The following is a 133,597-nucleotide window of genomic DNA, read 5'->3' as shown; positions in this document are numbered from 1 at the left end:
AGCATTCACGACAATGAATGTCATAGCGAATGAATGCCATTGAAAGCGGCTTCTGAGGTACCTGCTGATGGCAGTTAGCGAAAGTAAAGATATTTTCTAGAGAAAGACCCGACCTAATGGAGTGTTTAGGCTGATGCGGCTGGAAGTTGAAGAATATCAAATTTCATCGTAGATTCGCGCTCGTTATGTTTGGAGGTGCGCAACACTGTGTCTAAAAAGTATTACACAATTTCAGCAACGCCCTTTATATGCCCGTTTTCATGACTGCGAATATTTTAAGTGGAAAAGCGGCAACTAAGCTACTTTACTGGGCACCGAGCAAATTTTTAAAAGCTATTTAAAGGTTCTTCATTTTTAAAATAGATTAACTTAACACAATAAACATTTCTTATGTCACTAACTTACTTAAAAAATGCATTGAATAGGAAACAGTAGTAATAAAATTTGTTCGCAAAAGTGTACTGAAGCTAATGGAACCGTAAGCAAAAGTGAAGCAAACAAATATTTCTATTAAGTGACAGTCAATAAGGCAGATAACTTTAATTACTATGTTGTTTTCAATTCAAATCTGTGCATTAATAGTTGCAGTAAATTACAGAATATCTTTTTGAACTAGTTTTTACGGAAAATAGAACACTCAACATATACGAGGTGTGGCTATTCGGTAACTATACCGCCGCTGTGCGGCATTTTATTTCAATTTCATGCATTTTTCTTTTTGCTTATTCCTTAATCACTCCACTTGGGCGTATACAGCCTCGGCAAGGCTTCTCCAGCTGATACGATTTGTTGCTGTTGGTTTTGCGCTATCAAGCGAGAAGTTGACTGCGGTATGCGCACGCAAGTCCGATCTTCGCCAGCTGGTTTTGTGTCGACCTCACGTTCTACTTCTATGGGGGTTCGAATTAAGTGGTCTGGTCTGAGGGTTTTTTTCATGGGCGTTGTGGTAGCGCGCTACCCTCAAGTGGCCCTTTGAAACCAGGACAAGCTTATTGTTTCGTCGAAACTCCGCACTCCACGGGACAACCGCCAAGTATTACATCGTGGGGAGGGGGGATGGGCGAATTAGTCGCCGTCCATAGTTTTTTCATAGTTTCTGCTATAACATCGCATGCTGCCGTCCATTTTTCCCTGCTTTGCAGCGTGAATTGCACGAATGTATCTGGGTCGTAGTTTCGTCCAAATATGCGCCGAAGCTTTGATCTAGAACCATAAAAACGCTTATATTCGAAGAATACGTGGTGAACATCTTCTATCGCATTTACCCCACAGTATTCGCAAGTGGGATGCGATTCATGTTTGAACCGATGGACATATGCTTTGAAGCATCCATGCCCGGTTAAAAATTGCGTCAGATAAAAATCAACTTCTTCGTGTTTTCTTTCAATCCAGCTTCGCAAGTCTAGAATGCAGCGATGTGTCCAGCGGCCCTTCGTGGTATTATTCCATTTTTGCTGCCAAGTTTACTAGTTTCCCGTGCTACGATGCGTTGTGTTTCACTGTCAGCCAATACTGCAGCTTCGTTTGCCAATAGCTCTATTGGATACATTCCAGCGATAACCAGCGCTGCTTCTTCTGAAACCGTTTTAAAGGCGGAACAGACTCGAAGCGCACATAAACGATAGGCTGCCTTTATACCGCAGTAGCGTAGCCATGTGCCAAACAGGAGCCCCATAAATTATTTGGTTCTTCACCACGCCTGCTAGAAGTTGCCGTCGCCGTTGTTTTGGCCCATGCGCGTTTAGCATTATTCGCGATGAGGCTGCTACAGTTACTTATGCTTTTTTGGTCTCATACTCCAGGAAAGTTTAAAAAGATAACCTCCTGTCTATCATTATTCCCAGATATTTAACTTCTGGTACTGTCGTGATGCTGTGATTGCCAACTTGTATAGTTGTCACATCTACTTTTTTCCGCCTCGATATGAGCCTAAGGGTGCAGCCTATCCATAGTCATTTTCTGCATTTTATCTGACACGGAATTGGCTCTCCATTAGTAAGGTTTCACAGCGCGACATTACTAATTGCTTTTAGCCAGAATATTCTGTAAATGATGCGTAAGCATTGGTTTATAAGGGTCTAGAGCCTCTGTGTGACGTTGTTTAAAACCAGAAAAGAATATTCGCAGCTTCGTTCGCCTGCCGATGTGCGAGCTCGTCCAAGTTAAGTAAGGGCACCGAACACCGTCCTTGCTTTACTCAGTCTGCAGTTGACGTCTTCGTCGGCATTATCGCCTGTTGTTATTGTACAGCTTAGGTAACAGAAACTACAGAACCTATGGACAACTTCTATCGCGCAATGGCCAACCAGGAAGTCATGTATAGACCAATTAGGTGTTATCCGAATCGAGTAAATGAATTGCAGGAACCCCTTCACGTAGTCTTTGTGAACTTTGAGAAGGCTTTCGATAGACTGCGACACCAAAGTATCTGGGACGCCTTTAAGCGACGTGGAGTTCCAGCTAAAACACTAGTTTTATTAAAGCCCAATATATATATATATATATATAATTGGCGCTTACACCCGTTTTGGATGTTTGGCCAAGCTCCTCCTCGTATTTGTGGTGTGCGTTTTAATGTTGGTCCCGAAATGGAGGGACCTACAGTTTCAAGCCGACTCAGAACGGCAGATATTTTTATGAGGATCTTTTTCATGGCAGAAATACACTCGGAGGTTTGCCATTGCCTGCCGAGGGGCGACCGCTATTAGAAAACTGTTTTTCTTAATTTTGGTGTTTCACCGAGATTCTAACCTACGTTCTCTCTGTGAATTCCGAATAGCCCAATACTTGAGATTAAAATGCCGAGTGCTACACAATGGTACCCGCTCCGAGCCCATTGAACCTGTGGCTGGTGTCAAACAAGGGTGTATATTATCTCCTTTTCTATTTTTAATAGTCATTGACAACGTTCTAAAGAGCGCTCTCGATACCAGCTCAGGCAGGGAATTCTCTGGAATCCTATCAGTATGGAGCATTTAGACGACCTTGACGACGACGATAACATCGCACACTTATCACGGGATTGTAGGCGCATGCAGAGCAAACTTATTGATCTAAACTCTCAAGCCGAAAACGTTGGACTGCGAATCAATGTCGGGAAAACTAAGTTCATGGTAATCAAAACCTTGTTTCAAAACAAGTTCACAGGTCTAAGGGGAACTCATTGATAACGTAAACATCTTCCCCTATCTAGGAAAGCAAATTACCCTGGACGGTGGAGCAGGCGACGATATCGATGCTAGAACCAAAAAAGCCAAAGCAACTTTTGCAAGCCTCAAAAAGATCTGGCTTTCCTAACAGCTGACAATGCGTACCAAACTCCAAATAGCCGCCCTACTATATGGCTGTGGCGCGTGGTTGGTGCCTGTATCTGAAGTAACAGAAGAACAGTTGAATTTCAAATGAGCAACTCCTCAATCGAAGCAGACAAAACCAAAGGTCATTGAAACACGAGAGCGCAAATGGAATTGGATTGGACGTAGCCTTAATGAAGAATTATTAGAAATTAAGACAAAAGCGAGAAGTAGAAAAAATTGGAAAACATTTGTTTCGGCACTATCCGCCCAAAAACGGCGCGAGAGCAACTAATTATCATAATAATGGCCAACCATTATATGGCGTGAGCTAGTTTGGTTGACTCTCATGGACTTGGTGTTGACAATGTTGATCTCCCGATCAATATTGCGTGCATATTTCCAAATTTTGTTGTTATTATCATCTTCACTACGCTGCTGGTAAATCTTTTATTGCTCGAAATCATATCTTTCTTCTGTCAGCTACTTCGACATGCGTGTCGCTTTTTCTCTCATAGTTTCAATCGGCTCAAATATTATTTCTTTCAAGAGAGATTTAAACTTAATCCAATGTAAGAGAGATTTAAACTTATAAAATATATATAAATCGGTCAAGATCCTGTGAATAGGGTGGATAATCTAGCATTGGCATGCAATTCAGCATGAACCGGCGCATTGCCTTTGTGGAGAAAACATGACTTTCTCTTCCAAAATTGCGATTGTTATGAGTGAGTTTTGCCATATTTCTTCTAAGCAAGATAAGAAGAATATAATGTAATCCAATAGTTTGATCCACGGGAGCCCTATTCAGGTTTATAATTCCATGAAAAATAGTTACCAATGCTTTAAATTTCGATTTGCTTATTCGAGGTTTTTTCTCTCTGATTGAAGTTGGGCACTAACTGTGCACAGATAAGAGCATCAGTTTACGGTCTTAAGTAGGCTCCGCTTGCTAGGCCATACATATTGTACAAATGGATGCAAACGCACCGGCTCTCAAAATATTCGGTACGATACCTTCATAAGGACCTCCACTATGTTGGAAGGACCAAGTGGACAACGATTCGGCTTCACGTGGCATTTCCAATTGGCATCGATTAGATTAGATTAGATTAGATTAGATTAGATTAGATTAGATTAGATTAGATTAGATTAGATTAGATTAGATTAGATTAGATTAGATTAGATTAGATTAGATTAGATTAGATTAGATTAGATTAGATTAGTTTAGATTAGATTAGATTGGATTGGATTAGATTAGATTAGATTAGATTAGATTAGATTAGATTAGATTAGATTAGATTAGATTAGATTAGATTAGATTAGATTAGATTAGATTAGATTAGATTAGATTAGATTAGATTAGATTAGATTAGATGAGATTGGATTAGATTAGATTAGATTAGATTAGATTAGATTAGATTAAATTAGATTAGATTAGATTAGATTAGACTAGATTAGATTAGATTAGATTAGATTAGATTAGATTAGATTAGATTAGATTAGACTAGATTAGATTAGATTTGTGAGGGGTTGGACAAGTCCAAGCACTCAGTCAGGAGACCATTGTACTACACCCGGATAAATTTCAGTAGAACGAAGATAGAGATAGGAAAGATAAAAAGTGGGTGGTAAGACGGATAAATTAGTTTGAGGTTACTGTTCCACAAATCTCTTGGACTCATGGATGAATCTTAAGAGATTCGGAAGAGGGAGAGTATGAACTTTATCCATACTCAGTATATCGCAACACAATATCCTAAGTCTGATTCTGGAAAACGCCGGACAGCTACAGCGAAAATGCTCTGCAGTGTCGTCATTCTCAAGACAGGAGGGCTGTCTACGACCCCCATGGCAGCTGAGTTTTAGGAGAAAGGTCGTTATTTTCCTGTTTGGTTCTTTGACAAAGCACTTGGCTACTCTGCACGAGTTCAATCCAGACAAACGTCCTCTATGGGTAAACCTCATGAAGTCGTCAATCCATAGTTGAATCGATGCAGAATTGACACCTAGAAAGGCCCAGTGGAATACTTGCAGAGCCTTCATTTGCCAATTTATCAGCTAACTCGTTCCCTGTAATACCACAATGTCCAGGCATCCAAATAAGACTAACTTTGTTGTGTTTGGCAACACTGTTCAGTTTTGTCTTACATTCACCAAGTTAGAAAGGGTTTTCAGTGCAGTGCAGGGCTTAGCAGGTTAGCAAGGGCTTTCAGTGTAGCTTGACTGTCACTACAAATTCCAATGCTACTACCGCGCCACTCTTTCTCAATTAGCTAGTACACCACACTCAAGATGGCATATATGATACTTTCGTAAAGCCATCTGTCCTGTGGCATTGGTTAGCTCGTAAAAATCAAGTGGTGCGCTTTGCAGTAGGCGGTCCAAATCGCTTGATGACATTCAAGGCGTTGATACAAACATTTTACAGTTTATTTAAAAACGATGAATTCATGTATCAAATATTCGAAAATAACTCAATTCAGAAAAAAGGTTGTTTCTATACTGACCTCTTTAGAGAAGCGAGAAGCTCTGCCATCGAAAGAGAAGACTACTCACTAAAAGACTGCAGTTGCTGACGTTTGACACATTCGTAATTCTGTTACAGTAGTGTGAGCTTCTTTATTTATTTATAATACAGTTATGTAAGCATGTACACTTATTAATAGAAAGTTCTTGGATTCAGGTTCTTAGTGGAGCTTGGTCTACTAGTCATACTTACTTAGCCTTACCCACAAATCTATTCTTAACTAAATGAGTGGAAACAAAATTAAAAGAACTTTGCTTAACCACAAAAATATACAAATTAATTGAACAAAGTTGTAAGACTGGACGAGACAAGAACTTAATAGCAAAGCGGTAAGTGAAAACTTTTACTTCCATTGTGGTAAAAATGTTACACTTATTGCCCTATAGCAAACCTAAAGCAGAGTAATACTAAGGCGGACTCACCCATCTTGGAGTAGTACTAGCCCGAGCTTAGTAACAAAGTAAATGCTATCAAATGCGAATATTCCATCAAACAGTTTTGATGGAAGTGCAGTGTACTCTCTCTTAAACGGACACCTAAGGGACCGAAAAATTTGTTGGCTTATGGATGGGTGTCAGCTTATGAGAAAAGTGTAAAAAAGTTGATAATATATTATGGGAGCGTTTCCCGCTCTAGAGAAAAAAAAATTTAAAAAAATTCTTAAGGATTTGTGATATGTACTGAAAAAAGTGTATGCCTATCGGAGGTGTCCGCTTAAGAGAGATGTCCGTTAGGAGAGTGTAGACTGTATTTGGCCGTGAAATATTGGATATACAAAAGAGGTGTCGCTGCTGAAACAATTTTTGTGTTCTCTCTAGTAATATACTGGTGTTTTGAAGCTCTATATGTGAGGTCTGGATCGCAGTAGTTGACATTCGTTTGAAGCGTAAAGATTCTTTTTTATCTGACACCAAGAATGTCTAACTTCGTCCCGAAAAAACAGCATTTGCGGGCAGTCATGCTTCATTATTACTTTTATGGAAAAGTGCAGCTGAAACGTGTCATCTTATCAATATTTACGGTAATCACTCTTCATCAAATACAACTTGTGTAGAGTGGTTTCGACGCTTCCAAAGTGGCAATTTTGCCGTGAGTGATAAAGACCGTGAAGGGCCACCGAAAAAATTCGAAGATACTCAACTATAAAAACAACAATTATTGGATGAAGACGCATGTCGACATGTCGAACCCTTGATGATTTGTCTTAAGATGTATCTTGGATGTTGACAGATCAACCGTCGATAAACGTTTTCTCGCGATGGGAATGCTCCAGAAAGGAGGTAGTTGGGTGCCACATCAATTAAAGGAGAGGGAGCGGGGATATCGAGAGGCGCTTGGTAACGTGTGAGGTACTGCTTGAACGGCAGAAAAGAAAAGGTTTTTCGCATCGCAACGTCAACGGCGATGAAAAATAGATCTGTTATGATAACACTAAGCGTCGAAAATGTTGGAGCCTGCCAGGTGAACCAGGTCCAACGACAGCGAAAAAAATGTTCATGCTTCAAAGGTTATGTTGTGCATCTGGTGGGATCAGAAGGGTGTCATCTATTATGAACTCGATAAACCATCTGAAACTATCACTGGCGATTATTACCGACTGCAGCTAATGCTTTTGAATCAAGCTCTCAAAGAAAGGGACGGAACGGAACGGCGCACCTGACAAACTGATTTTTCTGCATGGCAACGCCAGGCCATACGTTGTTAAATAGGTGCAGTAATATTTAGAGGGACTGAATAGGGAAATCTTGCCCCACCCGCCATATTCCCCAGACGTTGCACCTTCGGATTACCGTCTGTTCCAATCAATACGATTGTGATAATACAAAAGGGTGTGTATATCGCGGTACCAGTGCGTGACTCTCAGCGGATTTGTCATAATCAGCTGCCAACTTGACGTATTTGAAACGTGCTTTTTGAAATGTAGTTTTGTTTTGTTTTGTTTTTTTGTCTACTTAAATCAACTAAGACTAAGTTGTCAGTTAGTTTTTATTGGGTCATGCACCCAAACACAGCAGTGCACTGCGAACTTTGATGTTGTCTAGTTTGCTTGTTCGTGTATGTGTAATTGGTTGCATCGAAAGAATTTGAGTTCTTTTATGTTAGGTTGAGTTAAGTGGCTGTCATCCGATATACTTAGGCTTGAATAGTCCCATTGGGATACCACTGGAGTTCATTCTTTTCACTACCGAGTCTTCCCTGAACCAACCTTGGGATTTAAAGAATTTTTGTTAATTTCGGCAACTCTATTTGAGAGACCTCTTCAATGCTGTCGAGCAAGGCGAGTCCGTGCGTGGAAGCCCTTTTTCTGCAAAAAGCGTTTGATCTTCTTCAATACCTTCAAAGCGTCGTCAAAAGTGAGTATGTCTATTTTCATGCCTTCCAATTCATGTAAACAAAAAAACGTGAAGTGTTTGACTTAAAAAAAAAAATAAGCTTTATTATCTCATTGGTCAGCACCCCAGCTTATCACTCCGCAACAAAGTACTTATTTACAAGCAAACACCACGAAACACCAGAACCCATATTTGCATCCTTATCATAACTTGATTCAGCTTCCTCTTAGCGTCCTCAGTGTGCCGGGCTGGTATGACCGCCGCTATATCGTCCGCGTATGCCACTAGATATGTATCTTCTGACATTTCTATGCTCAATATTTTGTCCTAGCTCAGATTCCAGAGATTGGGCCCGAGAATAGATCGTTGAGCTGCGCCAGACCTTACCGCTTATGTTTTATGGCCTTCTGTTGTGTCGTAGAGCACTTCATGCTCACTCAGGTTGCTTTGGAGAATATTTAGCACGTATGTAGATATTCGAAACCTTTCTCGTAGTGCCTTTATAATGTCTATCCATCGGTAGCTTTTCAAGACGTTTCGTAAGCCAGGAATGACTCTATAATACCCAGTGAGAGTTCGTAAGTCTACCCACATTTAAATGTCTACTTGACACTCCTCTGGAGGAAAGTATAAATTCTTTTTCTGGCTAGGTCTTTCTGCATAATTCTTCGGGTTCTATATTCTGCAAGTCGTTGATAATCCCTTTATATGGTAGGAAGCATTCTGGTCCTTGAAATTTTGCTGTAGCTCTAAATTTACCTAGGCAGTATATCGGTTTATTGCCGCCATGACTTTTATAGCATATTTGTGATAGGCACTAGTACGGTTTTCGGTGAATCCTACAAAAAGTATATTAGTGTTTTTCACTACGAACCGGCAACATAGAAGGCCTGTTACTACCCACATTGAAAGGGGTAACACTGCAACTGTCTTCTGAGGTTAAATATTTAGGAGCAATCCTAGATAGTAAAATTACCTGGAAGAAGCATGTCGAGCAGAAGGTCTTTCGAACACTAAAAGTCGTCTGGCAGTATAAGAGAACCTTTGGCAAGACATGGGGTCTAAGACCGGCGATAGTACACTGGCTGTAAATCACCCTGATTGACCCATTATTACATACGCCTCTGGAGTATAGACACCCACAATGGTTAATTCCAGAGTAAAACCCCTAAACAGGCTACAGAGAAGTGTTTGCTTCGGTATCACATGTACCATGAGTTGATGCCCTTAATGCCATTCTGAACTGGCAACCTCTAGATCTTCAAATTCGAAAGGAAGCAATGTACAGCGATGTACAGGCTCAAGTTAAACGGAGTCTGGGGAAATGAAATAAGCACTGGCCACTGTCAGATATACCACCATTTATCGGAGCGGTGCACACTGTTCTCGATACCAGTGGACAATCGGGTGCCTGTCGTTAGCTTCGGTAGGAAGTATGACCTTTTGATCCCAGATAGAGATCAATGGTTAAGTCCAAAGAACCTATTAATGGGATATAAGCACACTTTCTACACCGACGGATCCAAAACCAGTGATGGAAGCTGATTTGGATGGTACTTAGACGAAGACAGTAAGTACTCCTATGCCACAGGACAGATGGCCACGGTATTTGTTACGGAAGTCTATGCCATCTTGAATGTGGCGTACTGGCTAATTGAGAAAAAGTGGCAGGGCAATAGTATTGGAATTTGTAGTGACAGTTAAGCTGCACTGAAAGACCTTGCTAACCCACGCTGCTCTTCGAAGTTAGTCGGTGAATGTAAAACAAAACTGAACAGTGTTGCAAAACACAACAAAATTAGTCTTATTTGGGTGCCTGTACATTGTGGTATTACAGGGAACGAGTTGGCTGATAAATTGGCTAATGAAGGCTCTACTAGTATGCCACTAAGCCCTGAACCCTTTCTAGGTGTCAATTCTGCATCGATTCAACCATGGATTGACGACTTCATGATGTGTATCCATAGAGGACGTTGGTCTGGGTTGAACTCGTGCAGAGTAGCCAAGTGCTTTGTGAAAGAACCAAACAGGAAAATAGTGACCTTTCTCCTAAAACTCAGCTGCCATGGGGGTCGTAGACAGCCCTCCTGTCTTGAGAATGACGACACTGCAGAGCATTTTCGCTGTAGCTGTCCGGCGTTTTCCAGAATCAGACTTAGGATATTGGGTTGCGATATACTGAGTATGGACAAAGTTCACACTCTTCCTCTTCCGGATCTCTTAAAATTCATCAATGAATCCAAGAGATTTGTGGAAGAGAGACCTCAAACTAATTTATCCGTCTTACCATCCACTTTTTATCTCTCCTATCTCTATTCTTTCTACTGATATCTATCCGGGTGTAGTACAATGGTCCACTGACTGAGCGCTTGGACTTGTCCAGCCCCCCAAAAATCTAATCTAATCTAATCTAAACGGTTTTCTTTTCACAAGGAGTGCCCAAAAGGTTGCCTAGCAGTTTGATAAAATACAAAGGCGCTTCGAAGACCTTTTCTGTTACAGACTTCTATGACACGAATTTTCGTTTGAAAGGCTGTAGAATAACTGTGCATTGGTATCGATATTTTAAAGTTCGGCTCAATGATGCCTGCACCAGTTATATTTTCCTCGAGCTTCGACACATTTGTGTACCGAATTTCCAAGCCACATTGAATAATTTAGACATTCAGTCCCAGTATCCATAGCTGACTTCCAGAGCGGCGGATCTAAAATAAATATCTTGAATTTTCTAGCGGCTTTTAGACCAGGGGTTATTGCATCACACAAGTACACTACAGAATTGTTCAAGATTTCTATTGCAATTTCCATATGCCAGATTTCGTATCCTTCAGTTGGAAATATTGTTAAAGAACCTAATTCAGCGTTTTTAATTTTCGATACGCACTCCTTTGAGTGCTATCACAAACCTCATCTACAATTACGTCACGGAAAACTTAAGCATATTTTTCTCTTTCGCTCGCAAAACCAAGCACCAACTGCTTCACTTGGAATGGATACTGCACCAGTTTGTAATTAGTCAGCTAATGTTACCCAGCAAAAGCACCAGTTCTGTTTTTTTACTGTTTTACTCACTTTTATTACCGCTGGGTTTCTGTTCACTGCTTGTTACTGTAACTCATTGGAGCAAAAAAAGAACAAAAACTAAAGCAGACGAGAAGCAACAATGTTGACATAAATCAGTTAACTATATATATTATAAATAAAAAGATAAGACTGAAAAAGCTTTTGTACAAAAGATGTAAAAATCTGGAGCAAAGTATGAGTTTTTTTTTGTTTTTGCTTAAGTTTCGCTGCTAGAGCGACAATAGCGACAACAAAAGCAATACCAGTTGCTTTAACTTGTCAACTCTGTGAGCAGCTGAGGGCAGCGACACATTTTCTCAAAGAATAACAACAAAGCTATAAATAAGTGTGTGCATGAGAATGTGTGCATGCATGCGTGTTTGTGTTTATACAAAGCAAGCGAGGCTTTACGCGGCAGAAACAGCAACAATAACTAAATTAATAGTTGTATGTTGGTGACAGGTGAATGCGGCGGCAAAATTTTGTCATGCTTTCATTGTCGCAAGCAATGTGCGAAACTTTGATGAATAGAGTGAGACATAGTGCGAATTCTCTTTTTGCTTTTTTTGGTTTTTTTGTGTGTATTTGTGCACATAACGCTGATTTATTGCAAGGGCGTCATAATCCAAAAAACCAAAATTTGGAGAAAAATGGATTACAAGTTTTCAATTTGTAAGTAAAAATAACTAAAACCTGCATCTAATGAAAAGATATGAACATCAATTTTTTGCACAATGCAAAAGAAAAACTTTTGGTAATTTCTGCACACTAATCTAAATTTTTTTATTTTTTAATTGTTATTTTGGGTTACGACACTCTTACTGTAAATGAGCGAAATGGAGTGATTCAAGTATTTTGGGCGTTGTTGTCAAAAAGAAGTGATCTGAAATAATTTAAAAACAAAATGTAATAATTCTGAAAAAAAAATTTATAATTTTCATATTAACTTAATAATTTTAAAGTAAAATATCTTTGGTTCCTGTTCAAATGCTTGTAATTGTTTTTTTTTAATATTTTATGATAAAATATGTTCGTAAACGAAAAACAAAAGCAATTTACATTTAAATTAATTTTTGGAAAAAATTTTTTTTTTTTTTTTTTAAATTTTTTTTTAATTTTTTTTTTAATATTTTTTTAAATAATTTTTTTAGTTAACATTTTCTTTTAACTTAAAAAAAAACATTGTATGATAGAATATGTATAAGCATATGCATTCAAAAAACTTGTTTTCAAAAAAATGTTATATTTTTGTTAAACATTTCTTGAAAAATTTGAGATTTGTTTCTTAATTTAAAAAATGTATTATTATTTTTTTAATTCTAATATTCGAAAACAATTTTTATCTTTTTTTTGTTAATAATTAAAAAAAAAAATTCTGTTTTGTTTCTTAACTTTTTTAAATTTAAATTTTGGAAAAAAATATATTTTTTTGTGACAAATTTTTTGAAAAAATTTAAGATTTGGTTTTTTTTTCATTAATACCCGATTCTTTATTTTTTATTTTTTTCATTAATATTGTTGAATTAAAAAAAATGTATTATATTTATTAAAAAAAATGTATCTATTTATATATTTTTTTTAATTACATTTGGCAAAATTTTTTTATATTTTTTGTTAATCATTTTTTAAAAACCGAAAATTCATATTTATTACTTATGTTTGTCATTAATAGCTGAGGCTATGCTCAATTCAGTTTTATTTCTTTTTTTATTTTAATTTCAGAACTTATTTTATTCTTAAAATTTTTTTGAATTTTAAGGATATACTAAATTTAAAAAAACAATATTTATTTTTATTTAATATTATTTATAATTTATGTAAATAATTTTTTTTAATTTTAATATTGAGAAAACAAATTTGAATGTTCTTTTTTGGCTATCATTTTTTGAAAATATTGCAGATTTGTTTCTTATTGTTTCTTGGTTTTCATTAATAGCTGATGCTCAAATTCAAAGAAAAAAAAAGAAAAAAATTATTTATTGTTTTTTATTTTAATATTGTAAAAAAATTTATTATTTGTAAATAATTTTTTTGGAAAGAATTCAAATCTGTTTCTTAATTTTTTTACTTTCAATTTTGGAAAAAACAAATTCTTCTTTTTTGAAAATTTCAGTTTTGTTAATTTTTTTGTTTTTTCAAGAATTGCTCAGTTATAAAAAAGATATTTATTGAAAAAATTATGCATTTATTTTTTTAATTTTAATTTGGGAAAATATTTTTTTTCTATTGTAATTTTTTTGAAAAAATTTCAAATTTGTTTCTTCTTTTTTTAATTAATCGCTCAGGCTATGCTCAAATTCAGCTTTGTTACTCATTATTTTTATTTTATTTTAATTTGTGAAAAAATATATATTTTTTTGCTCAAAATTTCAAAAAAAAAATTTCAGATTTGTTTTCTCATTAGTAGCTGAGGGTATGCTAAAATTAAAAAAACAATATTAATTATTAATTAAATTATCAGTTAGTAATTAAAATAAAAAGTATTAATTATTAATTATTTTTTTTTTTTTAACCTTGATTTGGGAAACCATTTTTTTTATTTGTTTCGTCAACGCCTTTTTTTTAATTTCTAATTTGTTTTTTTTTTCATTAATAGCTAAGTCTATGATCAATTTCAAAGAAAAACTTTTATTAGTTTTTAATTTTTATTTATTATTAAATTTTAATATGTATTGGAAAATTTTTTTTTTTTGTTAAAAATCTCATATTTGCTTATTTGTTTTTTTTTCATTAATAACCGAGGCTTTGCTCAGTTAAAAAAAATATGTTTATTTAAAAAAAATAATGTATTAATTTTTTTTCAATTTTAATTTTGGAAAATATTTTTTATATTATTTGTTATTCATTCTTTTTTTTGGAAAAATTTCAGATTTATTTCTTTTTTTTCATTATTAGCTATCAATTTCAGTTTCTTTCTTATTATTTTTCTTAAATTTAATTTTGGCAAAACAATTTATTTTTTTGCTCAAATTTTTTTCGTTTTTTCATTAATAGGGTATGCTAAATTAAAAAACGATGTATTTATTTGTTTTTTTTTTCAATTTTAATTTGGGAAAATATTTTTTATTTTTTTTAGTAATCATTTTTTTCAGATTCGTGTCTTATTTTTTGTCATTAAGTGCTGAGGCAATGCTCAATTTGAATTTTGTTTCTCATTAATATTTTTTATTTTAATTTTAGGAAAGAAATTTATTTTATTGTTGAAAAGTTTTTGAAGAAATTTCAGTTTTTTTCTTTTTTTTGCATTAAAAAAAATGTTTGGGAACATATTTCTTATTTATTTACAAAACTCATATATTTAAAAAAATTCATATCTGTTTTTTCCAATAATAGCTGAGAGTATGCTAAATTTAAAGAAATGTATTTTTTTCATATTAATTTGGGAAAATATTTATTAGTATTATTTTTTTTTTATTAATTTTTTTTTTTAATTTCATATTTGTTTTTAAATTTTTATCATTAATAGCTTTGGCTATGCTCAGTAATTCCTGAAAGTTTCATAGTAAAATTCCCTTAATTTTACAGTGAAAGCTTTTTGCTCTCACTACTTCTTTGGGTTTAATACTCTTTATAACATACCTAAGCCCCTCTCTTTAACTTTCTTTTCTCTCCTTTCTATACATCCCTCATTATTTACTTTGCTGCCTTGTCAAACGCTCCAGCCTATTCATGTTTGTTTAATATTAATTATGTTTTTGTTCTTGTGGTTGTTGTTTTGTTTTGGTTTTGCAGATCATTCTTGTAATTGCTTTTGCTGGCGCCATCAATCTGCCCGAACATGTCTTAGACTATTAATCCAAAGTATTTATGTATGCACGTTGCGTATGTTAATGTGTTTATAACGCATACACACGCACACACACACGCTTAAATGCGCACACATGCGAGCGCAATCGCCAACACGCCATGCACCTATGGAATTTATGGTGGCTGCTCATCATCGGCCACTGCTGGAATCTCTTCAAAATAGCTGTTTTAGTTGATGCGAGTAAGTGAGTTGATTGTACAATAAGTTTAATGATTGTGCCGAAAAGGGGAAAAAATGAAAAATTGTAGGCCTCTTTTAATTCAAAAATAGTCGTAACTTCTAAATATTTCTTTTAATTTTTTTTATTCTCTAAACATCATAAAAGTTTAGGAAATACTACGATAGAGAATAGTTGAGTCTTCGTATTCATTTGTGCTTTCGTATGCAGGGAGCTCTATTTTATTAGCCAAGTGCATTCCAGAACACAACTCATCAACTTTTTTTCCTCTTCCATTAAAATCTAAATGAACCTTTAAATAGCAGGTTCGCATGTTTTGCACCGGCTTGCTAAAATTGCCGTAGAGTATCGAACTTCAGAGGTTAGTTACTGTAACCGCTATGTAACAGATTTTTGTTCGTTTTTGAGCTAAAAATTTCATCCTTCAAATTCAATCACTTTCAATTCTGAATTTGAGCTGGACCAATCTTCCGGCAGTCACAGCACTGTGGAACGAATTATTCCGCGGAAGGAATCAAACAAGTCTTCCTCATTTCGATAGCGTATACCTCAACATTTTGAATCATAATAAATTGCATAACTATCACTTGTGAAATGTGAAAATAAAGCAAAAAAAACTTATATTAAACATAAAAAAAGGTGATTCTTGCAGAGCCATGCTCTTCTTTTAGAAAATATACAATAAGAATTCGTGCTAATTCCTAATTCGAGCGGAATATTTAAAGACAATTTTGTGAACACTTTTTCCGTGTCATTTTAGCTGCTTTTATTATAAGATCACACCCATCTCTGCTCCCTCAAATCACTCTTTCCTAGCTGCTAAACACTCAACTGACCTTCCCCATTTTCCAGGCATACTAAACACCATATTGGGCGTACCCAGTGAGTGCATGCACCAGAGCAGCGTGTGGCCGTGCAAATTGTCGTTTTCCTGTTGGCTGCAAGGCGGCCGTCATGCCAAGGGTTGTGGCAGCAACAAGTGGCTATTTTCATGCTGCATCGGTGGCACTGGCAGTGGCAACTTCAATGCCAACATTGCCGCATCCAACATTGCTGCCGGCCCAGCAGCTATGCCATATGGAGCCTTATATGGGGACGTGAATCCAGCGCCAATGGCAAATTTAGTTGGCAACGCAATCAACGAATATAAGCGACTGACAGCCAGTGGTTTTGGTGGCGGCGGCGTCAGTGGCGGTGGTGGTGGAGTGCTGCCCAAACGCGTAATGCTGAAGCGACGCAACGAGAATGACGTTTTCGCAAAGGTTGGTAAAGAAGCGCCAAAACGTTGATATAAAAAAACTTATTTTAATTTTTCTTTGTTAATTTTTTCATTATCTTTTCTGCGCCCCTTCCTCTCTTGCTTTCAGCCTGAGTGCGGTTTGCCGCGCGCCACACAACGCACGCTCCAAAAGCGCATCATTGGCGGCCGAACAGCAAATTTCGCGGAATATCCTTGGCAGGCGCATATACGCATAGCGGAATTCCAGTGTGGCGGTGTGTTGGTGTCGCAGAATATTGTCGCTACAGCGGCGCATTGCATACAACAGGCGCGCCTGCAGGATATATCCGTCTACTTGGGCGAATTGGATACACAGAACTTGGGGCATATACACGAACCGCTGCCGGTCGAAAAGCACAATGTCATACAGAAGATTGTGCATCCGCGTTTTCAGTTACGCATGACACAGCCGGATCGTTTCGATGTGGCGCTACTCAAGCTAGCCAAGCCGACGGGGTTTAGGTAGGAAAAATATGTAAATTTAAAAATAAAAGGGTTTGTTTCACGCCAAAGGTAAGCAGATAAGCATAAGAAGATATCATACGATGCGCCTGCAGAGAACTCTAAGGCCTAAAAAATGATTAAATATTAATTTAATTCGATATAAAATCATATTTTCACATTTAGTCCGGTCAAATATTCATTTTTTATAGATATTTTTTAGGATTTTTTTTAAGATAATGAAATGCGATCGTTTTGATTTTATAGTATGTTATTATTGACATCAAATAGTATACAAAAACAATTTTTTTTTTGTTTGACATATTTTTTTGTAGTAGTGTGGCACCAAAGTAAGCGTCTTAAAAAAAGATAGGTGGCTTGTCAACAGGACTTTGGCTCTTCAGGACATCTGAAACGAAAAAGTTAATCAACTTGGCAATGAATTTAAGACTTCTTATATTTTTATTTTATTTATTTTTTTAATTTATATTTTTTTTTATATTTATTTCAAGAAGTCAAGCAAATATAATCTCAGAGCTACTAACACTGAATTGTAAAAATATATACATAATTCAATTACAATTTTGCGCTGATATATTAAATTTGTTTCTCTCTACACACACTGCGTTAAATAAGTATAGCACTAAGACTTATTGCAAAGTTTTGAAAATTTAGTTGGTTGTGCCACAAAACCCATATGAATCCATACTTTCAAACTTCCTATAACTCAAAAAAAATATCAACAAATTTTCATAAAAATAATCGAAGTTCCTAAAAAAATCCAGCTATGCAGTTTTATAGTCCATTTTGGAAGTGACTCGCATTTGATTTTTGTTTTCTTTTATATAAGAGAATTTTGATAAAAATAATCAGAAAATAATAGAAATATCTAGAAAAAATTTTCAAGTCCATTGAATTTAGGTAAAAGCGCAAATTTGAAGTGAATCAAAAATTGCATTGAGTTTTGATAATTTTTTTCACTGGCGGTATTGAGCTTTTTCTTCCATATAAAAAAATTTCATAAAAATAAACAAAAAATAATCGAAATTTCTATAAAAATTCCAGCTATGCACTTTTATAATCCATTGAATTTTGATCAAAGTGCAAATTTGAGTTGGCTCAAAAATCGCATTGATTTTTGATAATTTTTTTCACTGGCGGTATTGAGCTTTTTCTTCCATATAACAAAATTTTATAAAAATAAACAAAAAATAATCGAAATTTCTAGAAAAATTCCAGCTAGGCAGTTTTATATTCCATTGAATTTTGATTAAAGTGCAAATTTGAGTTGGCTCAAAAATCGCATTGATTTGGATAATTTCTTTCGCTGACGATGTTGAAAGTTTTTTTCATATAAAAAATTTTCATAAAAATTTCAAAAAAATAATCGAAATTCCTAGAAAAATTCCAGCTATCCAGTTTTATAGTCCATTGAGTTGCAAATTTGAAGTGACTCAAAAATCGCTGTAATTTTTGTCAATTTTTTCGCTGACGATGTTGAATGTTTTTTCATATAAACAAATTTTCATAAAAATTTCATAAAAATAATCGAAATTCCTGGAAAAATTCCAGCTTGTGCAGTTTTATAGTCCATTTTTGAAGTGACTAAAAAATCGTATTGATTTTTGACAATTTTTTTTTCGCTGACGATGTTGAATGTTCTTTTCATATTAAACAAATTTTCATAAAAATTTCATAAAAATAATCGAAATTCCTGGAAAAATTCCAGCTGTGCAGTTTTATAGTCCATTGAATTTTCGTAAAAATGCAAATTTGAAGTGACTCAAAAATCGCATTGATTTTGTCAATTTCTCTTTTGCTTCCATATAAAAAAATGTCGTGTATATGAAAAAAAGGCACAAGACCAAAAGCCGATAGCAAAAAAAAAACGAAAAAATAACAATTCCCAAAAATTATCACGATTTGGCAGTCACTCGAAACTTGCACTTTATTTTCACTTTTGGTATAAATTCAATGGGCTACAAAACTACACACCCGAAATTTTTCCAAAAGTTCTGACTAAAAGCGTGAAGTTTAGGAGCAAATCTGTTGATTTTACTTTCAATTTGCACAAATTCGCAAACTTCGGTTGACATGGTTTTTATGAGGGAATGCACCATGTTTTAATACAAATTTATCAAAATAAAAAAAAATATATCAAAATATAAAAAAATTGTAAAATTAGATACGAAACAAACAAAAAAGAGTCAAAACTTGCGAATAAGTCTTATGAGTACTATACTTATTTAACACAGTGTCATTGCAATGATTTTATTCATTCCAGTGAACACATTTTGCCCATTTGCTTGCCACTATTTCCCATCACATTGATTGGTCGCAAGGGTCTGATCGCTGGTTGGGGCAAGACGGAGGCGAGCATGGGCCATGCGGGCACCAATATGTTGCAAGTGGCCACAGTACCAATCATAAGTATGCTACCTTCAACGGCAAACGACCGAAACGTATATTTTTCTTCATTTTCAGCTTCCTTCGACTGCGTACGCTGGCACGAAAGCAAACGCATCAATGTGGAGCTCTATGGGGAAATGTTTTGTGCGGGACACTCAGATGGGCATCAGGATGCATGTTTGGGTAAGGAGTTGTTCTAATATGCACATATATTTGTGAGAAATTTCCGTTGGCTGAAGGCGATCGATGTGTAGCTTAATGGGCAAAAAGAAATTCAATATTTTTTCGGTAGATGGCTGTAGTGATCGATATCTCGTAAAGTATCGATATAAAAATTCCAAGTTTATGCTCGTTGTCAAGGTGAAATTTAAGTGTAGTGATTGGCATGCATCCACCATAAAGTGCAAACCTGGCACAAAGCGATTACCATTTTTTCTCTGCACAACTTCTCTTGAAAAACTTTCCGAGTGATAAAAATTTGAAACCAAGAGCTGAATATCGATCACTACAGCTTTTCGCCAATAAGGACCAAGACTTCTATGAGAGAGGCATTATGAAGCTACCCTTAAAATGGCAACAAATCATACCAGAAAACTGTGCATGACTTGCCCCGAATGGGACAACCCTAAATACCCTCACAAATAAAAGTTATAAATTTAACGGGAAAAACAAAGGATTTCTTGTTCTTCAAATAATATTTTCAAAATAAAGGGTGATAAATGTAGAGGTACCGGATTTTAAATTGAAAATAAAACATGGAATAATCAAATTGATTGGGAAATCTTTACTATTTTTGTGTACAACAATTCATGACATTTATTTTTTATAGGTAATCCCTTTCAAATGTTGACCTCAATTTCGGCGTAATTCGTCCATCCGTAAATACCAATTTTGAATGGCTCGCTGGAGGACTTTAGTCGGTATCTCGTAAAGTAGTGTTGGCCTCCAGTTCCTCGATAGAAGCTGGTTTATCCCCGCACAAACAAAAGTCCAAAGATGTGATATCACACGATCTTGGTGCACTGGTCCACGCCGAGAGATAAGTTGCTCACCAAAACGACGACGCTGTAAACCCATTGTTTCAGAGGCTGTATGGAAAGTAGCGCCGTCCGCCGTCTTGTTGAAACCAAATGTTGTAGAGATCACGGGAACCAATTTTCGGCATCAAAAAGTCGTTTGTCATGGCGAGAGAGCGTTCGCCATTCACTGTTACATTGGCACAGTCTTGTCTTTGAACAAATATGAGCCGATGATTTCTCCAGCCCATAGGCCGCAACAAATAGTTTTTGTCAATGGATGTAATGGCTATTTTGGAATAGCTTCGGGTTGCTCTTCAACACTCTTGTGCTTATTGATGTAGCCATTAAGTGGTTATATACAGTTAGAAGACCGAAAAAAGCGAATTTTCCAGAATTTTGCTACGACAACTTTTAAATTTATTCTAAATCCTTAAATCTAAAAACTTGTACACATACTATGTTATCTTTTAACTGTAGTTTAAGACATAGTATTAGTAAAAATATTTATTTGGAAAGGAGCTACAGTTGATCTCCGGGAGCTCCTCTCAAAAAAAACGTTTCGCGGTGACGACTATATCTCTGAACTGGATCCTCTGAAATTAAAAACCAAATCTTCTTCTTCTTAATTGGCGCGATAACCGCTTACGCGATTTTGGCCGAGATTAACAAAGCGCGCCAGTCGTTTCTTTCTCGTGCTAACCGGCGCCAATTGGACACACCAAGTGAAGCCAAGTCCTTCTCCACCTGATCTTTCCAACGCAGAGGAGGCCTTCCTCTTCCTCTGCTACCACCAGCTGGTACCGCATCGAATACTTTCAAAGCCGGAGCGTTTGTATCCATTCGGACGACATGACCCAGCCAACGAAGCCGCTGGATCTTTATTCGCTGCGCTATGTCTATGTCGTCGTAAAGCTCATACAGCTCATCGTTCCATCGTCTGCGATATTCGCCGTTGCCAACGTGCAAAGGTCCAAAAATCTTACGCAGAATCTTTCTCTCGAACACTCCAAGCGTCGCTTCATCGGATGTTGTCATCGTCCAAGCTTCTGCGCCATACGTTAGGACGGGCATGATGAGAGTCTTGTAGAGTGTTAGTTTTGTTCGTCGAGAGAGGACTTTACTGCTCAATTGCCTACTTAGTCCAAAGTAGCACTTGTTGGCAAGAGAGATTCTACGTTGGATTTCAAGGCTGACATAATTATCGGTGTTAATGCTGGTTCCTAAATACACGAAGTCTTTTACAACCTCAAAATTATAACTGTCTACAGTGACGTGGGTGCCGATACGCGAGTGCGCCGACTGTTTGTTTGAAGACAGGAGGTACTTCGTTTTGTCCTCGTTCACCACCAAACCCATTCGCTTTGCCTCTTTATCCAGTTTGGAGAAGGCAGAACTAACAGCGCGGTTGTTAAGGCCGATGATGTCAATATCCTCGGCATACGCCAGCAATTGTACGCTCTTATAAAAAATTGTGCCTGAGCGATTAAGTTCTGCGGCTCGTACGATGCTCTCCAACATCAGGTTAAAGAAGTCACACGACAGCGAGTCACCCTGTCTGAAACCTCGTTTGGTATCAAACGGCTCGGAGAGGTCCTTCCCAATTCTGACGGCGCTGCTGGTGTTGAGCAACGTCATCTTACATAGCCGTATTAGTTTTGTGGGGATACCAAATTCAGACATGGCGGCATACAGGTAACTCCTTTCCGTACTGTCGAATGCAGCTTTGAAGTCGACGAAAAGATGGTGTGTGTCGATTCTTCTTTCATGGGTCTTTTCCAAGATTTGGCGTATTGTGAATATTTGGTCGATGGTAGACTTTCCAGGTCTGAAGCCACACTGATGAGGTCCAATCAGTTGGTTGACGGTGGGCTTCAGCCTTTCACACAATACGCTCGCTAGAACCTTATAGGCGATGTTTAGAAGACTAATCCCGCGGTAATTGGCACAAATTGCAGGATCGCCCTTCTTATGGATTGGGCAGAGCACACTTAAATTCCAATCGGCAGGCATGCTTTCATCCGACCATATTCTGCATAGGAGCTGATGCATGCACCTTACCAGCTCCTCGCCGCCATGTTTGAATAGCTCAGCCGGCAGTCCGTCGGCACCCGCGGCTTTGTTGTTCTTTAGCCGTGATATTGCTATTCTCACCTCGTCATGGTCGGGTAACGGAACGACAATTCCGTCGTCAACGATTGGGGTATCGGGATTTTCACATTCTCTATGACATGCGCAGCTGTCACCGTTCAACAGGTTCGAGAAGTGTTCCCTCCATAATTTAAGATTGCTCTGTACGTCAGTCACCAGATCGCCGTCTTTGTTCTTACAGGACAACGCCCCGGTCTTAAAACCTTCTGTAAGCCGCCGAACTTTCTGGTAAAATTTTCGGGCGTTGTTCCTATTGGCCAGCATCTCAAGCTCCTCGCACTCACGTATTTCGGCCTCTCGTTTCTTCTGTCGGATAATACGTCTCTCTTCCTTTTTCAGCTCTCTGTAGCGATCCCACATGGCTCGCGTTGCGCCCGATCGCAGCGTGGCTCTATAGGCGGCATCTTTTCTTTCGGCGGCAGCATGACATTCCTCGTCGTACCAATTGTTTTTTCGGGCTCGCCGGAATCCGATTTCTTCTTCGGCGGCGGTACGTAGGGAACGAGAAATGTTGCTCCATTGCTCGCGCATGCCGGTGTGTTGGGCAGTGCTCTCCGAGAGCAGGAGTGAGAGTCGAGTGGCGAATCTTCTGGCTGTCTGTTGTGATTGCAGCTTTTCGATGTCGAACATTCTTTGCGTAGGTAGATGTACGTTTTTTGCTGCACAGAGGCGTGTGCGCAGTTTGGCTGCAACAAGGTAATGATCCGAGTCGATGTTGGGTCCTCGGATCGTACGTACATCTAATACACTAGAAGCGTGTCTTCCATCTATCACAACATGATCGATCTGGTTTCGCGTTTTTCGATCAGGAGACAGCCAGGTAGCTTGGTGTATCTTTTTATGCTGGAATCTGGTGCTGCAGACTACCATGTTTCGGGCCCCGGCGAAGTCGATCAGCCTCTGTCCGTTACAGGATGTTTCGTTGTGTAGGCTGAATTTTCCGACTGTGGGACCAAAAATTCCCTCCTTGCCCACCCTGGCGTTGAAGTCGCCAAGCACGATTTTTATGTCGTGGCGGGGGCAGCGCTCATAGGAACGTTCCAAGCGCTCATAGAAAGAATCCTTGGTCGCATCGTCCTTCTCTTCCGTCGGGGCGTGGGCGCAAATTAGCGAGATGTTAAAAAATCGCGCTTTGATGCGGATTGTTGCGAGACGCTCGTCCACCGGAGTGAACGACAGTACTTGGCTACGAAGTCTCTCTCCCACAACAAATCCGACACCGAATTTGCGCTCCTTTACATGGCAGCTGTAGTAGACGTCGCAAGGTCCTATGGTTTTCTTTCCTTGCCCCGTCCATCGCATCTCTTGGATGGCAGTGATGTCAGCCTTTACTCTCACGAGGACATCAACCAGCCGGGCAGAGGCACCTTCCCCATTAAGGGACCGGACATTCCAGGTGCATGCCCTCAAATCATAGTCCTTAGTTCGTTTGCAGGGGTCGTCATCATTGTTGGAAGTTCTCATCCGAGGCTTTGTTGCTGTTTTCATTGGGGGGGGGCTTTTTAAGTGGCGGGTCCCAAACCCAACGCACAACCAGCTATGCTGGGATGTTTCGCCTTCTCACTTTAGCTCACTCCCGAACGGGTGTTCGGAAGCTAACCAGAGGATACGTGGGCTAATCCCGGACGTTGTGAGCTGCTTGAACCATATGTAGAAGAATCGTCCTGGCCACTCCCAAGTGAATGGCGATCAGTAACTTTCCCCACTTGCGTGGACTTCTACACATGGAACCATCCTCCATTAAAAACCAAATAGATTTCGTTAAATTAATGTTCAAGAATGCGTCTAGTAATTAATCGAAGGAATAAGCAAACTAAATTCTGTTGACAAAATGGCGGGTTTCCAAAAAAAAATCGATTTTTGACCAAAATTTCGGGCTCAAATTGTTTCTAAGAAAAGAAAAATTTTATCAGTGAGAAAAAATCCTGGATTAGTTACTAAAAAATATATTTATTGTAAGAAGCTCGTGTTAAAATTTGAGACTAATCGGTTTAGCCGTTTTTGAGTAATGTTGAAAAAACGCGCAGCCGCTCCGGTCTTATAAAGGGTGGTTAAGTTTCAAGGGCCGGTGTTGATTTTCAATAACACACAATTTTTTAAGAAATTATTGTCATTTCTCTTTATTATGATAATATTGGTATGGCTCAATTACATGTGGAATAAAATATTGACCAAATGGTCGCCGCGGACTCGGCGGCACACCTCCATCCGATGATCCAGATTTTCGATGTCGCTGAGGCATAATTGAGGTTCTATGCCGTTAATGTGCCGAATTATCTCATCCTTTAGCTCTTGAATTGTTGCTGGCTTATCGACGTACACCTTTTCTTTCAAATAGCTCCAAAGCAAGAAGTCCAACGGTGTCAAATCACATGATCTTGGCGGCCAATTGACATCGTCGCGACGTGAGATTATTCGACCATCAATTTTTTCGCTAAAAAAAGCCATTGTTTCGTTAGCTGTGTGACAAGTGGCACCGTCCTGTTGAAACCACATATCGTCCACATCCATATATTCCAATTCGGGCCATAAAAAGTTCCCTACCACCTCACGATAGCGAACACTATTCACAGTAACTGCCTGACCGGCTTCATTTTGGAAAAAATACGGCCCAATGATGGCGCCGGCCCATAAACCGCACCAAACAGTCACTCTTTGTGGGTGCATTGGTTTTTCGGCCATTACTTTTGACGAATCCACTGAGGTGAAAATGTGCCTCATCACTGAAGATGATTTTCTTCGATACGCATTTTGATTTGAACGCCCGTTTTCATAATTAATAAACCTGAATAACTTGAACGCGTTGCTCGATTATGTATCTTTCCATGTTTCAAATTGAGTTAGTCTGAAATTGAAAAATGTCAAATGAAATGTAGAAGAAAACTTGATGTTTAGGTGTGGTTCACATTCAACATCGGCCCTTGAAATTTAACCATTCCATTTACTTTGAAGCACTCTGAAACGCCTTTCCAAATTTGCGAGTAACTTCTATAATATTCACCGGAACAACATTAAATTTTCTGTGTGTATTCTTAAACATATAATATGTACTTAAAAAAGAATTAAAAAAAGTGTTTTTTTGAAAATTATAAATGCATATAACCTTAAGCCAAAAATGGGTCTCATCGCTAACCACCATAAGTTGGCCCGATGAAGGCTTTTCACAGAGCGTTGATTTTCGTAATACAATTTTACGTGTAAGTTTTTCCATAATAAAATGGAATTTTTTTTGTTAAACATTTTCAAGGAAAAAAATATTTTTTCTCCAATAATTTTTTACAGAGCATATTTTTTCGATGAAACAAAAAATTAAACAAAAAAATGTAAAAATGTTAAAAAAAATCGAAGAAATTTCGTTTACAAAAACTCTATGTCATCATTGTCAACATTGAAAAAATCTCAAAATTAATTTTTTCCTAATTTTGTTTTCATTTCATGGTTACCTTTTTATGCTCCAGCCTGCATATTAACCAAATTTTATAAAAATTAACGCGAATATCCAAAATACTTAGAGTACTTGACATGAAATCGCGCTACTGCTTTACCTGTTCCCCATATGCCTTACTTATACCCTAGAATGCTAATGGCATTCTCTGCTTATACCCTAAAAAAATATATTTTGCTTAATTCACCAGCAACCCAACAACACTCTGTTGCCATCAATCGCATTCAACATTCAGCATTCCGTGCATTGCCTACTTCTAGGCACTTCCACTAACTTGCGTTAACCAACTTTATGCGACTATTTTATGTGCGCGCTCGTTTTGCTCTTTCTCTTTGCAGGCGATTCTGGTGGGCCGTTGATTGTAAAGGAGCGCGGCCACTTCATTTTGGTTGGCATCACCAGCGCCGGCTTTGGTTGTGGCGTCGATCATCAGCCGGGCATCTATCACAACATACAAACGACTGCCAAATGGATACAGGAGATGATTGTGCGGCATGCACCGACAAATGCTTTCCAATAATTTAGTTCGCTTTTGCTATTTTACAAGTGCAGTCCACTTTAAGGAAATAATTGCAAAAGCAAAATGTATTAGTAGAAAAATTATTATTATATAAAACTAATATTACTGTATTTTTTTTTTCAAAATTTTAGTCAACACTTAGCTTAGATTATAAAATATTGTTAGCTATATTTTAATTAGATATTAAATCACGTTTCAAACCTTCATCACATAAAGTAACTATTTTCATAATTAATTGTTTGCTTAAACAATATTTAAAAAAAATATTTTATAGCTGAGATTTTAAATATAACTTTTTTAACATTAACTTTTGCATTTAATACATTTTCGAGTCGCTTGAGCTGCATGGCAATTAAATATAACAGCAAAACTTAAACCTGCGCTCTTTTACAGACCTCATTTGAGTCATCGGTCAGACCAGAAGAAACAGTGAGAGTGTCAAAAATAGACGAACGCAAGAAGATATCGTCAGATAATTTGAAAGCGCGATGCGCTAAATATTCTAAGACCGATATGAATATTTTTCATTAGCGTAATCCAGAGCATATCTAAATTTCGGAGAGTAATTTCTTGAATTTTTTAAATATTGAAACAAGCGAAATCTACAAAGCAAATGAAAACCTCAAGCCATCAACTGGACTAAAGTAAATATTCCATCACCGCACTATTGCCTCCGCATTGCTTCGAGGTAGAGGGCCAAGACGGCCCTCAGAAGGACACTTACGTACTCACCCTGCGTCCAGGGTTGCCTGTTTTGAGAAACCTATGCTCAATGCTCTGCAGCATAACTTTCCATTTCACGCTTCTTTTGTCGAATAACATCCTTCAAGAAATTTACGGCGGCATTCCATTTTTCTTCGTCTATCACCATTTTCTCGATTATTTCGTCAGGTGAAAATACACCAATAGCTCGTTGCAGATCTGTTCTCTCTATGTTCCACCTCTCGAATTTAAAGAAGGTGTGCTTCGCATCATCATACTCAATATCTCCATATATGCAGTTTGGTAGGCTCACTTTTCCCATTCGCCACAAATACTTGCGAAAGGACCCATGTCCGGACAAAAACTGTGTGAGGTGATCGTTAACCTCACCGTGCTTTCTTTCTACCCACTTTTTTACATCGGATAGTAGTCTCGCTGTCCATCTACCGTACCGTTCAGAGTTCCATCTTGCCTGACAAAGTGTGAGCTTTGAATTCTAATATCGGAGAAGCGTAGTACTGGGATTCCTGTGATTTTCGCCGCCCATCTCCGTTTGCGCTCTTGTGCTAGAATATCTATAGGGATGGTTCCGCTGATAATTAAAACCGCTGCTTCAGATACGAGTGCTGTTGTGTATGAAGAAGCCACTCTGAGAGCGCAGATGGGTTGCACAGATTGCAGAGTTTTCCGCCGGCATGGCACCCATAGCGAATCTGCCCATATTTCGCATCCGTATAGAAGCATCGAGTTCGTCGTGTCCATTAAAAGATTTCGCTTGTTCTGCTTGGACCTCCAAGGTTTGCAGGTTTGCCATGAGCTTACTTAACATGCCGCTTACTTTGGCAGCTCTTGTGGCAGCATGATTTATGTGCGCCCAGTAAGTTAGCCTTGTCTCTAATTGCACTCCTAGGTATTTGACCACTCTTTTTGTCTATAAAGTGGCATAGAGTACTTCTATATCTACTTCTAATGGGATGCATCTGTTGGTTTGAAGGATTAGCTCTGTTTTCTATGTGGCCAGCTTTAATCAATGGTCCTCTAGCCATGTCTGAACTCGGATCATCACCTAATTTAACTTCCTTTTGGCTTCGTCAGTGTTTCGGGCGATTATTACAACTGCAATGTTATCTGCGTATCCCACTAAATTCACATCCTCAGGCATCTCTATTTGAAGGATTTCATCGTAGCTTATATTCCAAAGTTCAGGTCCGAGTATTGATCCTTGGGCCGCTCCTGCTGTTATTTGTTTAGTCTTGTATCCTTCTCGTGTTTCGTATAAGAGCACGCGATTGCTTAGATAGCTACGAATAAACTTCAATACGAATGATCTTCAATAGATTATTCGGGATCTTGAATTTTACCTTTAAGGCTTCAATTACGTGGTACCAACTTAAACTGTTGAAAGCATTTCTAATATCCAGTGTGACTAGTAATAGTAAACGTTTGTAGTATCGATTACCTGCCTGAGCATGTCCTACGCTAATTTTTACATCTTTTTCAACACAGGATAAAGGACACTGAGATTCCATTCATCGGGTATGCTTTTTCATAGCCATATTTTACTCATAAGCTGATGCATGCGCCCAATCAGCCCATTGGATGATTAGTTTAGGATTAGTTTAAACTTAAATGAAATATTTTTAGATTCACTGCAATTCATAAATCTGCATAATGTAAAAAAGAATTGTTTTATTTAATTTTCTGGCAAAACTGAATCTGAATATAAAGAATTATTTTTTCAACTTAAAAACTTAGTTCCAGCAGCTGAATGGCAACAAGGCATAATAGTAAGCAATTTGGCTTTACAAAATAATTAAAATACATTTTATATCTACCCAGACGCATTAAAGTTTATGTACTCGTGTCTGTATGCCCCTTTCGATGCGGTCAATTTTGAAAAAGCAGCATTTCGAAGCTGTAACAACTGTTCCACTTTTATGTTAAAGAAGCATGGCAGAACAAAATGTACATGAACAAGAAAATATGCGTTAAAAGTTGACCAATAAAAGTTTTTAAGAGTAATTAAACCAAGAGGAAAACTGTTTGTAGACTGCATATGTTTTGTGCTAAAAAAGTACCGAGAATTGGACAACAAAATTCAAAATATTAAGTGAACTAAAAAGCTCTGACGTTTTACGCTGGATGGCTTTAGTGAGCCATATCTCACGGCACACGGCATATCCAACGCTTCGGTCATACTTTATAGTTTATAGTTTTTTGTCGGGACAGACTAGCAACGACTACAGCACTCACACAATTAAGTCTATTGTAGTGCACTCGGGTGCCCTTTTTAATTTTCTTTAAATCTACTTGACCTCCGAAGAAATCTGAGTAGCTGAGTAGATCTTGTGGTGCCAAGGAGCCGAGGTGGTCGCTTCTTACAACATCAGTGCCAAATACTTCAAGCCTGTTTCGAGCGAATGCCGCAAAGAAAGTGGTCCGCCGTCTCATTCTCCTCTTCACATGCATTGTCTGAGACGCTTACTTTTTCAATGTGTTTCGTCAATAGAAATTGGCCCGTCATCAGTCCAACCAGCTGCCCACAATCCCTTCTGCTTAATGACAGGAGGAACTGCGACAGTCGGTCGGTCATGACAGGTCCCATCAGTTTTGTCATCTATAGCCTCTCTCGGCCTGCCAGGCTCGCTTGTGGGTTAGAGCAACCCGTTTGCTAACCGTGGCTTTAATGGCTGCAGAAGGGAGGGACAGAACGGGCTCCGGACCAAGGAAGTTGGCCTAAAGAATCAGAGATCTTATTACCCGCGGTACCCACGTGTCCCGGGTAGGATTTACAGTAATCAACTAAGCTTGAAGTGGTTGAAGGGCTGTCTGAGGTCATGAGGGCAGCTTTGTTGTCGCTGCAGACACATAGAGACTTGCCTCTCGATCTGATTTCTACAACAAAGCTCATGCTGCTCAAGAAGCATACACTTCAGCTTGTATTTCAAGAGCAAAGAGTAGTTTTGTCCCGCCGGATTTCACGTAGAACCAGACCCAGAACCGTGCTCGGTCCTGGAGTCATTCGTGAAAATGTGAAAACGGTGTTTGTCCGGCTCATTTTCAGAATTTGACCACATTTGAACCTTTGGCAGCACCACACTGTATCTCTTGTCACGTACGACTCTGGATGGCATGAAGTCATGGGGCATGCCAACGATCATTGGATCGAAGTCCATGCTTACTCTGATGTCCAATGCCGGACAGGGGCCGTATCAAGGTATCGTTATTTCCAGCGAAAGTTTCAACAAACGAAATTATATTTTTGGTATACCATAGTTTGTAGAATAAAAGTATTCGATGCAGTACCAGCTGGTGGTAGGAGAGGAAGGTCTCATCTGCGTTGATGGAAAAGGGATTGGTTTCACTTGGTGTGTCTACTTGGCGGCGGTTAGTACGAGAAAGAAGCAATTGGCGTGTTTTTTTTAAATCGACCAAAATTGCCTAAGCAGTTAACGAGCCAATCAAAAAGAAGAGGCCAAAATTGAACTTAGAGACACCGAAAAGAACACCGAAATGTTTCACTTCATAAAGCGAATCTTACCGAGTCTGATTGAAATGGCTCCTAGTTTGGAGAATATTGGATTGAATGATACTTTTGGATACTACGAAAAAGCCTTCTTCATAAAAACCATAAATAAAACACGCCCGTAGCACTCTGAAGAACGAGCGAGTTATTCATCTCTTTGAGCTCACAGTAAATCTTTGAATCGTCAGTATAAAGCAGATAATTAACAGTTGAAGATAGCGATCCTATATAATTTAAAAATAAAATGAAAAGTAATGGACTTAGTGTGCAAGCTTAGGATACGCCAGATGTGCAAATTGTAGGCTCACTATAAATTCCATCCAGTGATTGATTAGCGACGCAAATTTTATGAGGCTTTTCCCAAAATCTGCACTTTTTCAAAACTTTTGCCAAGGTTGATAGATTACCAGGTTTAGCCATTCGCTATACTGTAAATCTGAAGCCGAGAGTAATTTCGGCTACCACGTCATCAGATACTCGGCAATAGAACTCTGCTCCTCTCATTTCACAGTGCCCAATCATACACTCGTCCAGTCAACCGTTGCTCAGATGGCCGTACCTAATGGGCTAATAGCCGCGGTTAATGTTGGTCACGCCTCTGAAATCACCATAACGTTTACTTCCTCAAACGCCTCATAACGCCCAGGTGAAATTATTCACTAACCATCTGAGTATTTTCATTTTTTTTTGTTTATTTTGCACTCCATTTAAACGGAATTTTTCAACTTTTAACTCCCGGTACTTTTTTGACAGAATATATTTTAAGCACTCACCGATAAAATGCAAAGAGAAAAGTTGTTTGAAGTACAGATAAGTATGCGGGTACGCGTAGCACATGAAAGTAGGAATACACGAACATATTTACGAAAGCAGCATCAGCCCATGTAATTCACCGTTGTAAACTAAAAATGTTATCATAATGAAAACTGCTGTAACAAGGAAAGCTATTAAGCCCTTTGACTTCTTGCTCTAATTTTTGTTTTATTTTTGCTTACTGCAAGTTTCTAGGTCTACTGCTAGCAAATATTAAAAAGTATTTTAGTTTGAACACAAAAATAAACAATTCACGACCTCCATTTAGTTTACAGTTAAGTATCGAAAATATTACCTCGGCACTGGGTAGTTAAATAATTAAGAAATTTACAAAAATGTTAGACTTAAGCTCACTCAATTTACGTACCAACTTACTTATATGGCTTGATCAAGGCTCATAACCCGTTACCGGATTAAGGTCGACTGTAACAAGTCTCGCCAGGCGTCTTAGCTTTGCGCTCGCCTCCTCCTATTTGTTAAGGCAAGCGATGATAGGGTTCCTTAGAATTGGTCCTTCCATCGCAGGCATGGTCTCCCCTTTCAACGTCGTTGTCCTCTAACTTGCCATCTGAACACCTTCTTTGCTGGAGCTTCCATACAAACGACGTGGCTCCGTGAATATTGATGCGCTTCGCTATGTCCACCTCCTCGTAGAGCTCATACAGCTCGTGATTAATTCGAAGGTAGTAGTTATTGCCAACACGAAGAGACCTTAAGATTTTCTGAAGCATCTGTTTCTCGAATACCTCAAGAGCGGCTGCATCAGTCTGCGACTCAACCCATTCGCTGGCGCCATAGAGTAGTGCGGCTAAGAAGGGCGTCTTGTAAAGTGTTAGTTTTGTCGGACGAGAGAGGTCTCTGCTACGCATTTGCTTACTGAAACCAAAATAACACCTATTAGCAAGCGTGGTTCGTCGGTTTATCTCCAGGCTGACATCGTTTGTTGTTGTGACGACGATGCCAAGATATATGAGTTTCTTGGCAATACCGAAAGTATAGTTGCCCGCTCAAATGCTGCATCCAAAGCGCCGTGTATCTTTTCTAGTGGACAGCTTCTACTTTGTCTTGTTCTCGTTAACCGCCACTCTAGTTGACTCGCGAATAATTCTGCGGTAACATCTCGCTTGCAGTGCCCTATGGTGTCAATGTCATTTGTAAGGAGCTGGACACTTTTGGTGAAAATAGTGTCACTTCGATGAACACCAGTTTTCCGCAGTATCCCTTCCATGAGGATGTTGAAGAGGTCGCACGATATTGGATCTCCCTGCCTGAAATCTCGCTCGGTATTGAAAGGTTCGGAGAGTATTTTCCTACCTTGACAGAGCTGAACGTATTAGGTTAGGTTAGGTTATGGTGGAAGTCGGTCTGCACGACCTTACAGTTCCGCTGTGATACCACTGTGCTGCACGGGAACCCCATTTACCTTCCTTGCTGGACGTGTTGCTCAATCCCATTTTGCATTGCCGAATCAGTTTTGCGTGAATACGGAACTCAGACAATGTTGGGTATAGACGATCTCTTATCGGTTTACCAAAAACAGTCTCGTGTATTGAGTAGCCCCTGTTGCATAGTGTAATTAAAGCTTCTTTGAAAAAAAAACTGACTTCAAACGATATTCACAGACATTTTTTACCCACATTCATAAACTTTCGCCCACTAAACGCCGCTATTGGAGTCCAATCACCACCTATGTATAGCCGACATACTTAAAATATATCAAGCAGTTGACGATGCCACGAGTAGCATAATCACCTTTTCACATGCCTACTTAAACCTACGGCAGGCTGCGGCAGGCTAATCACCTACCCTATCAGAAATCAATACAGATTAACGACACCAACGCAAGACTGAGTCTTGTCGAGGCCCTGTAGGAAGCCCCGAGAGGAGTGAACAAGGTAAAAACAAACTTAAATCGACTCAGTTAACACTTCTCCTCCTTTAGTTCCATCCTGTCGAAGCAGCCCATTTCCTGGATCATCTGACTGACGATGATGGCTGGAGATTGTACTGTATACTTAATTCTATGACTCTGTGAAAAGTTCGCACTTCTCTCGCCTATGACCACTTATCATCTCTTCTACTTCTTCTTCTTGAATGGTACGATAACCGGCTAAATGATTTTGGTCGAGTTTAACAAATCGCGCCAGTCGTTTCTTTCTCGTGCTAACCGGCGCCAGTTGGACACAGCAAGTGAAGCCAAGTCCTTCTCCACCTGATCTATACAACGCCATGCTCTTTCTCTGCTACTATCAGCTGGTACCGCATCAAATATGATACTTTTAGAGCCGGAGGGTTTGTATGAATTCGGACGACGAAGCCGCTGGATCTTCATTTGCTGCGGTGTGTATATGTGGTCGTAAAGCTCATACATCTCACTGTGGCATCGCCTTTCTCTCAAACACTCCAAGCGACGACTTATCGGACATCCCACGACAGTCGGTTCTACGTAACCGGAATGACCCGCATTTATATCCGGCCAAGGACTGTCACTTCAGCAGCATCCCTTGTATATGCACGGGGAAGGTTTATGCTGCTACAACAATAACAACAACAACTCATCGGATGTTGTCATCATCCACGCTTCTGCACTATACGTTAGGACGGTCATGATGAGACTGAGAGGCCTTTTAGAGTGTCTGTTTTGTTCGTCGAGAGAGGACTTTACTCCTCAGTTGCCTACTTAGTCCAAAGTACAATAACATTTGTTGGAGATTCACCGTTGGATTTCAACGCTAACATTGTAATCGGTGTTAGTGCTGGTTCATACATAAATTAAGTCTATTACAACCTCGAAATCATAACTGTCAACAGTGAAGTGAGTGCCCATAGGCGAGTGCGCTGACTATTTGCTTGACAACAGGAGGTACTTCGTGTTTTCCTCGTTCACCACCAGACATTTCTCCATTTTGGGAGAGGCAGAACTAATAGCGCATCTCACAAAATGTTAAACATCTCACCATGAATGCATTCAGTTACTACTTGACGTGGATTTCTAGCTATTAGGGGCACCGGGAAGTACAGACTTTTTAAGTGGTAATCGAAAACAATGAAGAGTAACAGTTGAAGGGCTCTAACGGCGCGATTTTCAACAAGATGACTGAAAGTTTTACTGTCAAAAATGAACCTCGTTTTGCTCAACCAAAAAAAAATCTGTGAAATCGTACAAAAAAATGATGAATGTCAAGATGCAAGGAATCATTGCAATGCTGAGAAGCTTTACAAAAATTTTTCAAAAACCATTTTAAAAATGCCGGATGCAATGAGGAACTCGATGTGAGGAGGCAACGTGAATTATTATTGAAATACTTAGTACTGGGTTGCCCATATTCGACGGCCCCATGTGTTTATTTTTAAATCGAAAAAAAAACACTCAATTTTTTTGATGATCATTTTACTCCGCCTTGAGCCTGTACGGCGTATTGTGCCCGTTTTGCAGCATTTTCCATAGTTTTAGCTAATATTTCGGCTGGAATAGCGGCTATTTCCTCACGGATGTTGTTCTTGAGCTCTTTCATGGTCTTTGGCTTATTAATATAAACCTTTGATTTTAAATATCCCCACAAGAAGAAGTCAGGTGGCGTTAAATCGGGCGAACGCGGTGGCCAGTCAAAATCGCCATTTTCCCACATCAAACGACGAGGAAACAATTGCTTCAAAAAATCGATTGTGGTGGAGCGCCGTCTTGTTGAAACCAGAACTGCCTCATACGCTTTCGTCGAATAATTGGCATCACTTAAGTGGTTATCATATACGATAACGCTCCTGATTGACGGTAACAGCTTGACCATCTTCATTTTCGAAGAAAAACGGCCAAATAATCGTTTTCGCACTAACGCCGCACCAAACAGTGACTTTTTCTCGTCGTAAAGAGGTACCTCTTGAATTTTGTGAATATTTTCAGTGGCGTAAATAAGGCAATTTTGCTTGTTTACCGTCCCATTCAATAAGAAATGAGCCTCATGGGACATGATGATTTTGTTCCAAAATTGCTCGTCATCTTCAGCCATTTCGATGACTCTTTGGGCCCGCCCATTCCAATCGACGAGGCTTGTCCGTAGGCAACAATCTTTGCGTCAATTGAATCTTATACGGGAATAAATGCAAATCAATGGGGAGAATTCGTTGTAAAGTGGCCCGAGCAATGCCCAACTGCTGAAAACGGTGATTTTGGGATGTCCTTGGCGACGCCTTGGTCGGTTTTGATTTGGCCTCTTTGGATTAGAAAGAGCATCAACAGCCGAAAACCTTTCGTACAAATATTTGATGGTGTTCTAAGAAGGCGCACTTTTCACATTATTTAACGCACTTTGAGTTTTCCCAATTGACTTCTTTTGTTGAATGTAAATTTCAACAATTTGGGAGCGCTCACGCGGCGTGTACTGTTCCAAGGTAAAAACCTGCTTGGACTGATGCTTCCAACGCGGTATGTCATTAAGCGATCGGACGTCTCTGTCAAAAGATACAGGGTTGCCAGATGGGTCCGTCGAACATGGGCAACCCTGTAGATCGGATACCCATCTAAGAAAGGCGAATTTTGTCTTCATCATTTAATAATTTTAAGGTCTCCTTACAGTGCTTGAATATGGAGTACGAAGTCAATGATGATTTTAGAGGTAAATAGTCTTTAACATAAAATTGCTCTCGCATTGCCACTAGAAGCGTTGCGGGAATCTTAGAAAAATTTAAGCGACGAACTGATTTTTTGTTTTTTTTTTTTTTGTTTTGTTAATTTTCATTTTTCAAAACGGTTCAAAGTAAAAATTTGCGAACAATTTATCTGACTACAGCGTTCAACTCTGTTTAAATTTTTTTTTTGTCAACACAATTCCAATTTTCTCCTGAGCAAAAAATCACATAAAATACCTGACTAACCTAATTTCGCAATATTTCACGCAGCACGAAAAGGCAAGCCTAAGAAGAAACAGGCAAGTAAATTTAAGTATTTCGTTTTGATTATTCAATTATGCACTTATCCTAAACGGCAATGTGATACATACTTACGTTTCTGTATTTCTGGTTGTGATTTTTGGCGCATTGCCGTGAACTAAAAAAAAGACACTGGCGGTAAAGAGCGCAATCTCGCACTGACACAGAAATTGCAAAAATAAGTAAACAAAAAACTACGTACACTCATGTGAACGCAGCAGCGACGAACGAATGTATTTAACTAAAACAAGTACAAGGTACAGATGTACGAGTATATACAATACAAAAACAATAACAAGGGCAAAATATTTAAACAACAAAGAAAAGTGCACTGCATAACAAATCAGTTGCATAATTTAGTGAGTGCGTGTAAGTTTACTTGTCATTCAGCATGGAAGAGAGAGTAAATATGAGTACACGAGCAATGCGAGTGAATGTGTGAGTGGGTGTGTTTGTGAGTCGCAAACGTCCGCTATCGCCAACAACTGCACTTAGCTTGGGTTAATGTGGTAATTTATGGCGCTCATTTAATTTTGAGACAGCGTGGCCTGAAAGGCCTACAAACAAACACACTAATAAGTATACCGTAGAAATACGCACCAACAAATTGTATGTATATTTTCACAAATACTTGTACTCATATTTGCTGCCTGAAACAATTGTGCCGCTGTGCTACCCTAATTCGAATAGGAAAAGTGTGGCGATTTCGACATTTGTCTATTTTTCTCTAAATTCACAGCAGCAATAATGTGAACTTTACTTTGGTTTATTATTTATTTTATTTTTTCCAATTTGCTTGCGGCACCACTTCACGTGTGCCATTAAAAGTGGCGCTATGACATAACATTTAGACAAATTATGGCAGTCTTTGTAAATAGCCAAAGTGCTAAATGCTTTGAAACGTTTATGGGCAACAATAAAGCGTGCAGCGCCCATCTCTGGCGTTACTTGCATTTATTTTTCGTGTGACCGTGGTAGTCTGTTAAATCATAGCACTAAAGCAATGGTAAGGTATTAACACTGGAATACAACAACAAGTTTCTTGAGCGACCTTCAAATGTTCAACTTTGTGTGATTTGTTGACACTTTTGTGCGCCTTTAAGTTGTTTTTTTTTTTTGGTATTTTGGTTTTTCGGAAACCCTATCGACTGATCGGACGGTTGGATGCGATGATTAATGTTTGATTGCGGTAAAGTGCGTAACTTGGCTAATCAAATTGCGGTTCGCGGTTCTACTACAGTTATTGCAACAGAAGTTAAAAATTATTTAACCAATGTCATTCGCAATCGCATGGGCAGCAAGTAGTGAGGGAGTGAAGGCTTTTTTGTGAAGCTAATGATAAAAATGAAATTTTTGTTAGTTTTAGGTGCGGCTGTTATGAAAAAAAATGGTTTTTATTGGAAATATAATTGCTGAAGTTTTCACAAGACCCTTTTTATGCTATGAAAAAAACCTATGGTGATTTAAATTAACAACTTTTACTCCTCCCTTTACTGTACGCATTAATAAAGCTTTAAAAAAAGATTGTTTCACTGTGAAAATAGTATTATTTAATTAATAAAAAGACACATTTAAAGAAAAATTATGAACAAAGTTTATAATTAGGTTTTTTTAAGAAAGCATATATAAAAAGACTTTGTAAATAAGTTCGAAGCATGCTTTCTGAAAATATCATATAAGAGTTCGATGGGGCAGCAATGGAACGAAACTAAGAAAGTTTTTAATGGAGCAAGTAGCAAAATCCTCGGGAAAATCCAAAGGCAAAAGAAAAGATTTGATATCAAAACATACATGGATGTTAATTGAAAAAACATAGATAAGCTAAAGATAAGACAGAAAAGGCAAAAACGAGGGGTGCGAAATACCGAGCCCACCTGGTATACTCCAACTTGATAAAAAAGCATGCAGATGTGACAAGAGAGCTTGAGCTTGCTAGTGAAGGAGAGAGTCAACACTGTTAGTACAGATGCCATCCATCGGGCGTTGATAGACCTAGAGGTGGCCAGTGCATTAGCAACTGGGTCATCTCCATGCTAGAAACCAGGATCATCAAAGCTGATAAGTGTAATATCAACATAACCAAGAAGATCCACAGGGGCACTCCACAGAGGCGAGTATTATCTCCACTTCTTTGGCTATGTGTGATCAGCAAAATCTTGATAAAACTTAATAGAGGTGGGGTAAAAGTGGTAGCGTACGCTGATGATGTGGTGCTAATGGTATCAGGACTGTGTCCCAAAGCCAGCTGGAAATTAAATATCGAAGAACGGGTAAGGAAAGCAGAAATTGCTGTATATGACTGTAAACGTATGCTTGGAAGAAGATGGGGTCTTCAACCTAAGCATACATTATGGCTGTATAAGGCGGTTATACTACCCATTTTAACGTATGGTTCGGTAGTTTGGTGGAAAGCTCTAGGGAGAGAGTACAATACCAAATTTCCCGGCAGAATACAAAGATCAGCCTGTGCAATAACGGTCGGTGCAATAAGATCTTGTCCTAGAGAGGCTCTCAATGCACTGACACACGTTATTCCAATAGACCTACATATAAAGAAGACGGTAACAATGAGTGCATTTAGGTTAAATGAAGCGGGTCGCTGGAGAGAAAAAACTTATGGTCACGCTAGTCTATTATTGCGACAAGCTCAGTTAATCTCCGTGAAGACTGACTACATCGTCCCGGTGGTAACTTTCAATAGGAATTTTGCTACTATCTTTCCATCTAAGGAAGAATGGAATAGAGGATTCTCTCTAAACAACTTCGACACTACAGTCTACACGGATGGCAGTAAAATGGATTGTGGTGTTGGAGCTGGTACATATTCTCACATACTTGGAATTGAAAAATCTGTGCGTTTCCCTAATACCAGCAGTGTCTTTCGGGCGGAAATACTGGCAATTGGGGAAGCTTGTAGGCTACTAAACACGGAGGCTACTGTAGACTAACGGCAGTCATAACTGGTTTCCGGTCTATCGGAGAACAAGCCGCCAAAATGGGCGTCCCTCACAACACATACTATCACAGTTGTAAACAAACGGAGAAAAAGGAAACAATCTTCCATTTCCTCTGCGAATGCCCTGCCCTATGGAAGGACAGAATGTTAACCCTGGGCAAACCGCTGTTCGAGAGTCTCGATCAACTGTCTGGCATAGACGTCAACAGCCTAATAAGGTTCCTAAACCGCACAGATTGGATATAGTATTGCTGTAAATAACTGTTAAACAAATTGATAACGAGGATGTGGCAGAGCGAGAGCTGCTGCATCCGGGACATGCGAACATTGTATAATGTCTCGCGTTGGTTATGCGGCAAAGGCCCACAGTCAAAGCTGTCTGCTAAAATAAATACTGGACAGATGTTAACAAACAGACAAGACCAACTCCCGCGATGGGCTAAACGCTATGAACAACTCCTAAAATCTTCTCCTTCTCCCAACCTAAGCCCTACACCCGTTCAAAAACCTAAGGTTCGACGTATATTACGCGTTAACGCAGAAGCACTAACCCATCGGGAAATCCAAGCAGCAATTATAGCAATGAAACCTAACAAGGCTGCCGGGATAGACCATATTACATCAGAAATGCTTAAAGCAAACCCGGAACTTTCAGCTTTAGTGCTACGTAATTTGTTCGGGAAAATCTGGAATACCGCATCATTCCCAAAAGATTAGTTGCAAGGTATCATAGTTAAAGTTCCAAGGAAAGAAGATTTGACTCTGTGTCATAATTGGAGAGGTAAAATGCTTCTATGCGTTACGCTTAAAGGGCTGTGTAAAGTCATCTTAGGCAGAATTAAATATAAAATCCAAGCTACTTTAGGACGCCAGCAAGCAGGCTTTCGCAGTCAAAAATCATGCACCGATCATATATGTAGCTACTCTGCGCATCATCATCGAGCAAATAAACGGGATGCAAGAACGATGTTGATTATGAAAAAGCGTTTGAAAAGGAGTTCCTGACAATATTGTCGCCTTAATCAAGGCGCTATACGAAGCCTTCGAGTGTCGAATCTCTCATAATGGAATCTTATCGGATGCCATCCAAACCGACGCTGGCGTCAGACTGGGCTGCATTCTGTTGTCGCTTCTTTTCATTGTTGTCATCGATGAGATACTAACTACATACATCAATCAACAATGCAGGAAAAAGAGGAATGCTACGGCAAACGATTTCAATGGAACATCTCATAGACCTAGATATTGCTAATGGCATTGTTCTATTCTCTCAACGCAAATCGGATATGCAAAGCAAGTTGAATGATCTCGTAAAACACTCGACGATGTCGGAACAAACGGCTTTTTCAATAGATGTAATAGCTATTCTTGAATAGCTTCTGGTAGCTCTTCAGCTAAAATACGGCAATTTTGCTTATTGATGTAGCCATTAGCCAAAAATGGGCCTAATCGCTGAACACCATAAGTTGGCCTGAGCATGGGATGAACACTCTTCACCGAGCCTCGATTTTTGTAATAGAATTGTACGTTTACAATTCGTTTCCAAATCATCCGTTACGTTGAGGCTAAAGCCTTTCTATGATGAAATGTCAATGAATACTGAAAAAAATTATATACATATTTAATTTCACAGTAGTCACGCGTCATCTGTTAAAAAAAACCCCTATTGAGAAAAATACCTCCATTCTGGGCATCCCTTAATACTAAATATTAAAGCTCCACCTAAAATAAAATAAAAAATAAAACGTGCACCAACTGAATTCTCATTTAGTGCAAACCGCATACTAACCAGTGCCAATATATACGAGCATGATGCCGTCTCTTTCATATAACAGTGCACTCTCCTTACAAGTGCACTCTCCCTCCACATATGTAAGTTGTTGTTGGCAAAAACGACTTGTATTTCAAAAACAAAGGTTACTCAAAAATTCTACTGAGAAGACCCAAAGTAGAGTGTGATGCGCGTAATAAGCATAAAAACATAAAACATACATAAAAATCAACAATTAATGATTTGGCTAAAGGTAATCTGGTATTTGCTTGAAAAATGTGAAACTAACTCGATAGGCGCCACTTTCCCAGCATGGCTCAAATTTAGTGTACGAAATTTAATGGAATTTACTTTGCATGAAAGTAAGGTAGTCATAAAGTGAAAAGTAATACGGATATACGCTTGAGCAAACGCAATAATTACATGATATTAATGAGAAAAGAAAAAGAAAAATGGAAGGGAAAAATTAATTTATGAAAGGCAAAGGTAGCTTAGCTCAGGAGGACTGAGGTCTGCTGGAAAGAGAAGTAAGGAGAAAATACGAATGGGTTATGTGAAGTGAATTATTACTTTCCTGCTATTCATCGCATATCGCATAGATTACTAGCCTCACATGATTTCAAGAATTATAAGACATACCTAAAAAATGGGCTGAAATGGTATTGTAAGTGTTCCGGTGGGGCAAAATTAATTGGAAGATGTTATAATATAATATTTGCAAACGGCGTCATAGACCAATCATATTTGACATTTGTGAAATAGACAGCGTGCAACAGACAAGTAGTGGAGCCCGTAAAAGTAAAAAAAGAAAGATTTTCATTATATAAAGTATTTTTTATTCATTAAAAAAAGTTATTTAAAAACGCCACCTTGGATTGAAACATGTCAACTTATTGGACTAAAGCCTCCACTATCGTGAAGTTGAATTGGTATGAAATTGGCTTGAGAGCAAAGATTTAAGTGGTACGTGGGGTTAATCACAAGACAGGCCGGTGTTCATTAAAAATATTATCTATAATATTGAACTACTTATGATAAAAAAAAAAAATTAAAATAAAATTGAGTCCAATTATAACATAATATAACATAACTTAACATAACATAACTTAACTTAAAGGTATAATATATAACTCAAAGGTATATAATAAAACTGAATAAAATTGTAACATAACGTTACATAACATTACATAACATAGCATAATTAATATAACATAACTAACGTAACATAATATTCACAACAGAATACGACACAGCACATCATAATATAAATAACTTCTTATAACATAAAATAACATAACATAACACAGCCTAATATAGCATATCATAATATAAAATAACATGTCATAACATAATTTATTTATTTATTTTATTTATAAAGGTTTACATAACAATAAAATTATTATACAAACTGAAAGTAGTGCAGCGCTAGCATCGGAGGCTTTCGGCTGGGTTATAACATAACATAACCTAACTTAACTCAAAAATATTATATATAAAATTAAACTTACCAACGTAGAGTACAGGGTAAGGAAAGCGAATATAGCACTTTACACGTATAAGAAATGTTGGGTAAAAAATTGGGTATCCAACCCAAAACTATCCAATTGGCCCCACACAGCCATTGTAAGGCCAATACTAACATATGCGGCACTAGTCTGGTGGCCCGCAACAGAAAAAAATACAACCAAACCAAGCTGAACAAGATACAAAGAACAGCGTGTATCCTAACTATAGGAACGCTTAGCACCAGTCCTACTGAAGCGCTCAATGTACTAACTCATCTATTACCATTATATTTACACATTAAAACAATCGCTACTTGCAGCGCAGTGAGACTCAGAGACATAGGAAGCTGGACAACAAGGTCGTACGGTCACAGTAAGATCCTCCTACAGGGACCCTCGCTGCCCAAAAACAGATCAGACTACACAGTCTCCAACCTTAACTTCAAGAAAGACTTTACGGTACGTTTTCCACCGCGAGCCGGATGGAACAAAGGGAAAGTGATTGGAAGATACGACGGTTCTACACTGACGGTTCTAAGATGAACTGTGGTATGGTAGCTGACTTCCATTCGGAGCCACTCAACCTATCTCAGTCAATTCGTCTTCCTGACTATGCCAGCGTGTTCCAGGCAGAACTGTAAGCTATCAGAGTAGCATCACTAAAACTCTACAAGAAAGTTGGTGCAAGGGTTGCTATCTTCTCAGACATTCAAGCAGCTATAAAGGTCTTAGACTCCAACTCCATTTCATCCAAACTAGTCTTACAGTGTAGAGAGGAGCTGGAATCGCTTAGTCATTGGCTTGAAATCTGAATAATGAGATAGCGCATGAGCTAGCAAGAAAATTTTCGACACTAGAAATAGCAGAGGCAGTGGCAGTCTCCACCCTACTCAATACATTAAAAGCATCCATTGCTTCACACTATCATCCTTTAGCCGAAAGACGATAGAAGCAACTAACTGCATGCATTACAACAAAAACACATGGTCGTCATACAAAATCCAAAGCACGAATAATCTGTTAGGATGGTCTCGGCCAAACATTTCACGCATCACTGCAACCCTTACAGGTCATTCGAAAGTAGGGAAGCATGCAGCTAGACTCAACGTCCCCTTCAATCCTATCTGCAGAAGCTGTCAAGCGGAAGGGGCGAAGGAAAGTCTTTTCCACTACTTATGTGAATGTGCAGGGCTACCTACGGCACGACTCCGCTCCTTTTGTAAGCCTTTCTTGCAGCAAATTAATGAGATCTCAGACATCGAGAAAAAGAATTTGCTGCTATATTTGTACCGCACTAAATGGATCTAACTTAGAACAAAAAACAAAACAAAAAAAACAAACATCATCATACGAGGGCGGTGGTAGTAAAACAGCGCTGGTCACTAATTAGGATTATTTCAGTGGAAATACTCCACCACTTCAACAACAACAACAACAAACTACTTACCATGAAAATTAAAATAAAACTGAATAACATTGTAACATAACATAACATAACATAACACAACCTAACATAACATAACATAACTTAAAAATACAATATATAAAATTAAGCAACTTAAAAGAACAAAGGCAGCGGTCTGATGACTGACATCCAAAGTATGCTTAAATTATGGAGGGAACACTTCTGGAATCTGTTCAATAGTGATAGCTGCGCATACCACAGAGAATTTGAAGATCCCGAGACCGCAAATAGTTGACGACAGAACTGTTCTTCCGCTACCCGACCATGACAAGGTGAGAATAGCGATAACCCGGCTAAAGAACAACAAAGCCGCGGGCCCCGACGGACTGCCGGCTGAGCTATTCAAACATGGCGGCGAAGAGCTGGTAAGGCGCAAGCATCAACTTCTATGCAAAATATGATGGGATGAAAGCATGCCTGCCGAACGGACAAGTATGCTCTACCCAATCCACAAGAAAGGCGATCCTGCAATCTGTGCCAATTACCGCGGAGTTAGTCTTCTAAATATCGCCTATAAGGTTCTAGCGAGCGTATTGTGTGAAAGGCTGAAGCCCACCGTCAACCAACTGATTGGACTTTATCAGTTTAGACCTGGAAAGTCTACCATCGTCCAAATATTCACAATACGCCAAGTCTTGGAAAATCGACACACACACAATTTTTGTCGATTTCAAAGCTGCATTCGACAGCACGAAAAGGAGTTGCCTATATGCCGCGATGTCTGAGTTTGATATACTCGCGAAACTAATACGGCTATGCAAGATGACGCTGCTCAATAACAGCAGCGCCGTCAGAATTGGGAAGGACCGCTCCGAGCAGGCGTTTCATATACCAAACGAGGTTTCAGACAGGGTGACTCACTGTCGTAAGACTTCTTTAACCTGATGCTGGAAAAGAACGTGCGAGCCGCAGAACTTAATCGCTCAAGCACAATTTTCTACAAGAGCGTAAAATTGTTGGCGTATGCCGATATATGTATTAACCACTTTGAACTGAGTAGGCAATAGGCAGATATTTAATAAATAATAAAAACAATAACGCACCTAAGACGCTCGCTTTGGTCTTAGAACGAAAACTTTAAACAATTTTTTTTTTGTTGTTATATTTTTCGAATGCAAAATTTTGTGTAAACGTCTAATGTCTTTTAAGATATCTCCCTTTTTCTTCTGATTGCTATTTTACCTTGACTAGATTAAGTCACGTTTAAGCATTAAATCACCTTCCACGATCGTCAACCTACCATCTGACATATTCATATACCATATAGGTCGTTTTTTATCGGCATAGGAAAAAAAATTGCACACGCCTGTGATTGACATGGCTTTGCTCCAAATTTCATTGGTAATGTGCAAGAATTATCTCTGCAAATTCAGGTATTGCAAACAGCAGACACTCATTAAATTTTACTTGTATTAGTGAGGCAAATTGGCGCTCGCCAGAGAAATGCTAGTACAAGCAGGTGATTTGCTTTTTGTTTTATATGTAGAAAAACAAATATTTGAATGTTATTTCAAACTCTGAAGCTCAGCTTAAATGGCTCAACTCTCCATGACAGAGTCCGCCTGCCAAACTCTCAACACGCACCGTTCAAATAATTATTTCTCTGCGCACATACACTAATTTCTCTATACATTCGCATTTCTTTACTGATTTACAACACTTCCTCCCATCAAATTTACACTTTTATGGTTTCTCAGTTGACGAAATCGGCACACTCTGGGTCGCTAATAAGAGATTCACGACACATACACACACACACTCATACTTGCACTTATTAAGTGAAAAATCGAAGCATTGCGGTCTCGGGCACTCAGTTTATGACACTCGTAAAATAATAACAACAAAATAGTTAGGCGCATATGTGTGCGTATGTTTGCGTATTTCAGGCAAAGCGGTATCGCAATCACAAAGTTTACGTTTCACTTTCGATTTCGTTGGCTATTGCGTGACTGTAACTGTGCCCGATGACTGCGGCTGTGTGAACGATGCGGAGGCGAGCAGTCAAGCGCGAATGAGACGTACCGCGCAGTGGTGATGGTTAAAAGCAATAACTAAATTTCGATGTGTGTGTGTGGGTGTGTGTGCATGGGATAGAGATATTAAATACAATTTTTACACATTTTTTTGTTTTTGTTTTTGTAAGAGATAGTTAGTAGCTCAATAACTCAATTTCTCGTTTAAAACTTAATATTTTATTTTGAAAACTACTTCTTTGAGTTTTGGTTTTATGCCATTTTTTTACTTTATTTGCCTGTGCCTGAGTAATCGATTCGTTGCATAGCTCAGCGCCAACTACCTGTAGCTCCGCACATGCATATGCAGCATACATTTGTGCGCATGTGTGCGTGTGTGTACGACTCACAAGTGATTTTATGTGGTATTTCGATTTTGAAACTTTGCGCGACATTGTTATTAACCGTTTCGACTTTGACGCGCGTGGCTCGTCAATTTTGGCTGGGATCAATTTTCGCGCGGTGTAGAAATAAAACGAAATTAAAATTTAAAATCGACTGTAGAGCGCATGCGCAAATGGGGTTGGTGAGCGGACAGTAAGAAAATTTTAAAATAAATGGCATAAAAAATAAATAATAAATAAATAAATAAAATTTTAAATGACAAATAGCAAATTGCAATAAAACTGAAGAAGTATTGTGGTTTAAAAAGTGCGTTTGTCATTGTGTTTTGAGAAAAAAATATAGATTTTTTTTTTTCAACAAATGTATACAAACTTTGTAATTGGCGCAAAATGAGTCAGCTGAAAACAAGCGTCCAACCGAAATATGCAGAAGCGAATATAAATTAGCCACGCTGTAGAGCAGCGCAGATTTGTGAATTACTAAAAGTTGATGTTGGAAATTTGTGCTTACTTATACACACACACACACATATATATGTATGCATACATTTTTTTAACGCCACTTCGTGCGCTCATTTCCGCTTCACTCCGGAATAATTTTAAATGAAATTGCATTACTTATGCAAGGGGCGCAACCAAATTAGGCAACACCCACACAAATAAGAGTCTTTTAAAACATCACAGAAAAAAGAAAAAAAGAAGCAAAAAACAGAAATAGCAGCAGACAAAAACTCAACCAAAAGGAAATACCGAAATAAAGAAGCAATTGGCAAAATATTTTGAAGTGAATTTAAGTGAACATTAAATCACACGCATTTCCACTCAAATCCACCTGCCTTTACTTATTCGCATGGGAAATAAAAATGTAAAATTTAAACTTTTTTAAAACTAAAAAGTAGTAATTTTTCACGTTCAGTTCAAAACAAAAAATTCGAAACCTCAAATCATAAAAAAGCAGTTTACAATTCATAATAAAAAAAAATAATAAAAAAGTGTTGTTGGCACCCACATTATGTTGCGCGTATCTATCGGTGGCACTGCCGCTACGAAGCTTATGAAAGTGCTACTGAATATCTTTGCCTTCCTGCTGCTCGTGGACACATTCGTTTGTGTTTGTTGTGCGGAGAAAAATTACAACAGTGTCTACAATGAAGTTGTGACGGCGGATCTAAAAAACGCGATTAAAAAGGAGCAGCCGAAAGAGGCGAAATTCTTTGACGAACTGGATTGTAAGTTAACGCAAATGAAATAAGTAAAATTTGTATTTATTTACTAGCTGCACCCGGCGCGCGTTGCTATGCCAACAACTAAAATAAATTTAAGAAAAATAACTTTAAAGAACAATCGGTACACAAATATTCATTTAATTTTAAACCATTTTATTGATTTTGTTTATTTCGAAAAAATCGGTTGAACGGGGGGGCAGAAGTTTCTACTCTGCAGCGCCACCTGGTGGAGAGTGGCCGCAATGAGCATAGTCTACAAACCTTCACCGTAGAAAAATGCATATATATACCGATTTTTATAATAATCGGTTCAGTAGTTTTTGAGTTAATCGATGGCATACAGACAAACATTCATTTTTATATAAAAGGTGGTTACATTTCAAGGGCCGATGTTGAAGGTGAACTACACCTAAATGTCAACGGCACCGTTGGACTTCTTCCTTTGGGGTTATTTGTAAGAAAAGGTGTACGTCGATAAGCCAGCAACAATTCAAGAGCTAAAGGATGAGATTATTCGGCATATTAACGGCATAGAACCTCAATTATGCCTCAGCGTCATCGAAAATTTGGACCATCGGATGAAGGTGTGCCGCCGAGGCCGCGGCGACTATTTGGCCGATATTTTATTTTATGCGTAATTGAGCTATACCAGTATTATCATAATAAAGAAAAAGGATAACAATTTCCTAAAAACGTTGTATTTTATTCAAAATCAACACCGGCCCTTAAAACTTAACCACGCTTTATAAAGAAGAAGAAGATAAAAAAATTAGCTCACAATATAAATCTTATAAGCTATTTGTGTTAAAATTTTCGTTTTCGAAAGGACAAGGAGGGGCGGGGGGTTTGTGCATCGATTTATCACTATGTAAGAGACAAGGGTCTGTTACCATTATTCTAAATAAAAGCAAGAGGCTAAAGAGTGGTGTAAAATTGGTTATTCGGCTCCGCAACGAGTTCGTGTCCAGAAATCGGTCAAGAAAATGTTATTATCAATTTTTTTGGTATCCGAAAGGACTTTTGTCTGTGGATTACTTGCAACTTGGTAAACAATAAATTCTGAATATTATTGTAATCTTTTGGACGAGGTGAAGGAAAAAAATTCGTGAAAAAAGACCCAGTTTGCAAAAGAAAATAATTATGTTTCATCAGGACAATGCACAGTCTCACAAGAGAATTTTATTAATGGCCATGAATTTATGTTCGTATTGTTGGAGTATCCAACAGATTTCAGTACTCACCAGATTTGGGCCTAGCGATTCTATCCGTTTCCAGCCCTAAAAAAGTTCAAGCATGGAAGGCTTTTTTCATCAAATGATGCGGTCATAACAGCTGTGGAAGCTTATTTTGCAGCCCTTCCACATTCTCACTTCAGGAATGAAATTCATAAATTGGAATCTTGTAGAAACAAGTGTGCTGATGTTCAGGGAAACTTTACTAATTAATAAAGTGCATTTCAAACCATAAAATTGTGTTTTTCGTATCGAACCGCAAAACTTATTGAACAACCTAGTGTATCCAAAAGGTATGGATCACATAGTTTCCTGCGCCGATTTATTTATGTTTTTTATTTAGTCTAAGATTTTCCATAGCAATGTGAAAAAAAGGTGTGAAAGGATGATTTTTTCTAAAAAAATGTAAACGTAAACCTTCAAGGCGTCGCCGCACGTATACTTTTTTGTCATGGCCGGAGGCTTGTTATCTTGATCATTTTGGTCTATTTGACAGTGTAATTTGAATGCTTGGTAACTATTTTACGTACTCAAGGTCAATTTTCTTTGTGTTTTTTTGCAAATTCGCAATTAGAGAATAGTAGAAAGAGATAATGGTGCTAGCGGCGATGGATTACTTTTTCAGGAACTTTCCAGTTAACTTTTTTTGTACAAAAAAAAAAAAAACAAAAAATATTAACAAATGCATTGAATGGCATAATTCGATTATACTGACAAATCTCCAATGAGTCAACTTATTTTTTGCAAAACTTCAACAAGTAAAATTTATGACAAATCACAGAGATAAAATATTACAAAATACACAGCAGTCGATACAAGCAACGACATATATAAATATGTATGCATGCGTGTCATCAATTACAAACATATTTGTGTGTCAGCTTAAGCTAAAGGTTAACGACAACTTTTTCAACGCAAATCTTGAAGTGATTTTATTGATATTTCAATAATGAGGCAATCGCGCGATATTCAAACAGAAAGAAATATGCAAAGCCTTGGCTCATTTAACCTTGATCTTCAATCAGAAATTCATAATTACCTAAGCTGCTGTGGCTTTTTCGATTTTTTTATATTTTTGCTTTTATGCTTGTACGTACATACACACACACGCGCACACATATGATTGCATATCAATTGTCCGTGTAATTATTTATTAAGGTAGACACACATATGACTATTTGTTACGGAAGTAAGCACATGCAAATATTACCCGGAGTAATGATTAGTGCGGAGTAGGTCCTACGGCGTTTGCCACTCTTGGGCACTACCACGCATTTGAAATTGTTATTCTCATTCAAGGCCATTGATTTTGTTACTGATTTGGCATTGATACAGTATTTCGAAAATAAACTCAAAAAAATATCAGAAAATGGTATTTCTTTTATTAACTAGGTTGTTCAATAAGTTTTGCGGATCGATAAGAAAAACACAATTTTATGGTTTGAAATGCAATTTATTAATTAGTAAAGTCTCCCTTAACATTAACACACTTGTTTCTAAAAGATTCCAATTTATGAATTCCATCCCTGAAGCGAAAATTTGGAAGAAGAGCAAAATATGCTTATACAGCTGTTATGACCGCATTATTTGATAAAAAATGCTTTCAACGCATGTATTTTTTCTCGATCTGGAAGCAGATGGAAGTAGTTAGGGAACAAATCTGGTGAATACGGAAATCTGGTGGATACTCCAATAATACGAACATTCATGGACTTAAGCCATTGACAAAATTCTGCCCTTCTGCAAACTGCGCCTGTTTTCACAAATTTTTTCCTTCGGCTGCTCTAAAAGGTTACAATAATATTCAGAATTTATTATCTTACCAGTTTGCAAGTAATCCACAAACAAAATTCCTTCCGGATACCAAAACACTAATGCTAACACCTTCTTGACCGATTTCTGAACACGAACTCGTTTCGGGGCCGAAAAACCAGGTTCACACTACTCTTTAACCTTTTATTTTCATTTCACAGTTTTATGAAACTCAATACTTCAGTCAAAATTATTGTTTACACTGCCCAATGAGGTGCCTGGGGCTTCTATTAAATCTCTGTCAGTCACTTGACGATTTTCCAATGCGATATTCTGTATTTTTTTACGTTTTCTGGTGGTGTTGCTGATGCTATTTTTAGACATCCTTGCAGTGGATCGCCTTCACGGCTTGTACGACCACATTTAAATTCAGCAACCCATCTTTCTACTGTACTAATTCATGGCGAAAAGTCCTTATACACTTTCAACATGCGTTCTTAAATTTCCTGTGCTTTTAAACTTTCAAAACATTAAAATTCAGTCACTGCGCGATACTTCATTATTTTCCATTGTGACACATCGATACTAAATAGCTTGTAAACAAGGAGTGAATTTTCAGATTGACATGCGTTGAAGAGTGCACCAATATTACAACAAAAAAAAGCATTGGCTAGTATCAACGCGCTCCCTTATCGAACCGCAAAACTTATTGAAGAACCTAGTATAATGGGATCGATATCTTAACCTGATATGCAACATTAGACATACTTGTAAAAAAGATTTGCAGGTAAACAGATTTTTTATTAAAAAAAATGTATTAATTATTATAATAGTTAAAAATTTATTAATAGTTTTTTTTTAAATTTTAGTAATTAAATATTTATTAATAGTTTTTTTAAGAATTAATTTTAGTAATTAAAAATTTATTAATATTTTTTTTACCCATTCTAAGGTGAATATTTTCATTACCCCTGTTTCCAACCAAGAAACACAAGAAAAAAACCATCCAATTCCTGTGTAAGATCGGTCGTTTACTCCAAAAATTTAGATTTACAAAGTTAACAATTTGGTACAGAAGCTTTTATAATCAACCTTTCTCCATTAATCTCAAACAGTTATAGTCCGATATCTCGAAAGCTACACAACATAAATGAAGCTTGCGTAAGTACTCACGCTCAGCGCACGACTTTATAGGGGAATTGAGTAGTCTGTTTCTTGGGTATTTTTGTTCGTAAACAGGGGTAATAAAAATATTCCTCTTTAGCTTCGATTACACAATTTTACATGGGCTTGAATCTCATCATGCTTTATATTTATTCATCGAATGTAGCTTCGGATATGAATAATGGCTTCAGAGTGAAAATCAGGAGAGAAATTCACCCATAACTCTGCATCGGAAGATATCGATTTCTTGGTCGTCAGTTCCCTTATGAGGCACACGTCGCGAAAGAAGCCCATGAATACCAAAATAACCAAATGTGATAAGCAGTTGTCTGGGGGGCGAAATTCCATTTTACAGATATTTACAGAGATTTGTTATTATATTTAATAAAATCACGCAAAGCATGCTAACAGAAAAGCAGTTTGTTAATCAACTACAGTTGAAAAAACAACACTGGCTAGTCTGAATGAAGAAAAATTCTAAGAACTTAAGAGTCAGCGGGCTGAACGGTGTAATGGTAGCTCAATCACATTTTTGCTTGTTTTATTATTATTCTTTTTTTTGTACTCCTAATATGCACCACCTAATATACTATACATACAGCTGCCGCCGTAGCCCCTGGGGTTGGTGCGTGATTACCATTCGGAATTCACAGAGAGAACGTTGGTTCGAACCTCGGTGAAACACCAAAATTAAGAAAAACATTACATCCGAGTGTATTTCTGCCATGAAAAAGCTCCTCATAAAAATATCTGCCGGTCGGAGTCGGCTTGAAATTGTAGGTCAACAACATCAAGACGCACACCAAAAATAGGAAGAGGAGCTCGGTCAAACACCCAAAACGGGTGTACGTGCCAATTATATATATAGGTATGTCTATATATAATATACACCATCTAAGTCTCAAATTTTATCCAGGAACTAAAAAAATTTAACAAAACTCACATCCTAAGTCTACGTTTTTCAATTGAAATTTCCAGAAATAATTTTGCTATGCAGTTTTATAGTCCATTAAATTTCTTATAAATTCAATTTTACAAATACATAAATAAAGTACATAAATAAAGTACAAGTTTGAAATTACTAAAAGATCCTGCTGATTTTGTATACCTTTTTTTTCCTTGACGGTGTTGCACATTTTCTCCACATGAAAAAACATTTGTGCATTGTTATACGGAGAACACTATGGTATTGCAATATGGTGGAATGCCCTTCAGAATTGTGTGAACATCAAAAAACTTGACAAGGTTCAGAGACAAGCATCTATTTTGATAACCGGCGTCATGTCAACTACACCATCGAAAGCATTATTTGCGACACTAAACTTCCTTTCGGTAGATCTGCATGCAATATATAACGCACGCAGTTCGGCAATAAGGCTAAACACTCTAAATAAGTGGTCAAACACGGATTATGGTCACGGTTAAATCCTGGCTGGCACTTTGGGGCTTCCCGGACTGGTGGACTGTGCACTCCCGCCTATACTTGCCATTACAGCGTTTACTTCCTACTCTCAAGGGAAGAGTGGGAACGGGACGATGTGAGACAGAGCGAGTCCGTCCATGAATACACAGATGCTCAAAGCTTGAGGGAAGGGTGGGCGGAGGTGTATACTCCGAGCATCTGAGGATCTCCTTCATTTTTCGGCTCCCCGACTACTGTAGTGTCTTTAACTGAACTGATGGCAATAATAAAAGCCGCGACACTGATACAGTGTGATGCGATATCTGGAAATGATATCTACATTGTCACTGACAGCCAGGCGGTGATAAAATCCCTCACAAGACAGTCGATAATCTCCAAGGAGGCAATGAAATGCCGCACATCTCTTAACGAGATGACTGAATCATTTCACCTAAAGGTGACATGGGTTCCTGGTCATCGCGACATTGAGGGTAACTGTAGAGCTGATGAACTCGGCACTAAATTGACTGATGAGCACATAGATAATGACATAGGGATACCCTTGCAAACATGTAAGCTACTCATCCTTGAAGAAATCGTAAGGAAGGCAAACGAAAGATGGCGTAATGAAGCCGCCTGCAAAATCACCCGTCAACTGTGGCCGACTCTCAATGCTCTTGGCTAGGCCAAAATAAACACAGTCTTAGCACACTGATTTCAGTCAAAACGGGGCACTGCCTAGTAGGTCAAAGAATGGGTGTGCAAACACATGACGTCTGCAGAAGTTGTCTAGATGAGGACGAGGAAGAGACAATCTCGCACCTGCTGTGCCACTGTCCTGCTCTATTCAGACACAGATTTACTATTCTGGGTGAGCAATTTTTTGATGAGTTGGAAGATCTCAACTTTACAGAAGTCAGAGATATTGAAACATTTTTGAAAAGCACACTATGGTTTTAGGAGAGATAGGGACAAGCTCCCCACGCGGCATCTCAATGGGCTATGAGATGAGTGTGTTCCACAGGACAACCGCTTCAACCTAACCTAACTTATACGGAGAAACAGACAAAAAAAAAATTGTAAAAAATTAACAAGATTGTTTAACAACTTTAAATTTATTTTATTTATTTATTTATTTACAAACGTGGTATAATAATATAATTATTTTAACACGAGAATAGGAGCACTGGCTGCCAGGACCTTCGGCAAAAACTTTAAATTTAGTAGACTATAACTGCATACTAAATATTTTTCTAGAGATTCTAATTGAAAACCGTGGAATTGTGACGAATGGGGTAAGTGAAATTTTTCAAATTTTTATTTTTGTTTTCAAAATATTATTTTGTATATATTTTAATAATATTTTTTATGTTTTTTTTTTAAGTTTGCTAGTCGGATTTGTATGGTTTTTATATGACAATTCGCTATATTTTTACACACAAAAAATTAATATTAAAAAAAAGTAAAAACTGGTAAAAATGTTGGTGTGCTGTCGTTTGTCATGGGGTGTATGCAATTCTCAAACTAGCAGAGCCAGCTATTTCACCAACAAAAGGCATGGCGGCGACCGTGAAGTGAGAGAAATTCAGCTCGTTCAGCATACTAAAGTGTGAGTGGGGTTACTGTAAGTAAAAGTAAGAAACATACTGTGGTAATGGGAAACCGTGTCAGGGTGATGCATAACATTTGTTCTCTTCCACTTGGCCTTTTTAAATTAATGAGCATTAAAAGAAAGTACGTACGTACTTTCCACTTCTAGACGCTTTGTATTTAAAAGAGATAATTTAGACAAGAAATGGTAAAAGTAGTAAAATCCAGCTAAAATTAGCGCGTAAACTCCAACCGGTAATTAAAATTTAAATAAATCAGCTGTGCGCGGCGAATATTTGGAAGCTGTGAAAAAGTGAAAAGAGGTAGTTTAAAGCCATTCAACTACGAACTATAGAAAATTCGTACATGCAATTCGCAGAGTGAAGATATAAATTTTAATTTCATTTTAATTGGGTGGCTTCTTGAATGTGGAGGCCATTCTCGGGTATTTTTGGGTGTTCTTTGTAATTTTTTAGTTTTTTGTTTTTTGGATTTTGCATGGGTGACTGAAAAAAGTTTAATGCATTTGAAGCAATGACTCACTCGTAAAATAAACGTATGTACTTTTATTTAGCACGCATGAAGTTTTGTGTTTGAAACAGTAGGACTCAGTGTGCACTGCTGCTGCCTTGAAGTAAGGCCTGCTGACCTTCAGAAGCATAACTAAAGCTTGAGGAAGATATTTTCGATTTTCTTATGCAAAATTGTGTTACAAAAAAATAAAACAAAAGGCTGACGAATTATAAAGAAAATATTAATAATTAATTAAAATAAATTGTAAATATTAAAAAATATAAATATAAAAATATCTTTATAAATGTTTTCGTTTCTTAAATGAATTAATCTCTTTGCATATTTTTTAATGTTTTTTATTTAAGAGCAATATCCCTATTATCCGATATTTTTTTTGTGTTTTGTTAATCCATTTTTTTTTTTTTTTTGTTTTTCGTTTTAATCCATTCATCTACTGCCATCTGTTTTCTAACATTTCGCCATAATTCGAATTTTGTGATTTTTCAAAAATTATTTATTTATTCATTAGTATCTATTTTGTCCCCTTCAAAGTAATCCCCGTGAGATATTATGCACTTGTAACGTTTTTTTTCCAATCTTCGAAGCACTTCGCGCAAAAGCAACGATGTGTGAGCAGGGGCGTTACCGTGATGCAAGAGCCAATTTTTGTTCTTCCACAAATCCGGGCATTTCTGGCCGATGGCGAATTGCTTAGCGCAAATTGCGCGTAACTTGTAGGTAATATTCCTTATTGACCGTTTTACCCTGTTGCAAGAACTCATGATGCGCAACGCCCCTGCAATCGAAAAAAATCGTAAGCAAAACTTTAACATTCGACCGAACTTGGCGCGCTTTTTTCGGTCTTGGCTCTTGCGACAGCTTCCATTGAGATGATTGAGCCTTGGTTTCCACGTCATAACCATAAACCCACGATTCGTCACCAGTTATGATCCTTTGGAGCAAATTTGGGTCGTCGCGGACAGAGTCCAACATCTTATTAGGAATGTTCATGCGATGCTGCTTTTGGTCGAAATTGAGCAGTTTTGGTTCGAATATTGCGGTGACCCGTCTCATGCGCAAATCATTGAAAACTCGAATGGCATGAGCCAATCGATATGTCTAGGACATCAGCAACTTATCTAACGGTGATTGGACTATTGGCCAATAGCATTTTCTTCACTTCATTAATTTTTGTGTTGGTCTGTTGTTGAAGTGCTCGGGCGTCCGGCACGCTTTTCGTCGTTCACTTCTTCTCGGCCTTCTGAGAACATTTTGTACCAGAGATAAACGTTGCTTTGATCCAAAGTAGCTTCTCTGTATGACACTGTTAACATTCGGAATGCATCCGCGCACTTAATTTCGTTTTTCCCACAAAATTTGATAGAGGGTCTTTGATCCATTTTTTTGAACAGGTAAAAATCGAAGGCGTGCCGAAACACGTATAAGCAAAGCAGCTGTCAACAATTAACTGAACATTCAAAATGGCCGAACTCGTCGGCATGAGTCAGAGACATGAGTGCTAACATATCGCCAGAAAAAACTCTAAATTCGGATATACGTATCCTGCGAAAATTCAAAATTCGCGATACTTTTTGAACTCACCTCGTATATATAATTGGCGCGTACACCCTTTTTAGGTATTTGGCCGAGCTTCTATTCTTATTTGTGGTGTGCGTCTTGATGTTGTTCCACAAATGGAGGGACCTACAGTTTGAAGTTGACTCCGAACGGCAGATATTTTATATGAGGAGCTTTTTTCATGGCAGAAAAACACTAGGAGGTTTGCCATTGCCTGCCGAGGGGTCACCGCTATTAGAAAAATGTTTTTCTTAATTTTGGTGTTTTACTGAGATTCGAACCTACGTTCTCTCTGAATTACGAATGGTAGTCACGCACCAACCCAATCGGCTGTGGGGGCCGCAGTATAAAGTACAATAATTTTTCTAAGCCCACTTCAGCTTTCACGAAACTTATTTTTTGCACGTCGAATAGTAAATAGTTTGTTAAAGTAGTAAGACCCACCACCCTAATGCAAAATTTTAAGCAACAACAAAAATAATCAAAATTCCGGAAACCAGCTGTAACACCTGTTTGCGCACTCAACCAACTTTGCGGGCTGCATAATTGAGCAAAGCGGCAAAGACAGATGTACCCATAAATATTTTGTGTTTGGTTTGTTTTTTCAAAATATTTTTATCACTTTTTTATTGCTATGCGTTAATTCGTATATTATAACACCTCAACAGAGTTTTCTTGCTAATGATTTTTTATTCAATTATTTTTTTGTGGATTTTCTTCTCCTATCATTTATTTGATTGTAGTTTTATTGAATTTTTTTTTGTGGTTTTTGCTTAAGTTCAATATCATTTTTTTTATTTGTTTTTTTAATCACTTAAACTGAAGAAAAATAGCGAAGTGGCTACGCATCTTGGCTAACTGGTTATGAATTTCATTTTTCAATGCTTTTGCCAAATCGCAAACTTGGCGCCACCAACAACAATAACTAACGAAGTAACAAACACGCAAAAGCAAGGAAAAGAAAAGCACAAAAGAAATCACAAATTGCTGCAAATGCAGATAACAGAAAACAAAAACAATTGCAAGTTCAATGCCATGCAACTGTTGAGTACAACAAAAAACAAAATTAAATAAAGAAACAAAAAAACAAAACAACAACGCATTCAAAATGCACCTCGAACAAGCGAGTCTATCAAGGAAAACCGGCGTCAATTTATGTTTATGTGTATGTAGAAATGTATCTGGTAGCAGTCACAAGCAGCCATAGCAACTGCAATTGCAACTGCACCCCAGCTACTACAACTCAACGTAGTTGTTGCAACATGTAACAAAACACAACTTGCCGCAATAAATCGGTCGCTGTTCATGCCCCAACAAAGCCAATGTGGAAGTGTCTGCTGCATGTCCCAGCAATGGCAGTTGGCAGCAAAGGCGCTTTCATTGCAACAAATAATTGTTGGCGGTGGCATTTGTCAACCACATTTGGACACTTCTAATTTTCCGTTTCAGTTAATTCAGTGGAATGAAGCTGTTGTTGTAATTATATTTTATTTCACTTATTTTTTGCCACAATGCTGGCCAAACAAGCCGCATGTGGATGTGGCATTAAATTACCTGTACAACAATAACTCTATGCGCTTTTTCTGGTTTTTATTAAAAATATCAGTTACAAAAATATTTCCCCAACTCGATTACATTTGTATTTGCCACAAATTGGACAGCGCACGATGCCATTTTTGACAACCGCAACATTGTTGACAGCAGCTCCGACAGCTCTTTCAATTTGTCAGCCGCTGTAACGGATATATTTATTACTTTCATTTGTTGTTGGTCTGCTATGGAAAACATAATAAATATTATGTAAATTTGATAGGTTTTTCCATTTTGCATTTTTTTTTTTGGCTCCCAGGCAGTGCGTCAACCTAAATCCAATCAATCTCCTCCATTATAGCAACAGCACTTGCTGGCTGTAGATATCTGCTGTTGGAGGTCTCATATTGGTATCAAAACGGCGCTTTAGTGCTACTTGAGGAGTGCCAGACCGGCACTTCAACCACTTCACCTACCTACCTACCTTATTGGCTCTTGAAATCTACCCGCTTCGAACAGCTGGTGCACTGCGATCAAAATAAGACTTGGAGGAGGCAGTCTTGCATATTACCTTTTGAGTTCTTCCTGAAATGTAGCTGATCATAAGCTTTGCAGGGCTATCAGAAAATCCAAAAAAGTGTTGAAGCTTTTCGCAACAAACGTCATGATTTGCCGAAGCGATTGCCTTAAAGAAATCCAGTAGGCACATGCACTGAAGGTAAATCACCGTTTGCATCGGTACAACGAATGGCAACCCTGAGAGTTGTTTCCGCCTACCGCACAGTATGAGGGCCAGCTGTTCAAGTAATAAGCGGTTCAATACGGATGGACCTACTAGCTTTTGAAAGAAAAAAGTTATGGTCCAGATTATAAAAAACGTCGCCACGTGGAACAGCAGAAGCTTTGGCGAAGTAAATTTTTACACAACCAAAATGCTTTCGGGGCACGGGTTTTTCCAGAAATACCTTTTCGAAATAGGGAGATACGAACACCCCACATGCATATACGGTGATGCCTCCGAAGATTACGCGGAACACACTTTCTTCCAATGCATGCGTTGGGAACGTCGAACGCTGGAGGATGCAGTCGGTCAATAACCACTGGAAATGTAATCGAAAAGATGATATGTAACGAGGAAACGTGGAAGATCATCAGAGGTTTTGCCACTCTAAAGCAATGCGAAAATGGTTCCAGAGGAGGCGACGGGTCCAAACGAGGGAGAGTGTTTTAGTCTCCGGATATACCATTGCAGCGACGACAGCTTTGATGATGCATTAAGCATCACCCGTCTTCCCTTGGCTTTCTCTGCTGTGTGTTTCATTTGGGCCGAGAGAGTTAGTCTTGAGTCCAGTTTTATGCCTGGGTACTTTAGAAACTACTTTGTGCGGAGCGTATTTGAGCAAGTGTTAGCTCCATTTTCTCCATCGCTAATTTGAGGAGATGTGAATCTACCCACGTTCGTATTATTACTTGGTTTATTTTTCTATGACCTTCTTCAAGGTTTCCTGCTGCCATATCTTCTGCATATCCGATTAAAAAGGTACTAACGGTCATTTTTATATTGAATATCTCGTCACTAGCTAATATTCCCCAAGGCTGAACCGAGAATTGATCATTATGCCGTTTCGGATGTGACATCTATACAACGAGAACCCTCTGGTGTTTGATAGACGAGTTTGCGGTCTCGTAAGTAATTCCTCATTATGCGCCGGAATTTTGAACCTCAACTCTAAGGCGGACAATATGTCCGCCCATCTTACGCTATTGGAAGCATTCCATACATCTAAGTTGTCAAGGAGGACTATACTTCTGGATTGTATACTGCCCTGTTGCGCTGCTTCTACGCTGCTTATGACAGTTTCAATTGTCTCTATTGTAGACTTTCCGCGTCTAAAGCCGTGCTATCCATGCTGATAGTCCTCCGGCGTTATCTATGGCTACGGTCAGTCGCGGCTTAATCAATCTTTGAAGAAGCTTGCCTGCTATATCGAGCATGCAAATGGTAGATATGCTGATGGGAGGTGCGTGCTGTCTTTCCTCTTGCTTATTAGCAAGAGCTGCTGCTTTTTACTGAAAAATTTCCTTTTTTTCCTGGGAAAATTCTCTCTCTTAGACAGGCGTTGTACATGTCTAGTATGACTTGTGGTCGCAGTTTTGCGATTTTCTTGAGGACTTCTGCGGGTATCTCTTTAAGGACTTCTGTGAGTACTCCATCTGATCCTAGTGTCTTGTGGCTTTTCAGCTTGCTCGCAGCTGACTCGAGTTCCTCACAGGTGAGTATTGAAGGCTCTTCTGTCAAGTTTATTTGACACTCAATACTTTATCTGAATTCGTGACTTGAAAAGAGTTATTTTAATTTTAATTCCATTGTAGGTATCCCGGACTCCCGTTTATTCACCACAATTTTGTATCCTTTTTGCAATAGCGGGCTTTAGCTGCCTCTTTCCACTCTTGTATGCTTCTGTAGCTACAGTGGCTTGCCCGATTCATCTGGATCTAGTGTATTTCAGTCTAATGCAAAGACAGTCACGTCTCAGTCCACCAACAAACAAAGGTTTTATGTTTTTTTGGTCTCAGAGTCGGCATCGCTTGTTTGATTAGACGCATTTCTGTTATCACCACTTGAGTGGCGCTTTTAAGGGTTGTGTCTTTGAGGAATGTGCATCAACGCTGGCTATTAGCACTTCGCGGTTAAGCTTTGATACATTCCACTTCCGGATACCACTTTTCCTTATATTTTCCCCGGATATTCCCTTATGTTCTACTCTGAACGAAATATATTGGTGGTCGCTGCCTGTGAAGTCTTCGAGGACTTTCCATGCCCTTCATCAGTTTTGTCCAGTTTGGTTCGCGAATGGCTCCCTGCCAACTTTGAGTCATCACACGGGTGTTGCACCTACCACATCAGGGAAGGTCACACGCCAATTCCCTATCTACTACCTGGGACGCGCCCGATGGGAGATCAGGCAGCTCTTCATGGGTCCATGTCCTTGCTAGGACTCGCAATAGGATCAGATATAAGCGTAATATCTGGCGTTGTTCCTTCGCAACCAGGTTTTCTAAATGTGGTTACTCCTTCTGTGTTCATGATCGTCAATCCGAGCATGGCCGCCGTATCCAGAACACTAATACACATACATCGGAAAATCTAAGCTTGTTTACTGTGCTATTAGTACTAGTTTACTATATTACTGGTAGCGGCATGGAAGTTCCGTAGAACAAAAAGTATTATGTACTTAAATAATTCTATTTTAAGAGAAAATTCTATTATGCTAAGAAAAAATTAAGTTGCTATTATTTAGCGCTTTATGTTAATGAGTACACATTTCCCCAAGTGCGTACAGCGAAACATAGCGTAAAAAGGAACAAGACAAACGAAACACCAGATAAATGCTCAAAAAACTGAAAGCTAATTCACGTTTGAGGTCCAACTATTCGTCTATTTCGCTGTTGGCGAATATTAAGAAAAAAACTTCCACGAATGACAAATTACCTACAAAAATAGTAGTGAAAGACTGAAAGTTAGTTTATCTAGATGTAATACAAACCACACTCGTAACTAGACATAGTAAGCATGTCGACAATAAAACACAAATATAAACTTAGTTATTTCGAAAAAAGTCAATAAGCTTATGCAGAATGACATAAACGTAAATAAAGCAGCAAAAACTAAGAAATGTTATCTTGCAAAAATTTCACCTACGTTCGCTAGTGTTCGACCGATGACTTAGAAACCGAACTCAACACACTACAATTACAACAACAGATATACAGTACCTGGCCATTGAATTATGACCGATGGCATTTTTTCTGAAAACTTCAAATATCAGGTAAAATTTTCAATCTAATTTGGGCTCTTCCCAATGAAAAAGGGGTATTAAAGGGTTTTTAAACTATTCTAAGATGTTTTTAAGAATTTCCGGTCAATTGGTCTGCGACGATTAGAAAAGGATCAGTTTTTTTTGCTTATAAGTGAAAAGTTAAGTGTGCAAGTGCCAGTGCGAATCAATTGGATCTTGTGTGAGGAGCAAAAAAAAACTAATTGAGATCTTCTGAAAAGTGAAAGAATTGAATAGTGAATATTCATATAACTAAAATATAACAACAGTACGTACAAAACATACATACATATCTTTTGAATTTGTTACGTGGATTATCCTTATTTTTTCAATTTAACCAGTTTTTTTTAGAAAATGGGCCGAAAGTCGGATTTGACATCGGCACAAAAGCAAGAAATAGCAGTCCTTTTGAAAGCCAAGCTTTTGAGCTATGACAAAAAGTTGAAAAATACCAACAACTTTTTAGCGGTAACTTCAAACATCCGCCAAAATTGTTGAAGAGAACGTATCACCGCAACTAGGCAGGATTGCAAAATCGTCCAAACAGTTGCAATTTGGAACAGAAATGCTTCAAGTAGAATGATTTTAAGAGAGGTTTAGGAATCTGAAGTAAATATTTCGGAAAGAACGTTACGACAACGCCTATACAAAAATGGACTTTTTTGCATGGTCGTATGCAGCAAAAAAGCCAAAACTGACTCCATGTATAAGAAATCGGCGGAAACTTTGGGCACAACATCACAGAGACTTCGACGCAGATTATTGGAAAAACTAAGTTTAAAAAAACCATTTTTTTCCTTTGTCAAATAGAAGTAGTAAGAAGATGTGAATATTCACACCTTTTTGTGGTTGTGTTTTTCTTCTTACAGATCATCTTCAGCGATGAATACCGATTGGAAGCGGTCACAAAAACAGCAAATTTTGTTCGCAGAAGAGCCAGAGAACGATATTCTGAAGATTCTGTGCTTCCAAGGGTCAAACACCCGCCCCCCAGTGTTATGGTTTGGGTCTGTATAACCTCAGAGAGACCACGTCCGCTACATTTTGTTGAGGGAATAATGCGCTCTGTCCAGTACGTGGAGGTGCTGGAAAACGTTTTGATGCCATATTTAGAAACCCTGAAGTGTCCGAGAGACGAATGCACCTTTATGCAAGATGGAGCTCCATGTCACACATCCAAGATGAGCATGAATTGTCTGAATTCAATAGAAATAATGGTTTTGCCGTGGCCTGGCAATTCACCCGACCTTACCCCCATCGAAAATGGTTGGGCATGCCTCAAATCGGCAGTATACCAGCGGAATAATACCACAATACAACAGCTTAATGAAAACATCGAAGGGGGGAGCCACGAAATATTAGTTTAAAATAAATATTTTAATGCAAAAAAGTCAAGAAGCTTTCAATAAAAACAAATATGTAAACTTCTTTGAATGCTTTAAAACCGTTTGCTTTTTATTCGCTCTCAAAGCCATAAATATGTAATTTCTATCATCGGTCATAATTCAATGGACAGGTACTGTACATAATATTTATAAGCCCCAACTTGTTCAACCTTTAAGGTGTACGTTATTGTTATGAAGCCGTGAGCTGCTAATTTCCGCCGCAAGGCAGCTTTTTCCCAGGCACAGCTGTTGTGCGTGAGCAAAGTAAACAAAAGACTTAAGCAACGAACTTGAGCGCATCAAGCATTGAATGCTGTCGAAACAAAGCGCGAAATAACAACAACCACCGCTTTTTAGGCTAGTTGAGCACAACAGTTGTTGTTCGAGTCAATATGCAGAGCTTTTCAAGGCAGCTGTCTTACATTATTTTCCCACTTGCAAGTGGCAGAGAATAAGAGTGGAGGTTGTAGCAGTAAAGCTGCTCTGTTTGAGTGGCAAAATGAGTGAAAGAAATGCGGCGAAAGAAGTTACAAAGCCTAAGTTGTGTTAACTGTGTTAACTTGATTTCTTCGCTGCCTTTTGCGCATTGCGCTTTAACTCATTTCTTTACCACTTTACTGACAGCGTAAATGCTGCATGTTTGTGTGGCAAGCCAGCTATGTAGCTGCCTCATGCTCGTTGGATGTGTTTGCTTGGCTTTAGTTCTGGCTTGAGTTTTCCACCGAAAGGTTACTGTGGCAAGCGAAGCCATGCGGTGGTGGCAAGTGTAGCGAGTTGGTGAATTTCGAAAGGCAAACGAAAAGTTGATATAAGAAAATTCTATCAAATTTAATAAATCTAACGGATTTTAATTAAATAATAACTAAAAAAAAAGGTTATGATTTTCTGCTTTTAAATTTCTTAACATACAAGCAAGTGAGGGAATGTGCAAAAAAGCAAGGATCTAAAGCTTCAGCGGCGTTTGAAAATTAAACAAATTTACTTGAAACAACCACCGCACGAAAAGTCAACTTCGACTTGCTTTATTTATTTTGCAAAAACGAAAAACATATAATAAAATTTTCCCAAAATAAAGAAAAGAAAGTTTCGGTGTAATTACGCAGTGTTGTTGTGTTATCGCTATTGCCACTTTTGCCGCATGCCGCGTTTTTAGCCATTGCCTCCGTTTTTACTTTTGCTTTCGGTTCGTACACCACTGGTGTTGTTTGCGGTGATTTCTTGCTTTGCTGCTCGAGTGACGGCATTGAAAGTGAAAGTCCTCGCTACGCAGGAATTCGCGATACTTAACGTGCGGGGCGTTTTAAGTTTCAACTATAAATTGTAAATTTTCGCATTTCAAAATATTGCTGCTGTTAAGTGTTGTGCATATTAAAATAATTAAAAAAAAATAAAAAATATTTTTTTTTAAATATTAAAGAAGAATTAAGAAAAAACAAATTTTAAAAATAAAGGAATTTAAAAAAATATATTTAAAAAAATATTAAAAACAAAATATTATTTATAAAATATTAAAAAAAGTATTAAGAAAAACAAATTTTAAAAATAAAGGAATTTAAAAAAATATAAAAATATAAAAAATATTAAAAACAAAATATTATTTAAAAATATTACAAAAGGATTAAGAAAAACTAATTTAAAAAAAAAGACTTTAAAAAAATATAAAAAATATATTTAAAAAAATATTAAAAAAAAAATATTATTTAAAAAATATTAAAAAAGTATTAAGAAAAACAAATTTTAAAAATAAAGGAATTTAAAAAAATATAAAAATATATTTAAAAAAATATTAGAAACAAAATATTATTTAAAAATATTAAAAAAGGATTCAGAAAAACGAATTTAAAGAATAAAGGAATTTAAAAAAATATTAAAATATATTTAAAAAAATATTAAAAACGAAATATTATTTAAAAATATTAAAAAAGGAATAGGAAAAACTAATTTAAAAAAAAGGAGTTTAAAAAAATATAAAAAATATATTTAAAAAAATATTAAAAAAAAAAAATATTATTTAAAAAATATTAAACAAGTATTAAGAAAAGACAAATATTAAAAAAAAAAGTATTTAATATATATAAAAAATATATATTAAAATCAGTATATAAAAAATATTTAAAAAAAATTTAAAAAAATATTTACGAAAATGTCAAAGTTCACTCGCCGAAAACGCTATGCCAAAACGGATACTTGGTTGCGAGTGTTTTCCCTTGTGCTTTGCTTAACACTACACACCTGCAACATAAGCGCTCTGGCGCATCCGAGCCCAGCACAGGAGCACGACATGCTGATATTGGACGCCTTGTCGAGACGCAGCAGCAGCGGTGGCGGTTACTATAGCGAGGGTTCAGTCATGGAAATGCTGTCGAGAAGTAGTTTAACACAATACTTTTTTTCTGTTTTATTTATTGAGAAAAAAACTTAATTTTTTGGTGCCACCTACTCCTCTTTGATATTCAGTTATTGGGTTCAGTGTTTTTATAATTCAGTAGTTTGATACGTCGCTTTTAGCTACTTTCAGTTTTAAACTCATTGTTTTCCTCAGCCCACTTTAGTTCGCTAACAGCTTAGCTTCACAGATAAGGTTGAAATTCTTGTCCCGAGAGAGTGTGCGCACTTAGACGAAAATCAAATTCGTCCTTTGGAATGCCACTGCAAGGGAAATAAGAGGGGAAAGAAAAGTAACAGGAAGGACGGAAGCAAAAGGGACTGGTGAGTGTTTCACAGATTGAAATTTGAAAAAGGCGACCCAAGAAGCACCGAGGAAATGGTAACTCCTAAAAAACTCAGCCCAGTGCGTTCGAGGTGCTAGAAAGTAAAAGGGTAGATAGTGAAGGAGGAAAGAAGAGAAATGGCAGAGAGAAAGATATAGTATAAAACAGAGACTGAGACAGAGATAGCTAGTACTGTGAGAATTTTCCGGATCCTTTGACAAATCTGAAAATACCCTCCAGTTTCAGAGAACGAATATCACTCATTCTCTTAACCTTAAACCCAAAAATTCGTAGTCTTGTTCTAGCACAGGCAGGACACTCAGAGAAAATGCACAGTGCTATCCACCTCCTCTAAGAAAGACAAGCAAATCGGGTTATCAATGATTTCAATGACGGTCATACAGGGTTTGATTGAAAAGTAATGAGCCTTTTTTTTATGTAGTTTTATTAAACCTTTTGGCTTATACAACTAATATTCTTCAAAATAGGACCCTTGGCCGTCAATACACCGCTGGTAGCGGTCCTCCTACTGCAGAAAACATTTTTCAAACTCATCCGCCGGAATCGCGTTCAATTCGGCTGTCACAGTTTTTTGGTTCGCCTCGATGGAGTCGAAACGCCTCCCCTTCAGCTTTCTTTTAAGACGCGGGAACAAGAAGAAGTCCGGAGGGGATAGGTCTGGGCGGTAGGGAGGATGGGGAAGCACCGGAACCACCATCTTGGCCAATGCAGAGGTGTAGAATAAGGCGGCACACACTTTGCGTATTTCAAGTTTTCCGGTCGATTTCCCGCACATTGTAATAAGTTAAATTTAACTCTTCGCTGATCTCATGTAGACTAGCACGACGGTCAGTGTTCAAAAATTCACGAACCCGGTTCACACCTTCGTCTGTTTGCGTCAGCGAAGGCCTTCCAGATCGCTGTTCGTCTTCCTCGTCCTCCCGGCCTTCATTGAACGACTTGTGCCACCATTTTATCTGGGCACTGGACAGAGATTGGTCCCCGTAAGCTTCCTTGAGTAGCTCAATGGTTTCGGTACTCGTTTTGTTTAGCTTTACGCAAAATTTGATCGAGTGACGTTGCTTCAACGATCGCTGCAGTTTCGCCACTGCAAAATCCTAACACACTTTTAAAACAGCTTTCACGCGCGGAGCGATGTTGACTGCACCGCTGTTGCCAGCGAACTGGGGACCGGTTTCTAGTGGAAGGGGAAGGTGCAACGATCATTTTCCCCACCAGCCGATTCGGTTGATCGCTTGGCAGAGGCTCCGCGCGGGAAGGCTCATTACTTTTCAATCAACCCCTGTATACTGACCCCATGAATTGTGTTCTGTGATAATACCGACCGTGAAACGAACGACATTTCTACCAAGTTTTAGAAGAAAGTTCAACAATTTTTTGTTCGGGCTTGTCACAAAACACTTTGCAGCTCTGCAGCGTTTTAGACTGGAACATCGTACTTTATGTCAATTGCACACATAATCGCTAATCCAATTCACGATTCCTATAAAACTGAATTCGACTGCTGACTCTGTTCCCTGTGGGGTAACCGCTAATCCGCAGTTGGCCAATTCATCGGCAATTTCATTTTCCTTGAACACCGCGGTGCCCTAGAACCCATATAAGTGCAAATTTATTCCACCTTGCAACAAAATGAAACTTCTTCTAACATTCTTGAACAATCTTTAAGGATTGCTTTGCATTCACAGATTAGATTTGATTAGGTTGGTGGGCTGCTAACAATTCTCTCGCCACGCCTAAACTCAAAACTCTTCTCTTATAACTCAAAACTCTTTTCTCTAAGAGCTTATAGATCCCTTACTACTTTCTAAAGCAGTCGGTAGAGTAGAATAACTTGACAACTTGGTTTGCAATGGCACCCTAAACTCGTTGCATTTCGCTACATGGGCAAGACAGTCGCAAAACAGATTGCTGCTAGTCTCTAGCTTTTTCTTGTCTTAGCAGCACCGGCAAAAGTCAATCTGATAAAGCTTAGTTATTCTCGCTGTCTTCCTATAAGAATTTGGTCTGAAATTAGCTCGTTGTATATTAAAACCAATCTTCTACTCCGTAAAATTTTGCAGTTCCCTTATGCTCCATTCAGACCCCATGACTTTGGCTGTGCTACAGGAGGTTATGGATTTCGTTGCCATGTATTTGCTGCTTTAAGGAATAAAGTATTGGATGATGATTCAAAATTTAAAATAATATTAAATCAATTGTCATCTGATCTAGTGCTTGTGGTGTCTGATCGATAATTTTTTGTTCAGTTAGTTTTCGTTGCTTTAACTCCGCAAAAAAATTGTATTTCTTCACTTTTTTGAAGCGATTTTATGATGTTTCGCAATGGAACAAAGGAGAATATGTATACAAGGTGGCGTATAATTATCATTTTTTTCCTTGTTCTCTCCACTCGGGAGCATAGCGCCTCGACAAGACTCAGGCTTTCGTTGGTTCCGTTAATCTATTTTTTCCTTCTGGAATTATAAGAAAATATAGACATTTTTACAAATGGCGTTGTAGGTCAATCCTGCCACCTTGATCAAAAAGTTCCCGGAACAACCACCAGGTGACGCTCTAAGTCAACTGTTTCTGTTCAGTTCTGCTTTTTTTTGTTAGATTGGCACGTCTGTGATTAACATTCCCACCAAAAATTATGTCGCCATTACTTAATGTTTCTAAATATTGTTGCGGTCTTGAGTAAATCTACCTCTGCACGTGTTTCTCATATTTTAGTTTTAAAAATTGATTTGAATTATTAAAACCGAAATGGATTTAAATTTTGCACTAAACATGAATTCAATGGTGTGAAAATTGTGGAAACGTCGAGAAACTGTTTCGATAATGATCCTCCAAAGAAAACAGCTTTCACGAGTGGCACCAAATACGTTTGTTGTTCCTACCCTGCAAGAAATCTGCATGGCTTGTATAACTTTTAATTATGTCCCCACCAACTGGAACAACACGAGAATTGTTATCATACCCAAATGAGGAAAGACAGATCATGACTCACCCAAGGACTTCAGACTCATAACTTTTACCTTATTTATCCTAAAAGTGCTTGTCAGATTGATTGATTATCATATCCGAGCGCATATCGGTTTCAAACTATCTCCAGCGCAGCACGCATACCTGAAGGGAAAGCCCACGGAAACAGTTTTGCACGAGGTTTTAGAGACTGAGGAAAAATCTCTGCAGGGCAAACAATCCACTTTGACGGTCTTCATAGATATAGAAAGCGCTTTTAATAACGTTAGGGTGGACTCACTTGCCACTGCATTAGATAGACTAGAGGCTAAAAGAGGCTATCTGTCGCTGGACCTCGTCCCTGCTTGGCTGTACGGAAGTTAATGCAGTGGCAGAAGGGACTAAAATCATTAGATTCGTGCCCCTGCAGGGTGATGCTATTTCGCCTCTACTTTCGCTAGTTGCTATTAACGAAGCTCTGAAAATGATAATAAACGTGGGATTAAGGTAGTTCATACGCCATTAACGTAATCCTAATCGTATCGGGACCGTTTCCATCAGTCATCGCTAAGGTTTTGTTAAGTTTGGAAAGTCAACTCCGACAAAACGGAGCTGGTGCTATTTACTAGAAAATATAAACCTACACACTTTAGACTTCTCAAATTAAACAAACCCTTTGTATCGCTTTCATCGGATGATAGGTATTTTGGAGTGATACTTCACTCCAACCTCCATTGGAAGCTATACATTGAAAATAGTGTAAAGAAGGCCAGTATAGCTTTCTACTCCCGCAAATCTATGTTCAGCAAAAAATGAGGACTCAAGCCACAGGTCGTGCTTTTAATGATCAACGTAGTAGTTCTGTTAATTTTAACGTATGGATGCCTGGTTTGCTGGAAAGCTCTTCAGAAGGGCTTTAAAGTCACTAAACCGGGGAAGGTGCAAAGGGCTGAATCTATTGGTATCACTGGAGCATGTGGAACTTGTCCCTGTGCTGCCTTGAATGCCATTTTGCACTTACTTCCCATAGACTTTCAAGTTATTTCCATCGCAGCTCAAAGTACAATCAGGTTAAAGCAGATTGGACTCTGGAGGCAATCTCCTTCTATCAAGTGACATAGTAGCATTTTTAAGCAGTTAATACCGTATTTCTCGGAACTTCGAACAGATCTCTTTATCCGCAAACTGTAGTTTGAGGGTCGTGATAGGGCAATCTTTTCAAGTAGTCAGAATTGGAACGAGGGGGAAATCTGCAACAAAGCTGGTACCTCTATCTTCACTGAAGACTCCAAGATGGAATCGAGAGTCGGAGTAGGGGTTTTCTCTAAATCAGCCAATTTATCTATATCCATAAAACTGCCAAATACTGCTAGTGTTCTTCAAACAGAAGTCTCTGCGATCCTGCAGGAGTGCAAAATGCTTAAGAAAGATGGGAGCCAGGGAGATATTTACATTTTCTCCGATAGTTAAGCCGCGATCAAATTTTTAAAGACGCCATGTTATAGGACCAAACTCCATAGAAAGCTTCTGTAAGTAGAAGATAAAATCTCTTGCGTAACATTTCTCTGATCTGGGTTTCAGGACACAGGAACATAGAAGTAAATGAAATTGTTGAGCTCGCTGATGAGCTAGCCAGGAAGGAGTCCACTGAGTTGGTCTCAGGGCCCTCGTATCAAGTACCGGTATCCTCTAGACTGTTGTTAAAGGGAAATTACACAACTTATTTCTCAGAAAAGCACATGACAGATGGAGCTTCATTCCTTTGTGTGCTATTTCGAAAATCCTATTGCCTCAGTACAATAGACACAGGACGCAGATAGCTCTAGCGATTCCTCGTAATTGAATTTTCAAACTTGTAGCTGTGTTTATCGGTCATCGGGCGAGAGGCATACATGCAGGAAAACTAAGTTTACCATTGAGTTCCCATTTTGGAAGCTGTGGGTACCTTTCAGGGTTGGAGATTGTTGAGCACTTTTTCTGTAAATGTACAAGTTTGGCAGCTAGACGATTAGGGTCACTTCGTGCTCCTCTCTTCGACAGTTTGGGGTATTGCGCCAACAACCTAAATCCCATCAGTCTTCTTCTGTGCATCAACAGCTTTGACCGGCTGTAGATACCTGCTGTTTAGAGGTCTCATAATGGCATCAAAATGGCACTTTAGGCTACTTGGCGAGTTCCAGAGAGGTACTTCAACCGCTTCAACGATTACAGAAAAGTTGGACACGAAAGTATCATATAAGATTCTGATGATATAAAGTCGCTGCGTCGCTTATCAAGTAGCTTACTGCTTTCTGCTGAAAGTGGATTTAATACCCACAGGCTGCCCATACATCGTTTGAAAATATTTAGTCCAAGTTTCTCCTCCAATTTCTTATTTTATTTCGATGCTGCTTTTAACGAGAACCCTTTTTCAGGGCAAAAATGTACCAAGCAGTAATCTACAGCAAAAGGAGTTGAATATTACATACAAAAAACCTTTTTGTAACTTAGCTATGATTTGCTAATTTTAAATTGAATTTTCCTTATAAAAATAATTTATTTTACTTTCATTCTGAACTTTGGTAATAGGGAGTAACGTCTGTCACTGTATCGCTATCAAAAGAATTTGGTATTTCAAAGGCTTTGATTGAACTTTTCCTACAAATTTTGCCATTTACTTTACTGTTCAATGATCAAAGCTGTTTATTGTTTAGAGTCCAACCCAGATTCTTTGGATATTAAAACTATTAAAACACTGCGCCTTGCACAACAGTGCTCGCTTTCATCTGAAACTTAAAAAGTATATTACATTCTCAGAAAAATTTGGCAATAGAAACTTGTTGTCCAGGAAAGTTCACTGCACTGACCGTTTTGTAGTACTATTTTGTAGTACTATTTTCACTTGTCCCTGAACTATCTCGATGTTTTAAAGAATTCATGCAGCCATTGCAGCATCAATATGCTTCAATTGTTGAATAGTAACCTGAATCTTTACTTGATTTCTCGCTGCTTTCCCATTTCTAAATAACCTACAAAAATTCATTGAGTTCATCTGTGAGTGAGATATAAGTACATCTACCTTTGAGTAAGACACGAAAGTATGGCATTCAATTCAGTAAAAAATGTTTCAAAAATTCTCCTTTCCATCTCTGTCAACAATATCGCATTTCGCAAAACTATTTGACCGTTCATAATTATTATGGTTTGTTAATCAGAGAGCGATTTGCCACTGAATATTCATTGAATGGCAATTATTTCATTCACCTCTTGAAGTCTTTGTTACCCAATAAAGTGATTGGCATGACACAAGGCATGAATAGAAGTTAATTAAAAAAATCAAACGATTAAAAAATTATTTTGCTGCCAAGCAAAAATCAAAATTCGCATTAAATAAGAAAGACTTGGCGTGTAAATTTACCAAATGAAATTTGTTCGCTGGTACTCTGTATGTGTTGCTCATGCTCGTGTGTATGTGTGCCTAACACTGAGCCATTCAAGCACGTGAATTTCAAGCTCTTATTTTTCACTAAAAAATCATTTCTCATTTTCATGTAATTTTTTTATGTTTTTCCAGTTTTCATAATTTTTACATATCAACGTTTGCGTTACAAACGTACAGTGAGGCTCAGTGAAAATCGTACAGTGGACTCTTTGTAATACTTTCCACATATGTGTGTATAGAACTATAATTTACATGCGAAGTAAAGCAAAGTTTTTTTAGAAAACTTCAAAAAGGACAAAATTTCATGATACAATTTGTTTTTTCTTTTGCTTTTGATTAGCAAAATTTCAACACAAATAAAAAACGCAGAAAGTTTTTAAAATGCAGTTTAAAAGAAGTAACTACTATATCATCAAAAACGGTTTTTTTATTTTAATAAATTAAATTTTTTTTGATAAATAAATTTTTTTTTATTATATAAATAAATTTTTTTTAAATATTTTTTTTTTCATACAATTTTTTTATACATACAATCTTTTTTCTTTTTTATAAATAAAATTGTTTTTTATATTAATAAATTTTTTTTTAATTAAAATTTTTTTATAAATATGGTTTAAGGGTGAGTGCATCGGAGTGTCACATAAACCGCAAGTTGGGTCCGTTGTGTTGCCCTAGAGCTCATTATATTATATGATTTCCCCACCTAACCGAGATTTTTATTATAGATTTTGGTCAAAGATATTAATTCGTTTCGAGAATTTAATGAGAGATTCGATTTTCAGGTCCGAGAGTACTGAAAGATTGTCAATTGTTGGAGAGCCTAGAAGAGCGAGTCGACTTCTGGCTAGACCGGGACAACTGCACAGCAAATGCCTGCTCGATACTTCCACATCTTCGTCCTCGCAGTATCTGCACAGGTTGTTTTGAGGAACCCTGAGCCGACGTGCGTGAGTGCCCAAAAGGCAGTGGCCGGTGATAAGAGATATTATATGCCTTAGTTTGTGTTTCGACAGACTTATAAGGGTTTTTGTCTGTTTCAGATTGTATAGGGTGGGCCATGTAATATTTGTTTTTTGAATCCGCTAATCAACATTTTTTCAAACTTTTTTCTTTATTTTGAAGACCGAACATTGTCATTTATGAATGAAAAATAATATCGTTCAAATGACTGCCACGACTGGCTTTACAGTAGGCCATTCGATCAACCCAATTTTTAAGTACATTTTCGATTGTTTGGTCTCCAATTTCATGAATGGCAACCTCGATTTCGTGTTTTAAAGCATCAGTCGTCTCTGGATGGTTCGCATAGCATTTGTCTTCAACGGCTCCCCACAAAAAATAGTCCACGGGCTTAAATCACAGCTCTGAGGCGGCCAATTGATATCGGAATTTCGGCTGATTATTCGGTTTTCAAAAACGGTAGCCAAAAGTTCGAGTGTAACTTTGGCAGTGTGACAAGTTGCACCGTCCTGTTGAAACCAAATGTCGTCCATGCCATCCCCTTAAATTTTTGGAAACAACTCGTTGAGCATGTTACGGTAACGCTCGCAATTTACTGTAACCGCGGAAGAAGAAGAAGACGCACCACTTTGCAAATAGGTTTTCAATATTTCCCAATTTTATTCAAGCGTATAGCGTCCCATTTCGTAAATGTCAAACCTTTAAGTAAATTATGAACACATTTGTCATTTGTGTTACCGTTCTCAAAAAAATAGGTGGTTCAAAAAGCAAACGCTATATGGCCCACCCGTATAATCAAAGGGCCATCGATTTCGGTAAGATTTGTCTTCCATTCTTCCTTAGCTGGGAGTGAACAGGAGAATAGCAAGGGTGGTGTTGGAAGACTTACATGATAGTCTATGTCGGAAGAAATAACAGTGTTCCTGTTCAGTATGGCCGAATGGACAAGATACTTATTCCATTTCGATGTACCATTCATGCGTGTCGCTGCTTTCGCTGCAATCGCTTTACCAGCCAGATCGATAGGGAACAAGTGAAATTTTTTTTTAAATAAATTTTTTTTCTAAATAAATTTTTTTTTAAGAAAATGATTCTTATACATACTTTTTTTATTTTTTTTTTCAATAAACTTTGTTTTACATTAATAAATTTTTTTTACAAATAAAATTTTTTTTATAAATACATTTTTTTTTATGAATACATTTTTTATTTATAAATAATTTTATTTTTAAATAGATTTTTTTTAAATAAATTTTTTTTAATAAAATTTTTTTTATGCATAGGTACACTTTCTTTATTTTTTTATGAATACAATTTTCTTTAAGTAAATAAGTTTTTTTGTGAAAAGCAGTGTTGAAAGATTTGCCGAAAAGTTTACGAATATATAGAATTCATGAAATTTCAAAATTTTTCCATAGCTTCCTATCATTTAGGTATGAAGTTGTGAAAAATCTGGAAAAAAATCGAAAATATTTTATCATAATTTAAATGTTGACTAAATGTGCAGCTTGGAAATATCTCAATAAAATAATTTAACTCTTTTCAATAAATTTGGTTAAAATTATTAAGCCCAGAAATTTCACATTGGATTTTTCTTGAGAATAAATTTTGAAAATCTATGTGTAAAGCAAAAGGGACAACATTTCAGCATATTTGAAAATTCCTTTTTAGAATTAATTTTTGGAAAATATTCAAAAATATTGGGCCAAATTTTCCAAAATTTTGTTTCATATTTATTTATTTTTTTTGTAGAATGAAGTCTTGAAATAAATTCAGCAAAATTTCATCCTACCTCCATAATTTTTCAAAAGCTCTTATATAAAAAAATTTTGAAACATTTTCACACAATTCGATTTCAATTTCATTCAATTTCACCAAAACTGAAACTTGCTCTTTCTGAAAATGCAGTCTGGCAAATAGTGAGGCAATTCTACAAAATTTGATAAATACCAAAATTTTTAGTTATTATTTTTTTTTTAATTATGATGTTTCAATCCTTTGCCGTTGATACCGGCACAGTAGCGCCATTCGCAAGTTGTCGTAAAAGTCGAAGCCACCAGCCTGGACATAAGATGTCATTAATAGGAAAGAAAAGATTTTCGGGCTCAGTAGAGTAGGGATCAGTAATTTTGCTTTAAAATTTAACGCAATGAATCTGTTTCAACGAATTTTGTGTTTTCTAATATCCATATATTTGTTTTAAATCACTAAAGAAGAAATAACTCGGCGCAGCGAAATATGTTCCGACCAGCTGGTACTATCATCAGAGAATTTTGCCGATCGCAAAGGGTTAAAAAAATTTTCAGAGAATAATTGACAACAGTTCGTCATATTTCAAATATTTTTGCCTTAAAAAATTATTATTATTTTTTTTTGTTATTATTATTAGTCTTTATTATTTATTAATTATTACTGCAGTATTTGAAAATACTGAAAAAAGTTTTGGATTTTTTTATAATAGTTTTTGAGTATGAAGTTGTTATAAGTCTTGAGAAAAGTAGAAAATGAATTTCATAGCTGCAGCTTTTGTATTTAAATTAAGAAATTTTAAAGAATGAAAATTAAGACTAGTTTGTTTGAGAATGCAGTTTTGGAAAATACTAGAAAGAAGTCTATAAAATGTATTCGTATCTTCAAAATTTTTCAACGAAACTTCAAACTTTTCTGTCACAATTAAAAAAAACAAATTTCGGTGCAGCCACACAAAATTTTGGTATAATAAAGTGATAATAATAAATATAATAAAGTCTGAAAGAGTTAAAAATTTTCTTTGATTAAAAAAAAACTGCAGAATTCTTTCATCATATTTTTAATATTTTTGCCTTCAAAAAGTTTACAAAATTCCTTCATAACTTCAAAGTTTTTCAACGAAATTTCAAACTTTTTTATCGGAATTAAAAAAAAAGCATATTTCGGCGCAGCCATACAAAATAAAGTCTGAAGTACTTCAAAATTTTCTTTGATTAAAAAACAAAACTCGGCAAAATTCCTTCATCACATTTTTAATACTTTTGCCTTCAAAATAGTTTGGAAAATTCTTGAAAAAAGCTTCATGAAAATTTTTCTGCGTTTTTTTTGAAAATGAAGGTTTGACAAATCATTAAAAACAGGTATCGACCAAATAACAATTTGTTTTCATATGTAAAATTTCAATACATAATTAAAAAAATGTTTAACATTTTTTTTTTAGTTTGCGGTTTGGAAGGTCTTAACACAGAGCCTACAAAATTTTATATATTAAAAATTGTTCTTTTTATGAAGTATTGAAAATTTGTGAACAGAAATCGGCAAAATTTCCTCACATTTCAAATATTTGTGCCTTAAAAAATGCAGTCTCGAGAATTCTTAAAAACAACTTTTTTTTTTGTTTAAGAACACTTTTATTGCAAGCTGTATACAAACATTAGGCAATATTTGTAGAATAATTTAAACTAGCAGCTAGAGAATTTCAGTCGCTTATGGGATGCACCCAATGGTACAGCCCATTTAAGTTTTTTCCACTAGAAGAGGAGATCTGTGGTGGATTTTCTTTTGAGTCGGGTAAAAGCAATGGGATTTGCTATCATTTCCGTTATTAAGGAGTTAGAGTGAGCTAAGAGCCTGTGATTGTGGGATCTTGCATATTTCTCCTCAATATAGTAGGGTGAGTTGGTGATTATTTTTAATTTTTTTGACTGAAGTCGTTGTAAAATTTCGATATTGGAGTTTGCCGCAGCGCCCCAAAATTGAATACCATATGTCCACACGGGTTTTAGAGCTGCTGAGTATAAGAGCAATTTGCTTTTGGCAGAAACTTGGGAATGACGATTTAAAATCCAATGAAGGCCTCTGATTTTAATACCAAATGCTTTTATTTTTGAGAATATATGTGTTTTCCACGTTTATTTTCTGTCTAGATGTATTCCTAGATATTTGGTTTCATTGATTTGTGGAATTTCCATATCGTTGAGTTTGACGGATGGGCAAGCGTCTCGCTTAAAAGTGAATGTGTCTTGTACTGGGCTTTATTCTCCATTTTTTGAGCCACAGGTTGATTTTGTTGATTTAAAAACAACTTGGCATAATTTTTATTTTCCAAAAATGTATATGCTTTTTTTTGGAAATTGTGTTTCGATAAGTCTTCAATAACAAGTTTAGACTAAATTTTATCTGAACTTCATTTTTTTTAATTCAAAATTTTCACTTTATGAGAGGATAGCTTTAAATTCTTTGAGAATTTTGTTTTTGATTGAGTTTCCTGTTTTGAAATGTCTTAAAAAAGTTGCCAAATTTTGTGTATTCAAAATATTTTGATGCATGAACCTTTAAAAAATCTTGAAAAAAATTCGAAAAATTATATCATATTTCAAATACATATGTTTGCCTCGAAAAATACAGTTTGGCGAATTCTTAAAAAACGCTTTACGCAATTTGTATACTTGAAAAATTGTAAATTTTTTTATTTTTTTTTTTAGAAATTGTGGATTGATAAGTCCTTAAAAACAAGCTTCGACTATTTTTAGTTTGGCACATTTTCTTACTTCAAAAATTTATAAATAGTTTTTTATTTTTTTTTAAACGATGGAAGTGTGATAGGTATTCTAAAACAAGCTTCGTCCAAATTTTATCAACTTTAATTTAGTTTTTTTTTTCAAATTTAAAATTTCAATAATTTTAATTTAAGAAGTTTTCAACAGTGTATTTTTTCAGTATGCAGTTTTTAAAGACCTTAAAAAAGTTTACAAAATTTATTTATTACATAATTTTTTTGCGGAAAATGCAGGTGTGATAATTCATAAACAAAGGTCTACCAAATTCTATTAAACTTAGATTTATCTTCCAATTTTTTTATTTAAATGTAATTTTCAGTAGTTTTTTTAGGTTTTGAAAATTCTGGAAAGATATCAAAATTCCATTATTATTCTAAATTTTTCAATTGGGCTTTTTGAGTAGACAGTTTTGAAAAATCTGGAAATTGTTTAAAAAAACTTCATTATTTCAAAATTGTTTTCTGACTAAACGAAGCTGGTGATATTTACCAGAAAATATAAACCTCCATCCTTTAGACTTTCCAAATTAAACAACCACGTTCTTAAGCATATTGGAGTGATACTTGACTCCAAGCTCCATTGGAAACTACACATTGAAAATCGGATAGATTACTACTCCTCCAAATCTAAGTTGGACAAAAAGGGGGACTCAAGCCAAAGGTCGTGTTTTGGATGATCAGCGTAGTGGTTCTGTTAATTTTAACATTTGGATGGTTTGCTGAGAAGCTCTTCAGAAGGGCTTCAATGTCACTAAATTGGGGAAGGTGCCAAGGACTGTATGTATTGACATAACTGGAGCATGTAGAATTTTTCCCTGTGATGCCATAATCCCCACTTTGCACTTACTTCCCTTCGACTTTTACGCTATTTCTATCGCAGCTCAAAGTGCAATTAGGAATTTTTTTTTTTTAAAAACTTCATTATTGCCAAATTCTTTTTCAGAAAATTCATGTTAAGTTCAATAACAGTTATTTCCATATTTTAAATTTCAATGTAATTTAAAGATTTCTCATACAGTTTTGAAAATTCTGTAAAGGTTTCAAAATTCAATTATTGTTACAAATTTTTCAATCGACGTTCTTGGGCAGACAGTTTGAAAAAATCTTGAAAAAATTCTTACAAAATTTCATTATTCGAAAATGGTTTTTAAGAAAAAGCAGGTGCGATAGCTCTAGGAAATTTCATTAAATTTCATTTCTTTTACAAATTTTAAATTTCAATTTTTTTTTAAACTTGATGAATTCAAAATTGTTTTTCAGAAAATGCATGTGCGATTAAAGAAAGTCTATCAAATTTAGTTCACTTTCGGTTATTTCCATATTTCAAATAATTTTCCATAGTAAAATAATTTTTAAGTAATTTAAAATAATTTTTAAGTAATTTAAAGTATTTAAGTAGTTTAAAAATTATTCAGTAGTTTTTTTTAAATACGGTTTTTTAAGAAATTTCATTAAATTTTTTCTTTTTTTCTTTTACAAATTTTAAATTTGAGTATAATTTAAAAAAATTTCAGTAATTTTTTATGAATAAGTTCGAAAATTTTGAAAAGATGGCAATATTCCGTTATTTATATATTTACTTATTTATTTAGTAATTCAATCCTAACACCAGAAGGGTAAATTTTGTAATTATTTTTCCAAAATTTTTCGATTGGATTTTTGAATATACGCTATTGAAAGATCTTGAAAAAAAATTATTGATGAAATTTCCAAATTAAAAAAAAAAAAAATTTGATAAAATTTCCAAATTAAAAAAAAAAACAAATTTCATGAAATTTCCAAATTTTTCAAAAAAAAAAAAAAAAAATTCATGAAATTTCCAAATTTTTCAAAAGTTTTTTTTTCTTTTTCTTTTTTAATTTTGATTTTTCCAGGCTTTTAAACAGAATTCGGAAACATTCATCATTGATTTGAAAATTTAATAAGTTTTTTTTTAGAAAAAATTTTCAAAATTTTTCGTGATTCGAAAATTTAATAAGTTTTTATTTTAGAAAAAGTTTTCAAAATTTTTTTGTTTGATTTTTATAATCTTGATTTGTCTTCCATTTCTTATGTTGTAAATTGTGTTTTAATGAAAAATTACTCAAAGCAAAAGAAATGCGAAAGCATCACAAAAACTCAGCTATACGATTTTTAGTGGCTCTCACTGTACATGCATTCAAGCTTTTATACTCCAACATATCTCATATCTTTATTACCACTTTACCACACACTGTTTCAATTTCTATTAACCCGTTTTCATTTCTTCTTTTTCTCCTTTTCTCCCCATTTTCTTGTTTTTCCTTTTCAGTGATTCCGCAGACTTGCCGCTTTCGTGGACACAAATTCGAGTGCGGTCTTTCCATTTCGTGTGTACTGGGCGGTGGTAAACCGCTTGACCTCTGTTCGGGCGGCATGATTTGGTCGTGCTGTGTGGATAAAGACCTCGATGCCGAGGACACGCATGCGGGTCAAGTGAATAACACAAGTGAGTAGAATGCGTGGAAGCAGATCGTAAAGTTAGAATAGTCGAAGCGAAAGAAAATCGTTTGAAATAATCTTAGAATGCCTTTGATGTAATTTTGCAACGCTGTAGCGGCAGGCACTCTGAATTTGTCTGCATATAATTTTGAGTTTTATGCTAAGTAAAATGCTATAATGGCTGGCGAATTGCGCTTATGTAATTTGGCTGAATAATTTCGTTGAATTGTTTTGCGCAATAGATATAATTCAGTTCACTTTTTGAAGCGAAGTTTCGCAAATGACAACAGTTGCAGCACTTACATACGTACACTCGTGCATGTAAATATGTGGCACAATGTAAACGTGCATGCAACGTGCTGCACTTTTTAAGTCGATGTATTGCGCATGCGCAGTCGCTACGAGCTCGATTGAAGGTGGCTGTGGGTGCTTGAACCGCGCATTGGCGCAGTGGCAGGTGTGCACAAACTTTTTGCGAAATGTTGTGCCAAAAGTGTATTTATAAAATTTTTATTAGAGTTTTTGAAAATAAGTAGAAAATATGTAGTTATGTGCATATTTGTTGATTGATGGCCCCATGAGCTTACTTTTTTAGTCTTATGACAGACTGTAAGGTAAATTATTATGCCGTGCATAGATAACACAATTAAAATCACTCTCTCCACTTCTCTCCATAAAACTCTCAGGACTTTGAGTCATACTTTGAGCCATTCGAGGATTTAGAACTACATTTTTGTTAAATTTTAAAGGGAGTTATAATATCCTAAAAACACTGGTATTGTCAAAAATGAAATTAAATTTTTTCTTAAAATTGCCAAAATTCAATTTCAACAGAGGTTAAAACATTTTGCGTAATCTTCTGGTATGCTCTTCTGAAACTTTTGAATTAATTCCTCTTCGACGTTTAACTTTTTATGGGAAATAGGCAAGACTTACCTTGTAGAAAATCTATCGGGTGCGAATGAAATTTATCGGGAATGTATGACTACTAGTAATTGGTACTGTAATCGATAAAACTGCAGATATTTTCTGATGTCCTGATTACATCTCGTACACAATGAAGTCTGCTTTAATGAGTAAGGGCATTCATGGTGGAAATTGAAGTGCCTTCTAGACTTATGGGAAGCTATCATCGCTTTGAACAATCCAGGCAGTACGTTTTTGAGAAAAAAATTAACTTTTAAAATTTTGCAGAATTTTGTTTCTTTTCAAGTAAAACTTCTTAGGCGTCGATGAATTTCGTTCCGCGAGAGAGAAAAAAGATATACCGTAGAGGAAAAGGAGAGAGAGAGAGCTATACCTTATATATATCTTAGATACACTTTAGGCTATTTTTCCTGAGTTTTTCCTTGTGGCTGCTAATTTCTAGTGAGAAATAACTTTACCTACTTTTTGGTGCAACAAGGTGCAAACTTCTAGGAAATATATTTTTGGTGCCTACTTTTTGGCGCTTGTTTGTTGGTGCAAAATTGTAGGAAATATATTTTTGGTGCCTACTGTTTGTGGCGTTTTTTGGTCTGAATTTTTTGGCGTTATATTTCCTTGCTGCCTACTGTTTGGGGCGTTTTTTGGTCCCTGTTTTTTGGGTTTTTTTTGGTGCCTACATCTTGGCGCTTATTTCCGTTTCCTGGCTAGTGCTTGTACGTACTATAAAGTGCTATCCATTCCGGCGTCGTATTTATTGGTATTGCCTTGCGGTTATTTGTGCCGTTGCTGCAGTCCTGGAATCGCTGCGTTTGTGCGGGTGATAAACGCTCGGAGTAGTGCGCGTTGTTGTCACGGTTTGTGTCCGCCGTTTACCTACATCGATCGACCCTTCTCCGTTTTTTGTAAATTTTGTCTATTTGTATTCTCTGCAAATGTTGTGAATTTATTTAGATATATATTCTTTCTCTCTCTCACTCTCTCGAGCCTCGCCCTCTTTCTTTGTCTGCCTCGAAAGTTTCACTTTTTTATTGCAATGTGTTCAAGGCTATTTACTACTAAAAAAATATGTCACGATATTGGCAAAACGCCAGTCCGTAATCATGTCTAGCCATCATTTTTAGCGGACTTGTGCTCCTGCGCCATTTTTCTGTTCCCAAAACAGAAAGAGAAAAGCAAAGAAAGCGCGAAATGGAGTATTGTTGCGAACAAAATGGATATTGAGGAATAAATATATAATTTGCAAGAAAAAATCAAATATGTAAAAATCACTGGCCCCATCTAAATATCGACAGGCTTTGGGCGATATTCATTGAGGAACCAACACCACGTTTACCTACTCTATTCGCATGAATGCTATAAATCGGATGCCAATTACTCTCCTGTTTTCTTCGGTTGTCTCGGGATATCCGTGTTAGCTTCACCTATTTATGAATTAACCTAACACAACTCTTTCCTTTGCGCTTCCTGTAGATGACTTTAAGGGTGGCATCTGTCGGATAAATGGATTATTAAAACTTTAATAAGAAATCCAGTATTCTTACTGGTTTCCCTGAAGTGGCGTGACTTGCAGATATTTTGGTCCACTCGCGGACAATGGCTTTTTACAGCGCCTCGAGCTTTGTGAAACGGTGCCGAGTCCCGCTGAAACGTCTATGGTCTGCCACTCAAATATTTGTCATCCCACGGCTTCAAAGCAACCTCCAAAATAACTTACCGATAATATTTCGCAATTACCTTGACGCCAGGCTCGATGAAAACGATTGGAGAGCGCCCATCTGTGCTTACACCGGCCCAAACCATTATCTGTGGCAGGTGCTGCCTCCTAGTGGCCAATTTGAAAAATTTTCTCGTCAAAAAACACAATGTTCGGAAATTGACCGCTTTCGGCCAAACGAAGCAACTCCTTCGCTCTCTCAAGTCTGAATCGTTATGCTTTTCACGTAAACTGTTTTCTTTGGGCCGTGCGCTGTTGTTAGGTGTGTGGCCAAACTTCTCCTCCTATTTGTCGCGTTCGTCTTGATGTTGTTCCACAAATGGAGGAAAAATTTAAAAAAGTATTGTATATCAAATTTTTATCCAAGCTTTAAACTTAATTTGGATTTTGTAGAATGTCTGCTGCTTATGAAATTACAGCAAAACAAGTTCAAGCGTTTGAAGTATCAAAATTGCATTTTTTCAATTTGTTTTTTTTTTACATTTGATTCCATATGAAAATGCGTAAGAAAGTTTGCAAAGATATTCGAAAAATCAGTACAAATTTTTGTTAACTGCATTTATATTAAAAAAAATAGGAAGAGTCGTCATTTAATTTTACTAGAATTTCATGAGTCAATACCCAAATATTTTCAAGACTCCGATTGGAAAATTAAAAATATAACATATTGAGGAGTAGCAAGCGTAATTGACGAAGCCCAAGACGACCGAAGACCGGAACCCAAGATTTTTTCTTAGAAAATGGTGTGAAAGCTATTGATTTCAGAGCCATTACGAAAATTAAGCTGTCGCACATTAACATTCGAGTGCCAAATGTGTTAAACGAAATTTGCTGATTTTTGTTTTTAATTTTGTGCAAAGTTCGATTTATATGGCTTTGGTTAGGGCAAGAACAATATTTTTCTTACTGGCATTTCAATTCTACAAATAATAATATTTAAAAAAAACTTAAAAGAATAGTCATCATGCATCCATTATAGTCGCCAGCGTAACTTATTTCAAAATTTAAGTGTGAAAATCTTTAAAATAATTAACACACAAAATCTCAAAGAAGTCTTCAAGCAGAAGTCTTTGCGATCTTGCAGGCATGCAAAATGCGAGGGAGATATTAACATTTTCTCTGATAGTCAAGCCGCGATTAAGGCTCTGACGACACCATGGTGCAGAACGAAATTAGTAAACTCCTGTAAGGAGGAGATCAAATCTCTTGGGTGTGCAGGTACCATTTCTCTGATCTGGGTTTCAGGACATAGGAACATAGAGGGAATTGCTGATGAGCTTGCCAGGAAGGGGACTGAATTGGTATCAGAGACCTGCTACCCGGTCATTGGCATCCCCCTGACAGTTGTTAAAGGGGAATTGTGCAAATTATTTCTCAGGAAAACGCAGAAAAGATGGAGCTCCATTTCTTCATGTGCTATTTCGAAAACACTTTGGCCCCATTACGATATACGGAAGACTCAGAAAGCCCTTTGGACTCCTCCCTATTCGATTTCCAAACTTGTGTATATCTTGTTTACCGGCCACTGGACGATCGGAAAGCACGCGGAAAAGTTAGGATTACCATTTAACCCCCATTGCAGAAGTTGTAGGGACCTTTCAGAGAAGGAGACTGTTGAGCATTTTCTCTGTAAAAATGTCCGGGCTTGGCAGCTAGAAGACTAACGTCACTGGGAGCTCCTTTTTTCGATAGCCTGGGGCAGTGCGCCAACCTAAATCCAATCAATCTACTCCATTATATCAACAGCTCTGGTTGGCTGTAGATATCTGCCTGTTGGAGGTCTCATAATGGTATCAAAACGCCACTTTAGTGCTATTTGAGGAGTGTCAGGTGCACTTCAACCATTTCACCCACCTACCTGAAAAGAGTTTGCATTCTCAGCCAAAGTCTGAACAAAGTTTGAACATCCCTGCTGCGCTGCGACCACTTCAACGAACATCTGAGTGACGTCTACAGTTCAACGTTGGTCAGCGCAAATTTTAAGTTTTACATTGCTACATATTTTCTTTTATTTATTTGCTTTGATAGCTTTTGCATTAAGACAAAGCATTTTTCTTATATAAAACTCGATGCGCATGCAACCGATCACACAGCAAAACAAAAACAAACAAAAACCCATACGATAACCACAATAAAATAGTAACAATATCAATGAATGCCAGCAGCGAGCGCGCCGCATAAGCAAAAGCAATGGGGGAAAACAAAAATAACAATAACAATAACGGCGCATGCATTGGCGTTGCGCTCTGATAACTTCCACGCATTGCTCTTCACCATATTTTTGCTTGCTGCTGTTTTTGTTGCATTTGTTGAGTTTGTTTTTATTTTCCACAATACCCGTATGGGGACTGTTTAGGTTTTGATATTTTTTATTTTATTTTCTAATTGCTCTTTTATTTGTTTCAATCGCTAAGTTGCGCGTTTATTTTCCCATCGAAATTTTTCCACAATTTGCGCCGTTTCAAGTTGCTCGCTTAAGTCTTTTGTAACGTTAAGCTCGATTTTTGGGATGCCTTTTGTTTTTTTATTTATATTTTAATTATTTTTTATTTATTTATTTTATTTTTTTTAATTTTATTTTTGTTTTTGTACAGCATTTTTAGTTTGAAAGCTTATAAAGTATCAGCGTAACTTTATTTATACGCCCATGAAGATATCTGCCTATAGCCACACAATACAATATTTTCAATAGACATACATACTTATACCTTTTAGATACATACCTACATGAGAATATGCCCTATGGTCAAAAAGTACCGGGAATGTTTAATTTCAACGAACCGCGCACGTTGGAGCCGGTCCATATTTTTTTCTTATGTTGTCGGGCCAGACAGTCAGTCAGGAATATTATTTGCCCGTTTTGAAGTGTTTGAGAGAGCTGTACGTCGCAAACGGCCGGAAATGTCAGCAAACAATTCTTGAATTTTGCATGATGATAACGCGAATACGAATTTGACCGACCACCAAGTAAATACCAGATCAGAGGTATATCACTTTAATATGCCTCTAAATATTTTTCTTAATAAAGGGTGGTTAAGTATCAAAGGCCAGTGTTGAGTTTAAATAAAATACAACTTTTTTAAGAAATTATTGTCATTTCTCTTTATTATAATACTATTAGTAGAACTCAATTACGTGTGAAACAAAATATTGGCTAAACGGCAGCCACGGTCTCGGCGGCACACTTCCATCTGATGGTCCAAATTTTCGATGACGCTAAGACATAATATGCCGAATTATGTCATCCTTAAGCTCTTGAATTGTTGCTGGCTTATCGACGTACACCTTTTCTTTCAAATAACCCCAAAGAAAGAAGTCCAACGGTGTCAAATCACATAATCTGCGACGTGAGATTATTCGGCCATCAATTTTTTCGCGCAAAAGAGCCATTGTTTCGTTAGCTGTGTGACAAGTGGCACCGTTCTGTTGAAACCACATATCGTCCACATCCATATCTTCCAATTCGGGCCATAAAAAGTTCGTTAGCATCTCACGATAGCGAACACCATTCACAGTAACTGCCTGACCAGCCTCATTCTGGTAAAAATACGTCCCAATGATGCCGCCGGCCCATAAACCGCACCAAACAGTCACTCTTTGTCGATGCATTGGTTTTTCGGCCATCACTCTTGGATTATCATTCGCCCAAATGCGGCAATTCTGCTTATTGACGAATCCACTGAAGATGATTTTTTTCGAAAATTGGTCATTCACTGTTGCCATTTCCTGCCACCATTCTGACCATTGACGACGCTTGAAATGGTCAAGAGGCTTTAGTTCTTGAGTGAATTGCACCGTGGAAGCGTGTAAATGCAAGTCTTTATGCATAATGTGCATCAATGACGAGCGTGAGAGGTGCAGTTTTTGGGCACGACGACGAGTTGAGGTGGACGGCTCTTCAACCACACTATCGCGAACAGCAGCAATATTTTCTGCATTACGAGCTGTACGAGCATGCACTGGTGTTTTCACACCTCCTGCAGACCCGGTTTGCTCAAACTTTTGCGCAATTTTTCCGATTGTACGCACATTTGGACGATTAAATTGACCGAACGCCCGTTTCCATAATAAGCCTGAATAACTTTAACGCATTGCTCGATTGCGTGTCTTTCCATGGTTCAAATTGAATTAAGGGGGGACCCTCATTTAGACGGTCGAAAAATGCATCATTTTTGGGAATTTTTTTCTCAGGTAAAATAACTTCAAACGTTTTGTAATTCATAAAGTACTTTAATAAATGTCTTGACTGTCTACAAAAATTTTCGGAGAAGAAAAAAAACATTTTAAGTATGGAAATATACACCTCGTCCATGGCACCTCATTCTATCTGTGTACATTCTAGCGCTCTGAATTTTTTTCTGAAATAAAAAAACCAAATTTGTTTTAAAACTTTAGGATAATACCTTCGATGTGACATTTTGATTAAAAAAAAAAATGTCGAAATTGATATTTTTTACCCAGTTTTATGTTAAAAGTGATTTTTCATGCATAAAAATTGACTTTAAAATTACAAAAAAATATGAAAATCTTTTTTTTTTAAAAAACACTTAATGTCACATTGAAAACAATTTAATTATCTTTAAAATGAGCTATTGTAAAGCCTGATTGGTTCAATACAGCGTTCTCAATTGTGTACACAAAATCGAAAAATGATGTTTCGAGAAAAACGCGTTTAAAGTTTTGGATACAGGCGATCAGGCCACCCGTCGCGTCCTGTTAAAAATTTTGTCACTCCTTCAAAAATACAGATATCGACTTGAAATTTTGAAAGTATATTCTTAAATAGTTGTAGAATAGATTAAAATTATTTCCAAAAAATCGATTTTTTTGACCCGATAAATGAGGGTCCCCCCTTAATCTGATACTGAAAAGTGTTAGATAAAATGCAGAAAAAACTTGACGTTTAGGTGTGGTTTACATTCAACTTCATTTGAAATTTAACCACCCTTTATAAAAATAGCCTGCCGTTTGCCAACCGCTATTAGAGAATTTTTTTCTATCATGCGATATTTTATGTTCACAGAGAGCACTGAACCTAGCACCAAGAGAATTGTGGTCACATTTATAACTAAATTATCGAAAAGAAAAGCAAACAACACACAGAACTTTTCACTAAATCTAATATTTTGAAAGCAGAAATTTGAATTTTTGACTTATGAGTCGGCACAAAATACACCGGGTATTTTTTTAAGCTGGAAATAATTTTGTGTTAATTTAAATTGCTCTTATTTACACCAATAAACATTGTTACGCGTCTCTAAATGAAGCCTCCTACTTGTGAACGGAAGTGAATTATTTTTATTACGACACCACTTTTCCGAACCACAAGCAGTAGATTCTACTTTTTTTAATTTTATTTATTTTAATTTTTGTTTTTTTAATTTTTTTTTTAATTTTTTATTTTCTGTTTCACCCCACTAATCTTGTTGTTTAATCTTTTAATTTCACTTTCTTCTCCAACGACTTTGCCATTTCCGCTTAACGAGCGCATGAGTGTGTGTGTGTGCGTGTGTGAGTGAACTTTGAAGTTTTCTGGGAATTTTCGCTTTATTATAGCTGCGGGTGCATATGTAATGCCAAGACGATGGCCGACGTAGCAAACTTTTTTTGAGGAAAATAAAAAGTGAAAAACCAGGTAAAGCAGAAGCGCAGGCAGTGAAGGTGAAGTACGCGTGGATCAACAGTTAGGTCTTGTTTGGGACATTAATGAAATTGTCTGCGGCACCGAAGCATAAATTGACGATTGTAGCGGTGACTGCAGTGAGTAGAGAATTAAATATAAAATAAATAAAACAACTCAACTACAGACACGAGTTTTGGCTATAAAATGAGATTTAACCGAATGTTAAACCTAAAGTATAATAATTAAAAACAAAAACAATAAAAAACACCTACTTTTAGGGCAAATAAAATAAACAGCTGCAAATTTCGTTCAACATTTTCTACCGCATTTGAAAGTGAAATTTCTGCGAGTATTTTCCATTTTTTTTTTTTTTTGAAGTTTTGCATAAAATTTCATTGTTGTTACTTCGTGATATACACCGTTTGCTTGAGGTGCTCAAGTAGTTCTTTTATCGTTTATTTTTTAATTAAAAAAAATTTAAAAATATTTTACTATCTGGTTGAGTTATATTTGCATTAAATGAGGTACCCTTCATAACTCTAGTACTGGCGCTTATTGGCAAGTTTTAGCATTTTATTTGTATCTTATCTAATTATTACCTTTTTTTCATTAAAATATAGTTGATTTTCTTAAAAAAAAACATAGAAATCTAAGCTTTGACTTTAAGCAAATTAAAAAAAGTTAAAAAATTCTTCATAAAAATTTAATTTTTTTTTTGAATCAGCACTCGTAAAAATTTCTTTTATACCATTCACCCAAATGAGTTTTGGTACGATAAGTAAGCACCAGTTCAAAATTCACGTCTATTTATGAAAATTAGTTTGCTGATAGTGTCGGCGTTTTCTTTCATATAAAAAAATAGTGAGAATACGACACTTGTCAATGAGTCCTTGTGCTATGCCAGGTTATGAAGCGCGCTTTATAAATGAAATAAATTTAATTTCAAGGGCCGATGTTGAATGTGAACCACACCTAAACGTGTACGACACCGTTGGACTTCTTTCTTTGGGGCTTTTTGAAAGAAAAGGTGTACGTCGATAAGCCAGCAACAATTGAAGAGCTAAAGGATGAGATAATTCGGCACATTAACGGCATAGAATCTCAATTATGCCTCAGCGTCATCGAAAATTTGGACCATCGGATGGAGGTGTGCCGCCGAAGCTGCGGCGGTCATTTGGCCGATATTTTGTTTAATGCGTAATTGAGCCATACCTATATTATCATAATAAAGAGAAATGACCATAATTTCTTTAAAAAATTGTAATACATTTAAAATCAACACCGGCCCTTTAAACTTAACCACCCTTAATAAATAAGATCCTCTAACTAGTTGAAGCATAGGGCACCAGATCGATGAGAGCTCGGCATTATGCGGGGTAAGTCAGAAATAAAATGCAACTCGTGGAACAAAATAGCTAAACTCCTGCTTGGAGGTGTGGATAGTTCAACTATCACCAAACTAGAATAGGAAGGCTAGCAGCCTACTTATACCAGAAACACAAAATACTAACGAATCGTCGTTATAACTGTTAGACTAGGTTGTATTATTGCCCATAATACATAGGGGATTCTGGGACAAAAATGCAGATTAGGATAAAAGATCCATACATAATTGGTGGTATTTTTTTTTTTTTAACGAGGTGTAACAGCAATCGAAAGCCTTAGTCAGTGTGGAACTTTAACGCCACTAAAAGCACCTCAAGTCCGACGGTTCATCCTACAGGGATACCGTTTTGGTAATTACGTCTGGAGGTCGTCGTGACCAATAAGCTCAATCGTCAGTTTTATTCATCTACTGTTCGTCTTACTGCTTTGTATCAATACGACAGTGGTGGTTGCTGCCGCGTTCGTCTCGCATCATTCCTTCGCCTCCAATCAATATGGCAAAGTTCCACGGTAATTCGAGTTGCAAAAGTTTGCACTATCCTCCATTTTTCATTCGACTCAAGCATTTGTGGAACTATGTTAATGAGCGTCAGAAGCGTTCCTTCATGAACCTACTGCAATAGAAAGCCACATGTTCGTCGACTGGTTGCACTTTGATTGCTAGTCAGCTATCGAGGTAGAACGTTCTGCTTGTTTGAATTCGTCTGTCTTCATACCTTAGTTTCATAACGGGTGATTTTTTAGCTATTATCTTTTTAAACAGTTGGTTTAAACAGCTAACGCACGTTTCGTGTTTTGTTTCATTGCCAGACCTCTTGAGTTTGGTCTATAATTTAACCACGAATCGCCTTACAAACGAACAACGCTTGCAAATGATTGAATTTTATTATCGATTCGTCGCCGTTCGCAGCAATTGAGCCTCTGTTACTCAACAACGTGGAAAATTTTGCGGAAGGATTGAAGTCTTTCAAAATACAGCTGGTGCAAGAATTGAAGCCGAACGACCTACCGCAACGCAGATTTGCTTAATTTGGTGAATGGGCTCATGGAAAGTTGGCCGAAGATCCACTTTTTTATCGAAAAATTGTGTTCAGCGACGAAGCTCATTTTGGATTAATGGGTACGTAAATAAGCAGAATTGTCGATTTTGGAGTGAAGATCCGCCAGAAGAATTGCAAGAGCTACCAATGTATCCAGAAAAGATCAGAGTTTGGTGCGGTTTATGGGCTGGAGGTATCATTGGACCGTACTTCTTCAAAGATGCTGCTAATCGTAACGTAACTGTGAATGGTGAGCGCTACCGTGAAATAATATGCAACTTTTTTTTGCCCAAAACGCAAGAGCTTGACTTGCAACACATTTGGTTAGCAAGATGGTGCCACATCCCACACAGCACGCGTAACAATGGACTTGTTGAGAGGCGAGTTCGGTGAACATTTTATTTCACGTTCGGGACCTGTCAATTGGCCACCCAGATCGTGCGATATAACGCCTTTAGATTTTGTTTTGTGGGGCTATGTTAAAGTTCATGTCTATTCAGACAAGCCTGCTTCAATTAACGCATTGGATGACAACATTAAAGCATTTATATGTGAGATACCGACCGAAACATTGGAAAGAGTATGCCAAAATTGGACTAAGCGGATGGACCACTTGAAGCGCAGTCGCGGTCAACATTTGCACGAAATAATCTTCAAACATTAAATTGTATGGACTGTACTATCGATTTAAATAATAATTTGATGCATTTTTCCGAATTTTAAATGTGTTTTTTTGAAAAACTTTCCTATAGCTCTTAAAAAATCACCCTCTACAAATCAGTTGTTTTTCAAAGTTATGCAAAGTTTTCATATCGACATAACAGGTGGCGCCCCCAGTATACTTTCAAGTTTTCTTAAGGACATTTTGTAAAGTCCAAAATCCTCTTGTTGTTATCCCACATCAAAGTGCATACTACAAATTCTAAGAGATGCTTGGCCTAAGTACAATTTAATAATATACGAAGCAATAAACGAGTACCGTTATTATTATAATTATCTAACAAGCCTAGCTTCCAACTAATTTCGGTTTTGGCCCATTTCTTACATAACACAGCCATTTATTTATAGCTTAGACGTTACTCTCTGTCACACAGCCAACGAAATGGGCATAGTTTTGAACGTCCAGCGGCAAATTAGCACCAAAAATTCCCAAGCAAGACACGGAAGTTCATTATGACACAATAGTTAGGCCAACTGCCCAATCAACTTTGCATTGTCATAATCTTTGTGACAATTTTCGGCAGCTACTTGTTAATTAGCCTTTGCAGTGAAAAATTGCGAAAATTTCCAGTTTTTTTTTTTTTTTTTTATAAAAATTACCTCCTCTTACTTTGATATCAATTGACAGAGAGAGCTTTTGTTTTATCAAAAAGTACCGATAATTATATTTCACCTTTCGCATTTTACATTTCTATTACTCAACTCTTTGCGTAATTTTTTCTGAGATTTGTCGGAAGTTCAAGTCACATTGACATCTATTTGACTTGAGGTGAATGCGTAGCTAATTTTGCGGTTGAGTGGAAGTTAATAAAATCTTTCAACACATTCGTCACAGACACACATATGCAAAGTCTCTGTACCAACATCAAAAATGAAAGGTGTGTGCGTGTTTTGTCGAAGAAAGTTTGGCTAATTTTCTATTGCCGTAAGTTTTTGTTTTATGTGAGGCCAAATGTTACACAGGGTAAACGCTTTACTACTGACCAGCCCATAAAATTCGTTGCGGGCATAAGTTTACAGTTAAAAAACTGATTAATTTCAGATTGTTACTTAAATTCAGTGGCAAATAAGTATGGTTGCAAGTATTGAATTCCAATCGAAATTTTCATGTTACGTTCTCTCCGAATTCCGAATGGTAGTCACGCATCAACCCATTCGATTACGGCGGCCGCAGAGAAGCGTTACACCTTAATACAACACAAAAAAATTTTAATTTTATTTTGGGCGAAGTTGGGGTGCAAACCAATTCAAATCTATAAAATGCACAATGTTTTTTGTATGTTCTTGATTTTTTTGTTTTTTCAATATGTTTTTCAATTTGGATACTCTTACTGTAAACGAAAAAACAAATTTTTTAGGAAATTATTGTTATTTATCTTTATTATGATAATATTGGTATGGCTCAATTACGTGTGGAACAAAATATTGGCAAATAGCCGCCGCGGTCTCGGCGGCACACCTCCATCCGATGGTCCAAATTTTCGATGACGCTGAGGCATAATTGAGGTTCTTTGCCGTTAATGTGCCGAATTATCTCATCCTTTAGCTCTTGAATTGTTGCTGACTTATCGACACCAAAGAAAGAATCCAACGGTGTCAAATCACATGATCTTGGCGGCCAATTGACATTGCCGCGACGTGAGATTACTCGGCCATTAAATTTTTTGCGCAAAAGACCCATTGTTTCGTTAGCTGTGTGACAAGTGGCACCGTCCTGTTGAAATCACATATCGGCCACATCCATATCTTCCAATTTGGGCCATGAAAAGTTCGTTATCATCTCACGATTGCAAACACTATTCACAGTAACTGCCTGACGGGCCTCATTTTGGAAAAAATACGGCCCAATGATGCCGCCGACTTTTTGTGGGTGGATTATCATTCACCCAAATGCGACAATTCTGCTTATTCACGAATCCACTGAGGTGAAAATGTGATTCATCACTGAAGATGATTTTCTTCACGAAGTGCGCGATATGCATTTTGATTTCAACACCCGTTTTCATAATAAGCCTGAATAACTTTAACGCATTGCTGGATTATGTATCTTTCCATTGTTCAAATTGAGTTTCAGACTAATTGAAAAATGTTAAATGGAATGCAGAAAAAAGCTTGATATTTAGGTGTAGTTTACATTCAATATAGGCCCTTAAAATTTAACCACACTTTAGAACAACTAAAAAGATAAAAATGCACCCGGATTCGATTTAATTACAGCTGAGGTATTAAAAAGTTACCCTATATAAGTTTGGTTTGGTTTGATTAGTAAAGTTATTTAATCATTCAGTTCAAAACCGGGAAAAGACTTACATCTTGATATGATCATACCGACCAATTTCGTTACTGCCTCAAATTGATAAGCTATTTGAAAAGATCATCCTCAATCGATTGACGCCAATTATCGACTCTAAAAACTTGTTTCCTTCGCATCAATTTGGCTGTCGCAGTAAGCACTCAAACATCGATCATGTGCACAGAATCACAGCTGCAATCGAAAACTCTTTAGAACAGCATAACGTGTGTTCAGCAGTATTCCTGAACGTCCCACAAGCTTTCGACAAGGTTTGGCATGTCGGTTTAAATAACAAACTAAATACCTGCCTTTCAAATGATATTTGCGCTCTCCTAAAGTCGTATCTGAGCGAACGCTACTTTCGCGTTAAACAAGAAAGCAAATATTCTAACCTTTAAGAAATAATTTCTGGGGTGCGGCAAGGAAGCATTCTTGGTCCGCTCCTATACATTTTATATAGCAGAGACTTGCCGATACCCCCGAATAGCTTGATCGCCACTTTTGCCGACGAAACTGCCATCCTAGCATTTGGAAAAAGTGCTGAAAAAGCTACAACCAAACTTCAAATTGCAACAAACGCTATTGAAGAATGGACGAAGATGTAGCGCATAAAATTGAATAATGCCAAGTCAGCTCATGTAAACTTCACCAACAAAAAAGTGAATCAGTATCCAATAATACTGTTAGGTGCCGCAATTCCACATACAAAACTTAAACGGCATGACATCCATCTGAAGGTAATAAAAATGAAATGGCTAATTGGACGAAGATCAAAGCTATCCAAATGCAACAAAATATCTATATAAAAACAAATTATAAAGCCTGTTTGGTCCTATAGCGCGCAACTATAGCGTTGCGCCAGTCAAAATAATGTAAATATACTTCAACGACTCTAGCATAAAATCCTTCGAGATGTTCTCAACTCACCTTGGTACGTTCGCAATAAAAATATCCATCGTGACCTCAAGATTCCTGCAGTTGCTGAAGAAATTAAAAAACAAGCGGAAGCCCACTCCCTCAGCCACTCAGGCCTAATGATGACTCCATCGAATCAAACCACATGGTCTGGCATGGTGACTGTTAACTTAAGGAAGGGACTATGAAAATCTCTTCACAAAATTCTCTTTATGTTACTAAAATTGTACTGCTCGTTAGTTTATGTGTAACTAGTTGCAGTGTGCACAAACAGTATTATGTATCTTATATTGTATCTATTTATGTTTGTAAGAAAATTTTAAAAAATCACTAAGTGGCGCAGGAGTCAAGAAATCATATTTCTAAAAATTATATTTGGGGCTAATTTGGCTCATATATTCAGAATAAGAATGAACAAACAAATAATACCGGGATTACTATTTACATTTCTAGCTTAACAATGGAAAAGTGAATATTGATGGTTGAAAACTGTTCATTGCTTTTCAAAACATTCCTCATAGTATTCAGTATGTATAGTACTTTGCATTCATTTAAACCAATTTTCAAGGCACTTTATCCAGTCGAGTTTCCAGGCACTTTGGAAACGAATAAGAAAACAAAATGAGAAACGAAATGAGAAAACAAAACTTTATTGTTGCTCGTCATACTAATGTCCAAAGATGCCTTGATCTCAAAGCGTATGAGGTGAATGAGCAATGACCGCAAGAAAATTCATTGTACCAGTTTTGATGGCGGTAAAGTATGGTGCTTGCTCGCGGAGTAATGATTTTGTTCATCGATGCGTTCTTGTCCTGCTAACCATTGTTAGCCTTTGTAAACTACTGTGCCGCAATACAACTCTTACGACACCCTTGCTAATAATATATAAAAACAAAAAAATTTTAAAAATCTCATATTAATCCCCAAGGATAAACTGAGAATGCTCACGGCCAGTCTTACAGGCCATTGCAGCCTGCGCAGCCGTCTGCAAATAATCGGGATGTGGTCCACTGTTTTTTGTCCCTTCTGCAACAGGATATTCCAAAACACCTTCTCCTTGAGTGCAGCGCAATAACGCGGAGAAGGTTGAGACATCTCCGCCATTTGTTGCCAGAAGAAAAACACATACGTTCAGTCCAACCCAGCTCTATCTTAAGTCTAATAAGCGAACTGGGTATGGATGATACTGTGATGAGTAGGGGATAACAAGCGGAAATACTAGCAATTGGGGAAGCCTGTAGGTTACTAATCGTAGATTTCTCTTTTAAGGGCAATATCGCTATTCTTTCAGATAGCCAAGCTGCAATCCAGGCGCTGGACGCGACTATAACAACCTCTAAAGTGGTGGAGTAAAGTAGGAATAGCCTTACCAACTTGAGTGAAAACCATAGAGTAACTTTTATTTGAGTCCCGGGACACCGCAACATAGAAAGTAACGAAAAAGCTGATGAACTGGCAAGAGGGGGATCTGCCATGAATAGCGTTCTTGCAGTACCAGTATTCACTCCACTAGGTGCGGTCAAAAACGCAATTTCCCTAAAATACCTTCGAATTGCAGATTGTAGATGGAGAGACCAGACGAAATGCAAAGTCAGCAGAACGTTATGGCCCACCTACAACCTCAAGCAATCGTCGACATTAATAAACATGAAACGACGGGACACCTGTAGGCTTCCGACAGTCATAACTGGCTTCTGGTCTATCAGAGAACAAGCCGCCAAAATGGGCATCCCTCACAACACATACTGTCACAGTTCTAAACAACCGGAGAAAAAAGAAACAATCTTCCATTTCCTCTGTGAATGCCCTGCCCTATGGAAGGACAGAACGTTAACCCTGGGCAAACCGCTGTTCGACAGTCTCGAACAACTGTCTGGCTTAGACGTCAATAACCTTATACGGTTCCTAAACCGCACATACTGGATATAGTCCTGCTGCAAATAACTGTTAAACAATTTGGTAACGAGGATGTGGCAACAAAATGGTGCGGAAGCGCTAGTTGGATTCTGGCTGAATCACCACTCTAACCAACCAACCAACCAGGGGATAACAAAGACCATGAGGTCGAAGTGCAAACTTCCAATCAACCTAAATTTAATATTTTTTTCTCGTTCACTCCTCTCAACAAGACCCTAAGTAGTTTCGTTGCTTACGAACAACGCCTTCTTGCTGCTTGAAGCGCCATCTGTGTATCACATTTTTCTGGCAGAAGGATCGCACTAGTGGTGGAGGACTTCGCTAAATTTTGGTGAATCTGCGCTACTACCGCGATTGTCCGCTTCCTCTTGCTGGCGCCACTGCTGCAATGGCCACTGTGTGTTTTTCTTTGTGTTTGCTTGTTTTAGCAGCCACAATGCAAATAATGCGCAGACTTTTGTGCGGGAGTAAGGATGGAAAGGATAAGTTTTTTAGGTTGAGGAATGAAATTGGAGGATGTTTTTGTTTTTAAAATCAGGGGAAGTAGGTAAATTTGGCTCTACATGGGACTCGAACCCACAACCTCTGAGATGGCAGGCTAGTGCACTTACGCTAGACTCCCAAGGCCATACACCATGCTATTTTTATTAAAATTAAGAAGAATTTACTCAAGCAAATGCTGTGAATTTTAAACAGTACAGACTGCAAAAAAATATAGCATCTCAAAATGTTGACCAGTTTTGAATAATTATTTATTTACTTTTCAATTATAAATATTTTACATATATTCTATTTTTTAAATATAGTTCCTTTTATAATAAGAACCTATTAATCGGGGTTTTAAACTGTGTGTAATATTTAAGAAAATTTGAAAAAAAATTATTGAAACTTAAAATTTTTTTATCGGTATTTGAAACAAAAATAAAAAAGTGCGTGTAGCGTAGTACACATAACAGAAGTGAAACTTTCAAGCCAGAAAAAGAAGGAAGGTAGACCCGAGATAGAATCAGAGAGTGAGAGAGAGAGGGAGAAAGAGGGAGAGGAAGAATATATATTTAAGTAAATTCACAACATTTGCAGAGAATACAAATAGGCAAAATTTACAAAAAACGGAGAAGGGTCGACGCCGGACACAAACCGTGGCAACAACGCGCACTACTCCGAGTGTTTATCACCCGCACAAACGCAGCGATTCCAGGACCGCAGCAACGGTACAAATTACCTCAACGCAATACCAATAAATACGACGCCGGAATGGATAGCACTTCATAGTACGTACAAGCACTAGCCAGGAAGCGGAAATAAGCGCCAAAAAGTAGGCACAAAAAAAACCCAAAAAAATTGGTGCCCCAAACAGTAGGCACCAAGGAAATGTAACGCCAAAAAGTAGCCACCAAATATATATTTCCTACAAGTTTGCATCAACAAACAAGCGCCAAAAAGACTGCCTGTTAGTAGCCTGTCAGTAGAAATTAGCAGCCACAAGGAAAAACTTAGAAAAAATAGCCTAAAGTGTATCTAAGATATATACTCGTATAAGGTATAGCTCTCTCTCTCCTTTTCCTCTACGTTATATCTTTTTTCTCTCTTGTGGAACAAAATGCCCAAAACGTGGCATGACCTTGAAATTTTACTCTCCACTCTCGCACGCCCATCGCCGCCTAAGAAGTTTCACTTCAAAAATGTAATATATGCAATTTTATAGTTTATTCACCTTTAGTTTAATAAAGTGTGAGTTTGGAGTTGTTAAAAAATCTCGCGGATTTTTTCGCTAATGGTGTTGCGCATTTTCTCCATATAACAAATCCACGAAATTGGTTCTTATGTGGAGAAAATACGCAACATCGTCATGAAAAAAAATTATCAAAAAGCAGTAAGAATTTTGAGCCAGTCCAGACTTGCTTATCGTTGATTAAAAGTTTTTTGAAATTTTGGTGAAAATTTAACGATTTTTTATAAATCTTGTACAAAGATTGAGGCCTGGATTAATATTGTCTTGCTATGGAATGAACTGTATTTTTAGAAGGAAATATTTAAAATTAAAAAATAAATAAATCTATTAATTAAATAATAAATAGTCAAATATGGTTGATGTGCTATGTTTTCTTTATCGCGGGCGTACTTGAACTCAAACTTACCTTATTGCTAGTCAGGAGCCAAGAAATGTAAATATTTTCTGCTTATGAAATCTGCAAACCTTTTTAGTTATTTACAAACAATTGCTTATAATACCTAAATATCTAACGCTAAATATCGCTTAATGTATATAATCGCCCCTCGACCAATCTAGGTGACATCATACACTTGCACGACATCTACCCCGATCTAGCGACGGCCCATAACACGCACCCGCTGCATGGTGGCAGCAGCAGCAGCAGTTCGCCACTCACACACGCACACCATCTACACAACAGTCATGGTGCGACACAAAGCAGCAGCGCACATTCAATAAACATAGCGTCACGCCCACCACTCCATACTTACCCCACCGCTATCAACAATCATCAGTACCAAGTCACGCAGTCAGCGTATGCCACAAAACGACCCTATAAGCCACACATCTATCGTCCAGGACCGGCAGGTGGTGGCGGCGGCGGCGGCGCTATTGCATCATCGAGCAGCTGGGAGCATGAAACAAATCATCTTGGCCTGGGCGCTTCGCCATCTGGCATCACCAATCATTTGGACACTTTCTTCGATGTGGAACGACCACCTGTGCATTCGGCCGAGCTTGGACCGCATGAGTTGTTGCCACATCCCCAGCCGTATGCGGTGGGCAATGTGTTGGACTTGAATGCGGGCGAAGCGGCGGAAGACTACAATAGCGGCGGTGGCGGCGGCATTTATCCAGATGGAAGCACCTATCGACCAGTGCCGGGTACCAAAGCAGTTTTGATGTTCCTACATCTGTCACTTTTTTACTATTTTTCTGGGGTTCTTGAGTTGTTTGAAGGGAAACTCTATGCATCTCTTTGTGTTTATTTCTCTGACTTATAAATAATTTCACTTTAGAGTTTTCTTTCTTTGTATGTAAATATCTTCTATACTGCACTTGAACGCTTCTGCACTTATGTAGACACACCTACATATATAGATTTTCATATTTTTCGAATTTCTGAATTTCATGGTTTGCGCGCATTGCACTGTCTTTACTTTGAAAGTTTTGTACTAAAATATGTAAATTTTTAACTAATTTTATTCACCTCATTTTTCATTTTTTATTTACCTTATTTCAGGCTGTGGCGAAGTGTACGCGCGTTCCAATCGCATAGTGGGCGGACATTCGACGGGCTTTGGTTCACATCCCTGGCAGGTGGCGCTGATCAAAAGTGGCTTTCTCTCGCGCAAGCTTAGCTGTGGTGGTGCGCTTATCTCAAATCGCTGGGTGGTCACGGCGGCGCATTGTGTAGCCACGTAAGTATTAAAAGCCAATTGCGGAAAGATGGCAGCGCAGTTTAAATATAATTGAGCGGCATAGTCGCCTGGGTTCTGCTTCATTTGAAGTTCGTTGGTTTTTTTCACAGTAGAGTAAATTAATTATTTATTTAGTTTCATTAATTAGTTTAGCCGTCTGGACTAAGTGAGTTTGAGTAAATGAATTATAATAACAGTAATAAGAAGTAGTATATAAAGGGGTGATCAATTTTGAAGTATCGGATTTGAAATTGAAATAACACACCGAAAATTCAAATTGAGCAATCTTTATTATTTTCGTGTAGAACCATTCATGATAATTAAGAGTTAAAGATAATCCTTTTCAAATGTCGGCAGCAACTGCGCCGTAATTCCATCATCCCCAAACACTAATTTTGAGTGACTCGCTGGAAAAGTTCGGTCGGTATCTCGTGAATAACTTTAGCAATGTTGGCTTCCAATGCCTCAATCGAAGCCTGTTAGTCCCCCCACAAATAAAAGTTTAAAGGTGTGATATCACATCATCATGGCCACCAAGCCAATCCACGTGCGCGGGACGAGAGATAAATTGCACACGGAAACGACGGGCTATGTGGCAAGTAGTGCTGTCTTATTGGGACCAAATGTTGTGAAGAATGAACGCGGAATTTGTGGACCTCATTTTCCGACATCGAAAAGTTGTTTGTCATAGCGCGACAGCGTTCGCCATTCACTGTTACATTGGCGCAAACATCGTATTTGAAGAAATATTGGCCGATGATTTCGAGCCAGAGCGTCAATTTTCGTAATACAATTCAACGATTTTCAAACGTTGTTGAGGTATAAGTCTTTCCATGCTGAAATGTTAATGCATACTGGAAAAAAATTATATAAAGCGCTTTCCAATAAGAGGTTTTATTTTGATAAATGATCAATGGTTTCGTTGCTTGTGGCACGTAGCGCCGTCTTGTTGAAAATAAACGTTGTCCAGATCAATACCATCCAATTCCGAGCATAAAAAATCAAGATGATTAATGATTAGCGCAATCGATTCACCGTACCTATTGCTCCAGCTTCATTTTCGAAAAAGTAAAGCGCCGGACCATAAACCGCACCAAACAGTCACACTTTGCGGATAGAAAGGCTTTTCAACAATAACTCTTGGATTTTCTGAGCCCCAAATCCGACAAATTTGCTTGTTGACGAAGCCACCGAGGTGGAAATGGGCCTCACCACTCAAGATGATTTTTCGATAGCATTCCGGATCATTTTCATGCATTTCAACTACCCAATCAGCAAATACACGACGTTGTTTATAATCGACCGGCTTGAGTTCTTGTGTTAACTGTACTTTATAAGCCTTAAGACCCAAATCTTTATGCAAAGTACGGTGTAATGACGTTTGTGGAATGCCTAACTCCAAAGAACGACGAGGAATGGACAAACCTGGGTTTTCTTCAACACTTTCGGCTACAACATCAATATTTTAAACTGTTCTTGAGCGACGTGCACGGGTTTTATTCTTCACGTCACTAACTTGCCCCAACAGCCGAATTTTTTCACCAATTTCTGTATTGCGATCCGACAAGGTGCTTCTCGATGACCCAAAAATGTTCGAGTTTTACGAACTGTCTCTGCCAAATTTTCACCATTTTCGTAGTTTCTACTTGTGAAATATCAAAAAATGGCAATTTCAAAAGTGACATCTACCGAAATAGCGGGCTATTCAAAATAACACCTGTTATTGGAAAACCCTTTAGTTTGACAGTAGTCGCGCGCGATATGTCAAAAAACCTCTATTAGAAAAAGTACCTCGAATCTGATCACCCTTTACAATGTAGCACCGTAAATAATTTAGCCTTACACCTACCTACCTCTAATTTCCGAAAAATGGTCCAAATGAACGCCTAATACATAAGCGTGCCTAAAGCATCGTTTCATGTAAGAAATAGAAAGTCCTACAATGAGGAGTACGAAATATTTTACATGCCAGTAAAATATGACAGTTAATATGGTGGGTGACTGTGTGGCTAGAAAAAAATTGTTATAAGTGGGTATTTTATCAGTGAAATGAAAGCCATGAACAGCGTACCCGATAAAAAGTTTCTTTATTTTGTTTGCCCTTTAAGAATACCCGGTATAAAAACAATCTCAATTTATGCTGAAATATTCACAGTGAAGCTGGAAAAAGTGACAAATTGTAAGGGATACAGATTCTGTAACATACGAATGGGTGCTGTTCATGCGAACGAATTGTACTCTATCGGACAGATATGAAGCGAATCACTTGAGAATACTTAAATGAGATTTCATCTTTATTAAGGGGTTACGCCACTGTGGGGGGTCAAAAAATAATCGATTTTTGGGAATTTTTTTTTTTGTATTGTAAATAGGAATAATTATACGAGGATCGGACAAAAGGCAACTTATTGTATATGTATTAAACTATGTTGATGTAAATTTTTATTAAAAAATATTGAAAATTGTTATTTGTTAATTGAGTTAAAAAAAAATGACGTCATCTGGTGGCAGCGATACAGCAATTAATAATCATCTGAAATCAAAAAACCAAAAATTTTATTAATCTACACAATAGTGGCTATCGTTGTACGTAGCCGTTTTTTTGTTTGTTTTTTTTTTCTTTTTGACAAAATGGTGGGAATTTGAATTTCGATGTGTGTTTTTCACCATTTTTTTGATTTTCGACAGGCCCAAAAAAATAGTTCTTTTCAAAATTTTGAAAATCGGCTACGTACAACGATCGCCAATGTGATAACGAAAATTTTGAAAAAAGAACATTAAAATCGGTTCATTAGTCTTTGAGAAATCGTTCCCACCGTATCAAAAAAAGTCGTTTCGAGCAAAACGCGTTTGAAATAAAGCATCGTATGGTAAGCGCTATGGGGCCGAACCGACGGGCACTCACTTAAGTGCACATAGAATCGGGAATAAAGCGAATTTCGCTTTAAAATTTTTCCCACATTTTCTGGAGTAGTTATACTATCAATTTACGCAAAAAAAAAATCGAGTTTTTTGAATTTTCACAGTGGCGTAACCCCTTAAGTAAGGTTTGCGGTTAAGTATCTCGAAAGCTTTTGTGAAACTAGTAAATATGACATTGCACATGAAATTGTTTCAAGATGAAGTTGGCGTTGCTCAGGAAGTAATTTTTTTATAATACAATAAATCTAGGGATACCCGGTTTTCGTAAGGAGCTCAGAATCTAGTTAGTAGTATTCTCGAGATAATATTTATTATTCGAGCACTTTTAATATTAAAGTATTGTAAATTATTAACATTCAAATCAAACAAAATTTTGTTTTATATTTAAAGGCAGCTAAAGGTGTGGCTGACAGCGTGGAACTTTTAAGATTGATTTTTCCAGCAATAATCAATTTCCATCAAGAAATTAACTGCAGTTAAGAGCTCTGTCATTGGTTGAATTTTTTCTTATATCACCAACACAATCTCAGTTTTTATGTTAACACACCCCAAGTGGCGTCAACCCATCAGCTGATTCTGTCAAATTCGCTAAGAGCTAAATAGCACACCTTTAAAAATCATTTCACTATGGCTATTCTATGGATATCTAACTCAAACAGATGCTATTTCCCTACATTTAGGGTTTGCTGACAATAGAGCTGTTACAGTGTTTTTGCTTCATTCCTGCTCACTTCATGAGCATATTTCACTTTACATTCAACACGAAAGCTTCATATGGAAGTTTATCTTTCCCTTACTCGACTTAAGACTTATTTTCATGCTTGTAATTAGAGTAATCATTCAAGATTTCTAGTTATTTCTTCTTCTGATAACCTGTACAGCTTCGTGCAGCAGCGACTTTTTCTGATGGGTATTTGTGCAGATAAATTCCTGGTTCTAACATTTAGAGGGCCTATAACACAGCATTTAAGGGGTCCCGGTAGTCTAGAGCTCGAAAATTTAGGGTGTTTTCAGGAAATTTTTTTTACAATAAAAAAATGAAAAACGATACATAAGATTTGTAGAATTTTTATTTAATTTGTTTTACATACAAAAATGAAAAAAAAAACCTTTTTTTTTATTTTAATAATTTACAAAATGGGGCTGAAGTTGACTCTCCCGAAAAATTGCACCTGGACGGTGTTGTTCATTTTGGCTCTTCTATTTACGGAAGCACAAAAACCAAACAAATGATTAATCAGTATGACTCTAACTATGTCCCGCTACTAGAATAACAAAAAAAAATGGCCAAAATGGCGCGGTTTTGACTTTGACACTCTAAAAATCGGATTTTTTTTTTTAGTTTTAATTCTAAATAATTGAAACATTAATATGATTCTAGTACGGAGCCTTATTAAAATTTCAGACGATTCGGTTAAATAGTTTTTTTTTTTTTTGACAACACCAAGCCGAGAAAAGTCGTTTCGAGACAAATGAGTCTAAAGTTTGAGCTACAGGAGCGCGCGGACCGCTCTCTACTTAGTTAAAGGCGTTCTAAATATCATTTTATCAAAATCACTCACACACAATCATTATCAGTCTGAAAAAAATGTGCAATTTTTTTCTTTTTTGTGCCGCGTTTCGGCAGTCACTCTGCCTGCAATATTTTAACTCTGTCAGCAGATCTTGTTGAGCACCACTTCTGAGCTATTTTTGTTTCTTAGGCGCATTGTGTATTAATCTTTTTCTTTTTTAATATTTAATAAAACCCAGCAACATTTCTATAGTCAAACTTTACAAAGAATAGATTAGCTGAGTGCCGGAAATTGGCAAATATTTTAACAATATTTTTAATTATTCTGCTGGTGATGCAAATAGAAATAGCTAAGGAATTATTTTATAATATATATGCAGGAGATCTGCAGTGCTTTTTCCGCCAGAGTTATAAAATTGTATGACTGCCGCCAAAATATTTCTGAAAAAATAAAAATATTGGAAAATACAGTCATTCACACCATATTTGATACAGATATGACTTTTTTGTAAAGTGCTGTATATTTCATAATATTTTGCAAAACTAGAAAACAGAGTCAGCGGATATTTTGTTTTGCTTTATTTCATTTCTCAGCATAACACGCAAAGCAATGTACCCTCATTTCATTGTAGTGCGGCGAGAATTCCCTGTATGTGTTTTTTTTTCTGTTTACATTGTATCTGTATCAAATAAAGTGGGAGTGACTGTACAGGTATATATAACTGACACTTACCTCCTTTGTTCGACGTTTAGCCGAGCTTCTCCAACAATTTGCGGTGGGCGTCTTGATGTTGTTCCACAAACATTTTAAAATACCTACAAAGTAATAAATTATTATAATGTATAAAAATATATTTTTCCCCAAAACATACCCTCAGATGATAGAAGGTTTTAAGCTTAAAAGTTCTGTATAAAAATTGTTCACAACTTTAGCAACGGAATCAAAAAGAAAATAAGATTTTTAGAGATACCTTCAAATCTCTTAATCTCGCTTAAATTTGTATTTTATTACGAAATATTTTGGTGGAAGTCTTAAAATGTAACAATGTAAAATGTAACTGTATGGAAAAGTAGTATCCATTTTTTTGTGTTTGGTTTAATTTTTGTTTTTGGAGATCAATGCTCACTGATCTACAAAAGTATTTTATAATAAGTGTGGACATTAGCACATTTCGATAAAAATAAATTTGAACTATCTCTCTTCTTCTCCTCAGCACCGCCAACTCGAACATGAAAATCCGTCTGGGCGAATGGGATGTGCGTGGCCAAGAAGAGCGACTCAATCATGAGGAGTACGGCATCGAGCGCAAGGAAGTACATCCACATTACAATCCAGCAGACTTCAAAAACGACTTGGCACTAATCAGACTTGATCGAAATGTTGTCTACAAACAGCACATCATACCTGTATGTCTGCCACCACCGGCCACCAAGTTGGTGGGCAAAATGGCCACAGTGGCTGGTTGGGGACGCACGCGGCATGGCCAAAGCACTGTGCCCTCCGTGCTGCAGGTGAATGCGAACACAACAAATTTGTAACGACCGAAAATTAAATTTTGCGCATTTCTTGTTTCTTTCTTTTCACATTCAAGGAAGTGGACGTTGAGGTGCTTTCGAATGATCGTTGTCAACGTTGGTTTCGCGCGGCGGGTCGCCGTGAATCGATACACGATGTCTTTCTTTGTGCCGGCTACAAGGAAGGTGGACGTGACTCATGCCAAGGTGACTCAGGTGGTCCGCTAACCTTAACATTGGATGGCCGAAAGACGCTAATCGGTTTGGTGTCTTGGGGTATTGGCTGTGGCCGCGAACATCTTCCGGGTGTTTACACGAATATACAGAAATTTGTGCCGTGGATCAACAAAGTGATGGCCAACGACAATGCGTAGTGCTGCATGGGCTCACACTTGCCAAAGACTGCAGTGAGCTCTGATATGCCACCTGACTCGTTACTTAATTGTAATTTAATTATTTCTGCATTGTTCGAAAATTCAATTTTCATAGTTTTCTAATTTCTCAACAACATCTCAACACTACAGAACAAATATGCAAATGCAAAAATACTGTAACTTTTTTGACCAACTACACATTTTTCAACATATTTCATTCCGAAAAGATTAGTAATATATGAATTAATATATTTCCGAGTATCTTAATAATTTATATTAGGTTAAGCGAGTTTTGTACGATTTTCAATAGGTTTAAGTGAATATTAATAAAGCGAAATATATGTATGTATGTAAAAAAAAGCTTTATATTTTGTAGAAAATTGCTTGTAAAATTATCCACAGTTCCATTTTTGTAAAACAATTTTTTTTATTATACAGCGCACGCTCGATAACGTGAACGCTCTAAAGCGTGAACACCCCAAAACGTGAACAAACATTTTTGTGCATTGACTACTCTAAAACGTGAACAAACCCAAAAAGTTCTATGACATGAACAATAGACGTTACAATTATTTGAATATATAGGGTGGGCCATGTTAAATTTGCTTTTTGAATCGGCTATAAAAAATAAATGGCGGCCGCCGTAGCCGAATGGGTTGGTGCGTGATTACCATTCGGAATTCACAGAGAGATCGTTGGTTCGAATCTCGGTGAAAGCAAAATTAATAAAAACATTTTTCTAGTAGCGGTCGCCCCTCGGGAGGCAATGGCAAACCTCCGAGTGTATTTCTGCCATGAAAAAGCTCCTCATAAAAATATCTGCCGTTCGGAGTTGGCTTGAAACTGTAGGTCCCTCCATTTGTGGAACAACATCAGCACGCACACCACAAATAGGAGGAGGAGCTCGGCCAAGCACCTAACAGAAGTGTACGCGCCAATTATTATTATTATTATTATAAAAAATAAAATAATTAATATTTTTTCAAACTTTTTTTTTTATTTTGAATATTGAACATTGTCATTTATGAATGGAAAATAATATCGTTCAAATGACTGCCACGACTGGCTTTACAGTAGGCCATTCGATCAACCCAATTTTTAAGCACATTTTCGATTGTTTGGGCTCCAATTTCATGAATGGCAACTTCGATTTCGTGTTTTAAAGCCTCAATCGTCTCTGGATGGTTCGCATAGCATTTGTCCCTAACGGCTCCCCACAAAAAATAGTCCAGCGGGCTTAAATCATAGCTCCGAGGCGGCCAATTGATATCGGAATTCAAAAACGGTAGCCAAAAGGTCGAGTGTAACTTTGGCAGTGTGACAAGTTGCACCGTCCTGTTGAAACCAAATGTCGTCCATGTTATCCTCTTCAATTTTTGGAAACAACTCGTTGAGCATGTCACGGTAACGCTCGCCATTTACTGTAACCGCGGCTCCTCGCTCAGGCGGACAAGAGAGCTGTTTCAGTACCGGCAGGTAGAGCAAAATATTTTAACGACCTGTGCCGCGTCTGATCACATCGAACTTCCCGACAAGTGCTAAAGATAACAGTGCTCCAGATGAGGTCGACTCAGACATACCGAGAAAAATTAGGGACGCTTGAGTTAATGACTCACGACCACATCATACGCAGACAAGACGGTAATGCACACGACATTACCGCACACTTTCGAAGTTCCATTTACTACTTAATGGAGTAATGGAGACTATCACTTGTATAACCTCCATATGTCATAGGTAGAGAGCCTGGACGCAGGTTTCTTTTGTGGTTGTTATCCACAATCACGGCTCCACCCTCGATGTAGTGCAAGTGCGGTCCCGGGGGGGAAGTCAGCCGAAGAGGGGAGGTCTGTTTTAGTGGGAGCGTGCCCCACATATCATTGGCGCGACGGCATCAATTGAATGTATCTGACATTTTTATCCTCCGCTTCCACACAAAAAAAAAAAACAAAAAAAACAAAAAAAAAAACAAAAAAAATATGTTTTCAGGTAATCAGACCACAAGGCGGTTCTTTCTTCCCCTTATACTAAATTATAGGGCAGACTTATACAAGAGCATTTTTTTATATAGCGGCAATTGGCAATTTTTGTTTAGTAACCAGTAGAAAGAAGTAAGTTTTAATTCCAAAGCTTTTCTTTTGGTAAGGATGTGAGTTTTCCAAGTGACTGTTTGGCCTAAATACCTAGTTTCGTTGGATTGTATGATCTCGATGCCATTGAACTTTACTGGAGGACAGTATAACTCAAGAACGAATGAATAGAATAGCATGACTTTTTAACAGCTGTATTTTTAAGGTTAGTATTAACTGAGGAAGAGGTGAGTGCAATAAAACTATATGCCAAAGTAACCATCTGTGTGTTAGACCATGGCCCATCTGTTATATCTGAACTAGAACGCGAGTATTTAACCAAGAAAACAAAAAAATACAAAAAAACGCGAATATCTTTCCATAAGTTCCATACAAGCGGTATAACTATGTGCAACTTTTTCAAGTTACTACGTTTTCGGATACTCCCATTATACTTACATATACAATATAGGGTGCAAAACTTCGAAATAATACCGTCATTAATTTTGGCACACCTTCACCTTCAAAATACTCAATTCGAACTACATACATTAATATCTGTATTAAAATTTAATTTCTAACTTCAAATACATTTTTTTCTCGGTAGGCAATGAACTCACAGCAGGCACAAATAGCAAACAGATTTCGCCGCGCAGCACACAATTATTTTGACAGCTGTTCAGCTGTTGGATTTTATTCAAACAGCTAGTTAAACAAATTGCTTTGTGGACATATGGGCGCTTATGTTTCTAAAATACACACAGTCGACTCTCGTTAATTCGAAATTCGAGGGACTCTTAAAATATTACGCATTATCGAGTGTTTGAAATATTAAATGGTTCGAATTTTTTGAGAGAAAATAAATAAAACTACGAATTATCAAGGAATATTATTCAACTGCTAATGTTTTACATATTCCTAATTTTTGATATTCAAAGTTAATTAATCTTTGAAAAGAACTCATTTATACGGGTTTGCTGCGAAGCACATTGCCGCCGCTCAGAATTTTCAATAAATTTTTTAAGGATATAAAGTGCCTGTTTCATCAGTTTCGTTTTGTAGACAAAAGCTCTGTGAATTGTTGAATGAGACTCTTGCTACCTTAACTGACACCTCTGCCAAAGGTTCTGATGTATCGTCTTCATCTTCATCGTTTCTCTTTTCATTCATATCTGTCGAAGATAAAATTTCGCCATCGGTTAGTGATCCTGAGACAGCAACATCTTCATCCACTTGAACATAGTCAAAAAATCTCACACCTTTGATTTCAACTACTGGTACCATTGATGGTTCTTCATCATCCATAATTATTTGCGAATCGTACTGATATTATTTTATGAAACCCGATTTTTTGAAGCAGTTGAGAATCGTTAGGTGTGTTACAGCTCTCCGTGCCTTGTCAACCAATAAAACAGCTCTCAGAAACGTGATATTCGTTGTTAGCTGCTTGTCGAGAGATTCCAAAACGATCTTAACCATTTCTTTGCGATACAACGTCTTTACATTATGGATAATCCCTTGCTGCAATGGCTGCAGTTTGGAAGTTGTATTTGGCAGAAAGAAGTAGAGCTCTACGTTGAATAATGTAGGAGGACTGTTGTGGACAGTGCAATTGTCTGAGGATAGTCAAATGTTTCTCTTTTGTCGTTTCATGTTTCCATAAACTCTTAAAAGGCAATTGTTAAAAAGTTCCGTTGTCATCCAAGCTTTTTTGTTACCCCTGTATAGAGTAGGAAATGATTTTACGCTTTAAAACATCGCAGTTTCATTGCTTTTTCTATTACTAAGGGCGGCTGCCGTAGCCGAATGGGTGACTACCATTCGGAATTCACAGAGAGAACGTTGGTTCGAATCTCGGTGAAACACCAAAATTAAGAAAAACATTTTTCTAATAGCGGTCGCCCCTCGTCAGGCAATGGCAAACCTCCGAGTGTATTTCTGCCATGAAACAAAAAACAAAAACGCTCCTCACACAAATATCTGCCGTTCGGAGTCGGCTTGAAACTGTAGGTCCCTCCATTTGTGGAACAACATCAAGACGCACACCACAAATAGGAGGAGGAGCTCGGCCAAGCACCCAAAAAGGGTGTAAGCGCCAATTATATATATATATATAAGGGCTAAGGCTTTCCGATTCATTCTTTACTATGTTTTGCCCCCCATGACACTTTTCACCTTTAAAAGTAAGTGTCTTGTCCGGTAAGCATTTGAAACATAGGCCAGTATCATCAGTATTGAAAATGTATCGGGCATCATAGTTTTCAATGAATGTCTTCAATTTACCATGCCAATCCAAACAAACAGCACCATTAACAGCTTCACTTCAAACAGCACCATTAACAGCTCCACAAACTTTTTTAAACACAACTCCATTCCTCTTTTTGAAATTTGTAAGCCGCCCTTCACTTGCCGCAAAGTTTTGTATGTTTAGAGTACATGCGAACTCTTTTGCTTTTTCCTTTAACAAAGTTCCGCTAATACAGGTTAGGCCAAATAAGACCTACTAATGTCCATACTAAGGTCCATAGTTTGCCTAGCAGTAGGCGCAGTTGCTCCATCTTGTTGAAACCACAAATTAGGATACTGCTCCGCCATTGGCCTCAAAAAGATTTCAATCAATGTTCTGTAAGAAGCTCCTGAAATCGATTCCGGCTCATTTTCGAAGAAATATGGACCGATAACTCTAGTGGCCATAACACCGCACCGAATAGTACATTTAGATAGGTGCAACTGATGTTGGTGTGTTGCCCTTGGATTTTCAGAGCCCCACAATCTACAGTTTTGTTTGTTGACATAATTTAAATGGAAATGCGCTTCATCCGACATCAAAACATTATTTACAAAATTAATTGGTGTGGCTAATTGTGTAAGAATAGAAAAACTCGATAATTTTAACGCGTTGTGTTGTACTGTAGGGTTTCAAAATAAATTTCCAACAATTCAATTATAACCTACAAAAAGAGAAAAATAAATATGTCAAAAAATAAAAAAAATTATTTCTGCTTAGCTTATTTGTGGTTGTGTGTAGGTCTTATTTGGCCCACCCTGTAGATCCTTTTGTCCTCTACACTGTCTAAGCCAATTGTCCAGGCTTTCTGCCAGACGAGGAAATTCATCTTTAGTTGTTCTTTTCCGTGCTCCAGCAGTTTGAGCAGCAGTAACCTCCTCCTTGTTCTTTATTATGGTTGAAGGAGTACTGAGAGGAATCTTAAATTATTTTGCAACATCGCTTTGCTTCTCACCTCCTTCTACTTATTCATTTAATATCTTCTTTTCAGCAATCGCCAAATATTTATACTTTTTAGGGCTCATATTTAATACCAATTTTTAGTCTGTATACCAACCAAGCGATTCATGCGGAAGCGTGCGTAAAAATATGCCTATGTTTTATGCGTAATACGCAACCACGCACAGTAAAGGTATTTTCAGGGAAGCCCCAAAATTCAAAGTTCTTACTAGCACACCAAGAAACTTTGCACATTTGAATTGTCGAGTGTTTGGCCATATGAGTTCGAATTACCGCATCATAGCAATAATTGTTTTCGTTCGAATTACCGTGTGCATAAAAATGTATGGCCATAAATCGATATATAAAAAGATTTTGTAGGAGACTCGTGATGACTTTGAATTAATGAGAGTTTCGAAATATCGCAGCTTTGAATTAACGAGAGTCGACTGTATTTATATGCCTACTTAGGGGGCTTGCTTTGCATTTTTCCTAAAATGCTCAAAATTCTATTTACTTAAAAAATGTATAAATTAAAGGAATCCCAAATATCATTGAATCAATTGCGAAGTGTATCCCGCTCCAAACACTTTTATCTATTGTTCGGTGCTTCAAAAATGAGTAATAAAATAATTTTGCTGTTACTGCTTCATGTGCACTTTAACGGGATTATTTTGGGTCTATCGGCAACAGGTATTTGGAAAAAATGCGTAGTGTTCAAATCATCAATTATTGCTTTACTTTTTTATATGCATATAAAACTCTTCTGTACGTTGATATCAAATTGAACTTGTGAGTGAATCTCTGAATAACTCAGATTCTCGTTAGGTGGCGCTACATCCTAGTTCTATATCTTTTTTTTTAATTTTTGATAAAATATAAGCAGATGGGGATCCATTGAAAGGTATTTAATAACAAAGTGGACTCGCTAAAATCCCTACCCCGTGTTACAAAAACAAAGCATAATTTTTACTATTGATTGTGGAGCTAACGAAAACCTTGCAATAAATAAAAATTAATGTTTATCTAATTTTATTCGCTTTAACAACTCTCATTTCAGACTGTGGTATAGACCCGAAAGGCTCTTGTGCAGCACCCTGGAAGGTATCCATAAATGCAAATAACGCATTCTGTGGTGGCTCACTTATTTCTGATAGCTGGATTGTGACGAAGGCGCATTGTGTAAAAGAGTAAGTAGTAAGTGAATTCGGAAATTCGAGAATGAGATAAGAATTTTGTTTAGAGTCTCAAGATCCATAAGTTTGCTTTGCCAAGAAGATTTCAGCACTTATGCATATTTGCGTATATTGGGCTAGGTTATGTGAGGTTAAGTGGTTGTTCACTGTGGGACATACTCAGGTTTATGTGAGAGTCAGTGTGAGATTTTAAAAAATTCTTGAATATCCCTAATTTCTGCAGAACTGAGAAATTATAATTCATTAAAAAATTGTCTACCTAGAATAGGAAAACTGCGTCTAGATAGAGCAGGACAATGGCACAGAAGGTGCAAGATTGTACCTTCCTTTTCCTCTTCTTGACCATCCTTTGGGCGTGTTTACCTATTAGGCAGTGTTCTGTTATAACTGAATTCAGTGTGCTTGTTTTGACTTAGCAGAGATTCTTGCGTTTAGCATTGAGAGAAGGCCACAATTGTCGGGCGATTTTGCAGGTGGTTTCATTTCGTTCGCTGTTCTTATGATTTCTTCAAGTATAAGCATCGTACGGGTCTGTAAGGGTATGCCTATGTCATTGTATGTGTATTCAGCGGTTGATTTGGTGCCAAGTCGCGCTAGTTCATTGGCTCTGCGGTTGCCTTCAATGTCGCAATGGCCAGGGACCCATATTATCCTTAAGCGAAATGACTCAGCCATTTCGTTAAGAGATGTGCAGTTACCTTGGAGGTTGCCGACTATTTTGTGAGGGAGAGAAGTCTGATGTGAATGGAAGTGAGTGGAGGAAAGGAGTGGCATCCTTTCGAGTGATTTAAGTGCGAAAGAGAAATGCTTTCAATATGCTGAAAGATGAAATAGAAATTCTCACAAAAGCGTATGATTCCTGAAAGAAGGTAGTAAATACTTGTTTATTTTTTTAATTCGCTGCAGGTATAGTTTTCTGATGCAATAGTAACTGGCTTTCGTTTTTTAAAAGAATACAACTCTGCATGGACATTCGTCTAGTGGTTTTTGCTTGCAGTTGCTAGCAAACAAAGTTCCAAATCTATCGGTTTACTCCTGCGTAGCTCTACTACTCAGCTATATTTCTATTCTGTCCGTAATACGAAACAAATTTTCCACGTTTGCACAAATATGTTAATTTTCGACATTAACCCTCTTCTTCTTCTCAGCACCCCCATTCATGAAATAAGCGTGAATTTCCCATGTGGTCTTGGGGAATATCACGTCGATCGTCTGGAACTGTATCCAAATTCCAATCCAGTAAGGAACATAAACGATATAGCGGTAATTCGATTAGAGAAAAATGGCCCCAATGAGCACATGACATCGATATGTTTGCCACCACTGAAGAATCAGGCCGAAGTAGTTGACCTAGAACGCATATTGCAAGACCTAAACACCGAGTACTCAGATATAGAGGTAAACGAGAACATCACAAATGGTCCTAACCAAAAATTAAACTTCAATTTTTTTTCTTTATAAAGCCAGTGTACGTTGCGGTGCAGGATGGCTTTAGTGGTACGCTAATCTCAACATTTAATGGCCGACAAACATTGGTCGGTTTGATGTGTTGGGATACTGGCAGTAGATATCCGAGGCCTACTTATATGAGTTTAGAGGAATTTATACCGTGGTTCAATACAGTGATGGCCAACGATAAAGAGTAGTACTACACGGACTGTCACATGCCAAATATTGCGATGAGCTTTGATGCGCCAATCAAATACTACTTGTCAATACTACTGAAAAAATAAGCAATTATCATATTGTCTTAAATTTGTTGAGCAACAGCGACTTTTAATCAATATTTGCTATTTAACATATAAGGGGATATACATACCTATAGATTTTTCAATTTAGCTTTTTCTTATTTGCAACTGTTTTGAATTTTAAATAAACAGTCCTTGCTGAAAACTAATCGATAGTAGATATAACTTATTTGTGTTAATAGTGTGTCATGAATTTATACCACTTCTCTGGGTTTTCTCCAACAAGTCAGTTTTTTTTGGTGTTTATAAGTTATAACAGTTTAAAAATTATAACAGTTTTTAAACTCCAGTTGTAAAAAGTATAACAGTTTTTACAATATAACAATTTTTTAAATTATAATAGTTTAAAAATTATAACAGTTTTTAAATTCCAGTTGTAAAAAGTATTACAGTTTTTACAATATATAAATTTTTTTTAAGTTATAACAGTTTAAAAATTATAGCAGTTTTTAAACTCCAGGTGTAAAAAGTATAACAGATTTTACAATATAAAATTTTTTTAAATTACAATAGTTTAAAAATTTTAACAGTTTAAAAATTATAAAAGTTTAAAATTATAACAGTTTAAAAATTATAACAGTTTTAAGATTATAACAGTTTTTAAACTCCAGTTGTAAAAAGTGCAACTGTTTTTACAATATGTCAATTTGTTTGAAATTATAACAGTTTAAAAATTATAACAGTTTTTAAACGCCAGGTGTAAAAAGTGTAACAGTTTTTACAATATAACAATTTTTTAAATTACAACAGTTTAAAAGTTATAACAGTTTTAGGATTATAAAAGTTTTTAAACTCCAGTTGTAAAAAGTATAACAGTTTCTACAATATACCAATTTTTTTAAAGTTATAACAGTTTTAAAACTATAATAGTTAAAAATTATATAAAAAACTCCAGTTTTAAAAATTATAACAGTTTAAAAGGTCCAGAAACGAATCGCTAGCTGCCCGAGTGTGACTTTTTGCCCACTCGGGGTGTGCGGACAATGCCTTTTTTCAGCGCGTCGAGACCGGTGAATCTTTCGAGCTTTGTGAGACGGTGCCGAGTCCTATTGAAACGTCCATGGTCTGCCACCGAAATGTTTGTCTGCCCACGGCTTCAAAACAACCTCCAGAATACTTTCCCGATAATATTTCATATTTACCTTGAAGCCAGGCTCGATGAAAACGATTGGAGAGCGCCCATCTGCAGTTACAGCGGCCCAAACCATTACCTGTGGCGAATGCTGCCTCCTGGTGGCCAATCGATGACTTAAATTCTCGTATGAATTCTCGTTTTATGAGTTTACGAATTGCTCAGTTGGAAAATTTTTCTCGTCAGAAAACACAATATTTGGAAATTGACCGCTTTCGGCCAAGCGAAGCAACTCGTTCGCTCTCTCAAGTCTGACTTGCTGCTGCTTTGGTGTGAGACCACGTGCCTTATGGATCTTGTAAGGCTTGACTTTGAGATCATTTTTCAGCATGCGGCGGATGCTAGGGTCAGATTTTTCAGTTCTTTCGCCATTTCATTGGCACTACGTCGGAGATTTCGGTCAAGTCGCTTCTTTATTTTTTCAACCATTTCATCTGACGTTGCAGTCTTTTGAAATAAATTACTGATTTTCTTTTTTTGCGTATACTCTCGGCAAAATGCTTCCGCGCGCTTGTAAACAATACCTCGGACTGTCATTTAGTCAACTAACAGACAACTGATGCCCTTGCATCAGCATCATCGAGTATATCAAACAATAGGTATGTAAATTAAACTGTTGTCTTCTGTTTTGCTACTAATGAAATAATTTAGGAGCGTCTCAAAGAATATTGATGTCATTTTTTTTTTAAATACAATAAATTATTGGAGAATATTGGATATCCAAATTCCGGGAATAATACCAAAAATCTCGGTATCGAAACAATTTTCGTCCCTAGTTAATGCCCTCCCCCGACTTAATGTACCACTTCGCAGAAAGGGTGGAAAACTTGAAAACATTACCGTTTTTACTTTTAGCGCAGCCTTCACCTGCAAAATATTAACTTGAAATTACATACGCAAATATTTCTATGAGTAATAAATTGTTTGTTTCAATTTATTTAATTTTTTACTTACATTTTTTTTTAATTTTTTTATTTCAATTTATTTAATTTTTTATTTCAATTTGTTTTATTTTTTTTTTTATTCTTCTCGGCAGGCAATGAAGCTCAGAACGAGCAGAAAAAGCAAACAGTTTTCAACGCTCAGCCCACAATTCTTAACCCTGCACTTCAGCGCGCTTTTATTTGAACAGCTAACTAAACAAATTTCTTTGTGAATCTCGTGAGGGCTTTTGTATACTTTTATTTGGCTATGTGGGAGAGTAACTTTATTCGCTTTTTTACAGCTAAATACATACTAAGTGCGCAATTTAGAATGATTCATCTTTCTCGGCGCCCAAAATACAACTTATTCGATAAAATGCATAAATAAATCGGCGCTGTAATACTGGTAAAACAAACGCCAAGTGTACCTCGTTCAACCCACTTGTATTTGCATATTGATCGGTGCTTCAAAAATGAGTAATAAAATCCAGTTGCTATTTCTGCTCATTGTGTGCTGCATGGCGCTTATAGCAGCTGCGCAGGAGGAAGGTATTTGAAAAAAAAAAAAAATACCAGTCTAACGGTTAGACGCGATAGAAATGAAACCTTCCGTAAAACAAACTGAGAGAGAATGAGACGAAAGCAGCATTAGGGGCGGGATAATTATAGGTTCATTATAATATTGCTATAAAGTTCATATTTTATTTTCTTCATTTTATTATTATTCATCCTCAATGTTTTCAATTTCAACAAATGATACGAGTGGCTTATGATAGCTAAAATATGATACAAATGCTTTGGTTTCGATGTTGTCAACATATCTTTGAAAGACCGCGTCAATTGTTGTTTTTGATCGTGTTGTCGATTCAGTGCGATTGTTACACATTTTTAAATTGAATGTTGTATTGAGAAAATCAATTGAAGGAACCGCTGTGTCCAATGCAAAATTTACGTTAAAATCGCCATCTTTTCTAAGTATCCGCGATACTTCTGGTGTATACTTTATTAAATTTTCGTGAATGAATTCCGTGATGCTATTTATTGATTTTTTTTTCTGTCATATTCACGACACTTTTCTGCATTATTTTTAATATTTAAAAATGAAAATATTTACGAATATAAAAATACACACGCGGTTGCTATTATGAGCGTCCCCAGCAAAACCTGCGTGACCGAAACTCTAACACAATAACATTTTTTTTAATGTTACAAACACATATGCACGCAGGTTTTGCTGGGGCGTGACCGAAACTCTAACACAATTACACATATGCACTCGTATTTGTTTGAAAATCGACTTTTTTTTTTAGTTCTCCGTCACCTTTGGAAAATGTGTAAACAGTAAGCAAACTTTCGTCGCTACGTTTATATCAACATATAATATAACGCTTCGTAACTAAATAACTTTTAGGCCAGCGCCGACAGCATGGCGCGGTAGCCGAGCGACTAGCAATGTGAGCTTCCGATCCAAAATCCTTGGTTCGAATCACAAGAAAAAATAAAAGTTATTTAGTTTGTCGCTACGTTTATATCAACATATAATATAACGCTTCGTAGCCAAGTTGGTCGCTTTTTCGTTTCACTTTTTCTCAAATCACCCCCAACGATTCTAAAGAAGTTTTCACTTCAAAAATGTATAAATTACAACTAACATAGTTTCATTCCGTCATACTCGTATATTAAAGGCGGTTCTTGTGGCGATAATGAGGAGTTCAAAAGCTGTGGGAGCACCTGTCCACCCAAGTGTAGTGACGGCGATGAGCAAATGATGTGCAGTCAACGCTGTGTACCTGGATGTCAATGTAAAAGTGGTTACTTATTGAACTCTACTGGACAGTGTGTGGAACCAGAAAACTGCTAAATGATAACAAAAGCAATGACAAAAGCGATTATTTTCAAATTGGCACAACAAAATTAATTGAGGCAAAGAAAGTATAAAGACAAAAAGCTGCGTAATCGCGGCCCGATCCTTTAACGAAACTCGTCTATAAAATTTTACCACATACACAACAAATTACAGCTAATTGGGAACCGCGAGCTGCAAGTTTTTATTTTTATATACTTTTTTGATGCAAATTGGCATATTATGTAATGAATTTATAAATAAAATAGTGACAGATCAGATGCCGTTGATGTTTTATTTTTACCAATTTATTCAGAGTTTATTTATGAGATCACACCACTCAAGGGTTTTGAGAAAATAGAATATTTTGCTTAGTCCACGGAATAGCTGGGTTCTTGTAAGCAAAATCCAGTTCATTCTAATAAGCAAAAGGACAAAATCTATCCTAAAACTTTTAAAGGCGCAAAAAATTTTGTTCCAAGTGCTCAGGGTGGCCACCATTCAACCAGCTTAATGGTTTGGTGGGGAGTGTCTTGCGAAAAATTGGTTTAAGACCGGCGCAAAAGTGTGCCAAGGGATGTCTGAGAGGGCGTGGCGAAGCAGTTCAGCAGTACTCTCTTTAATGGAAAGCATTGGATCTTTCAGCAAGATTCCGCTCTAGCCCATAAGGCAAAAACCACCCAGTAGTGGCTAAAAAGCAATGTCTCTGTTTTCATAGCCGCATATGATTGGCCATCTGGGAGTCCATATATCAATCCATTGGACTAAAATTTGTGCTCAGAATTGAGGAGCATGGCCTATGGAAGACCTTATAGATATTTGGAGGGTCTCAAACAATCTTTGGTTCGAGCAGCGACCTCAATATCCATGGAAATCGTGCGTGCTGCAATAGTTGGATGGTCTAATCGTTTGAAGCAAATGTTGGCATTGCGAATGAAAATAAAAAAAATGTTTTTTTTTTATTTAAAAATAAATAAAATAAAGCTAACTTCAATAGAAAAAGTGTTATAAATTCATATCTATAACAGACTTAACTTGTCACAGAACTTAGGCAGGACTAAGTATAGTAAAAAAAATGTTTTTATGTAGTGCGTGTAAGTGTTATTCGTAAGTGTGTGCAAAACTTGAATGCATTTTTCTAGAACCCACTGGCGGACCGCTTATCGGAACACTTTTGACTGGATTAATTTGAAATTATGGACCAAAAATTGGACAAAGACTCACCAGTTTAACAAATTAAAAAAAAACAACCAATCCTCTGTGCTCCACAAAGTGTTTTTAAAGAGTTAGTCAAAGACCCAAAAAAGTTATGATTTTCATTATGAATTGCTTTATTTTATAAAAATAACAACATAGCCTTAATGCATCATGTTTCGACTTGTCTTTAGCAAAAACTCAAAAAAAAAATTAATCATTGTAAAAGTTATCGCTGTTTTTGTAGAGCCCGTTTCTCGAGAAGTCCCTTGCGGTGATCATCACAAGACCTTGGAGATTCATTTAAAATTAGAGAAATTAGTTACTTGGTGGCCTCAGAAAATATTTTTCAGACTTTCGAGAAAAAACCCACAACTAATTGTTAGAAAAAAATCAAAATTTTTGGAAAAAAAAATCCTTCGATCAGGCACGAGTTTTTTATGTTTTTCAAAAGTAGTACAAATTTTATTGAAATCCACCATGAGGCTTTTAAGTTACAGTAATCACTAGTTCGAAAAACATAGTTTTGAGCAAAATGCATTTAAAGTTTTGCTATCGTTAAAGCCGCACTCCAAGAGCTCGAATGGGAGGTCCTTCAGTATCCACCCTATTCTACGGACCTTGCACCTAGTACTAATTAAAACAAATTATTAAAATAAGGTTAAAAAAAATTAATTCATACAAAAAATTTTGTTTTAGGAAAATTGTATTAAAATATTAATTAAAAAATATATTAATAAAGAAAAATTACCCCTAACCCCTTAAGGGGTTACATGGGTTTCGTGGGTTCAAAAAATCGATTTATTAGCTTATTAATTTCTACAACATCTCAAAAATATTATACTAAATTTTCAAGTCCATCCGAATAATAGTTTCGGAGATACAGCCTTTGGAAAGTGTACGCTCCAAGCCACTTTCAAGCATGAGTTTATGGTCTTAACTAAAACACTTATTTTTGTTTTTTCATTTTTGATGAGCCTGTCAGGAGTTATGCTGACAACGCGGACGCACCTTTTTTGCGAGGGGTCACCGGAAATGACGTCACAATGGAGGAGTTTTAATTTTTTTTTTTTAAATTTCAGAAATTATTCTTTAAATATGTATCTATAAGGCAGAAAACGGTTTGAATTAAATAAATAATTTTTTACATAGAAAAAAAAATATTGAAAATAGGCCTTTTTTACCCGACGAAACCCATGTAACCCTTTAAGTATTTTTCGACTTCGTTCGGACATTTTGGAGCGCTTAAATCGGGTTTTTCTTTAAATTTGCGAAGAGTCCACCTCTTATCTGCATCATTAAATTTAAAAAAATTTAATTTAAATTTAGAGTCAAACCACGTCAAGTGGGCCCCGAATTTTCCATCAAATTCCCGATTTTAAAATCAAATGCATTTTTGGATAGAGAATTCGTCACATTTGATGAAATTTATTTTGGTTACCGAAAAATGTTTACTCTACCGATTTAACGTCCAAAGACTGTGTATTTGTTGAAACAATAATTTTTAACAATACTTTTTTTGAAAAAATCGCAATTATTTTTGCGTTCTTCACGCTCTAAATGGACAATATTACAGTCAGATTAAGCGCACAACGCTCACCTTTAATAATCTGTAAAAAAAACTTTGTTCATCCAATCCGTTCTGAAGATATCGAATTTTTTGTCAGTCGAGGCACTACGCACTAAAACGAACTTGCATGAACATGGCTTTGCAGAGTCGTACAGTCGCCGCAACTTCTAGTGTCAATGTGCTGTGATTCCTAGTATGTTGTCTATCCTTTGAGGTTAGAAAAAAATTATTATGTATTGTTATGAAAATGGTTCGACCTGATGTGTGTTGCAATCCGTTGGGGAAAAAAGGTCATAATTGCGTACGTCATAATTTATTCCAAATAACCGCTCACTGGGATGTAAAATTCAATCAATATATCGGTAAATACGTTTGCAAATCATGTCGTATGAAGATATATAGAGATGGAATTGCTACTGAAAGTGCAGCGTATATACGTCCAAGTCCACAGTGAGTATAATCTTGATATTTATATACATATATTGTGCATTGCATAGTTATTATTTAGGCAAATAAAGTCAATTTGTTCTCAAAATTTGTGACAGAAAATTTTAATTAATTAATTCTAATGCTGACCAAGGAGCAGAAAACGATGAGTCTGAAGTTTCTTCTGATGCAGAAGAATGTTCGGATAGTGAAGCTAATTTTGAAAACCAGGAAATTCAGAATGACCTAAAATTAGAAAAGGTGAACATTATTTTACAGGAACTTGGTGAACCGCCAATAAAAAAACGACGTTTTTCAAAATTAAGTGATATGAATGTCAAAGAGATAATAGCAGAAATCATCAACGAAAAAAAAAAAATACGTGTCTAACGGTTAGACGCGATAGAAGTGAAACCTTCCGTAAAACAAACTGAGAGAGAATGAGACGAAAGCAGCATTAGGAGCGGGATAATTATTGGTTCATTATAATATTGCTATAAAGTTCATATTTTATTTTCTTCATTTTATTATTATTCATCCTCAATGTTTTCAATTTCAACAAATGATACGAGTGGCTTATGATAGATAAAATATGATACAAATGCTTTGGTTTCGATGTTGTCAAAAAAAAAATACCCAAACGGACCGAAGAAACAGACTTACAAATTTCTTCCATTTTCGTCTACTTGTATTCATATAAAAATTTATGTCTCTTCCCACCAAAGCTAAATGTATTTGTATATTTCTTCTTGTATTTATTCAAGGCCGAAATCCCGGCAGTACTGTAATACCGGGCCAACCCGTGGCAGAGGTGGATAAAGCCCCTAAAACACTCCGCCCATTTCCAAAAATTAGTTTAACACTTTGATCTTAGCCATAAGGCCGAGAAGCGATAACTATACACAACCAACAAACTACCTTGTCATTACATTTTCTAATAAACCTTTTGAGAATTACACGCTCACAAAAATTAATGTACGAAATATTTATACCGATTCACTTAAACACGGCGAGCTGTTTGATTTCATGTTCGTGCCTGTGTATGTGCATTTGTGCGTTCATATCGCCACAGTGCATGACTACCAGCCTTGGCTGAGCACAGTAAGAAAATGTATTCGAGCGTATATATGTATGTATGTACGTTAGTGTGTTTGAACGATTGTGCTCTGCGCTCAGCTTTGTGTCGATTTTACTGTGCGCTGCGCAGGTTGGGGTATTCTTGCAGAATTTAAAGATGATTCACACACTGTCGACCGACTGGGTACAGTTGTCACAAGTGATGATATGTATAATTTTTATATGAAAAATCAAGGCGAATCTTTTGAAGGTGGTAGCAATAACACAGCTGATTTGTTATTTTTTTCTTCCGCCGTGTACATTTGGTTGTCAACACAAAATTGAATTACGAAACGTTTTACTTAGCTTAGTGTATGAATTCACCTTGGAAAAAATTCAATTTTCTTCTATAATCAATTTTAATAAAAAAAAACTGTTTTCAATAAATAATCAGAAATGTCCTACAATGCAAATTTCACTTCAAAAAAAATTCCATTTTCGTCTACATGTACATATTCATATAAAAATTTATGGCTCTTCCCACCAAAGCTAAATGTATTAGTATATTTCTTCTTGTATTTATTCAAGGTCGAAATCCCGGCGGTACTGCAATACCGGGTCAACCCGTGGCAGAGGTGGATAAAGCCTTTAAAACACTCCGCCCATTTCCAAAATTAGTTTAACATTTGTTGTCCTCCGATGGAGGATCTATCAGATGTTAAGCTGATACGAACAGATACCACACTACCTACTTCAATAGATTTTCTAATAAACCTTTTGAGAATTACACGCTCACAAAAATTAATGTACGAAATATTTATACCGATTCACTTAAACTGACTTTCAGTATCTAAACCAAAAAACTGTTTTCAATAAACAATCAGAAATGTCCTACAATGCAAATTTCAAAAAAAAAAAAAAACAAATTCCATTTTCGTCTACATGTATTCATATAAAAATTTATGGCTCTTCCCGCCAAACCTAAATGTATTAGTATGTTTCTTCTTGTATTTATTCAGGGCCGAAATCCCGGCGGTACTGCAATACCGGGTCAACCCGTGGCAGAGGTGGAGCAAGCCCCTAAAACACTCCGCCCATTCCCAAAAATCAGTTTAACATTTGTTGTCCTCCGACGGAGGATCTATCAGATGTTAAGCTGATACGAACAGATACCACACTACCTACTTCAATAGATTTTCTAATAAACCTTTTGAGAATTACACGCTCACAAAAATTATTTATATCAACATATAATATAACGCTTCGTAACTAAATAACTTTTAGGCCAGCGATGACAGCATGGCGCGGTAGCCGAGCGACTAGCAATGTGAGCTTCCGATCCAAAATCCTTGGTTCCAATCACAAGAAAAAATAAAAGTTATTTTTATTTAGTTCGTCGCTACGTTTATATCAACATATAATATAACGCTTCGTAGCCAAGTTGGTCGCTTTTTCGTTTCACTTTTCCTCAAATCACTCCCAACGATTCTAAAGAAGTTTTCACTTCAAAAATACAGCGAGAGTAAATATTCAACAAGGAAAAAAAAATTGAATTCAGCATTTGTGGAGAATATAAAGTCTGCTTTACGTGAGAAAAAAAAATACAAATACCAGACTAGGTAACATCGAAACAAATGCGTGAAACAAGTGATCATTCACCCGTATGTAATTTACTATTGTATCGATAGTAAACAGCATCATTTAAGCCTTGCCATTATTTCTGAAAAACTAACCCACGATACAGGTTCGGTTCACTTATTCAACACAAGACTTGTTAAATATCTTAAAAGTAAATTTGGATCCAGAAATATAAAAAAGTTCTTTTATTTTTTGATGGAGCTGCATCGCAGTACAAGAATAAATCTAACTTTTTGAACCTTTATTACTTTCTTCGCGACTTCCCATAGCAAGGGAGCGTGCGATGGGGTCGGCGGAGCAGTTAAAAGGCTAGCCCAAAAAGCAAGTATGCAGCGCGTTGCTGGAAATCATATTCGCGATGCTAAAGTTCTTTTCGAGGGGGCCAAAGATGCGTTTAAATCTGTCACAAATTTTGAGAACAAATTGACTTTATTTGCCTAAATAATAACTATTCAATGCACAATATATGTATATAAATATCAAGATTATACTCACTGTGGACTTGGACGTATATACGCTGCACTTTCAGTAGCAATTCCATCTCTATATATCTTCACACGACATGATTTGCAAACGTATTTACCGATATATTGATTGAATTTTACATCCCAGTGAGCGGTTATTTGGAATAAATTATGACGTACGCAATTATGACCTTTTTTCCCCAACGGATTGCAACACACATCAGGTCGAACCATTTTCATAACAATACATAATAATTTTTTTCTAACCTCAAAGGATAGACAACATACTAGGAATCACAGCACATTGACACTAGAAGTTGCGGCGACTGTACGACTCTGCAAAGCCATGTTCATGCAAGTTCGTTTTAGTGCGTAGTGCTTCGACTGACAAAAAATTCGATATCTTCAGAACGGATTGGATGAACAAAGTTTTTTTTACAGATTATTAAAGGTGAGCGTTGTGCGCTTAATCTGACTGTAATATTGTCCATTTAGAGCGTGAAGAACGCAAAAATAATTGCGATTTTTTCAAAAAAAGTATTGTTAAAAATTATTGTTTCAACAAATACACAGTCTTTGGACGTTAAATCGGTAGAGTAAACATTTTTCGGTAACCAAAATAAATTTCATCAAATTATCAATTGTAGTTTCTGAGATATTGATTTTACAAGAATATCATGCAAAAAAATTCAATTGTTAATAACATAAACAAAAAGCGAAATAAAAAAAAAACTATTCACAGCAATTATTATGTGACGAATTCTCTATCCAAAAATGCATTTGATTTTAAAATCGGGAATTTGATGGAAAATTCGGGGCCCACTTGACGTGGTTTGACTCTTTAACTTTAATTTAAAAAAAATCCTATTTAAAATGTTCAACTTTTCTTTGCAAAATTTTTTTGAGAATGACTTAAATAAAATCTATAACCCTGAAACTATTCGTAGAGTTCTGCGCGAAGAAAATTTTAATGGAAAGACTGCCTGAAATAAGCCGTTGGTTGATTAATGCTCGTAATAAAAAACAAGGAATAGAGTTTTGCAGACAACATTTCAACAAGGACATTTCGTTCTGGAAGTCCTTTGTTTTTGCGGATGAAAGCGCTTCAACCAAGTAATTTGAGCTCTACAGTTAAACACGGTGGGAGCAGTGTGATGGTATGGGGTGCTTGTCCTATTCAGACGTCGGAAATTTGAAATTTATCGAAGGAAACATGAATAAAGATATGTATCTGGATCTGCTAAAAGATAATTTAGAGCAAAGTGCGTATAAAATGGGCATTAGGGATTTGTTTAGGTTCTACCAAGACAACGATCTCAAGCATACATCTGGTATTGTCAAAACTTGGCTTATCTGGAACTGCGCACATGTGGGTGCAGACACCTGCACAGAGTCCACATCTCAATGTTATTGAGAATTTGTGGTCAGTGCTGGAAATTAAAATAAGAAACCACAATGTTTCTAATGCTTCTGATCTGAAATGGGCCTTACAGGAAGAATGAGGTAAAATTATATTAGTACCGATTATACAGAAAAACTTGTATAATCTAAGAATTCCCGATTAAAAGCTGTTCTGAATTAAAAGAGATACCCCACTAAGTATGTATTAGCCGTAATCATGAAATCGAAATATTAATGTGTTTATGTTTTTGAATACTTTTAATTTAGTGCATCATTTAAGCTGTGACCTCAAAACTGTAACTGAATTAATTTAATTTGTCATATATTTCTTATGAAGAAACATTTTTTGTTATTAAATAAAACATTTTATTTAACAATAAAAAAATGTAAGATTTTTTCCTGTAATGAAAATACCATAAAATATATTTGATATTTTAATATTTTTTTTTTTGGCTGCATCAAATAAGCTGTGAGTCACTGTATATATGTTGGTAAGGCTGTGCGTCTAATGAGCTATAGCCACACTCGCTAGCGGCGAATCTTCTTTGACAACTTTGTTGTGGCTTTCCATTGCAAATTTTTTGTCAAGTTAATCGAGCATAGAGAGAGCGAGCGGCGAAATGGCAAATAGAAGAGACCTAATATTTTCTTATACTTTCACTCGTACGCTTTATGAGAATTCCGTACAGCTATGGAGTAGTTTTCATGTATTAGTTTTTATTTTTCACACTTTTCTATAAATTAAGGAAATTCTAGTCTAGTCCATACTTTTTCGACCACTACACTTAACTTAATTTACAGCTACATAATAGGACTATGGTTAAGTTCGTGCGGTTTTTTTTCGAAATTTGAAACTTTATTGACGTAAAATGGTTACAAATTTAATATTCAAAGTATTGTCCATCGCTTACTACTACTTTTTCCCATCTTTCTGGCAATTCACGGATTCCCTTTGTGAAAAATTCGGTCGGTTTTGCCGCAATCCACGAATCGATCCATTTTTTGACTTCATCGTAATTACGGAAGTGCTGGTCAGCCAGGCCATGTTGCATCGATCGGAAGAGATAGTAATCGGATGGCGCAAGGTCTGGACTATACGGCGGGTGGGGTAGGACATCCCATTTGAGCGTTTCTAAGTATGTTTTGACCACTTGTGCAACATGTGGCCGAGCATGGTCATGTTGCAAAATAACTTTGTCGTGTCTATCGGCGTATTGCGGCCGTTTTTCTCGCAGTGCTCGGCTCAAACGCATCAATTGTCGTCGGTAGACATCCCCCGTAATCGTTTCATTCGGTTTCAGTAGCTCATAATACACAACACCCAGCTGGTCCCACCAGATACACAGCATAACCTTCAGGCCATGAATATTCTGCGCCGACGTCGATGTTGAAGCATGGCCAGGGTATCCATACGTTGCCCGACGTTTTGGATTGTCGTAATGGACCCACTTTTCATCGTCAGTCACAATTCGATGCAAAAAACCCTTTCTTTTGTGCCGTTGAAGCAGTTGTTCGCATGCCATAAAACGGCGTTCAACGTCTCTTGGCTTCAATTCATACGGCACCCAATGGCCTACCTTTCGGATCATTCCCATGGCTTTTAAACGTTTGGAAATGGTTGATTGATCAACTCCCAAAGTTTTTGCAACCTCTTCTTGCGTTTGAGCCGGATCTTGATCGAGCAATTCCTCCAATTCGGTATCCATGAACTTTGGCGGCGCACCCTCGCGTTCTTCGTCTTCCAAGCCAAAATCACCACTTTTAAAGCGTGCAAACCACTTCTGGCACGTTCGCTCAGCTAGAGCATGCTCACCATAAACTTCCACCAAGATACGATGACTTTCGGCTGCTTTTTTCTTCATATTAAAAAATTCCCCGCAAAAACACATTATTTGGCACGAAATTCGACATTTTCAAGTGTGGTAAAAATATTGTTGTTTACGCTTCAAATAAAAAACTTATACTGACGTTTGTGCCTTACGACAGTAGCTCTCCAATGAATGTTTGGAAATGTGGTTCGATGGAATAATAATCAAGTTATGCCATCTGTTGTAAAACCGCAAGGAACTTATTCATAGTCCTATTAGGTTTTATATAGTGACAAAATTAGATTACCAGTATTTCGCTCAGTGTGCAATCAACTTATCCAAACGATGTGGTGCATACTTTTAGGCGTTTATAAGTGGACTACGTTTTTATTTTGTGATCATACAAGTATTAAATTTATTAGCGCTTCAACAACAGAACGAGACACTGGGTGGTGAAATCCTCAGTAATATGAAGGCAGACGAACAAAAACACGAAAATTAACCTCGAAGTGATTAAAAATCAATTAAAAAATGCATACAGACACAGGCTCAAATTTATACTTAAACCCCAGCTAAACGCACTTAATACAGCAAAAGAGTAAGGAGAAATCTTGGCTCTTCTTTTGCTTTAATTATATCTTAGAAGCTGTGAGACTTAAGAGGTGAGATGCTATTTTAATGTTCACAAACAATATCGGAGTGAAACTATGTACATTTTGAGTGCATGGTAATAGCAAACACAAAAAGCGCAATTAAAGGCTAATAAACTATAAAACGGTAATATATATTATATATATATATAATTGGCGCGTACACCCTTTTTGGGTGTTTGGCCGAGCTCCTCCTCGTATTTGTGGTGTGCGCCTTGATGTTGTTCCACAAACAGAGGGACCTACAGTTTCAAGCCGACTCCGAACGGCAGATATTTTTATGAGGAGCTTTTTCATGGCAGAAATACACTCGGCGGCTTGCCATTGCCTGCCGAGGGATAGACGGTAATAGAAATGTAAAAAAAAAACGAGCTCACACCTGAGCTATGGAAAATGGCCAAATCACCTCAAATAATAGAAGAGTTTAAGCTTAAAAGATTTGCTAAATATAATTAAAAATTGTATCAACGGAATCAAAATAATGAAATTTTTGACCCAGTTTTATACTTTTTGGATGACAAATTTAAGAAAAACTCAAACTATTTCTCCTGAAAGTCACCTCAAATGATTCAAGAGTTTAAACGTAAAAGATTTGCTAATAATAACAAAATTTTTTTAACTATTTTTGACTTTTTTTTTTAATTAGCGTTTGTGAAACTAAAAACAATTCCTTGATAATTCAGATAAATAAATTACATTATAAGCAAAAAATATTTGCATACGAGTACAACCTTTCAAATATTATTTTCCACTAGTTGAGTTGAAGGCTGAAATGTAAATAAAATAAGGGTTTTCCAATAAGATGTATTATTCCCGTAAAAGATCAATGGTTTCGTTATTTTTGTGGCACGTTACCCCGTCTTGTTGAAAATAAACGTTGCCCAGATCAATACCATCTAATTCCGGCCATAAAAAATCGTTTATCATCTCTCGATAGCCCAATCCATTTACCGTAACTGTTGCTCCAGCTTCATTTTCGAAAAAGTAAGGTGCATTGACCGCACCAAACAGTCACACGTTGAGGATAGAGAGCCTTTCCAACAATAACTCTTAGATTTTCTGAGCCCCAGATCTGACAATTTTGCTTTTGTGGCGAAGCCACCGAGGTAGAAATGAGCCTCATCACTCAAGATGATTCTTCGATGGAATTCCGGATCATTTTCATGCATTTCATCGACTCAATCAGTAAAGACACGACGTTGTTGATGATCAGCCGGCTTGAGTTCTTATTTTAATTGGACTTTATAACCCTTAAGACCCAAAAATGTTCGAGTTTTACGAACCGTGGCTGCCAAATTTTCACCATTTTTATAGTCAATTTTAAAATGGCGTAGTTTCTACTTGTCAAATATCGAAAGTGACATCTACCGAAATAGCGCGCTCTTCAAAGGGAAAACCCTTTACAAAAAATAAAAGGGTGTGTTTTATTTAAATTTCTCTCATCGCTTAAATTTATTAAAAATAATATTTACTATTTCACGGCAAGAAACCAAACAAAAAATATCCTTTTAATTCAATTCGCTTGACCATAATTTGATCTGTTTCTCTTAGCGCTTTGAGTATTGCACTCTTTCACTCCACTTTCTTATGGAAATTAATTCAAAAGAGCGGCACGTCACGTTTCGTCAATTTAATCTGAATGTCTCAATTTCCTTGTCTCGTATTTCCTTCTCCTACTACTACTTATTCTATTTAAATTTTTTGTTGAAAGTAAAAATAATCTGCTCGTCGCGGCTTGTGGCACCGCACAATACTCGTCGTTGTTTGTAAGCCTGACAGCGGACAATGTTGCACGCTGTCAATGATAAGTAACTAAATACAAATTTACAAACAACCTGTAAGGGGTTTAAGGCAAATTATCAATTTTCGTCACGTACATAATTTTACAGGCTAATCGAATAATAAATGAAGGTTGCAACAAAATTGTTGAAATTTGTGAGTGAATATCTGAGGCCATTCAAATAAACACGTATTTTATTTAATTTTTCTAATGTGTTAAATTTAATGATATTATTATATTTTTATTTAGTTTTAACTCAAATTGATTGCTTCTCAGGGAAAATATCGGTTGAAGGCAAAAAGCCATTGAGTTGTCTAATTCGCATTGCATTTTGTGCAGCTGAAGTGAGTAAGAGGCTGGACTTTGTATATAGTAACAAATATTTGTGAGAAATGTGATTCATAATTCGTAACTACAGGCCAAGGCATACTTTCACAATAAAAGAAAACACCGAATTGCGGGCACAAGTTAAATGATTCATAAAATAACCAACTGACGCACTGAGCGCAAAAAAACTGTATTGAATTTTTGGAATTTCTCTCATCTATTAAGCTGTAGACAGACTAATACCTTCGATATTTTAATTATAAAATTTTCTTGTAATTTAAGCAAATGTTTTAGTGCTTTCGGCGATTACGGTGCGTTTAATCTAGGGCACAGAGACAAGTTTCCAAAATTTTGCTGTAACTTATTTCATGTTTTATAGAAAAAAATTTCATTCTAGTGTAAAACCCATACAAATCCAAGTTTCAAACTGTGTGCAAATTAATAAAAAAAAAATTAAGAAACTTTACCCAAATTTCAAATTTTTTAAAATACAATTTTTAGAAAAAATTTTTAAAATTGAATGTTTAGAAAAATTTTAGCAGACAATTTAAAGATCATCAAATTTTGGCATACAAAAAATTAAGTCTAAAGGGACTCAAAAATCTCGTTGATTTTTGCCAATTTTTTTCGCTGGTTGTTCTGCGCGTTTTCTTTATGTAACTAAGTTCGTCATTTTTTCATATACCCAACATCGCCAGCAAAAAAAATTGTCAAAAATCAAAGCGATTTTGGGCTACTCCAAATTTACACTTCATTGTAGCAAACAACAAGAAAACAATACACTTCCCAACAATAAAAACCACAAATAGACAATGGACACGAACATCATCAGAAAAAGCGACTATTTTAGTTCAACATTTTAAAAATATATTTCTAAATGAAAATAACACCGACTTTGATTTGACCCATAGAACGAGCAATAAAGACGAGCAAATCATGAAGAAAAACCTCACTAAGAGAGATAAAACAATTAATTTCGACTTTAAAAAACAACGACTCCCCTGGATATGACCTCATCTCGGGGAAAATTGTAAAGCATACAATGGGTCGGGTGTGTATGCCCGACAGTGCAATAATTTATCTTAGGAACGTTTTCAACGCTGCTATAAAGTACAAATACTTCCCAAAGACATGGAAAATTGCCGAAATTATTGCCATCCTAAAGCCCAATAAAGACGCCACGTTTGCATCGTCGTACCGACCAATAATTCTGCTGCCAACAATACGAGTATTCAGCTCCATAGCAGAAGGTTTTGTGCAGAATCTATTTGCATTGCCTGTTTAGTAGTTTCGATAAGAAAAGTTTCGATAAAAGTTCAAATTTTCTTTTATTTCATGTAATTTTATTTTATTTCCTAACTATAATTTAAATATCAAATTTGCTCAGTGCACTCCCATGCGGCAACAGCCACACTTAACACATACCGAAAAATCTGCTTTGCAAATTTATCCACTTATTTCTTAAACACCACTGCAATAATCTATTTCCAAGTATTTCAATTGGGCCACCTGTGGGACACCAACAAATTACTATTCAAATTGATTATAATTATTTAAGTGGCTCAAACTATTCAATTGCTCAGTAGCCAAACCAACGGACAGTCGCGCAAGCCAGCGAAGAGTTATCAAAAATATTTGAGAAGCTACTCTTTAATCGCATAGAGCCTATCATAACAAAAATAAATGTAATTCCCCAACATCAGTGTGGATTTAGACGAAAACATTCGACAATCCAACAAGAGCACAGAGTCAGTAACAAAATTAATAAAAACTTAAACAATAAACAAGTCTGCCTGACTGTATATCTCGACGTAGCTAAAGCATTTGTCAAAGTATGGCACACTGGATTACTGCGCAAACTCCAATCTTGGTTGCCACTTGACTACTTTCTAATGCTCAAAAGTTATATCTAAGATAGAAAATTGTATGCTAAGTATGTTTATACATTGAACCTATAAACGCAGGAATTCCCAAAGGCAATGTATTAAGGACCCACTCTGTATCTCATCTACACCCCTGACTTATCGGAATCGTCTTCAGGCAATAGCATGATTGCGACACTTGCAGATGACACTGTACTAATGGCATCTCATAGAGACCCGAATATAAAACTAAAGCACAAACAATTT

The 133,597-nt window shown here is 36.9% G+C and overlaps 4 protein-coding genes and 3 pseudogenes across 4 annotated transcripts in view; 4 read left to right on the top strand and 3 right to left on the bottom strand.

Annotated features, from left to right (window-relative positions):
- The window catches only part of LOC129245214 (serine proteinase stubble), a 55,515-nt gene extending 29,042 nt beyond the window's left edge, over positions 1-26,473 (top strand). The window contains exons 2-7 of the mRNA XM_054883253.1: positions 14,952-15,207; positions 16,058-16,467; positions 16,573-16,946; positions 19,210-19,355; positions 19,410-19,517; positions 26,285-26,473. Coding sequence (XP_054739228.1) covers positions 15,126-15,207; positions 16,058-16,467; positions 16,573-16,946; positions 19,210-19,355; positions 19,410-19,517; positions 26,285-26,466 — 1,302 coding nt within the window. The 5' untranslated portion in view covers positions 14,952-15,125 and the 3' untranslated portion in view covers positions 26,467-26,473. The remainder of the gene's footprint in view (positions 1-14,951; positions 15,208-16,057; positions 16,468-16,572; positions 16,947-19,209; positions 19,356-19,409; positions 19,518-26,284) is intronic.
- Positions 26,474-65,840: 39,367 nt separating this feature from the next.
- LOC129245213 (protein masquerade-like) lies at positions 65,841-107,017 on the top strand. Its single transcript, XM_054883251.1, has 6 exons — positions 65,841-66,066; positions 80,575-80,751; positions 99,570-100,157; positions 100,516-100,693; positions 106,343-106,640; positions 106,721-107,017. The coding sequence occupies exons 1-6, from the start codon at positions 65,841-65,843 to the stop codon at positions 107,015-107,017; spliced, it is 1,764 nt and encodes a 587-aa protein (XP_054739226.1).
- Positions 107,018-111,247: 4,230 nt separating this feature from the next.
- Positions 111,248-115,154, top strand: LOC129246450 (urokinase-type plasminogen activator-like). Its single transcript, XM_054885298.1, has 4 exons — positions 111,248-111,269; positions 113,373-113,502; positions 114,657-114,906; positions 114,972-115,154. The coding sequence occupies exons 1-4, from the start codon at positions 111,248-111,250 to the stop codon at positions 115,152-115,154; spliced, it is 585 nt and encodes a 194-aa protein (XP_054741273.1).
- A 2,585-nt stretch (positions 115,155-117,739) lies between these two features.
- On the top strand, positions 117,740-119,374 carry LOC129246182 (chymotrypsin inhibitor-like). The gene is made up of 2 exons (XM_054884767.1): positions 117,740-117,860; positions 118,997-119,374. Exons 1-2 carry the CDS (start codon positions 117,785-117,787, stop codon positions 119,170-119,172), a joined length of 252 nt encoding a protein of 83 aa, XP_054740742.1. The 5' UTR covers positions 117,740-117,784; the 3' UTR covers positions 119,173-119,374.
- Positions 119,375-123,099: 3,725 nt separating this feature from the next.
- Positions 123,100-123,238, bottom strand: LOC129246586 (U2 spliceosomal RNA; annotated as a pseudogene).
- Positions 123,239-123,979: 741 nt separating this feature from the next.
- On the bottom strand, positions 123,980-124,164 carry LOC129246518 (U2 spliceosomal RNA; annotated as a pseudogene).
- Positions 124,165-124,411: 247 nt separating this feature from the next.
- On the bottom strand, positions 124,412-124,597 carry LOC129246653 (U2 spliceosomal RNA; annotated as a pseudogene).
- Between the last annotated feature and the right edge of the window lie 9,000 nt (positions 124,598-133,597).

This window comes from Anastrepha obliqua, chromosome 4 (genome assembly GCF_027943255.1).
Source record: "Anastrepha obliqua isolate idAnaObli1 chromosome 4, idAnaObli1_1.0, whole genome shotgun sequence".
In the NCBI taxonomy this organism is placed as follows: domain Eukaryota; kingdom Metazoa; phylum Arthropoda; class Insecta; order Diptera; family Tephritidae; genus Anastrepha; species Anastrepha obliqua.
The sequence above is the reverse complement of the archived record's forward strand: the minus strand, read 5'-3'. Positions and strand labels throughout refer to the sequence as shown.

Coding starts and splice junctions, on each gene's coding strand:
- LOC129245213 (XM_054883251.1), top strand. CDS start 65,841: ATGTCAAAGTTCACTCGCCGAAAACGCTATGCCAAAACGGATACTTGG. Junction 80,752..99,569: donor GGGTCAAGTGAATAACACAA/GTGAGTAGAATG, acceptor CGACCAATCTAG/GTGACATCATACACTTGCAC. Junction 100,694..106,342: donor GCGGCGCATTGTGTAGCCAC/GTAAGTATTAAA, acceptor TCTTCTCCTCAG/CACCGCCAACTCGAACATGA.
- LOC129246450 (XM_054885298.1), top strand. CDS start 111,248: ATGACACTTTTCACCTTTAAAA. Junction 111,270..113,372: donor GACACTTTTCACCTTTAAAA/GTAAGTGTCTTG, acceptor CTCTCATTTCAG/ACTGTGGTATAGACCCGAAA. Junction 113,503..114,656: donor AAGGCGCATTGTGTAAAAGA/GTAAGTAGTAAG, acceptor TCTTCTTCTCAG/CACCCCCATTCATGAAATAA.
- LOC129246182 (XM_054884767.1), top strand. CDS start 117,785: ATGAGTAATAAAATCCAGTTGCTATTTCTGCTCATTGTGTGCTGCATG. Junction 117,861..118,996: donor AGCAGCTGCGCAGGAGGAAG/GTATTTGAAAAA, acceptor CGTATATTAAAG/GCGGTTCTTGTGGCGATAAT.